The 144179-nt window shown below is 46.5% G+C and overlaps 2 protein-coding genes across 3 annotated transcripts in view; both read right to left on the bottom strand.

The window, feature by feature from the left end:
* The window catches only part of LOC142576000 (Na(+)/citrate cotransporter-like), a 66397-nt gene extending 17878 nt beyond the window's left edge, over positions 1-48519 (bottom strand). Inside the window, exons 1-4 of one of the 2 annotated variants that reach the window (XM_075685866.1) lie at positions 48275-48519; positions 12273-12391; positions 3548-3697; positions 1253-1368 (exon numbers count right to left, since the gene is read on the bottom strand). In XM_075685866.1, coding sequence (XP_075541981.1) covers positions 1253-1368; positions 3548-3697; positions 12273-12391; positions 48275-48350 — 461 coding nt within the window. In that variant the 5' untranslated portion in view covers positions 48351-48519. Of the gene's footprint in view, positions 1-1252; positions 1369-3547; positions 3698-12272; positions 12392-16980; positions 17108-48274 lie in introns of those variants that run through there. The other variant, XM_075685867.1, reaches the window with a different exon arrangement.
* Positions 48520-67905: 19386 nt separating this feature from the next.
* LOC142576001 (Na(+)/citrate cotransporter-like) lies at positions 67906-138589 on the bottom strand. The gene is made up of 14 exons (XM_075685868.1): positions 138258-138589; positions 126834-126952; positions 114808-114957; positions 101447-101562; positions 100706-100851; positions 99720-99816; positions 95980-96108; positions 94513-94632; positions 93738-93818; positions 80180-80287; positions 79309-79486; positions 76926-77087; positions 69768-69905; positions 67906-68137 (listed from the first exon to the last, which is right to left on the bottom strand). Exons 1-14 carry the CDS (start codon positions 138331-138333, stop codon positions 67925-67927), a joined length of 1833 nt encoding a protein of 610 aa, XP_075541983.1. The 5' UTR covers positions 138334-138589; the 3' UTR covers positions 67906-67924.
* Between the last annotated feature and the right edge of the window lie 5590 nt (positions 138590-144179).

Raw genomic sequence — 144179 nt, 5'->3', positions numbered from 1 at the left:
GATATACCGCGGGTATTGCGGCCTTAAGAAAAATAAAATAAAAGCAAAAGTGAAAGAACACTATTTGGACACTGATTCATGTTTATTTTGTCAGTAGTGGTACATATGTGTAGGAGATGTTCTACTGCAAGAGATATCGCATTTGGAAAGGGCAGCGGGACCTTTTGTTCTTAGTTAGGAATAAATTTTAAAGAATGGTTACACAAATTCCGCAATATTGAAGCAAGAAAGCCTGTCGCAGCACATCATAACATAAACAGTGCACATAATAAGCAACAAAAAAGCATATCAAAAAGTAGTAATGTAAGCTTTCAGTGAATGGCTGGTACGCTGATAACGTAGGTGAAGTTTTGACATGAGCCGTCGGTAAATTATTCAACCTTTAAGACTAGCAAAATGAAGGGTTAGCTTGCCGTAGATGAATTTGCGCATTATTGTTATTAAATACATATTTTTTCCTATTACAGAATAAAGCAAAGTGACCATGCTTCCGTAATCGTCCTTAAAGCACAATCAAGCTAGTCATCACGTTTTTCCTCGATGTTTCCCTATTTTAGGGTCATTATAGTAAGATGACCACAGAAATTATTAGGGTTCGGCAAGTAAAATGTCGCTCTAATCCTTTCAGGCGTCGATTATTTCTGTTGATTACAATCTTACTATCACCAGATTTCTCACATCTTCGGGATCATAAAAAGTGGACAGCTAGAGAATTGCTTGAGAATTTTCATTTCCTTAGTGCGTTTTGTTAAGTTTACAAGTTATGGACTCCGAGCGAAAGCTCATTGGCATATCAGAATATCAACTATTTCATGTCTGGTGAGCTTGAAAAGCACCTATCCAGCCACTACCATAATATGCCTGGTGAAACACGTTGTGAAACACATTGAAAGTAGTGAACTCGCTACATAAGACGACATACTCACATCGAGCGGGACCACCCAGCCGTCTACGTTCGCACTCATTTTGGTAAACATGTTTCACACGTTATTAAAACTTGCAGCACGATTCCGATCAAAACTATTTCAAAATGCATGTGGGACATCTTAAATGTCGTTACTTTCGTCAATGTTTTTGCTGTTGATTCACTAATCTTGTCGTACACAATTGTGTGCATAGCGCCTTACATGGCTAACCGGTTTGTTGAGCTTGGCTCGTTCTAGAGCTGTAGCTAGTAAGAAGCATTTACGTTTGGTCCTTAACTATGAAATTGACAAAAATAACATAGTCACCCGTTCTTGCTTATACGTACCTGAGATTACTTGTTCCTATGGCGAGTAAAGACCTGAGGGCTATCCTCTTGTGCAGATTGCTCGTTTCTACCGCTCCGGCCATGACTAGTGAACACAACATTACGAGTCCGATGTCCTGCATGAAGTAAGGTTCAGAAAGGGGCGATTATCATGACCGTATAATAACCGAAATTGCTATGCATCTTCGATAAGTAACGTTAAGTTCCAAGTAGTGTACTATATTCGTCAGCATACAGCGGTAAATGAGCTTATGGTGTATACCTTACCAAAGAAGCAAATCAGTGAAGAAACAAACAAACAACAGAACGTAAACAAGACGAAGCCTGTGTTTAACCCACATCCTCACTTATCTGACTATAAATACTGGCTCCTAACCCTTTCCTGCTCCTTTTAAAGGGTCCCTCACCAGGTCTGGCCATTTTGAGCTGACAAGCGAAGAGCACACAATGCGCGCTAACGATCGTGTCTGCAAAGTATTACATCGCTGCGCGCCGCGGAAAGATCTGAAATTTTAAACGAAACGCCGTTTTCCCTTCTCCTCGCGGCCGCCGCGCTACAAGCCGGGGGATGACGTACACGTGCTAGTGCGCCTACGTACACATGTTCGTGCTGTGACGTCGGTCGTGGTGACACGTGACTTCGAGAATTATTCAAGGCGACATCTGTTATTTGTGCTATGTTGCTTGAATAGACGAATCGAAGCTTACAGAAATAGTAAAACACACAAACCGAATGTCTGCGTGCTTTTGTTTTACTTCGCACCGCAGCAAGAGAGATGTACTTCCGTTTCGTCTGATTGTTCCCACGTCGTGCGGTCGCGCGCGCTGACACCGAAACTATGCAAATTTCTACCGTGTTCCAGGGCGGGATCGTGCTCTGCGAGCCAGTTGTGTCTGCTTCAGTTGTTCGTGCAGCACTGATTTATACCGCTAGTCAGGTGTACTCGTGCACAGCGCGCAAAATGGTGCGCTGCGCCAAGCGAGACAATCCCAACAGCTCGAGCGTGACGCCTGCTGCGGAAGTGCGCCGCACCGCAAAAAGCGAGCAGAAAAAAAAATGAAGGCGGGGCCCGTGACGTATGCGTCACGTGATCTTCGAGGTCCAGGAGGGAGAACACAGGGAAGGAATTTTGCTTGCGGAGGCTAGACGGGGAAGTGGAGAGAGCATGAATGGCTGCAGTGAAGCTCGCTTCTTGAAATCATGGGTTCGCGGCATTGAAATATTTCTATCTCAGCTATTAATGAACTGCTTTGAAAAAAAAATTTACGGCAGAACGCTCCCTAGAGGACACGTAACAACTTCCAGCGTATAACTGAAGTTTTCTATGTGGCCTTGTCAGGGGCCCTTCAAGGAATCGCATTACTCGCGTTTAGCAGAGAAGCCTATGCGCATGTGAGGCTCTAAGGTACAGCAATGAGAATTGAACAGTAAAATTCTAGAGGCCCCACTCTATTCCCCCGAGTAAGATCTGAGTAATGCGTGTGCTATCAAACGGCTTTCATATGTACATGCTTTACAACGAATAAGGCGAGGAAGGGAACAGCTTTTCTGCCCTTTTTTTTTTTTTGGAGAAGTGCGCATAGAATGGCGAAAATATTAGGAACATAAAGTAAGAGAACTACACAGCATGTTGTGCAGCTCTGTGTGCACAGAGCTGCACAGCACGTATAAGCAGTCACTGAGAAAAGTGGGTGTTACCGACGGCGTCTGTGTTTGTAGGATTTTTGCGTCAACGAACGGCACACATCATCTGCGTAAGCACACCTTGGGTTCTGTCCAAGAGAGTTTGAAAAAAAAAAACGAGATTTCAGGAGGTGAAACTACTTGAACAATATATTACTAACGAATGGAATGTGTCCTTGTGCTGCCTAAAAATAAAGAATGAAAGGTTTCTTTAAAACCTGAAGTATTCGCACATTGTTCCCCTATATCCCGCATTGTTCCGTCCACATTTAGAAATAAACAATTTAAAAGAGAAATAATTACTTTTATTGTTCATAATAAAATTAATAATTTCTTTCACAAATTTCGCCACGTGGTAAATCTTCGAGAGGAAGCCACGCGGAAACGAAGCTCGATACCTGCGCCTTGATGCGTGGGAAGCTAGAGACTTTATTTACGAAGTAAAACGACCGCTGCCTATTTCGGCGAGTAGTGCAACGAATTATTACGCAATCGAATAGCAGAGAAGAAGGAACGACGTCAACGAGAATTTTTTTTTTCTTTGAGACTAAGGCAACGAGTGTGGTCAGCAGGAGTTGACGGGTAAGTGTTACGTGCCGATTTGCACTCACATTCAGGTAAAAAGTGGCCACTTTACTGGACGGCAGGATCCCGAAGAACGGGAACAGGAAGACCGGCATGAGTGAAGTGGCTGCCAGCGGGACCACCTCCGCCGACCAGTAGAAAGCCATCCACAGCAAGATGTAGGCGCACCAGCCGGCCTGCGGATGAAGGAGAAGTCAATGGAGAGGGGTAGATTTCTTTTTTTATTCATCAGCTGAAAACACGGGACTTCCCCTGCTGAACGCACAGTCACAATGTCCCTTCGTTGATACAAGACCCACGACGTATGGAGCCCAGCGACTGAAATGTGATATCCAGAACACCGGAGTGCCGGCACTTCTTGAGCCACCGGTGGGTGTTGGTGACAATACGCTGACGCATTCTTGCATCACGTGAAAGTGAGAGTCTCGTTGAAGCGATGTGACTGCATGCATTAGCGATCGACCAGGACTTAAGGGTGGCGCAAGGTGCGCCGGTCACCAACGGGGTCCGAGTACCGCGTTTCAATTGCTGAGCACATTACTTGGATTTTGCGTAAACTCCTGCATCAGCGAATAGTTTGTTCAGGTCTTTCGAAATTGTTCCAGCTGTATGTTTTTGTTGTTGAACATCCTACTTTTTATCGCAAGGCCCCTTTTCTTTACCCCGCGTAAATATTGAAATATTTACGGACACAAAATTTCGCGTAATTGCAGATGTACTAGATTCATTTGTGTGACACCACGATGGCTTAGCTGCACTAAGTTCTTGAGAATGGTAAGACCATCTCATTCCCCACGAGGATCCAATTTTCGTGAAATATAAGTGATTGAATGCGTTGACTCCTCAAGTCGAGATGCAGCGAAAATTTGAAAACGTTTTATCCCTATAAGCGGTTTTGGCGTTGCGCTGCTAAGCACAATGTCGTGGATTCGAATCTCCGCCGCGACGACTACATTTCGAGGGGGAGAAACGCAAAAATGCCCGTGCACTGTGCATTGTGTACGCGGTTAAAGAACCCCAGGTGGTCGAAATGAATCCGGAGTCTCCCGCTATACTCCATGCCTCATAATCTGATGGTGGTTTTGGCGCGTCTAGAATTTATTGAATTTGTCCTCTCTCATGGTAGCACAGCTGACGAGTAAAGAAAAACGCAAGAGGAGAAAGACGAGGAAAGATGGAAAGACTGGAGAGGGACATGAGCCCCTTGTGTTTCGCCTCAGCTAATACGCCTCGTGCTCCACGTGGCCATTAAATGTTTTTTTGCATGCACAGGTGCGCCGATATCGCGCGAGATGTTCAGTTCCACCTGCTTCTTACAAAAATAAATTACGGGGTCTTACGCGCGAAGACCACGATTTGACCTTGAGGGAAGCCGTAGTGGGGAACTGCGGATTAATTTTGACCCCGTGGGGTTCTTTAATGGGCGCCCTATTAAATGTACGGTACACAAGCGTTTCAACGCTTCATCCTCAGAGGAATGCGGCCATCGCAACCAGGATTGAACCGCCACCTTAAGCTCAACAGCGGAACTCCATGACCACCGGTACCTGCTTGTCTTCACGTGCTCGCACATCGGTATGACTTACGTCACCAGTGACGAATGTTTAACGAACGTATTTGTTCACGGCCACATTGAAGTTCTGAACTGGCGAACAGGCACGACTTTATTAACTTTGTGGACTTGCATTACATTTGAAACGCTTTTTTCTTTGTGCGCATAATTAGTTCATGCGCGCATCTCCTACATTTACCCTATTTAATTTCTAAATGAAGTAGCGCTACGTATTTTTTCTTTGCATGTGCTGTGAATGGTTGCCGTATAACCCGCCTTAACAGAACTCTTCAGTAAGGAGCATTAAATCTATTGTCGGTGTATAGAAACCAGGCCCTGCCAGACCTCAAAACAAACTGCTACTTACGGCACGCGAACTGTCTAGACATCTGAAGAGGGAAGAGGGGTGGTTCTAAGAGCAAAAAAGGCGAGCTGAACGCTGCAAGACTCTCAAGGTTATCTTGTCTCTCGTTGATAAGAAACGAGTACCTGAGGATAAAGGATTCAACCGAAGGATCAGAATAGACGGCTTCCGGCATTACGTAAACGACGTTGATAAATCACGCCCGCGGGAGCTTTCTTCTTTTGCAATGTTAGGTTATTTTTAATGTTTTTTTTTATTTAGGCGCCCATTCTCGCAGCAAACATGTCACTTCGACTTTTTTACGTGACGGGTGTCTCCGGCTTTTCCTTTTTGGTAAAAGGACATGTAAGGCGATGTAAAATGGCGGTCATAATCGAAATCACGAGCCCAATTCACGATGCTTTTCGTTGTTCGTAAGGGTTATTTGCCTTTGGTCGTCCGCCTTCACTAATAATATGTTCAAAGTCACTATTAGTTGGCATCCGCTGTTACGAACAATTGTACTTTTCTTTCTTCTTCTTTCTCTCTTTTTGTGAGCACGGGCCTAGTTCTTTATATCGGACGAATTCGTCCCCAATATAAATGTTTCAGTAGGGGCGCAACGTAACCACAATGCAAATAATCTTCCCGAGCCAACGTGTACCGGCGCAGTGCTGTTCCAATGTTCATAAGGATTTACGCAAAATATGCGTGAAGTTAAAGGAGCGCTGAATAACCTCGCGGGCTTGGTGAAATAACGTAGCCCGCGGGTAGCATGCGCTGCTGTGAGCATCTCAGCCAAGCTTGTCGTACGCGCTGCGTAGAGCTCGCACGCGGATCGTGAAGTCACCTTTCCCTCAAACGCTCTCTTTTCAACAGAAGCCTGCCCTCTTACTCTCTTCTGGAGGCTTTGTTCCGTCATCAGTCGCTTTATTTCATCATTCCTTTAGGCGGCTGCTATGGGCCGATAGTTGACATCAAGCTGTGACATCAAGAAACTACAAAACAATATTTATTTTATTTTCCGAATGCACTTCTTAATTGAGTGATGCGTATAGCGTATAAGGCCATCGCTCTGAGTGTAAATCCAACTACACCATACTCTTAAGATAGCTCTAAACCTTGCTTACGTAGGTAAGAACTTTTTGTGGCGGTCTCCTGAAGTCTCGCTATTATGTACGGATGTGCCACGCCGGACGACTGGATACAGATACTGTCTTGTAAATGTATATCTCAGATGTTGCTGACAATCACTCACAATGTTTAGGGCGATTCGGGTGCGTCAACACTACCTTCTCAATTATTTTCGCAACTTCGCAGGCCAGACCGATAGGATGGTAACGCCTCGCGTGGCTTAAGTAGCGTGACAAGGCCGTTGATAATTCTCCCCAACGAACAATTTCTTTGCGCCAAGATTCACTGAATCCCTCTCGCGGGAGGGTGTCCGACCATAATCATATCTAGCTACCGTTCTTAGTCCGTTGCTTCCCCCATCCTCGTTCCTTTCATCACGGACAACGCGATATCGGCGTTTCTTATATTTTGTCGTATAGAGGCTGCCGGATTATCGTCCCTGCCCGCACCGGCACGACGTGACGCTATTGTATTTTGGGGCTCTTACACAGACCTCAGGTTTTGCTATGCAGCAGCTGGAACGTGCGCTGGCCATGCGTAAGCAGTCAAAATCGCCTGGGTCCGAAGGCGCTACACAAATAAAACTTGTAATCCTTGACCATTAAGATGATATCATTGGAGTCTAACGACGGGCACAGTCATACAGTCTGTGTACCAAGTGTCGTATTGTACTAGGTGCTACCATACAGCCCTAATAAATTGGTTCAGCTTTAAGTCGGACCTCTGGCAGACGCTGTATCGGGGAAAGCTCAGCATTCATTTAGACCACCTGGTATAACTAATGCGCACCATAATCCGCGTTTACCGATATATTTCATGTTACGCTGTGCAGGCATGTGGGATAGCAGTTGCAGCAAAAAAGAACGGCTAGATAATATACAGTTTAAGTACTGCGTACGTAAGATCGCTACGTTCTGCAAAGTGCGCATGTGCAGAACGCAACACGAGCGGTACGTGGCGCGCACGCGGTCTCCGCGTACGCACGCATCCGATTCTTGCGAGCGTACGTGGGGAGCCTCGCGTGCTGCTCTCGTGGCTCTCGTTTGTTCATGAGAGCGCGATACGAAAGAGTTTCGCAAAATGGTGGCGTCATAGGAGACCATCGGAAGGCTGTACTTTTCAATGGCCTATGATTTGGCTTTGTGGTGTGAAGTGAATGCGTAAAACCCATTCCGGGATCCTGGCCTGCACGGTGGGAATCCAAAGCAAAAAATATGAACTTTGTCTCTGAGAAAGTGTTCAGTGTGCGCCGATTGCACGAAAGGCTCGACCTCGTGTTGGCGCAATTTGTCGCAAATTACGGTGCCAGCCTCAGAGAGTGAATGCTCAGCTTTTATTTTTCTCGGTATTATTCGTGTGCTACATGCGTCTTTCACCCGCCGTGGTTGCTCAGTGGCCATGGTGTTGGGCTGCTGAGCACGAGGTCGCGGGATCGAATCCCGGCCATGGCGGCCGCATTTCGATGGGGTCGAAATGCGAAAACACCCGTGTGCTTAGATTTAGGTGCACGTTAAAGAACCCCAGGTGGTCAAAATTTCCGGAGTCCTCCACTACGGCGTGCCTCATAATCAGAAAGTGGTTTTGGTACGTAAAACCCCAAATATTATTATATTACATGCGTCTTTCAAAGGCCTAAATATAGTCCGACGTAGAGTGAACGCGCGCACATGTTACGTCAGGTTGGCGAGAACAGCGTCTACAGTGCGACCGATGGTTCGACGCACTGGCAGGCGCGGCCAACGCGCTCCGATGCGCCCAGCGTCTGAAGCTCGCCCGCTTACGTACGTAGGCATTTCCCAGTACTAAAAGCCCTGACGTAAAACGCGCTGCTACGTTCGGCAAAGCGCTTGCCTGCTGCGTGCGCATCGTCATGGCGCAGTACTAAAATTGTCTAATGACGACCTAGATGGAAGCAGTTATAACGCAGCGTGTCCCCAGAAGGCAGGAGGCCCACGAACCATCCTTGGGATGATAAGCGGTCAGCTGCTTGGCTACAGCCCGTCGTATGCCTTACATTGCCCGTCGTAAACGCAAGCGGCTTGGAAACCTAGTGGCTTACGGCCCCCATCGCCGGTCAGCCCATAAAGCGGTGAAGGCGCTTGTGTGTTTCTTAAGGACGACGGGTTTGTGCGACCATCTGTGACTATTCATGCAATTTCTGTAAGACCACACGCGTCAGCGAACTCGCCGCAATTTCCTTCTTTCCTTCCCTCCTCCTCTCTCCCTGTGATCTTTGTTTTCCCCTTTCCCGTTCCGCCGGTGTAGGGTAGCCAACCGGACGTTATTCTGGTTAACCTCCCTGGATTCTACTTTTCTCTTTCCTCCTCCTGCGGCCCACTGTCCATAGTAGTTCTTCTGGAAGTCAGGAAAAAGGTGACCGCCGGCACTTTAACATGAAGGCCTCCGGTTTCCTGCCATGACGAAACGGGTGCGATGCGAGGGACTTAACGGTTTGCTGGTTTCTTCGACACGTGTCCGACGTACTTCTAACACTTCGCCGTTGCAGACGATTCCGTTTCTCTCGCATACTGCTAGCACTAGTGGCTTGAGCACGAGAGGCAGGCTTCTTCGCAGAAAATTTTCTACATAAATCACGACAGCGAGTGTTGACGCTGGTGGGTATGAGAACTGCAAACATGGTGGTAGAGTCAACATTAAAGTGATGCTTATTATAAATGGCTTTCCTTAATCATTGTTTTTTAGCTTAAGACGGCTTTGTACACTTGCAAGTGGATCATTTCCAACCAAATATGGCCTTACAAACGCTGCGATTCGCAATGTGTATGCCTGTGCTCAGAGTCTAATTGCATTTAACTTAAAGAATCTGATTGCTTCGGAACATGAGTTCGGCGATGGCAGATGAAGTATTGTAAATAAAGCCACAAGAGCGTCTGCCGGCCACAGGCACAAAGATGAGATACCTCGTTGCACTAACCATCATTCCCGTGCAAGTTGGATGAGTGCAACGTTAGAGTTCCCTTCAGTAATTCTGCAGGAAATTAAACTTTGTCGGGCGGCCCCCCATCGAGGTACTAGTTTAAAGCACGGCTTGGTGATGAAAGACCGCTTTCTAGTTAAAAGCAACCTCATTTCCACCGCCCAAGTAGCTGCCTAGCACCATTCGCTTACCATCTAACAAATCTAACCAATCGGGCAATATAACCGTGGTTTCACGTAACCGTAGAACCATCCTTTAAGATGAGAGTAGCCCACATTAGACAAACGGGACCAACGCCATATTGTTCGTAACCGTCTTGAGTTACTCAAATACATCTTTGAAGTACGACGAGTTTGCTAATTAGATTAATTATGAAAACTATAAATTTTCGTTTTGGAACTTAAGTCGTATATGGAACGTCATAAAGTGTGCTGAGAAGCACCTAACACAGTTGTTGCCATGACGTTATTTTTTACACGCTGTTCTTTCTTCCGGGCTCAGAAAAAAGCCCGCGAAATATCTTAAAAAGACACCGTCCCTGTGTGCTTCTGCGTCTGGACTATAATGCTCGCAACCCCGTTTAAAAAGAACGAAGCCTGCACGCTTGTCGAAAACCCACGAGTGTGTCTGTATCCGTGTTCAGAGGCGACTTATCGCTTATCATTTAGTATCGTGGCGGATTTTGATATCAGCAACAACGGTGGGGGCGTACGCTGGACACCGTGGCCGATAGATTTCTTTTGCAATTGTCACGCCGCGTTCCTAGAGTTTCGTGCAGTAATTACTTGAGAGAAATGTGGAACTGCGATCGTTCAGCCACCATGAGAATGATGGGGTAATACGTGGATTCGTGTGATCTTTGCGCATTGGACTTCAGGTGTTCTTGTGGCTTTGTTTATTACGCTTTATTTGGGCGTGAATTCGACTAAATTTCAGAGCAATTTATGCTTACCTTAATGCAGAAGGTAATGAGACTCCTCAAGCACGCAAAATCGCTCCTAATTGTAGTGGTTCCGCTTGCCCATCCACCCGTGGCGTAATGGTTTCAATATCAGGCTTCTGTGCTAGAGCTTCTGTGTTCTAACACAGGATTCAAACCCGGGAGCTTCTATCACATAAGCCTCTATACTGAAAAAATTATTCCATGGACGCGTGCATCGGACAAGCGGCATAGAATTTCTCGCGGGCACGCCAGCGCGTTAATAGGCTTGTCACGTTTCGGTTTGACGACCTCGACAGATTGAACCACTGCAGTTAGTAGCGATTTTGCGTTTTCGCAGAGTTTCCTGCAATTAGAAAAGCGTAGATTGCGCTGACGTTTAGGACAACCAAGGCAAATAAAGCGTAAAAAAACAAAGCCGCAAAAACGACTGAATCCATAAGCACGAAGTTGAGACTAATCCACGCACTACCAATCGTTCCCATGATGGCTCAACGATTGCAGCATCACAGTTCTCTCTGGTAATTATTGCACGAAACTCAATGGCAGCCTTCGTCCTTTGGAATCGTGATCCAGAGCGCTGCAATCCACACGTGAAAGCGTGCACTGACATTTGCATTTTTCTCCCTATTTTGCGGGCTTTGTTCAGATCGCGGAAAAAAGAACCGCTTACACGATAACATCACGGAGACTTCCTACTACCTATCTACCTTCCGACATTGTTGTCGAACTGTTGCTCTCTTATGCGCTATAAAACAGCCACTGAAGGCCTATCGGTAGTTCCAGTTCTCGCGTCTGCGTCAATGGATATTCACAATAACAAGAGCTCCATTTAAGCGAAATACAATATCATTGTGCCTACGGGCGAGTGAACGATGTCACTACGTCTGTCGTCTATCCGGCTAGTCCGCTCAGACGAGCTTAATTTGTGCGTAGCGTGCTGCATATTAGGTGCTATTTATGATTACGGGTTATTCGTACAGACGCATAGAGTCGCTCTGCGTGGAAACGAATTGCTGCCACGCAGAGTGAAAGCAGTTGATCGCTGCGATTGCTTCAAACAATCCCAGCGATCCGCAAGGATTGGTCGCTCAAGGTGGCGTACAAAAGAAACAAACCTGTACTGCCCAAGACACCAGTTATGCTGCCCCGAGTTTAATCCATCAAAATTTTGTTTTAAGCGCAGGAAATTTAATTGTAGCCTATAGTAGCGTTATTGATACGCTGGAGCAAAATTATAACTGTGGGTAGTTTAATTTAATTAATTACCAGAGATTAAAGACTAGGCGGGAGGGGGGGGGGGGTTACGTATGTGTACAGTACATGTATCGGTGAGCACCAGGGTAGCGGAGGGCGCCCTATTGATTTTCTTGGGGTGGGGGGGTGCCCTTTTGGTATCCCTTTGACTATAATCCCTGTGAATTATCATACTGATTGAGTTTTTACTGAGACATTATCTCATTTTTTTTTCAAATGTACTTCTTTGGCCACAAACTACGGTAAAATGGTTGTTTTAGTTTCCTTGGTGTGGAACTGTGTTTGAGCATTACATGGTTAAAATAAAAAGAAGCACATGTAGGAGCTGGACCTTCCAAAATTATGCTGAGGACGCTCCAGAACCACGACCTGATTATGAGGCACGCAGCAGTGGGCGGCCTCAAACTTTCGGCTACCTGGGGTTCTTTAACCGTGCACTCAATGCACGGTACACACGAGCGTTTTTCGCATTCCGCTACCATGGGAACGCGACTACGGCGGCCGAGATTCGAACCCGTGACCTCGAACCGAGCAGCGCAATGCCATAGCCACATGGGCCTTCATTGTACGACGGTGAAGCAGCGTACCTTTCCTCCGATGCATACAGCCACTGGAAGGAAGATGAGGGGCACACATATGATGTACACGAGGCGCCATGACTCCTTGAGCACACCGACGGCAGCCAGCATCTTGCGGCCTGTTCTGACTAAAAAAAAAAACACAAATAACGATTCAGTGGAGAGAAGTGCCACGAAGAGAGGGCGCCGCTCGCGCGGTGGTCGCAGCCCTGACAGGCGACTTTGCCCCAGAAGTTCCAATCCACAACGTTCGACACACTAAAGTTATGTTTGCAAAGCAAACGACCGTTGATAACTACGGCAATGGGCAAATTCTTGAACATTTTTTAATACCGACTCGAATATGCTGGGATTTTATGCGACTGTGGAATCGCCGCTGAAAGAAAAGTGACAGAGCGCCGACGCGCCCGTTATCTGCGCGGTTTTCGGCCTACAGGGATCTGCTTGTCTTGCAGCGGTTCGTGGTAGCGATAAGCAGATCAGGCAGCCCACGAGGCTAAATGCGCTGTCCGTTCAGAGGCACGGCGTTCGCAGATAGCACTGCAAATGCGGCGCGCGCGCGGGCATGTCACATGCATTTATTTTTTTCATACACCAGCGCAGAAAGAAATGAATACATAACAAGCAAGAAGTCAAAAGCTGCTCATTAAAATGCTTGTTTAAGCGCTCTACAACTTAATCATTGGAAGTTTTTTTCCCAACGTTAACACTTGTTGCGAAGTGTGTTAATTTACCGTGAGTAAATGTGCAATTAAGCATCATACAAGACATAGCGTGACTTGCTTCATACAGTAACCAACATTATTCTTGACGCATCATCGAAAAGTACTAGGAATATTTTTAATGCTTGACTAAAAGTAGCTGTGGCAACATATGTGTAGATATGTGTGTTTGTGTGAAATTGCTAATTATTTGGTAGAGTAATGACAGAAAGCGAATTAGAAGAATATATGGAAGGTTGGACATTCTATGCGAATGCGGCTAGTCAAGAAGTATGAAATATATATTTTATATAGGGCTATCTTTCGATCGATTTGCAGTTCGTTGGGAGGCATCAATATTTGACTAGTCTTCAATTCTATACCAAAAAAATCACTGTTCTAACATCCGGTATTTGAAAACATGCGTACGTTTCAACATCTCGTAGACGTGAAAGAAAGCGCAAATCAAAGCTGAAGTGCGTACTATCCGTAAAATTCCCGCGCACCGCTGCGCTGTATTTTTCTTGATAGGTGGCGCTATAAGGTCAATCGCGAATAACTTATGTTCTTACGAACGAAAATCTGCCTAGTCTTCATGCAGCCTGAGAAGAAGGAGCTCTCTTTGCTACAGTAGACGCGTCCATGAGCTACGTCCTCAAGGTACTTTCTTTCCCTAAAAAGAAATGATAAAACTCACGAACGTGCCCAGATGTGTTAATGATTATGAAAGAAGCCGTAAGAAACATGTCTCGCAGGTCAATACTGCCGGAACTACGTTATTTCAAACAAAGCTCATTTTAACTCTTTTTTTCTTAATTTGAAGTATCTCCGAAACATGGCTGCAGTACAGGCAGGAGCCATAAATAACAATTTTTGAGCAGTAAAGACATAATATCAGCAACCTGACACGTGACGTAACGCTTCTAACAAAAGCCGTGGGTAAATGGAACTCTTAGAATCTTCATTGTCGCTGATAGCAGCGATGCAGTCAGGAAAGCTGGGGCGCGATCGGAGATAGTTTGTTCGATACGCGTTCCGTTCGGTTGCTGCAACGTCACAATGTGGCAGTATGCAAAATTTGTGACAACGGGGCGGACAGAGCAGCCAATCAGGAAGCGGTGACCTCCCCGGAAGTTTACTTCCGTCGTTTGTCGTCTGCTTGCGGACAGTATACTACAAAACGAAATGTTTCTCGCCTTCAAAATGAATGAAAACTTTATCTAAAAAAATGTATTTTTTCTTCTCAAGCCTAAACACGTTTTCAAATAGTAGTACGTCTGACTACTGCAATTTATAATAGTCTCTTTGTGTCGTCCCTAGGTGGTGTCGCGCACAGCGAGAAGAAAAAAGAGAAAGAAACGACGGGAAGAGTGGCGCACTTGTCAAGAGGGAGCGACAACATTCCAGTAGCTCGCTGGCACCGATGATGGGGTCGATTTCTCTGTACAACCAACGAATTATTTGTTTCGAGAAACGAAAACGGTGCCGGAATTCACTTTCTGCCATTTCTCCAAACGCGTTTCGCATCGCCATCCGCTCTCCTCCTTCCTCTGGAAACGCCAGCGCAACAACCTACGTTCCCAACGGAAGCGCCATTTTCTCGAATTAAACTATGGATTGCATCCAAACGTGTCATGCCGCAGCCGCCGGTTGGATCCAATCCAATCCACCAGACGCGCCACACGAAGCCGTATGATCGCTCCAAACTTCCCAGCTCCCGTCTGGTTCGGCGACTATAGCAGACGAAATGCTCGGTGGGAGGATGATTGACAGGAGCGTGTCGCCATTTTGACGTCACCAAAAACGTGGCCGCGCCCCGCGGCTGGCGACGTCGGCGCGGAGTAGGCCAATCGCGCGCGCCGGTAACCGAACGAACGCGCCGAACAACCATCTCCGATCGCATCCCTGCTTAATTCCAAGCTGCTTTCTCTGTTTTTTCTTTATTTTTTAGATAAATGAATCATCGCAGTACGCGTTGGCTGAACAGGATGGTGCGCCAACCACTGACAACATGGCCAGAACAAGACGACATGTGGACGTGGTGATAGCAATTAGCACCTCTCAAAGCGCGATTGATGTGTTTTATGGAGCAAGGACGGAAACATTGTCGATGTGACAATTTCTCAGACATCGCACTTCAAAATAAAGGCCTTTGTATTCACTAAATTGATTTCTTTGTCGCAATATTAACATGCAATAAGGCGCAGTTAGTGGTGGTGGTTGCGATAGTAATTTTACTGATTGAGAAAGGTAGTAACCGGTACAGTGGGTTGCTATACCAACTCTAATACATAGTAACCGTTACTAAGGCAGCTGAACAATAACTAAAAACAAAATGATAGGGCCTATTTGGCCTACAGTACCAGTTCCATTCTCGTATCAGGTAAGTATTATTGTAAATGCACAGACAAGTAAAAATACAGAAAGGAAAACTGCGTACTACATCGTATCCGTCATACTCATTCCACCGTCAGTTCATGGTGCGTAATTGTCTTGCTTATAGCATAAAAATTATGTTACGGCATCAATGACTTTGGGCCACTAGTCTGCGCAGAAAGCTGTGAACGAACCATAGGCTAAGACAACGAACGCCAAATACAACAACGTAGTTACTGCGCAGTTTTCCTTTTTTTTTTAATTCGAAATGGCGAGTTCAGGAAGACTTGTAGCCCTACTTTGAGGAGAAATGGTAGTAGCGGTGAGTACTTATGTGTTTGGATAAATAGTGAGTAGTATTAACCTACATTTCTACAGCGTGCTGTCGGCACATATACCCTTTAATCCGAAGTAATAAAAGAAAGTCACATTACACCTAAATTTTTGCATATGAGTGGTCCCAATACAGCGTAATAGAACTTGGCCAAGACAAACGTTACTATCTTTAGCCTTCTATGCAACTGTGGATGTTTTATGTTGGTAAACAGATAGTAAAGAAAAAGTTAGTGAGGGTCAGTGAGGTGTGGCAGCTTCTGTGGTTTCTAACACATTACTGTTTTCTATTTTTTTTTTCCTGAGTGTAAGACAGGGTACTCTTCCTTCTATGACTGATGCCGACCTCCGTTTTGCTGTTCATTTACACGCTACATGAAGATGTTTTCGAAAGAGCACCAGCGTGTTTACTCGGGCTGGTTGTTTCACCTCGGTAAAAGAACGCATTTACGAACGCCACTCAGGGCACAAGAAGAGGCAAATAGCCACAATCACCATGGCATTCATACCATACCGAAGGAGGACTAAAAGCGGCACGCCAGAAGATCTCGCCTTATTCTTGTCAACCATTTATTTTCACACACTGATATTATCTCGCGGACCGTAGTCACATTGTGCGCCACTTCCCACTCGCGGCAGTGCTGCAGTGGTTTGGCTACGCTGGCCCCTTGCCTTTTCACGTCTTTATTTTTTGTCTTGCACATTACTTGGCACAGTAGCTCAGGGGCTATACCATTCTGATTGTGAATACGAGAACACGTGCTCAACAGCTCCTGGCGGCGATAGCCACATCCTAATTTAGACGGAGTGTCAAAACTCCAGCATACTTTTATTTAGGGCGCCCGTTCGCAAATACACGTCGTCGTTTATAACATTGACCAATTCGTCACATGTACCTTTTAAGCAGAACGTCCTTACTCGGAACAGATGCGATTTACCCGAAAAGCATCTTTGCAGCGCGAAGAGTCGCCCTCGCTCCACTGTCGAACCGGTTACCACCGCCAGGACGATTTGCGCGCAACGCATGTAGTCAAAGTTAACCCGGAGATGGGCACAATGACGTATTTCATATTTAGACCTTTCTACCGCTTAGTATGAGTATATCATTTCTACTTATTAATACCCAAGCCTATCTCCCGAATATGCTCATTATATATGCTCCGCCTCTCATACGGTCCTCTTTTTCTAATCACTTGAGTATTTAAAGTGCTAATGCATTTCCGTAGCACTGATGTTTTTTTTTTTTCAAGAGGAACATCTAGCGAGACCGTTGCTTCCGCAGTGACAGTTAAGCACTTTCGTCTTACCTTTGCGACGGCAGTGGCTACTTCAGTCGCGAGTTCCAGAAGTTTTCCAGCTTCTCTTTCCAAAGTTTATACACGTGACTGAGACTCGAAGCGTCGCGACGCGCTGTGACGACGGCTCACGATAACGGAGCAAGAGTGTTCAGGTGGAAGGGGAGGCAGTACTCCTTATCGCTGGGTAAGTGTTGCAGCCATGTTCGCAGACACTAACAAGAGCGTACAAACACACAAACACACACACGCACACGCGCACGCAACCGTCACGGTCGGACAAGGGTCTGCCAAGAAGGTTGCACCAAGCGCATGGCGGGCAGCAAGCCTGAGATAAACGACATAAAAAAAAAAAACTGCAGACTGTAGAGAAGCGCGATTGCTTCGCATTGATAAGTGCCTCCCACTCTCTCCTTAGTCTCCTTTTCTCCGGTCATCCTTATTATGCGGTGTCCTTCACTTTTGCCATCTTATCTGATGTAGACAGAATGATGTGCTATCTCCGAATCTTACTCATGGGGTTGCAGACCTTGAAGATTAGGTGACGAGAGGGTCAACACACGTGGCGCCGTGATTTCCATAAACATGGGTACCTCCCATGCCCAAATTCGCGTTGCAAGAATAAAAGGGAAGAAAACGACTGCAGTTTTTAGTTAGCTGAGAATCGCGCTGAGGCAAAATCATAGGCTGCGGCGGCAAAAGGTCTCAGCACAAAAGACGACGGCCAAAGAATGCAGTAACCGGAAAGGTTCAGACGGCGACAGTATGACCGCTTCTATACCGCCTCTATTAGCGACCAGCAGGCAATGCTGGACGCTAATATTATTCGTCCATCTGTCTAACAGTTTGCTTCGTCCATAGCTATCGCTTCCAGCGAAGTATTTGTACTGCTTCTAGGACTTTCAGCCATCAAACAGAATCGATACCGTTTCCAATGTCCCAGATAGATGCCTATAGTGATGAAGCAGGGGGCAACCGCAGGTACTCTCTTATCGACCTCTGTAGAGGCTTTTGGTGAATATGACTGACCGGGGAGACAAAGAAGTAGACCACATCAAATACACACTTTTCTTATTTGAATATAGTTTCCTGCCATTCGGGTGAAATAACTGTCCGGTCGGTTTCCAGCACACTTTTTTCTTATTATTATATGGTGTTTGGGAGATGTCGCCTTGAACTGGCGCCGGATACTTCTTTTCACATAGGGATATAAAAAATAGGATTAACCTAAAAGCACTAAAACTGAAGGTCAACTCCAAACCACAACAACACGAAGTCCAGTCACGTAAGTGGACTAATACCGCACTAAAATTGAAATTCAGCTCAGAAACAAAGCAAAACAAACTCCAGTCACACAGATACATTAAAGACAACACAAAGTCCAGTCAGATAACTGCACTAAAATAGAGTGAGCACATCACCGATAAACACACCGCTTAATAGTTTCTGAGAATATTTATTCCTCCCTATTAGAAATATTTGGAGGACCAGTAATATGCTCGTCTTTCCGATGAATATGTTAGCCAAGGATCTCAGATTTTCCTGAAGCTGAAGGGCCTGCGGTCCAATGCCATTAAATCATGTGCTAAACGTAATGTCTGTGCGTCTTGTTGCGGAGATTCGAACAGAAGATGCTGCATATCCTCATCCTCGGGGCCACAAGTGCATTCAGAACTATTAGCTCTTGAAATTTTTTGTGAGAAAGTGTTTTGTATACGTGGTAGCGAGCCGCAAAGGGTGAATGAGTGTTTCAATGGCTCTGGTAGTATTCGATGTGGACGGGATTTTGAATTGAAGTGAAAGGTCAATGTTAAATAATTCTGAAGATTTCGAGTTCTGATCAAACCATGTCGCTCTGCAACGACGGACTGAGATCCGTCTTAGTATGTGCCGCGATTCGCTTAGCGTTAGAGGGAGGCCAAATGGGACGTTGTTAACATGCGCTTGTCCAGCTGTGATGCCTGAGGCAACATCCCCAGGGATATTGAAGCGGCCAGGCATCCATTGGAACGTTATTGTGCGATTCTCTTCACTTGCGTTTGTGAGTTCCTTTTTGTCTCGTAAACTAACGTCATGTTTTGCGAATTCCTTATGTCATGAATGATATATTTAAACCATACCTAGGTAGCACCCACAAGAAAAAGCCTACAGACAGCGCATAAAACAGAACTTCTACAAAAGGGGGAGAGAAACAAGCTTTAACGATGTGCTGGAGATGTTCGCCTGGCTACTAGCCTGACATGCTACTCCGGCTGCTGAGTGATGATTATGATATATACAGTGATAAACATGAATGCAGCTTTTTACGCACATGACGAGGACAAAGAAGCGGCTGAGACACACGAGCACAGACTTACAACCGTGTCTTATTAAGTCTGCACTCGTGTGTCTCAACCTCTGCTTTGTCCTCGTCTTGTGCGCAAAAAGCTGCATTCATGTCCTACCAACATGCCCAAACGGGCACCTTAGTGATAAACACTTAACAGCACATACAGTCACACACACGCACATACATAAATACACACTGTGGATATATTTACAATGTTTCGTTAAGGCTCGTGGCCTACAAGAACGTCAGCAGCGCATTCGTGGCGTGTAACGCCCAGGTGGTGCTTTGCCATGGGCCAAGAATGTACCGTGGCGCCAAGCTCGAGTCCCGTTGAAAGTTGCAGTGCTGCCTTCAAAGACTTTCTCTCTCTCTCTCTGACGCGTAGCGGCAGCATTTGCACAGAACATGTTGCAGGTCTTCAGGGACGTTACATTCAAAGCCCATTGGCGAGTCCGTGAGCTGAATCTTGCACATGAAGTAGTTCGTGTAGGCCACATTGAGTTTTATGCGACGAAGGCATGCTTGGTCTTGTCTACTGAGGCCTCGCGGCGTGTAAAAGTCCCAAGATGGATCTATTTTGTTTAGAGTCCGTACCGGTAGCTTGCATGTGTCCAGATAGATAGCTGGAGACGCTAAGCGTGTGCAGCTACCAGTGTCGCCGCGTCTTTTCTCGAGAAAGATATTTGGACCATTTATCTCGAACTGCCGTGTCCAGCTTTGGCAGCACGGTCAGCCTGGACGTTGCCTTGTATTCTGCAGTGGGCTGGTAACCACTGCAGTGCAACGCTGTGATGCAGTTCGCACGCTTCATTGCATAGGCGTGTGATGTCTCTTACGAGTTGCTCCTGCGTGCGCGGCGTCTTCAGGGACTGCAAGGCCCTTCTTGAGTCGGTGAAGATGGCCCAAGACTGAGCTGTCTGATCGGCGATGTAAGTAAAAGTGGGCCAAAGTGCAGCTAGTCCAGTGGCAGTAGCGCAAGTGCGATAACTGAGAGGGGCAGAGATTGTAACACTCGCAGACGAAATCCACTCAGCAATGGCAGATTATTATTATTATTATTATTATTATTATTATTATTATTATTATTATTATTATTATTATTATTATTATTATTATTATTATTATTATACAAGAGGCGCAACACCTACACACCGGATATACAAGCTGAAGAGCGCGTTCTAGCCGGATGAGGAGATGTAACTGCCAACGATACGTTTTAAAGGGACCCTGAACCACCCCTCAGACTGGGAACCACCCCTCACCCCTCAGAAACACACCGTTCGAGATAGCCTGTGCTGCTGTGAACATCTGATCCAAATTTTGCAGTCATGCACGGCGCGTGGACTTCGCAACCGGAGCGCGAAGCCATCCGCATCTCAGACGCTCTCTCCTCAACAGAAGTCTGCACCTCACTGTTCTCTAGACGCTTTATTTCCTAACATTGCCGCAGAGAGCTCTCCATACGCCAGTTACGAGCACTCTCGCGAAATACCTTTCCAAGTGCCTGATCGCCTGGCCGTTAGAAGAGCGCCAGCAATACCTCGCGCATTGCGAGACAACGCGCGTCTCTCGTAAACGCGCACACGACACCGCCCGAGTCGCTCCACCCAATGAGACGTCATGGCGTGGCTCCTGATCAACGGGAGCGCGTGAAAGTGTGTTCGGTGGAGAGACGTGCTTCACTGTTGGATAGGCTCCAGCTAACTGCGCTAGCAAATTGTGTGGATGTATTGTAGTCTTGAGTTTGCGGGCACGAGTTCGCCCACAATAAACCAGTTTGTTTAGTGCGCTTCGTTGAAGAGTGGTGCAATATAGCAGTTTCCAAACGCGGGTGCTATTGGCCAATGGCTGACATGAATCAAGAAGGGTGTTCGGATCAGTGCGCTGCTTTCAACTGTTGCTGTGTATGTTTATTGGCGCAGTTTAATAAACATGCTGTTAGTATGCGACAATCCGCTTGCGAAGTTGGATAATAATTGCATACTTCCGGAAGAAGCCGGCTATCATCTGCTCACCGCGGCCGGCCGCGTAGGAATTAAACTTTGGCCACCCAGCTTATCGGTGTCGTAGCCGACGGATAACGCCTCTTTCGACTTGTATTGATCATTCTGCTAGCCTCGAACCACGCAAAACTTCAGGTTAGACCGCACGCACGCTTGCTAGCGCGCGGTCACTCCTGGCAGCTCCTGGTTATACACCTTGGCACACTTTGCTGTATATTGAGGTATTGATAGCGCTTAAAAACGCGCAAAGTGTATGTGGCTGCTCTCAATAAGTCAAGCTGGTACAGGACAAAGCCAGTACGTATCGTAGCGCAGGCAGACAGGAGCATATGAGCGCGAGCGCGCACTGTAGCCCTGTCATGCACAAAGCAATGCTGCAGTCGCTGCGGCCTGCTACGCACGGCCTCCGAGACCGGCGCGCGGAAATTTCGGAGGCCATGTGCTACGTAGCGTAGATACCACGGCCGCCGCGGGGTGGCGCGATGGTCCACAAGCAGAGCGCTCTGCGGCTCGGCGACAACAACCGCCTCCGGCGCATCGTAGGCGCAAAAATCGGTAGTGGCGTCTACGTGAACATCCAAAATCAAATTTGAACGGCGCGCCACAGAGACGTTCAGTAGGCGGAGCTTTTGTGGCAAACCGCGCTCCGCCGTAGTCTTCGCAGTGCAAATCATTCAAGAAGAAGCGGAAACATATCGCGGACGGTACGTTTGATTGTCAATGTTAGTAAGTCCGCTGGTACTGAGCGCATTGAAGAAGCTTTTGCGGCCAAGTATTTTTGAAATGGTCTGATTTAACATGAAAGGCATGTTTCGACATTCGTAAAAAAAAAAGAAGATTCAGGGCCCTTTAAGGACCATTCCGGGCAGTTGATCTTAGAACGGCATCTCAGTGCGCTGTCTCGAAGACGGTCTGATACCTAGCAGCATTCGGTCAAACTGAGTGCCTCTTAATTGGAAATGTGTTCAAATGTTATATCAGCAATCGGGTGTAAGCAAAGAAGCCGGGGAGGGTGAAGCAGGCTGTAATTGCCACCTGCCATGCCCCCCCCCCCCTTCCCCCATGACAGATTATAATTCATCATAAATAAACACCTTTTTTTCTAAATGTTGCTGTAAATTAACACAATTTTACTCGACCGCACCACTACCCCCTAACCAACAGCCCTATAACTGCTGGGTCATTGCCCAGTGGCCCGTATTGGTTAAACCATTGACTTGAGAAAAAAGAAATCAGGCAAGCAATATTACGGCGATCTTCACTGTGGGAGAATGATGCTGTCACAGTAAGTTAGTTTGGAGACGAAGGATTCATTGAAATCAGCTCTCCTTTTCTTATTTCGTGGACTTCATATGGAGCACAAATAATTGTACAGTTCAAAGCCATCTTCTCCTTTATGAGGCATATGTGGCCATGAGGACATTTCCAAAAATTAATAGGTTTGTAATGAATTCAAAGAAGTATAATACGGGCCGAATCAGATGCTTCCTTGGACAGGCTATCTACAACTTTCTCAAAGTTCTTTCCTAAATTTAGGAGTTGTGATATTGCTAAATTCATCTTGCTTCATCGCGCAATGTCATCCAACATATTTCTCTTTAATTGTCATGCTTGCATCGTAAAGTAGCCGACAACACGTTTTTAGTCGCATCCTAGAATAATGCCCCAACACGTCTTTAAATCTTGGCTTAAGTTAGCTATGACACCTTGTAATTATGTAACAGCCTAATGAAAAAGTTCAGAAGGAAGGCAACTCGCAGAAATGTTTCGTCTGTTTGCCGATTAAAACAAAATATTTGGGCAATAGTTTTCCGGGCTTCTGTTTCGTTCTTGTTGTCCTCTGACAACGACGCACCAGTGAGCTTCCGCGGTATTCGCTGGGGTGAGAGTGCAAAGGTAGTCAGTCGGAAGACCTCAGATTCCAACTGTCCCAAAGCGAAACATGTATGCGGACTGTTTAGGAGTGCAGATTTTTGGGGCTAGCTTGTTCGTTGCATTAATTGAGCTCATAGCCCTGGATTAACGCTGACAAGAAAGACGACAGGACGTACGCTATTCATTTCAGAAGAGCATGTCAGTTATACCGACAAAACAAGTAGAAACGATCGCACGCATAACCTAAGATTTTCCAGATAGACAGTTTCTCTTCTGCGCAGGGTAATCGACGGGGCGTTGACGCTGATGGCTCACGTCCTGTCGTCTTTCTTGTCCATGTGAATCCGATGCGATGACCTCAATTAATGCGTACTGTCCGTCTGCCTAACGTACTTGTCTAACTCTAAAAGGCCGGCTCGGTATACAGGTGCCTGTGTGGCTCGCCTACAAAATTAGCCGCCGTCCACGTGTTCGATGAACAGCACGTCAGCTTTGACTCGGGAGAGCTGAACGTTCGCCTGACGCTATTGAAAAAGCACTGTTGGTGGGCCTTCGGCGTACACGCGATATCTTGAGCACAAAAAAAAAAAAAAAAGAAAAACCTCGCAGCTCGTTTGACGCGTGTAGGAAGAAACGAGCGCCATTACACGGCTTTGGCGTTGTTCTTTCGCTGAAGTGAAGGCGCTTGTTGCAGCTTCGCGTCTTTATTATTGCAGCGTTTCTCTGCAGTCGACGCAGTCGCTAGGCATTCGATGATTCCTCGGGAATAAGCGAACGTGAGTGCTAAGCGGGGATAAAATATTTTGCAAACTATGCGTGTAAACAGTCCCGCCAAAATATTGGGCAGTGTGAGAGGTACAAATTTGTCACATTTTGTGCATGTGTGTGTGCCTGTTCTTGCTTTCCAATTTGACAATGCCTGCACGCGTGAAATCTCCAGATGAAGACTGGGCTTGGGAATGAGACGTGTTGCGCAAATAACGGCTATCACATTTATTCATGTATTCAATCTTGGTCTAATAAACGCGATAACATTTATCGGCCCTCAAGTGAATCTGATAATGAGAGAGAGAGCTAAAATAATGTTTCAGTGGTATCTGGAGGGGTTGGCCTAGCGACGGGTTCGTCATGCTATACTCCAGGGGAGACGGCGAGAAATGAAACAGAAAGTGAAAAAAAAACGTGCATGCAAGCACCGCCACTCTCTCGTTTGCTCTTTTTCTCCTTTCCCACAAACACATGCACTCGAACCCAAACACAAATACATGCACTCGCGTTAAATGCACTAGCGTAGACGTTATCTACAGAGTCTCATTCAGTCCCGCATCTCGAAGGAATGTTATATATACATTGCGAACGGAGCCAATGGACTCAAGGTCATTCAAGAAAACTGATGGAACGTCACCAAAATTTATCCTAAAGTCATAATACAACCAAAAATTTAAAATAGGGGGTTAGCTGGAAGAGTGAGCGAAATATATAGAAAATACACCGAGCGAAAGCATTTTTTCCCTCTTTTTAACTACACCTGTATCAAACGCCACAGGATGAAGCTGCAGTAAAGGGTCACGTCGGGTGTACGCGGATGACTCATTACTACAGCAGCACAAGCTTCCTAAGCTAGACAAGCGTGAGTCGTGCTGTTACGGATCCCTCTCTCTACAGGAAGAGGCAATCCATCGTCCTTGTATTGAAGTGGACGGCAAGGCCAGATGACCCTGAGGACAATGATTGTAAACACAATTGACCGTCAGCGACCCGGCGGTTCGTTCAAGGGCGCGTTGTCCCCGAGCGCGTGTTATCACCGCTCTCCTCTAAAGGAACTGCGCATCGCATTGACTAGGTTGCCACTATAGCGTTTTTTATATCCATCGCGCTATCGAAATAGGATAACAAACCATACAACAAAGCGTATGCAGATGTTGTACTTCGGTGTTACTACTACGTCACGCAATAGCCAAGGTGAGAAATTGCAGAAATAGCGAGGATGCCTTTCGCTCAGTCAATTTTAACTTTTGAGCGCCTTAAGTGCGAGGCGACGCCTAGCGGTTGACCTAAGGTCAAAACAGCGCGTTGTGCTACTAACAATTCGCATGGAAAGGAACATGTAGCCTTTCGAAAGCCCGGTCACTTCTTGTGGAATCCGGTGTGGCTACTCAGCGGCTATATAGCATTTCGGTGCTAAGAAAGAGGTCGGGGGTTGGTTGTTTGATTTTATTCACACTAGAGATCTTACAAAAAAGTATAGTATTAAGGCATCGGAGTCCCTAGCGTGAGGCTATTTGAGATTCATTCAAATATAAGTAAGAGGAGATCATATTACATACTAAAATTTTAAGGGAATGCGAAAGTTACATAAAAGACCGAAGCGACCTGAGTCAGACCATAATAAAAAAAAACTTGGTACAATGTACTTATGCAAGCAACTCATCCATATAAACTGTGCACTATGCAATGAGCACATAGGCAACATTACCAGTGAAACTGACTACAAAACAAGTTTCAACACTAGTGAATCGAAAAAACAAAATAAGCATGAAATAAAGATGGTGGTGCCGTACGAGGATAGTTATATGTCACGTAAAGTCACTGATATTTCTAGTTCTCAGAGCATCAAACGAGGAAAGCCTATGTTTTAGTTGATAAATGCCTTTCTAACGCTAAATAAGTTATTTTTGTGCTTGCTTTCTGGTGGAAGGGTATTCGACACAGTGACTCCGTTTATTGTAATTTTGGTTTAACCGTGGGTGTCTTTGTAGTGGCCTTCTACTTTGTTACGATTCCCGGTCAGGACAGTCGCATTAAAGCTGGGGCTCCTGCAGAATACCTGCAGAATGCCTCGTACACCCTGCTTTTGGGTGCACGTTTTAATGATCTTCAGATGGCCAAAAGTAGTCAGCATTCCTTCTCTACGGCGTCCTTCATAACCTAGCGGACAGTTTCGGGACGTTAAACCCGACGATTTAACGTAGCTCTTGCGGAGAGCGCCACGTGAAAGTCATTTAGGTGCTGTCCGTCTTGATTCTTTACTTGCGCGGGAAGGTGCAAACGAGCCCTAGCGTGTACTGCTAGGTGGTGGTGTGTTATTGAGCCCGATGTCTTCATTCCCATTCACGAAGGCCACACTGCCATGGAGACAGAAAGATTGACACTGACGCGTAAACCTGAAAAGGATGCGTACCTTGCGCTGTCCTCCATTTTGTGTTCACGCGTTATTGCTCTTGTGTGTGACATCTTTGCAGCGCAACTTGACCCCCCTTCCTTCCCCCTCCCCTCAATATATCATGCGGTCACGCCATACCAACTATAAGCCTCTCCCCCCCCCCCTCATCGAAGAACTAAAAAATTTGCATGTTCATTTTCCCATGCGGTTTCTTCTATAGAGCGTGTGTTATGGTTTTGGGACGCGGAACCCCATAAATGAATTACTTAAAGGCGACCTGGCCCACCCAAAGGGAGCCATTGTGTCATCTGCTGTAGTAGTTGATCCTGAGTTATAACTTTTTGGCACCCGCCGTGGTTGCTCAGTGGCTATGGTGCTGAGCACGAGGTCGCGGGATCGAATCCCGGCCACGGCGGCCGCATTTCGATGGGGGCGAAATGCCAAAAACACCCGTGTGCTTAGATTTAGGCGCACGTTAAAGACCCCCAGGTGGTCAAAATTTCCGGAGTCCTCCACTACGGCGTGCCTCATAATCAGAAAGTGGTTTTGGCACGTAAAACCCGAAATATTATTATTTATTAACTTTTTGGCGGTAGCGCTTTTTACCACACTGCTCTGAAAGTTTTGGCATTACAAGTGTGTCTCAGCAGAGGTTATGCCAGATTCCTTTATTCTTCTTTGTGCCCCGATTGTTTACATATCGCAAACACACGTCCATTTCAGAGCATGCCGCTTGCTCAAGTACAACCACATGAAGAAGACAGACAATGAAACGAGAAAAGCGAGGCGATTTTAATTGTTATGTTTAGTTCAAATTTATAGTGGAATGTCATGTTTAATTGAAGTGGGTATAGTCCCCTGTAACCTAAGGCCCGAGTTTGGCCTCTTTGGGCATCTTGTACCTAATGTGCTGAGTACGAGGGCGCAGCCACAATAGGTGATGAATGAAGACGTAGGAGTCTGGTACTTAGGACGCGTTCCATGGTTCCAACAGGTGTCAGGGAAAGCCTAGCCCGAAGCCTCTGAAGACAAATTTGCGCCACTTGGCAAAGGTTGCGAGACGGAATGAGACACGTGGGCATAATTACACGTGTGTTACGTCATAGATTTGACTGCAGCGATTGTAGGAGAGCTCGGTGCTCAGAAGAAAACGAGGCTTGTAGGTTGCCAGCTAAAGAAGCTCTACAACCCATTCGGTCGGCCAAGCTATGCAATGAACATCGACTGTGTCCCAAAAGCCAATGCACTGCAACGCTAAGCGTGAAGACTTGCTTAGTGTATGTACAGATTGGCAGATTTCAACTGTCTTGTTAACTTTCTGGAGTTCGTTCAATTCACCGAGTGATTCAATGTAAATGTTTAGCTTCTAGCGCTTCGTAACACACTTGATGACATGATGTACGGCTTGTAGTTCTAGTAAGAAGAAAGCCGACGTTTCAGTGATTTTATCCTCACCAGAATAGTCATTAACAAGTATTGCTGAATGGGCGAGTTGGTGCATCATATTCTTGTCTTGCTTTAGCGCAACTAAGTTTGAGTATGAAGGGACAGGGACAGGTGACAGGATGAGCGTTAACTTGTAACTTGGAAGTTGGAAGTTAGTACGTACTCCTTCATTCTCAAACTGAGTGGCGCTGAAGCAAAACAACAACAACAACAAGGCCTCTCCCAGCGATCTCGATTACCCTTGTTTTGCGCTTGCGCTCCACTGGCACCCATTCTGTAACTCTAATGGCTCACTGGTTATCTGCCCTACGCATTACATAGCCTACCCAGCTCCATTTATTTCTGTTAAGTAGAATATCGGCTATCCACATTTGTTCTGTGATCCAAACCGCTCTCTCCCTGTCCCTTAACGCTACACCCAAAATTTTTTGTTTCATTGGTCATTACGCGGTCCTCAACGTGTTGTCAAGCTTCTTTGTTAACCATCAAAAATTCAGCTTCTGCCCCATATGTTAGCTCTGGTAGAATGCAATGACGGTGCATTTCTGTTTTCAATGACAGCGTTAAGCTCCCGGCCAGAATTTTGTAATGCCTGCCGTGTGCACTCCAACGCATTTTTTATTCTGTAAATTTCCTTTTTATATTCAGGGTACGCTGTGAGTAATTGACCTAGATAAACGTTCTCCTGTACAGGCTCTAGAGGCTCAGTGGCGATCATGAATTTTTGTTCCGTTGCCAGGCTATTGAACATTTCCTTTGTGTTCTGCATATTAATCTTCAACGGCAGGCGAGGATGGTATAACAGTTGAATTAATCAAAGATAGAGGACATTTGATGCTTGAAGAGATTGCGGCTTTTTACACACCTCGCGACTTGATGTGTACCAGAGAGCTGGAACAATGCCAACATTGTACAAATCCATAAGAAAGTAGACGTTAAAGAATTGCAGAATTACAGGGTCATTAGCTTACTTTCAGTATTCTATAAAATATTCCCCAAGATGATTTCCAATAGATTAAGGTTATCACTTGACTTCAATCAACAAATAGAACAGGCTGGCTTCAGGAAAGGATTTTATATAATGGAACATATCCATGTCATCAATCGGGTATTTGACAAATCTGCGGAGTACAATCAACGTCTCTATATGGCTTTCATATATTATGAAGAGGCATTTGATTAACATTTGATAAGGCATTGCGTAATCAAGCAGTACAGCAGGCATACGGGAATATCTTTGGAGAGAGAGAGAGATAGAAAGGCAAAGGAAAGACAGGGAGGTTAACCCGAGATTATCTCCGGTTGGCTACCCTGTACTGGGGGAGGTCAAGGGGATGCAATAGTTGAGAGAGAAGGATAAAAAAAACCTAAACACACACACACGCACGTACACACGAACTGTTTCTGTGAGCACTGTCACGCAGCCCGCAAAGGCGTTGTCACCGTACAGGCCGCAGGCGTTGACCCCGCAAAGGCGTTGTCACCCTTGTCACCGCAGCCCGCAGTGTCACCGTACAGTCCTACGTCCCACAGTGTACAGGCACAATTTGTCAGAAAGTCCCGTGTTTTTCAAGTATCACAGCAACGTCTTCATAGCAGATCGCGCTGATGTTCGCGTAGGCCAGTTTCCAAGGATCTTGTTTTCTGACATTCGGCGCTTGTCCACTTTGTCTAGGGTGGCTGAGAGGACCGCTCTTTGTGGGTTAAAACGAGAGAACTGACAAAGAAGATCGATTGTTTCATTGCACCCGCAAAAGTCACAAAGTGGGCTGCTAGCCATTCCGATAAGGCAGGAGCAGGCATTTCAAAATGCTACTCCAAGCCATAGGCGGACTAGAAGGGTGCAGTCACATCGTGGAAGCTCGGGTGGAATACGGAGCTGTAAATGAGGCTCCATGGTATGAAGGCGTGCACTTGTGAAATCGGATGAATTCCATTGGGCTAATACCAGGTCACGCGCAAGTGCGCAAAGTTTTTTCGCTGCGTCGGCTCTCGAAAGAGGAATGGCAACGCCGTTGACGCCGTCATGGGCAGATCGGGCAGCTGCGTCTGCCCGATCATTGCCATGTATGCCACAGTCACTAGGCAACCACTGATACATTATATCGTGTCCTTCGCCAACTAGTCGATGGTGGACTTCTCTGATCTCTGCGACGTGCTGCTCATGTGATCCATGGCGCAGTGCTAAGAGTACACTCTGTAGGGCTGCCTTGGAATCACAGAAGACTGACCATGCGTGGGGTGGTTCCTCCTAAATTAAATAAAGAGCCGCACGCAGGGCTACCAGTTCAGCAGCTGTCGTTGATGATACATGTGACGTTTTTAGCTGTATTTTGACGGATGGTCTTGGTACCACCACAGCGGCAGCTGCACTTGCAGATGTGACTGAGCCAGGTATGTAAACGTGTATGCGGCCACTGTGCACCTCATGTAAAAGTTCTGTGGCCTGCTTAAGGGCAGACGACGGCATGTTGGCTTTCTTCATGATTCCTGGGATGGTGAGGCGTATTTAAGGTCTGTGCAGGCACCATAAAGGTGAGGATGGTCTTGCTGCAGGCATGCAGTTCGATGGCAAGGAGGTACGATTGCCATCAATTATACGACTGAAAGTTGCATGCGCGCTTTCTGCGGGTAGAGCGACAAGATGGTGAGAAGGTAATCGGGCAATGTGCCGAATATGCGCCCTGAGAGCGTCGGTTGCCAAGTACGTTGATATTGGGTGTTCTCGAGCTATGAAAATCGTTGCCGCTGCAGACGCACACCTCGGAAGACCGAGACACGTCCTTAGGGCTTGAGCTTGTAGCCCCTGGAGTAAACGCAGGTTTGTTTTGCAGGTGTTACCAAGCACAGGGAGGCTGTATCTTGCGAAACCGAGGAACAAGGCGTTATAAAGCTGCAGCATTGACCGCACCGAAGTTCCCCATGACTTTCCGCCGAGAATTTTGAGATGTATTATTGTCAATAATCTCTTCTTCAGGTATGAAACATGTGGGCTCCATGATAGGTCGCGGTCAATAATTACCCCTAAAAAGCGGTGTTTCCTTTCATTTGCAACTGGATACCCATTGACATTTACAGCGTAACGCTTCATTGCCTTCCGAGTGAATGTAACAAGGCAGCATTTCTCTGAAGACAGCTCTAAGTTCTGTTTTCGCAAGTACTGTGATGTTAACGTAGCTGCCTTTTGTAGCCGTGCTCGTACCTGCAGTCGTGTAACAGCAGACGTCCAAATGCAGATGTTGTCGTCAAATATTGATACATGAACTGTGCTGGGCAAGCATCTGACTAGGTCAACGAGCACTAGGTTGAATAGCGTCGCACTTCCCCCCCCCCCCAACACTCCGCCTTGCGGTACTCCACGGAACGTTTGGTGTTGAGTCGTGGTGCCATCCTCGGTCATGACGAAGAAATGCCTGTCGGTGAAATAACTGCACAGCCACTTAAAAGTGCGGCCACCGATTCCGGCTTCAATCAGAGCATCTACAATGGCAAAATGTGCTATATTATCATAGGCGCCTTTTATGTCTAGGAACAATGCCGCAGTGAGTCGTTTCAGACGTTTTTGATACTGAACAAACGTAGCCAAATCGATGACATTATCTATAGATGAACGCTCACGCCGGAAGCCAGCCATAGCATCTGGGTACACGTTGTAATTTTCCAGGTACCATTCTAGGCGCGTCAAAACCATTTTTTCCATTATTTTACTATGCAACTGGTCAGAGCGATGGGGCGGTACGATGGCAAGTTTGACGCTGATTTACCAGCTTGGAGAAGTGGAACCAAGCGGCTGCATTTCCGTTCGCGTGGAACCAAACCGTTGCGCCAAGACTTGTAATGATTTAGCAGCATGAGTCGTGCTTTCTGCACAAGATTGGCGAGCACCACATGGGTAACGCCGTCCGGCCCAGGTGACGAGGAGTGCCTGCAAGTCGCCAGTGCCGCTTCAAGCTCCTCCACCAAAAAAATTACATCCATGCGGGAATCCCGTGGCACAGGAGTGGCACATGGTGTAAGTGTGCGTTGGAGCTGCAAGCTGGCAAGTCTTGAGCAAAATTCTTTAGCAATGTCAATTTCACTGCGACCTTGGTGCAAAGCGAGATATTTGAAAGGAACACGCTGTTGCGGTGATACGCGAAGTCCACGCCCGGTTCTCCATATGTGAGATAATCGCTGACGTGCATACAACGATTCACAGAAACGTTTCCATCTTTGAGATTGTAGTGCATCAATGCGGCGTTGAATCTTTTTACATCCACCTTGCCTCTCTGAGATCATGAATGGATTTAGTTCTATATCTTCTTTCAGCCCGCCGGCGAATGGCTCGTAGTCGCAGCAGTTCGGCTTCAAATTCTTCATATTTCGGCAAAGGCTGAAAAGTACGCGTAGCCTCTTACATGGCTTTTTGAATTTCGTGTTCCCGACTTGAATGGTTCATTTACTGACATACTCCCTCCATTTGGATAGTCCCTTGATCTTCAGGTACGTCGGAATATGGTCGCTTCCATGTGATTCGATGTCTGGAAACCATTGCACGTTTCTTTCAAGACGCCCAGAAACAAGGGTCAAGTCTAGGCAGTTGCTATACGTAAGCCCGCGTAAATATGTCGGACTACCATTGTTGAGGCAGTAAAGGTCATGCTGTGTGGCAAAGGATGCTACTCTCCTTCCCCTGGAGTCAATCTTCAAGCTCCCCCAAAGCGCATGGTAAACATTAAGATCTCCTGTGAGAATCGTAGGGCCGGGTGTCGCTGATAGCACGTCGTGCAGTCGTTTAGAGTCGAAGCCACTTGAAGTAGCAATGTAAACACCGGCGAGTGGGAACGTCAGCTTATTCGTTTTCACAATTAAACAAACGTACTGGCTGTCGTCATGAGGCGAGACTGGGTGCAACACGTAAGTCAGATCGCATCTAATATATACAATTATCTTGCTCACATCACCACAGGTAGAGGGCATGAATGCCTCATAGCCAGAAATACGTATAACATTCTGCACATTCGGCTCGCAAATTACAAGGATGGGAAAACCGTTTTCGAAGACAAAATGTCTAAAATCTGAAATTCTCGATTTGAGACCACGGGCATTCCACTGCAGTAGAGATGCTTTCTTGACTTCCTTGTGGAAGGGCAGCGAGGGGCGGGCCATGGTGCTATGCGATGCTTTCAAGTACTGGAGTCCGCGCGTCCAATACTTGCAGTAAACTACGAGCAGCCGGAGTGTCCGTGTTTGTCAGTAGTAGACGCATGACATTCGTGAGCGATTTGAGCATGGCAGTCACTTGTGAGTCCTTGTCTCGCATTTGGTCAACTGTAGTGATATTTGACTTTAAGTGGCGAGTCATTTGCTGTGGCTCTGGCGCGTGGCATGTCTTCGGCAGTGCTGGCCACACCTCACTTGATGAAGCATGAAGGTCATGGACACTTCTTTTGTTGACATTCCTTTTCTTAGTGGAGACAGATGGAACAGGAGGCGGCGTTGCCGGACGAGACATTTCCCTTGAACCGGAAGAGGATTTCATAGACTTTCGTTTCCGGAGCGATGTCGCCTTATTGCTTCAGAAGCATCTCTGTGTGCCGATCCGTCTCTGGCCATTTTTCTCAAGATTTTCTGCTCTTTAGGCGTGGACAGTCTTTTGAGGATGCAGCGTGCGAGCCTTGACAATTTGGGCACTTGAGCTCTGTTGCACGGCAAGTGTCAGTGTCGTGTTGTTCGGAACATCGTGGGCATATCGTTGTATTTCGGCAGACGCCACTCACATGTCCAATTCTTTGACACCTTCTGCACTGAAGTGGTCTGGGTACGAAAGGTCGTACCACATGCCGAAAGTACATGTGATGGTAGGCAATCACCTTTAAACACGAGCCTTACACAGGTCGACTTGCCAAGGCACCGAGCTTGTAGTAAGGCAACACCATCTGTCGCAGGTTTGATTAAAATTGGTAGGTCGCTGTCGCTAATCGATGTGTCAATATCATAAACAATACCAGCCGTGGCTTCATTGTCCTGCGGAATGAGGTAGTGGACATTGATATTGCCCAGGAGCTTTACTGCCACCAAAGCCTTGATTGCGCTTCGGTTGTGGACATCAAGAGCCGGGACGTTCTTTCGAGTAATAATTCTGATGTCCTTGATTTCCCTTGGGAGAAGAGCCTCGAGAGAAACGGAAATCGCTTGTCTATAAAGGCGGTTGAGGTTGTCGGCAGGCGTGTCCGGCACAAAAACAATTGTGTGCGCCGATGGCCGTCGCTGTGGCACGACGGTAGACTTACTTGACGAAGACCGTCCACTGATGTTTCTTCTCTTGGCTTTCCGGTGTTCCACTCTTTCGAAGCCTTCGTCATCTGAGGCGTCGTCGTTTGAGCAGGAGTACACCACAGTGTCCTCGCTGTCAGCTTGACTAAGAGGACAAGTTCTCTTGCTCGGGCCGGTTCCTGCCGAAGCAGTCACGTCGCGTCTGCATTCTGCCGACTCCACTTCCATTGCCGTGGCAATGGGAGCAGCGTCTTTCAGTAAAACACGGGAAAAAACCGAAAATACTGCAGCGCGAAGGAACAATGGTCCCTACGAAAATCACTTCGTGCATATCTTGGGAAGTACCTACAAAGATACCACAGCCACTTTGATTCTTCACAAGTAGAAAATTACATATCAAGAAAGGGGTCAAGTATGGAGACACAAGCTCTCCTATGCTATTCTCTGCAAGCTTAGCATAATTATTCAAGCGATCAGACTGGGAAGGCTCAGGAGTGAGGATTAACGGTTCCGCTCGGCAACATTGGGGATTGGTTGCAACAAATGATTGAGGCCCTAAACCGAGACGGTGTAAGAGTGGAGTTAAAGGGAAGCTGAAAGGTTTTCCAGAAAAAATGAGTGAACATGTGTACATAAAGGTTTTCAACCCTCCGAATTCGAATATCGTATCGAAATTGAGCGAAAGAAAGCGCAAATATATTTTATTTCGACGAAAAGTGCAGCAGCGGACACGCCCAGCTCGCGCGTCTCGTTTCCGCCTGTGATTGGTCGGGCGCCTCGTGACGTCAACTCTAGTGACCGACCGCTGCCGTTACACATGAAGCACGGTGCCAGGTAGTTTGGTGCTGTAATGGAAAATTAAGAGGTAATGGAAAATTTAAAGAGACTGCGTTTTTCTGGGGAGTTCGGCGTTACTCCCTACATGTACGAGCCGATTGCGAAGAGCCGGCCTCTCGAAGAAGCAAACGATGCTGGTGCGAGCAGTGCTTTCGACGCTAACGAAAGCGAAGTCTTGGGATCTCCTCGTGTTGGAAATGCTCTTTGGTGAGTATGTTTTTTGCAAAGCGATCTAGTGATCTCGCCGATCTTTCGCCGATCTAGTGAGCTCGTTTCCGCTCAAACAACTGTAGTGTTGTGTTCCTGCATGCCTCCTCGTGGACCGTAAGCGGGGATGCGATCGTCGGCATTTGTGCGCTGTCCAAAGCTGTCGGCAATCTACAAAGACGGTTTAAACGCGTGAAAAGCTTCCCGGTTCATGCAATACGTGTAGTGGCCTTCATCTGTGCGCCATCCGCACACTACTCGTAACCAAAGTCGTGAAGGCGGCGAATTCCGTCGGCTACGTGAGACGGTCGGTTAATTCAGGCGTAACGCCTCACTGTTACAAAAACCGGTACACCAGCTCAAACTCCATTTATCTGAAAAAAGCATTGTAGCAATCACTAGCTTACACGTATTAAACTACACTGAACAATGGTTCGCGCAGTCAGGTTCTTACCTCAAGCTTCCTTGTTTTCGCGAAAGCTGCAGCCTTGACAGCGGTGACGAGCTCCTTGTGTACGCGAACACTGACGGCACTGCGCCGGGCCTTAGACGAGCCGACTTGACTGGCAAACCCAACGCACGTTTTAATGATAAATTCTCGTGATAATCCTCGTCACGGAAGTGGTTGGAGCACAGCACTGTTGTTCTTGAGGGCTTGAAATTCGTTCGCTTCACAGCAGCTTCCCACTTCGTTAAAAGCTTCTTGTCTTGTGGGAAGCAATGGAAGACAACATCGTCGCGGCCGCTGGTGCTCGTGCAACCGTAGGCTGCACAGAAAGCCGGCATGATCGGCCCACCACTTCAGTTGATGCTGCGCGCGTTGACTACCACTCTACATACACGCAGACGCACCAACAAAGGAATGCAGGGTCGATCGAAGCAGATTACGATGGAACGCACGCAGAAACAAGCACGGTCAGGCACGGTCGCGCAGGCTGCGAAGGAACAAAACACTAGAGTTGACGTCACAACACCGCGGTTTCCGGTCTCCGCTCGCATCGTCAGCGTCAGCAGCAGCGCGCGGCATTCGACGGGGGGCGGAGCTACAGCGCAATTTTAACCGACGATTACGTCGCTCCTAATTGAAAAAAAAACCCCAAATTTTACCTACATGGTTTATAAGGTTCTCGCATCCGTATATGAGCGTCTTATTGAATTCGACAGACTCTTCAGCTTCCCTTTAAAGAATAATATTCAGTGGTATAGATGTGTGTATATACTTAATTTTCGGTATGATTAGGGCTTACAAAGCAGACCCACGCTTCTCGTGCACTAGCCGTTGCATACGTGTGCACCATGCATTGGCCCTGAGGAACGTCAATCTGAGCTAGTACAAGCCGGCTGGTATGTGGGTGAGAAATCATTTATTGATTTGCTATTAAAAATAAATTATAGGGTTTTACCTGCCAAAACCACTTTTGGGTTATGAGGCGCGCCGTAGTGGAGGACTCCGGAAATTTCGACCACCTGGGCAATCTTAACGTGCACCTAAATATAAGTACGCGGGCGTTTTCGCCCCCATGGAAATGCGGCCGCCGTGGCCGGGATTCCATCCCGCGACTTCGTGCTCAGCAGCCCAACAGCCTAGCCACTGAGCAAGCACGGCGGGTTTGGTTGGGTATAACAAACGCGTAACAGTAGTACAGAATGTCATTGCGTGTCATGGTAAGACGGAGCTGTCTACTAAAATTAATTGTTAAGAGCAGCGGCCGGCCGCGATGCGTTGTCCTTAAAAAATCCGAGGACATCTAAAATCGTCTTACGATTTGTGAAGCGAATACATTATTGCCCAATCGGACGCCACCGAGGGGTTCTTCGGGTTATAAACACCTCGCGGGCAAGCAAGCGCGTTGAGACGCTTGGTACGTTTTGATTTCCCTTTCCGAAGCGCAGAGAGAACGCAGGCGAGAGCTTGCGCGGACAAGCAACGCCTGATAACACAGGCTTCCGAGAGCGAGGGTAAGAAGCAACGCCTGATAACACAGGCTTCCGAGAGCGAGGATAACGTGGCGTCGAGGCGATGCCCTCTCCCTTCACGCAATACCGCGGCAGCAGCTATTCCCCGACGCCTGCTCTGCTCCATTCACGGTGTAGCTACGTCGATGTCCGAGCCAGCTAGCGCGAGCGCGCGTCGCGCGGTCGTGAAGTGACGTCACACCCAATCGGAAGTAAGGCGACGTGTCGCTGCTATAGACGCCACCGGCCTTTTCGCTCAATGAGCCGTTTGACACTTTCGCATAAAAAATTCTGGCTTTCTCTCGCTGAGTCACGAACTGTATGATGGGCTTGAGCTGAGCGTGCAAAATTAGAATGGGTTAAGACGAGGAAGTACGTTGATAGTTCTCATAACATCCTTGTCCATAATTTCCAGATTTGCACACTACGAATCAGTAAGTCAATGAAATAGTGCCTCGTAGGCAATGCGCAGTTGGTGGACTTGTGGACCGCTTATTGACGCAATTCTGCGCACCTATAGGGTAGAGTTGCCTACATTTTGTGCGGACTTTGCGAAGCCATCAGTCACCGGATCCAAACTGGTGGATCTGGGAAACTAATGGTATCTTCGACTGGTCGCCCGTATGCCCCGAAGCAGAGTCGGGTAGATCGGTCGTTTCCCGAGTTCAAAGGTAGGGGACAAGCGCGCAAGCCGAACGTGCGACTCGCTCTCGGAGGAGGAAATTGCTGATGCGAAACTACGTGACTACTGCCAACGTCCAATGTTTCGCCTATCCAAAGCTCCCGGCGCTGCCGGAAAAACCGGCGGACGTGCCGGCGGGACGAACGTTCGTCGAGACGCGAGCATGCAGTAGCCTAGGTTGCCAAGGTTACGGTGGGCCGTCGCCAACAGCAGCGGCGCGGCGCTGCGATGACGTTTCAATCTCGATGACTGCTCCGACGACAGGGCTCGGAGCGCCTCAGAGCGCTCCAAGATAGAGGAGAGCAATCGAGAAGAACCAGCCGAACGCAGGGCGCGCACCCTCTTTCAACCAGCCGAAGACAACGCCGCTCGCGAGAGCGCTCCAGAGTGCTCAGAAACGACCAGCCGAAGACAGCATAAGCGTTCGCCCTTGTTCGGTTTCCTGTATAATTGCTTGGTCACGCTTCAATTGAAAGCCCGCCTTAGATGGCGCTATTCTGCTGGGTTTGTTGGCTACCTGCATTTAGCGGGACTTTCTTGGTTAATACTTTCCTTGCTTTTACTGCCTTCGCCAGCCTCAGCTTGAAGTCAGGTAGATATTGTTTAGAAATCCTGATATTTCTTTTCTTTTTCTGGTGGGAACAACGAACGCTAGGAATTCATTAGGGCTAAAAAAAATATAGAGGGACCAAAAGCGTCGCTGAAGCCACCGCGCTGTCGCCGCCTCGGAATATGCTAGCTCCGCAAAGCGTCGGTCTACGTTCGGGACATCATCATTATCAGCTGAAAGAGGCCTTGAGATATATTTGGAAAATGTGAGTCAATCAGCGGGTTTTAGGCTCGAAACGCCATTATCAGACATCGGCCACGGGAAGTGACATAGAAACTGACCCGGGCAGAAAAAAAATAATTTAAAATAATCATTTTCTCATTTTTTAGATATTGTTTCTTTGATGATCCACACCAATGACCCGCAGCCCTGCTTAGGCCACTGGGCCATCCTTTTTATTAGAGTTCATTCTCTGTCTCACACCAACATCATCATCATCATCATCATCAGCCTGGTTACGCCCACTGCAGGGCAAAGGCCTCTCCCATACTTCTCCAACAACCCCGGTCATGTACTAATTGTGGCCATGCCGTCCTAGCAAACTTCTTAACCTCATCCGCCCACCTAACTTTCTGCCGCCCCCTGCTACGCTTCCCTTCCCTTGGGATCCAGTCCATAACCCTTAATGACCATCGGTTATCTTCCCTCCTCATTACATGTCCTGCCCATGCCCATTTCTTTTTCTTAATTTCAACTAAGATGTCATTAACTCGCGTTTGTTCCCTCACCCAATCTGCTCTTTTCTTATCCCTTAACGTTACACCTATCATTCTTCTTTCCATAGCTCGTTGTGTCGTCCTCAATTTGAGGAGAACCCTTTTCGTAAGCCTCCAGGTTTCTGCCCCATTGTGAGTACTGGTAAGACACAGCTGTTATACACTTTTCTCTTGAGGGATAACGGCAACCTGCTGTTCATGATTTGGGAATGCCTGCAAAACGCACTCCAGCCTATTCTTATTCTTCTGATTATTTCCGTCTCATGATCCGGATCCGCCGTCACTACCTGCCCTAAGTAGATGTATTCCCTTACGACTTCCAGTGCCTCGCTGCCTATTGTAAATTGCTGTTCTCTCCCGAGACTGTTAAGCATTACTTTAGTTTTCTGCATATTAATTTTTAGACCCACTCTTCTGCTTTGCCTCTCCAGGTCAGTGAGCATGCATTGCAATTGGTCCCCTGAGTTACTAAGCAAGGCAATATCATCAGCGAATCGCAAGTTACTAAGGTATTCTCCATTAACTTTTATCCCCAATTCTTTCCAATCCAGGTCTCTGAATACCTCCTGTAAACACGCTGTGAATAGCATTGGTGATATCGTATCTCCCTGCCTGACGCCTTTCTTTATTGAGATTTTGTTGCTTGCTTTATGGAGGACTACGGTGGCTGTGGAGCCGCTATAGATATCTTCCAGTATTTTTACATATGGCTCATCTACACCCTGATTCCGTAATACCTCCATGACTGCTGAGGTTTCGACTGAATCAAACGCTTTCTCGTAATCAATGAAAGCTATATATAAGGGTTGGTTATATTCTGCACATTTCTCTATCACTTGATTGATAGTGTGAATATGGTCTATTGTTGAGTAGCCTTTACGGAATCCTGCCTGGTCCTTTGGTTGACAGAAGTCTAAGGTGTTCCTGATTCTATTTGCAATTACCTTAGTAAATACTTTGTAGGCAACGGACAGTAAGCTGATCGGTCTATAATTTTTCAAGTCTTTGGCGTCCCCTTTCTTATGGATTAGGATTATGTTAGCGTTCTTCCAAGATTCCGGTACGCTCGAGGTCATGAGGCATTGCGTATACAGGGTGGCCAGTTTCTCTAGAACAATCTGTCCACCATCCTTCAACAAATCTGCTGTTACCTGATCCTCCCCAGCTGGCTTCCCCCTTTGCATATCTCCTAAGGCTTTCTTTACTTCTTCCGGCGTTACCTTCGGGATTTGGAATACCTCTAGACTATTTTCTCTTCCATTATTGTCGTGGGTGCCACTGGTGCTGTATAAATCTCTATAGAACTCCTCAGCCACTTGAACTATCTCATCCATATTAGTAATGATATTGCCGGCTTTGTCTCTTAACGCATACATCTGATTCTTGCCAATTCCTAGTTTCTTCTTCACTGTTTTTAGGCTTCCTCCGCTCCTGAGAGCATGTTCAATTCTATCCATATTATACTTCCTTATGTCAGCTGTCTTATGCTTGTTGATTAACTTCGAAAGTTCTGCCAGTTGTATTCTAGCTGTAGGGTTAGATGCTTTCATACATTGGCGTTTCTTGATCAGATCTTTCGTCTCCTGCGATAGTTTGCTGGTATCCTGCCTAACGGAGTTACCACCGACTTCCCTTGCACACTCCTTAATGATGCCCACAAGATTGTCGTTCATTGCTTCAACACTAAGGTCCTCTTCCTGAGTTAAAGCTGAATACCTGTTCTGTAGCTTGATCTGGAATTCCTCTATTTTCCCTCTCACCGCTAACTCATTGATCGGCTTTTTATGTACCAGTTTCTTTCGTTTCCTCCTCAGGTCTAGGCTAATTCGAGTTCTTACCATCCTGTGGTCACTGCAGCGCACCTTGCCGAGCACGTCCACATCTTGTATGATGCCAGGGTTAGCGCAGAGTATGAAGTCTATTTCATTTCTAGTCTCGCCGTTCGGGCTCCTCCACGTCCACTTTCGGCTATCCCGCTTGCGGAAGAAGGTATTCATTATCCTCATATTATTCTGTTCCGCAAACTCTACTAATAACTCTCCCCTGATATTCCTAGTGCCTATGCCATATTCCCCCACTGCCTTGTCTCCAGCCTGCTTCTTGCCTACCTTGGCATTAAAGTCGCCCATTAGTATAGTGTATTTAGTTTTCACTCTCCCCACCGCCGATTCCACGTCTTCATAGAAGCTTTCAACTTCCTGGTCAACATGACTGGATGTAGGGGCGTAGACCTGTACAATCTTCATTTTGTACCTCTTAATAAATTTCACAACGAGACCTGCCACCCTCTCGTTAATGCTATAGAATTCCTGTATGTTACCAGCTATATTCTTAATAATCAGGAATCCGACTCCTAGTTCTCTTCTCTCCGCTAAGCCCCGGTAGCACAGGACGTGCCCGCTTTTTAGCACTGTATATGCTTCTTTCGGCCTCCTAACTTCACTGAGCCCTATTATATCCCCTTTGCTGCCCTCTAATTCCTCCAATAGCACTGCTAGACTCGCCTCACTAGATAACGTTCTAGCGTTAAACGTTGCCAGGTTCATATTCCAATGGCGGCCTGTCCGGAGCCAGTGATTCTTAGCACCCTCTGCTGCGTCGCAGGTCTGACCGCCGCCGTGGTCAGTTGCTTCGCAGCTGCTGGGGACTGAGGGCCGGGGTTTGATTGTTGTGTTCATAGGAGGTTGTGGCCAAGTACTGCACCAGGGTGGCCAATCCTGCTCTGGTGAGGGAGTGCGTTACCGGTTCTGGTCACCGGGATCAGGCCACACTCCAGGCCTGTTTGTGCAATTTTATCAACACGCGGATTTTTTTTTTAATCCGGTGGAAAATTGCCGGCACCGGGATTCGAACCACGGACCTCTTGCACGCGAGGCGGTTGTTCTACCTCTACGCCACCGCTGCAACGCCCATAGTTAAACCAAGCACCTCAAATTTTTGTTGTACGTAATCCGCAAGAACTCCCGATTCCCCCGCCCCCCTTTTGTCCGTTGTATATATAAACTCGCTTCCACATTTGCTTCTGCCTGGACACCGCGCGAGCTATTTAAGCCTTTGCTATAACATCTCTAAGAAAGGAAGAAAACAGATTTATTCAAACGCTAATTAACTGACCCACAGCTTTAATTTGTGCTCCCCATTTTCTCCAAATTCATATTAAAATGCGTAATCATGCCTGTTTTAGAGCGCTTCTCGTCGCACCAGCTGGTTTCATTGGAACACGACGCGTGATCGAGTAAGACGCTCAGAGATGGTTTCGCTCTCTGTCGTCGTCTTTTCATCCGCAATGAAAGAGTGCACCCTCGCATTAGGCACACACCAAAGGCTGCCTCTCGGCATCTGTTGCGATCTGCGGCAACAACGGCGACCCGAACACGGATGAAAGCGAGAAACGCTTAGCCAAGCAATCCTTCGTAGTTCCCGCGCGCCCGATTTTCCAGTAGCAAAGTTTCCTTTTGTTTACCGTCTTTCGGCTTCCTGCCTTCCGCGTATTGCAAGGTGATCACGAAACCACACGTGCGTGGGCCAAGCTGGAGAAACACCGCGCAGCAACCGGTCGCCGAGAGCACGCGGTGTAGAGCAAAGTCACGGGAACGCCGCGCCTTTTTGTGTAACGACGCCTCAGGATCCACATTTTAAGGCGTACCTCAACGGTTGATAATCTACGTAAAACTATTTGTGCGCAAACGAACAGGGACGAAAAATAGGAACAACACAAGGCCGAGCGCTCGTCCTTGTGTTGCTCCTATTCTTTGTCCCTGTTTGTTTGCGCACAAAAAGTTTTAAGATAATCTGTTCCAACTAGGCCGACTCGCTGCTAGGATAATCTAGCTCTCCTGTAGTTTTCTTTGCTGCTCTTGTGATCGGCTGCTGTGGGCAACGTGCTCACAGAAATATTACGGCTACTCAGTTTCTTTTTTCTTAGTTTTTCGTAAACGACACTAGCAAAATTATAAGAAAATATACGAGAAAAAGGCCCGAGAATTTATCCATCGGCCCAAGAATTTAGAGATACAGCTAGTTGTGAAAAAAATGGGCCACGGCTTAGCTCAGGTAACCCTGGATATGCAAAGCGAAAGCTTGGGTTACTCTTGCTTTCACTTGGTTAACCTTGGATTTAGTTGTAATTACTATACTTAGGTATATAATCATCGTTAAGCCAGGTATGACGGCTGTGCCTAGGTTGGTGGCAAGACATGACTGGGATTAGGCTTGGCTAGACACGCATCGTTCTCGGTGCGACGCCTATTGTGCCACGGGGAAAGCGCAAGTGCTGGACATGCAAAGAGACACCGCGAACACGCGCAGCGTCGAAGCACGAACGGACAGGGCGCGAACGCGGTGACTACATTGATCTCGACGGCGCGACGCCTGTTGCATTCCGGACCCTCTCCAGTGAAGCAGCTCGGCGAGAGACATCCGTGGGGTGGTCAGACGCCGCTTGGCGACGACGGCTGAAAGCCTCCCGCGCAGGCTCAGAGAAGACGACCCTCGCTCTCATCCATGGCCAAGCTCGCACTGACTAGGCGAGCGCGGCGCTCCTCTTAGCTATAGTGAACTACCTAGTATCTTAGCCAGGAGCGCGGCAAGTGACGTGGTCAGGCGGCAGCCCAGCTGCGGAGAGCGCATGCGCGAAGCCGGAGGCGGCCGCGGAGCTCGGCGCGGCGAGTCACGTGATGCTTTGCCAAGGGTACGGCACAGCTGCTGTCAAATGAACATCAAACTGCTGGCGACGGCGAAACTTCGCTCGACGCGGTTAGTAAAGCTTGCGCTTTAACAAAGTTCAATTCCGTGCGGTAGATTGAAGGTTTTAGGCGCATGGCTATCGCTCTGGGGTTCCGGAGGGCGCTTTCCAGAGCATTCTCCCGCCTTCCTCGCTTGTTAAGCAGCTGCATTTCAACAATTGTTGCCTATGTACCTTCCATCTCTGCTACTTGTGTGTCCTATATGGCATGGCCCAACATGAGCCGCATATGCAGCTTTCGAGAGGCCCTCGACGCCGCTTCCCTTCAATTGGACCCCGGACCTTTGAGGCTCGTGTGCCCGTTCCCATAGCTCCACGAATTTTGAAAAGAGTACCCCGGTCAGAAGCAGGATCGACATAGATGTACGGATGCAGGGTGCATTAACAGGTAGTCATGAAATGCTTATAAAAGCGATTTGATGCATCCGGGTGTTCATGCATGTGCAAGCGGAGCGTATATGTCAGCGTATTGCCTAAAGCAACGCGAATGCAAGCCAATAGTTCGAAGACTCTGACACGTTCGCGCGTTTGTGAACGTATTCTGTTGCGAGCAAAGGACAGTCGTGAGGGTCAGAAATGTTCATGCGTTCAATGTATGCGTCTTTAGGCATTCCATACTGAGTTGCGTAGAACGTGGTACACGCACCATAATGTTGTTTTGTACTCCGCACCATTATGTATGATACTTATACCACATTCGTCTGGTCCCTACCCCACTGTGGCTCGGGTACGTTGCAACGAGGCTAATATAGTTCCTCATCTGAACCAGACAAAGCGTCACCAAGTCGAACGTGCAGGCACTCGCCAGAGCATTCGGAGGTCGAAAGAGGAAACACGTCAGCACTTTTGCAAAGAAAGAAGGAGCGCAGATGCCGAGGCACGCAGCCGTCACGCCAACAAATAACGCTGCAAGAGCCACGAGGTCGGAACTCCCCTATAGATCTCGGTTGAGCCTCACTAAGCGAAATTCGAGTATGGTGAACTCCAGCTTCCAACATAAACGTGGGGCGATGTATACTTAATCAGCGCGTCGTAAAATAAGGTGAAACAAAGTTGGGAGACAAAAACAATATAGGTAAAGTGACCGAGAACGAAGCATCACGATTCTGAAGAGGCGACACGAAGGATCGAATGTTCCATCTGACTCCAACTTCCTCATGTATCTCTGATCCTGCTTGGCTCTCAAATTTCCAAATGTGTCATGCGAATTTCCATGCGAAGACGAAATTCAGCTGTGTGCTCGCCGCAAAGTGCGAGCTTCGATTTACTTTCATTATAAAAACAGGCCAGTTTTGCCTGGCTCGCGCATATGCTGCGGAAGGAGAGGGATAACCTGCGTTTTTTCAATAGTGACAGACAGTTCGGCATTGCTGACATAAAGGAGCGTCGACAGTGTTCTACATACTAGATTCGTGTTCACAAGCATTATGCTGCCGCAGGACGTTCGCGAACACAAATAAGGTTACTATGTAGAACGTTAAAAGAGCATACCGATTGGAGGGACGGAATGATTTTGTGCTCTAGCACGTTTAAAATCAAGGCAGGCTCAACCATATTCGCCAGTACGAAGATGAAAAGAAAGATCTGATACGGAACAAGTCATGCTGCTTTCGGCATCAATTATTTTTATTTACCTACAGTTCAGTTTCCGTTGTTATGAATTTAGAGAATTATGAATTATGAATTATGTAGAACTCCGTCCTACAATTAGTCAACGCTCTTCTCCTGCCGCCATTGTTCAGGCATATTGTCTGGCAGGCTTTAATATCCGTCAACCTGCTACACCAAGCACCAGCATGTTTTGCAGTGCTTCTTCAGGGTTTCTTCACTAGAATTCAACGCGCCACCATTCCGCTTCGTGCTGTTATGAAATTATTGCGACTACGTGGACAGTTCCAGCCGCTAGGTACATGATAACGGAGCAACACTCAAAGCGGTTTTCAATGCACCTATACATCACTTGTGAACACGGCCGCTGCGCGCGAGTGCCGAGAATTATATAGCCCATAATTCACACTTAATTGTAGCAGTTAAGTGCACCAGCTTTGTTTCCCGAGTCACTTATTATACCTAAAGGAACGTGCGCGTATAGAGTAACAGCACCATCCCAGTGAGCTGCGTCACTCGCATAGCGTCGTGCAGCAGTAGTAGTATTCATGCGGCTGCGAAGAGTACAACAGCTGTACGGAGTGGCGTTACGAACATGCTGAAAGCGTCCACAGTTCCTTAAAAACAAAACTGGTGGAAGGGAAAGGGAGAAAGGGGAAAATGACGGGATAAATGCCGAGATGAGGCAGCTGTTTTGACTCCTGGCTCCGGAAGTGTGCGTCTACTTCGTGGTAAAAACGCGCGCAAAGAGGTTGCATAATTTGGAGGTGACGCAGTAATAATAACAGGCAGTGGTCGCCAGAGGCACATCGCACGGCGACAGCAGTCATATTTCTTAGTCCCCTCCAAAAGTTATATCTAGGCCTCTATACCCCTCGCCGCTTCCGTTTTGTAGTGCAATGAACGACGCGTTCTTCTTGCAGGCAAGAGCATGCCGAGATATTCAGGCGATATCTTCGCGGGAAACGACGAGAACCGGCGTAATCAGCGTAGTATTGCTGATGGCATTGCCGATGGCATTGCGGGAAACGAAGTTCGCGCTTCGTCAGAGCCATCCACATTATGCGGCAAACAGCTTATGTATGTCAGAAGTGCGCAGCAAGCTCGAGGAAACCTCTGGCGGAGCGCGGGCGACCCACGAACAGTTCCTGTACACACACGTCCGGGGCTCGAACTTCGCACGCACGTCTATTCTTCGCGTTGGTGACAGGAAATCAATGTTGCCTTGCACGCGCACGGGTTTGTCGATGTTATACAATAGGTTTACAGATTTACACAGACCTGTCCTTTTGCGAGACCAACATAATGATTGTACTGACGCAACGACATTCTAGATAAGTGAATGCAACTGAAGTCTTGGTGAATGCGGATTTGAATAAATTTAGCGCTACAGAGCAGGCGGATTTTCTATAGTGTGTACTCGTATTTGCGCCTAGCTACGTCCTCCATGTAGTTTTAGCCTGTGCCACGCCGGCCGAGGTACTTGGCTAGATTTTTCATTGTCATTGATTTCTGATTTTTTCCAGTTGTCGGGGTTTAGTTCTTATGCCTAAGTTCGCTAGCTCTTTGAAGTCCTACTTTCTTAGCGTTCAACTTATTAAATATTACTAATTTGCAAGTAAGCGACATCGTTACGATTTGGCGGAGCACGTTCTGTGACAGACCAAAGAAAGGTGTTTTTCCATGTTAGAATGTAAAACAAAGTACGGTTTGTAGTTGGTTGTCGACAAACAATGGAAGGAAATGTTCGGCAAACAATGTGGGTAGTTTATTTTTGTTTGAACAGTGCCATGAAAAATGACTGAAAAGGAGAGGACACCCAGTGAAGTTACTTCCAACATCTATATATAAAAAACGAGCGTTCTTTCAACACCAGTATTTTGTTTTTAATTTCGGCGTTTTTTTTTTTAAATCGTCTTTGACAAACGGCGCTGTTCCATCTTCTGAGGGGATTTCTGCAAAAGGCGCAGATCACGTGCATGACAACTCGCTTTGTCTAGGTAGATAATTAAACATCATGAGCATCTTTACGATTATTTCCTTTTTTAAGTTTTTCCTTTTCTTTTTTATATATTTCGAACTATCATCACTTTCAAGAATACCCTCCATAAAGAAGTATGCGAAGTATATGGGGCGTTGTAGTTAAGTTGCCTTAGAGCGTTCCAAAAGCGCTTCCCGGGGTGATCATAATTGTAACGTCCGTGCGATGTCTAACAAACCTAAGGGCATATTTTTTAACCACTTTGTTTTAATTGCCATTTGCAATACGTGCCTTACATTTATTAACAAAAATGTTAACTAAATATTTTCAATAAGCTGCCTGTGTGTTGCGATTTGCTTGGCCTGTAATGTCCACCTCTCCAAGTAATCCCCCAGCAGAGCAGATTCCCTTTGTGTGCTACATTCGATTTGAAGAAAAATTTCACTTCTAACCAAAATAAAATAAAAAAGCATGTTAGTTTCAAAATAAAATCATCGTATGAAGTAAGCCTAATCTGTTTATTATCCTTGTTATCAATTTTCTTGTTAATGTTTAAACCAGAATATCTCCGCCGTACAAAATAAATTTCTAGCATTATCACGTATACCGTATTCTCCGCTCCATGTCAGCGCAACTAATTGGCAAGCGTGAAGTTGATTTAATCACATTATAACCTACCCAACAATAATCGCGACAGCCCAGTGAATTGCGGACCGTTTCTTCTCAGTGCTTGCCCGAAGGTAAACGTAAACAGAGGGACGTTTCAAGGATGCATCCCAGCCTTTGCGTAACGGTCAGTTTCAGATGCGAGTTTCTGCGCTCTCTTCCATTATTTCCTAAACCGATTAGCGACGCTACGCGGCACGCGCCATTAACAAGTACGAGCTCGCTTACCTCCGTAGCTTGCATGGTCGTCGGTCGGGCCATCTGCATCCGGCAGCTTCTCCACGTAGAAGATGCCCGACACCATCGTCGATTGCACTGGGGTAACGCGGGAGGGCACTTGTTACCCGATGCAGGCAGAGGATGCACCGTTGAGCGTCGGCGCGCGAAGAGAACGGGAATGTTTGTAGCGAACCTAGCTCGCTCGAGACGGCCGCCGCCCGAGCGTTACCCCGGCCGTCGGGGCCCGCTATGCGTACACGGCGGGAGAAAGCGTTGTCCAGGATCTGTGCAACCAACCGGTTCCACCGCGCGCCTCGACGCAGGCCAAGTCGAGCCTCCGCTATACGCAGGACTTGCTACGCGTTCTCCTCTCTTCACGCTTGGAGGAACGTTCGACACGTGGTGAGCGCGACGTTCGAATGTACAGCGCGGCCGGTTGCTGCCGCCACCGTTTTCGCTGCTACCACGTTGCTTCGTTCCCCAACAAGCGCGACTGCGAGTGTCGAGAGCCACGAATGCGTTATTAACCGACGGCAACGTTGGCGACGACTGACCGCAAGCGTGACTTGGACGGCGAAGATTGTGTGCCAACGAGCACGACTTGGCGGATGATGATCGTCCGACCTGCGTATCCACGACTTGACGGTGGTAGCGACAATGGATCGCTGGTGATGTCTGACGAACACGACTGGGCTGGTGAAGATTCTCTTACGGCGTAGCCACGACTCGATGCGGCTATAGTAATCGATCACTGGTGACAATTGTCACGCACGAGTTGTCGGTGATGATCGCTGGCTGAGAACAACACATCCGCTGGTGGCGAAAGCCCACCAACAACGAAGACGACTGTAATGCTGAGGATTATTTAACGCAGGCGTTCGCAGCTCCGGAGAATGGTACGGGCAGGGTGACGCTAAGCCCGAAACTAAGCGCGCTGCGGTTTCACGTGCACGCTTGTCGGTGCGCTCCGATTCGTTAGCGCATAAGAATCGAGAGATGAGACCCGAGGCTATGGCGACAACTGACACCACTAAAAAAATGGGCGAGCAGCGGAGGCCGGGTTTTTAAAAGGAGGAGGGATCTCAGGAATGCGGCCTGCTTGGTTTTTGGAGCGGGAAGCACGAAATGCTTGTTTGATGGATAAGATGGTGGGTGACTCTGGCGATCCCTGCTAGAGAGTCTGAAGGTTGGGCCGATAAACAACGCGACAGAGGCCTTGCGGGTCAACATGCTTGGCCTCAGTTCGCAGAAATAGTGCAGCCGAGAGAAGTTCGTTGATAGTGCGCTTTGTTCCATTTGCTCGCTACAATCACGCGATTGTTTTGAACTCTTTCGGCGTAATTGGAGTATATAGGGTCAAGATCTAGCTTATTGGGGCGTGAGTTATATCAGTGCCCTTATGACGCAATTCAATCGGCGACCTTCGGAGCCAGTGGGCGACCTTTCTCGATAATCCGGGATGGTTTACGATAAGCTGGGCCATATTGCCACCGACGCGAAGTTGGCACTTCTTGGACTACGACTAGAGCGCGTGCGCTCAGGTCTGCTTTGCGCCATGGACCGTCGTTCAAAAATTTAGCCTTAATTTCACTCTATATAAAACACGTGGTGAGTGATGTGCTTCGTTAGAATGTTTATTCAGATGCGATATACCGAGACGTTAAGTACTTCTTGTAGTAGAAATTAAACAGGAAATTAGCGCCTATGTTTCAACAATTTGAATATGTATCATCTCTATAATAAAAACAGGAAGAAGGGAGCTTGCATCACAAACGTTTGCGTTGAGAAATTCGCAGACGCTGGCCATGCCTCGATATCTCTGAATCAAGGGGAACGAACACGACTATTGCGCCTCTCCTCCCTTAGTTGCTCTCCGGCCAAAGCCAGAAATCAGTAAACCAGACTTCTTGATGTGACGAAAGCCGGGCTGCTAGAAAAGGAGAAACAACCAATCACCGCCACAATTACACGGTGCATGTTATGAGAAACCACTCTAGCCCACTCTGGAAACACCGTACCCGTGTTACGAGTCGTCAGTAAAGTTCGTACTTGGTAACAGTTCTTAACAAGTGACATTAGTTTGTCGTTACAGTGAACATATTGTTAACGAAGCGGCCGGCGAATGACAAACAGTGCATATGAATTTAAGGCTTCGGGTATTTGGCTCTTCCGTTCGTATTGCCAAATAAATACCGAAGTACTATGCGCACACGCATACGTATCCCCCCCGCACATAAAGAAAGAAGCTGAAAATTGAAATAGAAGCCAAAGCAAGGTTATTCACACAGTTACTGCTCTAATCAGCAGTAACAACGACGTCACACGGCTCGCCTACCACGTCACGCCTCCTGCATGCAGCTAGGAATAGCCAGTAGCCATGCAAAATAGACGGGGAAAGAAACTATGTTTTTTTTACGTGCCCTAACCACAATTTGATTATGAGGCAGATCGTAGGGGAGGACTCCGGAATAATTTGGACCACCAGGGGTTTAACGTGCACCTAAACCTAACTACATGGGTGTTTTCGCATTTCGCCCCCATCGATATACGGCCGCCGTGGCCAGGATTCGATAACGCGACCTCCTGCTTAACAGCCTGCTTGCTTAGCAGCCCAACACCATAGCGAGTAAGCAACCACGGCGGGTAAAAAGGCGGGGAATACCTTTAAATGGGGGGTTTACCCAAAGTCACCGCCAACAATTCGCCGTTCAACAAGAAAAGAACTACAAAAAGGAAACAAATGCAAGGAGTTGGGGGTTTTTGACGTGAATGCTGTGCGGCCTGTGTGCGAAGGTATACGAGATAAATGCCATTTGCGGACACTGCCCGGTCCAATGGGAGAGAACGCCGACTTCGAGGAGAGTAGCTTCCTTCTTTACGCTATAGCATCGATATAGGCTATAGCGTAAAGCGGGTGTGACTACTGCGCGGCTTAACTCAAACTACTGTCTTTACATTCTGTTGTTGTTGTTTTTTTCTTCTTTTCCTTTATTCCATAGTAATGTAACGAATCGAGCTAAAGTCTGTTTATACAGGCCAACGGCAACGAAAATCTTACCTTGTAGAAAGCCTATAATTTCAGGTAGCGTGTAGATGCACAGCAGCTTCCTTAAAAAATTTTACCTTCTAAATACTAGTGGACGCGTCACAAAAGACTCTGTTTTTAGTTCCCAAACTGTAAAAAAAAAAGAGACAGCGCCATTACCACTCGCCGGGAATGACCCAGAACCAGTCGCGTAGCCAGAAATTTTCTTCGGGAGGGGGGGTGGGGGGCTCGCGTTGCAGCTCGGCCTCCTCCTTACAGAATTTGTCGAAAGATCAAATACATGAATAATAACTGCATTTCCATTGCCAAGGATGCTGCAAATGAATTCTTTGATGCCACACTGTCAAGACAAGTACACTATGTATTTTTAGTAAAAGAATAAATTCGTGTGTCCCAAAAGTTGGGCCCGAAATAAATGATATCCATGCTTCCGTGTTTTCTGTCTACTTAAAAATAAAGAAAATAACACATGCGCTTTAGAACTATATCAGTTTGAAATCAGCAAAGCAAATCGGCAAAGTTTTCTGTCTACTTAAAAATAAAGAAAATAACACATGCGCTTTAGAACTATATCAGTTTGAAATCAGCAAAGCAGTTGCCACTGATATGAAAAAATGTAAGGGCCATGAAATGAACCAGTACAGGACAAATATTTTAATGAAACTTGCGTGTTCAAGGACTTTGTTTAGAAATTTGTGCATACGCAACGGCCAGGGGAAATCTCCCTGACGCTGTCCTTTCTTACAATATATTGCCCAGAAGCAGCTGTCTCCGGTCGTGTAATGTGAGTAATTTGCACCTAAATCATAGTCGCAACAAAGAGCACATATAAAAATCAGGAGTTCTGCAATATATACCAAGGGCGAGTGAGCCAATGCCAATATATGACAAACGGAGAAACGTAGTACTTTATTTAAAGGTAGTCGTCATGAGCATTGAGACATTTGTCCCACTGGCTAACGAGTCGCGTGATTCCCGTCTCATAAAGCTCTTTGGGTTGCTGCTTCAAGAAGTCTGTAATTGATTCTTTCAGGTCATCGTCAGACAGGAATCTGGCTCCCTTGAGCTGTTCTTCTAATTTCCCCAAATTGTCGAAGTCACAAGGCGACAGGTCTGGGCTGTATGGCAGATGATGCAACATTTTCCACTTGAACTTCGCCAGTTTTGTGTTAACCACATCAACGACGTGGGGACGGGCATTGTCGTGGAGCAAGATGACCCAATTCTTCAGTTTTCCACGTTGTTTGTTCTTGATTGCGACAGGCAGTCTATCTGGCCTTTCACAATATCGGAAACGATTGGTAGTCTCTCCAGGTTTAGCAGATTCGATCAGTAATGGCCCCTGATGTTTGAAAGGAAAGTCAACAACTTTCCGGCGGAAATGACGGCCTTTGCTTTCTTTTGAGGTGGCGAATTCGAATGTTTCCACTGTAAGCATTGTCGTCATGTTTCAAGCCCGTAATAGTGGCACCATGGATCATCCCTGGGGACAATAGCAGACAAGAAGTCGTCACCCTCATTGTGATACCGGATCAGATGAATCAAGGCAGCGCCGAACTTCTCCGTCTTCTGGCGGTGGTTCAAAATCTTGGGCATACATTGGGCACACAAGACCTAATAACCGAGATGTTCATGAATAATGGTGTGAACTGAACCGTGACTGATGTTCACACACTCTGCCAGTTCACCGATGCTTATCCTCCGTTCTTGTCTAATCAGCTCATCAACATTTGCAATTGTGTTGGGGATGATTGCATGGTGGCTTTGGCCCGGTCTTGGATAGTCTTTCAAAATCTCACATCCTCTTTTAACCGTTTGCTCCAACGCTTCACACTGGCCAATGACATGCAATGTTCGACGTACACGGCAGCCATACGGCGACAAAATTTTGGGGGGGAAACACCTTCAGCTGTCAAAAACCCCACCACACCACGCTGTTCAACTTTTGGAGCGTCCTTTATGTTACGCAGCCATGGTCAACCCAGTGTACGACAGCATTCAAAAACCTTTATCCTCACACTTGCGTGTCACTTTTCTAAATGAGAGATGCCTCTGTGCTACGCGCATGCCTCGCAGATAATGAACCGAACTATTATAGCGCGTTGTGGGTTGGCTTACTATCATTTAACTCGACCTCGTGCATTACAATTGAGAAGATACAATAGAATATACAAATGCGAAGATGCAGCTTGATAAAGGGCAAAAAATTGTCACTGGAAAGGAAGTTCACTGCACGTATACACAAAACCTCGCAGCAAAATGTTCAAATATGTGGATAAGTCTCCAAAAATTTATGTACCTAAGAAAAAGTCACTGTATATAATGCGTCTAACAAGGCAACTAGATATGTTGGGCAATCACAGATTCACAGATCACAGAATCCTAAGCCCCCCCCCCCCCCCTCCCTTCCCTCCAGTCCCCCGGACGTATCGCGCGCGACCGAAGGCGGCCCGCTTCGTGCCTGCTTTTCTCCTTTGCGCCCACAAGACTGAGCCACCATCGTCAGTTCACTCATGCCACCCCTGCCCTCCCCTACGCTTTCACTCGCACATGCAGCATACGGTGCGCGGTCACGATGTTACCGCCCATGGACTTTATACGGAACATGAGGGTGACGGCGACGGCAGGAATGCGCCTGGAGTGTCCATATAATTGCTATTGCTATAATATAAAAGTCCCCGGCAACTGTAGCGTCCCGTAGCCCTTTACTTTCCGCACAAGAAGTAACGAAATCGAACGTTCACCACGCGACAATTCACTGCGCCGCAACAATGTCCTTATTTTTTTTATGGGGTGGGTCCCCGAAAGGAAAAGAAATAGCATGTTGGCCACAATCGAATGCGTACTTTGGGCACATAATGTGGCTACCAAAAGAATATCGAAGAAAACGTGAGACCCTTGGTCCGCCGAGTACCATACTCATACTGCTCGGTATCTTACACCAGCGAGACAAAACTTTCGGAGAGGCCGCGCTAAAGCGAACGCGTTCCACTCCGTCGAGTCCCCACAGTGATGGCGGCAAGCGACCATCGTTTCTTTACATGTCTGCTAGCTAGAAAGCGTCGAAAACTCTGCCAGGCGAAAATCCACTCGGCCAGACAAAAACGAACACGCACCGAAGTGCGCCGCGCGGTGGTTAGACCAACACGAGAAAAACGCATGCGCTCGGGCTGGTTCTGGCAGCCCGCGGGTAGCGAGAACAAGAAAATTGAACAGATTCAACGTGTCCTCGCGACTAAAAATCAAAGTAGAAAAATAAATAAGAACGTAGTTACCTTTGCTGACTTTAGTGTCTTGACATGGATGCCTTGGCGCAGGGGAAAAAATTGTTGATATTCTTTTCTGTGACATGACGGCACAAAGGAACCACCACAACGCTTCGTCTCATAGGACTTCGCTGCGTGCTTGGTCAACTTGTCTGATTGTGTGTTAATTTGGCTTGGCTCGTTGTATGGTCAGTTGTACGAATTTAGAAAAGTTAACGCAAAGTTGGCGTCAAATGTTTATAACAACATTAAACGCACAATGTTCCGGAACCGAAAATCTAACGCACTACTTTGAAAGCGGCACTGCACCTTTCGAATCAAACGTTTATGAGAACCTTATAGCCGAAAGGTTTCCGAATTGAAATCCAGGTACTCCGTAAATTCTGCGGCCTCCGCGAGATACCGCGACGAGCCAGCTCACCATCAAAACGCCCTGGAAACTTTGTGCTCCGATGGGGCTCCTTGTGTCATGTGACTTCCGGTGCATGGGCGTTGCCACGAAATCAAGCCCGAGATTGCAATGTTCGCCCTGAAATGTCGTTTCGAGCGTGAAAAAGACATTCTTGACAAAATCCAGAATGATTTCCGGCGCCGGGGGTTGTTTGGTCGGCGCTGCATGACAGCCCGAAAAAATTTCGGGAAGGGGGGGGGGGGCTGAAACACTATAAGCCCCCCCCCCCCCTGGTTACACCCCTGCGCAGAACCTATAACGCTCATAACCAGCTCGGCTTCTCGGCATCATGGCCTCCGAAATTAGGCGCGCCCGCGTCGCGCTAATAGTCACGGAGGTCCCGGAAAGTTTCGGAGGCGGTATGTTAGAATTTACGTCACGTCCGCCATAAGCATGCACAAGGAGCACGCATGTTCTGCTAGGGGGCTGTTTCATGGCTGTTAAAAAGAAAATTGGTCACTACCAGCACTGCAGATTTGCCATGATTGCTTCAATAGTATATGCTTCTCAGTTATAAACGTTTTAGCCGAAGGTAAATTTCTTTGCAGTTGACGTTTAAGTCAACGCCCAATTTCCTTCTTTTCTTTACCCTTTTATTCTCATAAATGTTCTCTTCTCTCTCTCCACCACTCTTAAATAGGCTAATTCTTATTTTTCATCATGAAAACTGCCAAGAACACAACCGCAGAGCACGTCAGGAACGGCGAAGTGTGTAAACGCTACATCCCATACTTGATGTGCGATAGTGAGGGCAACGCCGAAGTGTTTCTCTGGCCGTCAGTTCCTTCGGTGACATCAACCAACCGACCGTACTTTAGGAACGTAGCAGTAATTTGGGGCACCCTGCATGCATTCACGTGAGCGTAATAAATGAAGATTACCAGCAAAAGAACGCCCTTCCAGCTTTTTGTTTTATAGAGAGCAATGCGGCTATCTTGAGCCAACTGTGGAGATAGCTTACAGTGAAGATAAGTTGCCGGCAGACAAAGGCTATCTGGCGGGTCGTATCAGCCCAGCTGTTGCGAGCGGTATCAACACGAAAGGCAGGCTTACCAGGCATTCTGGATTATTTGACATCTATCAGACGATGACCGCTTTGTTCGAGTGCATCCGGAGATTACTTTTGACTCCTGGGCAAAGACTGCGGGCAACCAGCCTTCTTGAGAAATCAGATACGCAATGGCTGAGATAATGCGTAATCATGTCGCGGAGCACAGGTGGTACAGAGCATGAAGTATGTCCGCAGCTGGAGATAACAGCGAAGAAACGATTCACGCCTAGCGTTCCCTGATGATTGACGCACGATGTCTCTGCATTCAGAGCTGGGTCGTTATCAAACTCAGTACCTGTCAGCGAAAGGGTTCCATGTGTAAGGCGTGCATAGAACATGTTTTTGACTAAGGGTCGTTAGTCGCTGTCAAGCCATGCCCAACATGATTAGTAGAATACCATGACAACGTAAAACGTTGCCCTTAGGTGCAGAAACGTGCATCCTTCGAAGAGCAAAGTGAGCATGTTGAGCGTATTGAATCAATGATTTTGGGGCAAAGGTGAGCGAAGGAGAACTACCATTTTCGCTAAGTGCTCTCTTTCCACGGGTTTCCTATTCCTTCCACTGTGACTGTTGACAGCTGTAACTGTTGACATCGTACTTTGCCACTGTTTCTCGTTTAGCTGACACAATTACGAAACGGCCACGGACGACGCATTGCAGCAATAGAATTCAATATATTGCACTTTAGTTCTTATTTTCTTTTTCAAACAAATTTCGTTCCTTCATTTTTTTCTTTTTTTTTTCGTAGAAGTGAAATGAATTTGCCGGTACTGCACTGCTTCACCGCCACCAGTTAAACCTTGTTGAACTTTACCAACCAAGCCATAGAATTCGAGATATCTAATCAGGCGTTCCTTCACTGCACTGCTCACAACTCTGCGTAACTCTCACCATTTTGCTTAACAACATAACGCCGCTCGAAGATAAGACCACTGAGAAAAACAGAAAGACACACAACCCGGTCGGGGTTGTGCCTTCGTGCTGCGCCATGTCGTTCAGCTGGCACTAACATTCCTTGCAACGTGCCCTCTTGAAGCTTCAGCCTCGTTGTCGGTGATGTTTTAATTCTACTGTGTCACTTGCGGCGGAAGCTGTCGTTCAACGCCGTCCACATCCTTTATTAAAATGCCTAAGAACGATGCTTTCAGCGCCTGTGGTTGGTAAGAAACCATGTAACAGTTTTTTTTTCTAACCGTGGACACAGCACAAGAAGACGGGTCAAAGCCATGTCGTATAAGTGCTGCGTCAACCTTTCCATGTAAATGGTTGTGGTATAGGCGGAACACAGGCTCTCATTTCCCGTTTTCCAACAAGCGCGCTTTGGCTGGGGGTAAAAAAAAAATGAACTCCGGCCTATTGCGCGCTGAAACAAGGATTCCTCTGTGAGGCACGCCGTAGTAATGACTTCCTGAACAATTTTGATCACCTGCAGTTCTTTAACGCGCACCCAATGCACGGTACACGGGCGACTTCGCAATTCGCCCCCATCGGAATATGGGCACTTGGGTCGGGATTTGATCACACGCTCACGGGCTTAACAGCGCAACGTCAAACACCTATAGCACGCCACCACGGCGCGTGTCTGCGCACCGCGAAGCGCACACGATGCAAGGTATATGTAAACTGGTAGCGAAGCTTCCGTAGGGGCCCACGTGTAAAAAAAAATGGCGGCTCGTTGCAACCGTCGCCATCTACGTATCGTGGGGACAAGTAATAGCAAAAAATAAATAAATAAATAAATAAATAAATAAATAAATAAAGTGACGTAACAACCGCAAATGGGAATGACGTCAAGATCGTATGCTGCTTGACGCGAATGTTTGAATTTCTTTGGCGTCCGGCATTTCAACCGCTATGCCAGCTTTTTTTTTCCCTCTTAGGATGAGGCGAGCTTGCGACTCGCCTCATCTGAAACGTCAGCGTGTCCTTTAACTATAGTAGTGGCGTATGTCTTAATGTGAACACAATTAGACTGTTATTAACGGCATTTTCTCCAGTGGCTTCCTCGGGAAAGTGAGCGAAGAGGATGGAAATAAACGACGATACTACAGAGGTTTCAAAAGCAACTTGAGGTTTATTCGTCTGGAATAATGCATCCCATGTAATTGACCAAACAAAACATGTTTAAACAGATGAAAAATACTATGGCCAGCAGACAGCCGTAATGTATAGCAACATATGCGGATCATTTTCACAGAATCATTCGTAATTCCTTGCGTCACCATGTATTCATATGCAACAGTTATCAGACAAGACAACATTGCTTCACATTATCATTTAGAAAACATTCGACTTACTAATTTTGCTGCCCGTCGGGCACTCAGAGCCTGTATTGCAGAGAGTAAACGAACATAGCGCGACGTTTCTTCGCGGAGCGTTCCACCTTTATCGTCACGACGAGACAAGCGCGTCGGATGCCGCAGCGCGAAATTGCACGATAACAAAAAATCTGCACTCACACCTTTCGTCAATGAATGCCTTGCGCTAGGTCACGCAAAATTTGAAGTGAAGCGCACGTCACACTTTGAACAAACACTTAAGGAAAGAAAAAAAAAAGGAAAACTCGTATGACACCACCGCGTTCAAGTGTGCAACGCCATTCCGCACGACATAATAGCTTGTTTGCACGGTCTTTCCATGTCTTGCGCCAGAATCACTGGTTGGTAGGGGTCTGCAAGAACAAACTAATGAAGTGTGAAATAGGAGAAAATTAACATGTCTTGTTTTAGTACAGCAAAAATACTTGAAACGGAATATTTACTCGTTTGACAGTATTCTGATCAAGAATGTTCGAACATTCTTTTTTTCACATAGGTTTTCTAGTTTCAGGCACATACAATCACTTATATCGGTTTCGTTACCGCCGCCATTCTTTTTGTCCTTTCCCCCGCATATTTCAGCTGTAAGCGTATGTATACAATTGGAGTTCTATACGGCTCTGCAACGCGATCATCATGCGACAAGCGAGCAGCACGAGCAGATGAGCCGACAGCTGTCATCGTCTCAATTCCTGCCGTGTTTCCTCTTACAGTGACGCATCACGTATCTCTTTCAAGGCTGCACACGCTGCTATTACCGCCAATTTCCCTCTTCACGTTGCCTTAAACTCCCTCACCAACTTCTTGCCGCAATCCGAAATGTATGTCGCGTCAACACTGAAACGCAGTCAAGCAAGAGCCGCATATGTAGAGGAAGGAGGACGGCCTTAAGCGGCAACCCCAAGCAAAGCATTGCCGGCACGTTCCAATGCGTCAGCACTTAAAAGCTGGAAGTTGGCTTTGCTGCGTCCGCCGAATCTGTGTCCGCCAATCTGTCCGTGCATCCGCTCTTTAGGTTACGCCGACAGCGACGGCGGCCGTAGTCGTGAGCATCAGTCCCTATCTTAATTGTGATGTAATGGGCGGAAAGATGAAATTGTGTGCGTACGCGCGCGTACTGTGATGTCCTTCCCCTTCAGTCCCTTCACTCTCTTTCTCAGTGCAGGGTAGCCAACGGAGATTAGCCATGGTTAACCTTCCTCTCACTCTATTTCTCCAAGCGCTTTGGCCACCTGGACAAGCTCAATCGTTGCAATTAATAGCAATTGTGCGTATTCATGGCATATTCCGCCCTTAGAAGAGTGTGGATTGCTCTGAAACTTACGTCAATAAGGTTTATATAGCGCAACATACAAAGCCACAAGAACGCCTGGATCCACAAGCACGAAGATCAGACAAATCCATGCACTTCCCATCATTCCCATGGTGGTACAACGATCGCAGCTCCAGAGTTCCCTCTAGTAATTATTGTATGAAACTCTATGGTAGAAGCGTCACGCGTGATCCGGATCCTCGGGGTGGCAGTCGCGTCGTCCACGCGAATGTATGTAATAATGATAAAAAAACTGAAACACAGGTTGCCGTTCTCAATTTGGAATTTCACTTCTCTTCTGTCTTCGCAATGGGGAGGCCGCGTATAGACCGTTGTATTGAGGGCACCGCCATTTTGCGACCGCAGCGCCGTCTATCCTGCGGCGCCATGCTGGTATGTCGGATCGCGCTGGAGAAAGCACGGCGAACGTGCGGTTGACGACGACTGGCAGGTAGGTATTCGCGCTTTCCCGAGAGGTGTCAATAATTTGTTTTGATAGGAAAACTTCTTAGTGTGTCGTTACTAAGTTTTTGGCTGCGATATAGCCGCGATATGGAACGGCGACACGGCCTAGAGGCTCTCCCGCAGCTCTCCCGATGATCGAAATAGGAAGCGAGTCAAGTCTTAATATTGTCGATACATAACGTATACGTGTAGCGGTGTGTTGTTGTATGTCTGGCCTTGAACTCTATTAAGGTATCCCTCAGGTGACAACATACATGAGGTTGTTGTTACTGATGACACACGAAAAAAAAAAAAGCGGAAAGCTAAGCCAGAGAATGCGGAGCGAAGCTGGGAAGCGCTCATTGTGTTTAGACGCTTTGAACAGAGGGCTGCGTGTGAAAAAAACAGGTTACAGTGACTTCATAAAAGCGTCACGCAATCACCCACGCATTGCACGGAATCGGCTGTTGCTCTACCTATCGATGGCACTGAAATTCAACCAGTGGTGTAGAACGTTCGGTGTACTCTCGCCTCAGCTATCTGCATGTTGTCTGCACAACCTGACGTCTGTGAGCATTAAAGGCTCGCGACAGGGCATTCAACGTCGTTTTGAATGGCTCCTAATATCACTTCGCGGTAGTTGGAAATGCCTGAAGTTCGAAGCAGTTACGTCTGCAACTAGTGCATACTCACTTTGTATCCCAGCTATGTCATGCGTTGCGGTCAATTCTGAAACCTCCATGTCTCTGTTTTTTTGCTTTGTTTTCTTGTTAATGGTGCTAGCGAGTGCTTTTTTCTCTTTTTCTTCTTATGCATGAAATGGCTGAATATATTCTTACGTTGCTTCTCTTAGTTGTCTCTGCTTTGAAAATAATTTCAATTTAGCACGTGGTTTACAATAAATATTTATTGCCATATGCTTCCTATTTGGTTTTAATTACTAATAATATTGTGTCAACGTGTTCATTTAACTAATTTAGTAAGCGTTACATTGGGTATTCAGGACTCGGGTCATTGCAACAGGCGATACAACATGTGGTTTAATTCTGCCTTTGGGTGCGAGGCTGATACTAGCAAAAAATGGTGGCGACACTAGAAACTAAGATAAAATATAAAAGAAATATGCTCTTCACTGACCAGGGAGACAAATATTCAGCTATGACGTTTTCTGATATCTCACTCGCGTGCTCCCGTGAAATCATCCCGAGGATCAACGCACCTACGAAGACTGACGTGTCGCGTGCGCTTGGCGTTTTGTCCACGATCTTCGTCGGTGGCGTTTGCTGCCCGCCGGCGACGATTGCCTTTTCGTCTTTGTTCCTGCCGTCGCTCTTCGTAGGCGCGCTGTTCCTCGGGAGTCCGGACTGTACGCGCATGTGATGGAATTAATATAATAATAAAAGAGGTAATGCGAGAATGTGTGTAACCACCGATGACCACCGATCAAGAGAATAAATGTGCTCGTACCTTTGTTCACAATTCTGCGTCCCAGACAGACATATAGAATAGAATTTATTCTCAGGTCGACCTCTCTGTCTTTCCTATCAATAAATTCTATTCTATATACGTCTCTCTGTGTCACCCCTGTGTCTTGCGCTGAACAGCTTCTCTTGTCATCCACCCTTATAAAGGCGAATGGCTCGTAATTTTTTTAAATAAATTGTGCATGTATCTCTGAAAAATCGTGCCCTCAAGGCAAGCTTTTATCAACTATAAGCTTTGTGCGTGTATATATGTGTTACGCGAATTCTGTTGCGTAACTTAGACAATCATTATAGATTGCTTTTGCTGGAATATTTTTTTGTTGGAGGGGAGGGAGGGGATCAAAATTATTATACGCCTCGTATGAAGATTTGCGCTGTTTGCTACAAATATATATTATCGTGTACTTCTAAGGTAACACAACTTTACGTAATGTAGATACCATTATCCTATCACAGAAAAGAAAAAGCACTTCGGCAGACTGCGAACGTCTCGCGTAATAGTTATACTGTTCCATTGCTATATAACTTTGAAGAATTGGTAGGAAGCACATGTATGATTTTCCGCTTACCTTAATATTACCCTTTGTAGGTGAATAGTTTAGACTGTTGCTTAAAAGATTCTCTGACATACGTATCCAACACAGTGACTGATGCCTTCGCGGCTACGGCACGTGACTAATTCCGCGTAGGTGCACAGGCAATTTTCAGCAGTTACTGAGGTTCACACTGCAAAATTTGCCCAACAAATATAAATTAAAAGACGCTGACTTCGCTACGTAAGCTACAAAGCAAACGTGTGGCTTTTTATAACTCTTTGTTCATTTTCATGTCATTGGTTGTCCTGACACTGTTAAAATAATTACTGCTAGATGCGCTTGGTTTTGTCATTTTCGTTGGCTTTCATTAGACAGTTGGTTTAACGTTAGCGCGATAGCGTGGTTAAGGGAAATAGCGTTGCCGTTCCGCAAACGAAAGTTGCAGAAAGCGAGTTTTAGTATAGCGTGATAGCGTAGATTGGGCGTCCTGGGCGCTTTTCAATCGCACTTTAAATTTCGCACGCATAGTACACATAAGTGACCTTATCTATTCACTAAGGGCTGCGTGTGCGTGAGAAAAGTAGCAGAGGCAGCGGGGAGCGCGTGGTACTTGTACATTCCATGTCGTGGCGACATCAGTACAAGCCTACCGCCCACGACCTTCAAGATCGCCTAATCTCGTACGCCCTCTGCCGTCGTGCCCGGCTCTCAACATCTCCGATTGGCGGCGCGGCCATCCCAGAAATATCCCTCGTTAGGGCTCGACACGTTCGAAATGAGAAGAGAGCTCGAAAACTGCACAAGGTTATTCATATCACTGTGCCATCGAAGTGGCCCGAGACTGAACGAACGCTACTAACGAAGCTAATTCTAAAATAATAACACCAAATTCAGTTCGGAGCAGGCGGCCGCGACCATCTTTTGTAAACTACGTAAACCACGCAAAGACAGTAACGTTAAACCTGAGAAATAGGGTGCGTACGCTAAACGTGACGGGTTGGTTCATGTTCTGCCGCATGAGGATTTCAATCCCATCATTCCACTAAGCCCGCTATTAAGCTAAACATGCTAAACTAAAAATTTTTCGTTGGCTTAGCGTTGTTACGATCGGCCTGTGGGGGTGCCGTCCTTCTGAGAATCGACCTCCGAACCCTTCCCGGCCGCTGCCACGAGTGGCTTTGGAGAGCCAACAATGCGCGTCTTAGGAGAACTGGCGACGCTAGGAAAGTTAACCGACCATGCACCGTCTTCGGCGGTGCATGGTCGGTTAACCACAGCGAAGTTAATCAACCATGCACGCTCTTCGGAGAGTCGACGGCGCCAGCAAGTCTAGCCAGGTTCGGTGGACCGAGTACTGTTACTTCATTCACGGTCTACTTGGAGCAAGAGGACTCCTGGGAAAGGGGGTTTTGCGGTGCGTGTTCGCGGCCTCCAGAATTTGTCACAGTCTGCTGAAAGTCACGGCAGCTACCTGAGAACTGAGCTCTGGAATCAAGAGGCGCCCTCTGGGGTCAAGCGTGACAACCCATGTGTACGAGGACCCTCTCACCTCAGTGTGTTCAGTGAGACTAAAGTGCAGATGTTTGTGTGTGAACACTTCCCCTCAAAGGCGGGTCGACTACGCCTCCAACGACTGTGAATGGTCTGATTGGACGAAGGTTGGACAGCAGTTTTCCCTCACCTAGGCATCTAGGGAGGACAGATGGTTCTTAAGCAGCCGGTCTGTCTGCTGCTAGTCGTGCTCGTGTACGAGGTGCTCGTGTGCTGTGTGCTTTGTGCTTCGTCTTGCGTGCTGCGTTTAGGAGTCATGCTAGACTGTTGAAGTGTATCTCCTGTCGTAATGTAATTACTGTAAATAAATCCCGTACTCCTAGTTCTCGATGAGAGGAAGTTCCTCCCTACAACCACGTCCCAAGCGTGGGTGAGTTGGATGACGGCAAGGGCCAGCTGCCACATATTTCATGCCCGACCCCAACTCGTACAACTGCTTGCCAGCGCTGGGAAGCTCCTCCCTTCAACTACGTCTAAGCCTTACAACTGGTAGCAGAGGTTAGATTGTCCTCAAACTCATACAACTGATTGCCAGCGGTGGCATTGTCCTCCAAATCTAACAGTGTATTGAGCATTTCGCAATGTAAGCCTTTAATCAACGATTGCCTTCGTTGGGTTTGTACCTTGACATTCGCTATCTTGTGCGTTATTTTCGACTCTATCTTATTTGACTGCTGTAATTCATTGTGTACGTTAGTAAACACCGAGCCTGTTAAAACCACAGCATGTACATGGGTCTTCAGGCAGCACACTAAAGGGGTTTACCACCGTTTTTCTCCTGGCGGACCCGGCAAACTTTCGCTGGAAAATAGTTAATTGGTCGATTCATTAAGTGCGCGGATCTATGGCAACATACTATGAGAATAAACTCACACAAAAAATATGTAGCTGTAAATTCAGAAAACTCAGCTTTAAACATTGAAAGACAATTAGTATAGATGACGAAAGAAGAGGAACCGAGGACTCAATTTTCTTAATCGTTACCATATAAAGGCATCAGACAATGAAGCCAAGAAAGGCATCGAGGAAATTACTATACAAGCTTTATTTAAAGGGCCCCGCACCAGATCTGACCATTTATAGCTGACAAGCGCTGTTGTGCGTGATAGTGATCGTGTCTGCAAAGTATTACATCGCTACTCGCCGCGAAAAAATCTGAAATTTCAAACCAAACGCCGTTTTTCTTCTCCTCATTGCCGCCATGCTCCAAGCCGGAGGATGACGTACTCGTGTATCTGCGCCTACGTACTGGTCTCCGCAGTGTGATGTCGCTGGTGCTGACACGTGACTTCGAGAAGTATTCAAGACATCTGTTATCTGTGCGATCTATGGCTTGAATTGACGAATTTAAGTTTAGAGAAATAATAAAACACTTAAACGGAATTCCTGCATGTTTTTTTTTGTTTTCGCACCAAAGCAAGAGAAATGTACATTCGATTCCTCTGCTTGTTCCCACGGTCTTGCGGTCCCCTGCGCAGGTACCGAAATTATGCCATTTTCTACCATGTTCCAGCGCGTGATCATGCTCTGCGATCCGCTTGTTCTGCCTCGATATTTTTGTAGCACTGAATTATACCGCTAGTCATGCGTCGTTGTGCTCAGCGCGCAACATCGTACGCTGCGCGAACGGGACAACAGCTCGCGCGCGACGCCGTCAGCGGAAGTGCGTAGCGGCGAAACAAAAAAGCGAGGAGCAAAACAAATGAAAGTGGGGAATGTGACGTATGCGTCAGGCGATCCTCGAGGTCCGGTATGGGAGAACGCAGGGAAGAAATTTCGCTTCCGGAGGCTAGACGGGGCGAGTGGAGAGAGCGTCTTATCAGCAGTAGAGCCTGCCTGCTCAAATCATGGGTTCGCGGCACTGAAATATTTCTACCTCGGCTATTAACGAGCCGATACTAAATTTTTTTTGTGGCAGAACGCTCCCTAGAGGGCATGTAACAACTTCCAGCGTATAACTGAACTTTGTTACGGGGACTGAGGTGCCCTATAATACGTACTCGCAGTTCGTTGCTTCACCCGGTGTTGAAGAGTTCAGTGCAAAGGTGGTCACGTCTCATACCAACTCTGCAATGTAGAAACACTGTTCCACGTCAAGGAAAAGTAGAATTTATCGTTAACCTTTGTTTCTCCCCTTTGGTAGTACATTTGTGCAAGAACATTGGAATGTTGAGATAAGGCCTAATAACTATATTATTTAGTTATGTAGTGACTTCTTTGTTCGACTATTCACTGCTGAAACTTCATTCTAGCTATCGAAAATGCCAAGCATGGACTTCGCATCTAGTTTCCCACGCTCAAATCAGCTTTCTGTTTCAGCAATCTCAGCGTAGCATTGGGCATTACCTTGGGTATTGCAGGGTAAATATTTTTTCTGCCAATGCGAAAAACAGTGTTATTTGTTAGAACTAACTTTTTACAACTTATATGCACACTAGGTGTCCCCCAGAGAAAACCGTCCGTTTTCTTGCGTGGCGCTTAGAATATTCCCCGCTTAAAAACTGAGGCAGGCGCGTCTTTACGCACTCGTACCCGCGAGCAGGGTGTGGGAAGCGTAGCGCTTAGTGTGTGTACATGACGACACAATTAGGGAAGTAAAGCAAACATAGCAAAATGTTGTACAGATAAATGTGCTACAAAACAGAGCACTGTGAAAAACCGTAGATAGCGCAAAATCTGGTTCTCGTAAAGGTGCAGCCTTCATGCCAAATATTATGCGTAATATTATGTATGATGTAGGTATTCAAGTACAACTTGCAATGTTCCTCGGCAAGCGCTTCTGACTGATGATTATGATTGGAGAAAAAGATAGATGACTTGTGATTATGATTACAACATTCGAAGTTTACTTGCCCTGATAGGCTTGTGGCTTCAAAATGCGGCCTTCTCTCGGCCGATGTATTTAATTAATCAGGCATCTTGGCTGTCAACCTTGTGAGTTTCATTACGCCAAGCTTGCGCACATAGCGGGGTGGGGTCCATTTGTCCCGTATATGCGCACCGTAGAAAGCTCTTTCTCCGAAGGCAGGTCCAGAAGCTCGTGATAATTTGCAATAATTGCCTTCCTTTACAGACCCGAATGGGTATTTAGACTTGGCAAAAAAAGAACTGACTGTAAGAATTAGCACCATGCAGCAGATAAACAATGATTAACCAAAGAAAAAATGGGTCGCATTCTGTTTCTTTTTGTTGTTTTTATTCTCCACTCCTGTAATAGTCCGATGAGGGCTGACAGTATGAATGAATGAATGAATGAATGAATGAATGAATGAATGAATGAATGAATGAATGTTGGCTGCTTATTCTATAGAATTTCACAATGACGCTTAACTAGCAGACGCACACCAGTATCCGAACGACGTTGTATTCTCTGGCCTAGCACTCGCTTGTAATCTCACATGTCAGCGGTCTACACTTTCGTGTGAGAGATTTCGCGCGCTCTTATTTGCTCAAAGCAGGCAACACATAAGTCGTAAATGAGAAAGGCTCATTAACAGTACATGTGACATCTTGTAAAAAAAAAAACGCTGCAGTAAAATAAATGGCTGCAAAAGTGGTTCCCTTAGGAGAAAAAGACAACAAATAGAAAGAATATGCCACTTCTACTTGACACCACCGAAAAATTTTTTTCTGAATATTGCGGCGTGTTTAAGAACTTCGCAGTCGGGAGTATTCCTTTATGTTATGGTTGTTGGTTGTGCTTCAGCTTGGTTTAGTATACACCATAGAGTAGCCTGCACAAAGAAGTTGTACGAAAAGAGCAGTGGAAGCGGCTCCTTAATTAGCTGGCGACTTCTTCTTGGAGAAGCAAGATCTTCGGTACAGCTTGATCCACCATCGTAAAGTGGTGCATCTACTTCACGCTCAGGCTACTCGTTCCGCCCTGCCTTGAAATGCAGCATCGGAGATGTCAACGCTGCAGTAATTTATCAGTCTATGCATGTTTTCCTTTCTTTTTTTTTTTGGAAGGGGGTTATATAAAGGTGTGCAGTGGTTGAGTACCGCTAAGTTCCTTAAAGAAACGTGCGTAGAGATTGGCCCTCTTGTTTTCGAAACTGCCGTTATTGCTGCCAATGTTACTCAGTTTGTGGGTCTAAAATAACGAAGAAGTGGAAACTAAAGACATGCTTAGTGTCGGAGCTCCACAGACAACTGAGAAATGAAGAGGGACGAATTGCCGCTGGTCAAGCACATACTTTACGAGACTTGTGTGTAGTTAAATGTGGTCATCCCTGTTGGCAATGACATAAAGTTTGTCGTGCTAGGGACAGCGGTTAAAGATACCGTAGCTTCGGGGGGCCTAGCCCAGGCGGGAAACTTTTCAAGGCCAAAGATGGGAAAGCCTATTGCGTGAATCATGCCGACTTCCACCAAGACGCAGATCATGTTCATGACGAATCCTGGCTTTGCCTGTGGAATTAAAAGGAAAAAAAATGATAAGACGTTTGTGAAACTCTATCAACATGTCTTACAATACACAAAAACCAAGTGATCGTGCATTCTGTGTAAATGAGCCATGAAGCGTCCCGGAAAGAAAAAGGTAGCTAGAGGCGTTTCCTTTTAGGAATCCGACGTCATTATACAAGCACAAAGTGAAAATAAAGCAAGGATGTAAGAACAAACGGCAAAATTGCAAATGGCAAAAGAAAGAATGTGGAGAAGTGCATTCACAATTACTCTCAACTTAATCTGCGGCAGCACAGCTCCCGCATTGCAACTTCTCCAGAGATGTAAAATTGCTTCACTGAAGTTCAATGAGGCATTGGCTTTTTATATACTATACATGTGGGCCAAGGTGCTCTTATGCGAGTTGAAATTGTTTCACCGCTTATATTTCCATGCAAGATAATTTAGCGAGTGCTTTAAATAAACTTGCGTAAAACGCCGTTCCATATGTCATACCGTGCCGTGCCACAATGGGTCGAATATTACATGTAAGGCAATGATTTGAAGCAAGGGAGATCTTGCTTCTCGATGCCAGATAATATTTATCTTTATTGTCTTAATCAAGTATTTGGACGGTGTAACGAGAAGTACCAGCCTTCATATATGCAAAAGTAATGCATGAGAGCGTTAGGAATCAACTAAAATAATTTGAATCGACAACGTATGAATTGGCAAAAAAGCGCGACTCCAAACATTCTCGTAAACCGAAAATTTCAAATGCAAGTTCAAAGAAATGCATAGTGATGCCATGTCTTGTATAATTATGTCAAATTACATAAAGCGTAGTCGTCTTCTGACTACTAAGCAAGCCGTCAGACCAGTTGAACCGGCTACTCCGTGGTATAATGTACCCAGGCGAAGAAAGGCTCTGCGGCGCTCTATCTCGCACAATAGTTCTGCGGAAACCCGCAAGGGGGAGAGCAGTAATTAATGAAGGGAAGATCAAACATCCACTCGTTCGTAGCATTTGCTACAAAGGAAACCCATACGGGTTCCTCGAAAGAAAAGCCACGCAATTGAAGAAACATTCGTCCTGGTCCGGGACTCGAACCCGGGACCACCGCCTTTCCGGGACGGCTGCTCTACCATTTGAGCTGACCAGGCGGCTAGCAGATGGTAGGGCGAAGTCGAATTTGTCAACAACTCGAAGCAAATGCAAGAGTTTGACATAATAGTTCAATTGGCTTTGTAGCAATTGCTAAGAACGGGTGGATGTCCGATTTTCCCTTCATTAAATACTTCTTTCCACCTTGCGGGTTTCCGCAGAACTATTATGTCAAACTCTTGCCTTTGTTTCGAGTTGTTGACCAATTCGACTTCACCCTGCCATCTGCTAGCCGCCTGGTTAGCTCAGATGGTAGAGCGGCTGCTCCGGAAAGGCGGTGGTCCCGGCTTCCAGCCCCGGACCAGGACCAATTTTTCTTCAACTGCGAGGCTTTTCTTTCGAGGAACCCGTATGGGTTTCCTTTGTAGCAATTGCTACGTACGGGTGGGTGCCTGATTTCCCCTTCAACTCGCACCAAAGAGCAATAGTCACTTTGCGTGTGCCCAAATGCATTGCCGGCAGGACATGTTTTAGTGGTAGAAGGCTCACCATGTCAGGAATTGTTATTTCCGCCAGCTCGTACACGATCGCGTTAGGTGGTGTGGCAGCAGGGAGCATGAAGGAAAACGAAGCGCCGATCGTCACCGGCATCGCGAGGTACAGCGGATGCACCCGCATCGCTCTCGCCTGCGTGAAATGAAAGGGAGATTTTAGAGCATTACCATTCTTGCGATACTTCACGCACTTTCTGTGGTCTAATTGTCTATGTGTGTGCCTTCGATCGTTTCTCCACCTATCTGGGTCACCATAAGTCTTCTCTCACCAGATCCTGCATGCACAAAATGAGCGCCAATTTTAATCCACAGGTCCGGCGCCTATTAGAAGCAGGTTATCCTAGTGTAGCAGTGGCCACTGTGGCTGACCGCCTAAAGAAGTCGGCTTCGAGGGGGACGGACGTGATTACAGAAAGCAGTAATAGCAAAAAAAAGAGTAGTCCCTGTCCTGTATACATTAATTCAGTGTCGCACAGGGTTAAAAAAGTTGATAGTAGATATGATGTTAATGTTGCTTTCACTGCTCCCAATAAGCTACGTAAGGTATGCACTGCCGTACAGAGGAAAAAGGAGCAGGTAAAAAGCAAAAAAAGAACAGATACTTGTCCAGTGAAGCACAATAAGAACAACAGTTTTACTGACTGTCGTATTGGTGTGGTTTATAAAATTCCCCCTAGCTGGGCCCAGTTCTACGTAGGGCAAACGGAACTGTGTATCAATCAGAAGCTAATGGAACATAAAAGGTCGTTAACCGGTGGATCGCCTTCTAATCTTTCCCTACATTGCCAAGATTGTAACTGCACTCCAGAGTTAGATGAATGCGCGATATTGTACAGGCATAAGAATGAAGATACGCGTCTTATGGTAGAGGCACGGCATATCTATAATAGTGGAAGTGCGTGCGTGAGTCAGCCTTCGATTACTTTACATAAGGAAGAGATTAAGTGCCTTAACAGTTATCTCTCACGTAGACCGGCACATGTACCTGACTGACACGTAGTGATACCAGTCCTGAGCTTGCGCAGGTGAGTTTTGTGTTTTCTTTCTTTTTTCGCCTCAGTGTTCCCTTCAGTTGATAGTCGGCGTTCGTGTTGTCCACTTCTCTACTCTTGTGTCCTGTCTGCACGCCTCACCTCGTTTTTACATAATAAACAGAGTGGTTCGAGATAAGCAACAAATAGAAGGGCTGGCAGCGGGCATCCTTGCCGCACCGACGAGAGCACGCGAAAGCTATTGGTCAGCTCCCCATTAACAATGATGCGCGTTAAGCATTCTCTGTACGCCATTATGACGCCTTCCGTTATGACTTTGCCAACGTTCGCATGTTCAAGCATGCAGAACAAAGCCTTGTGCGAGACGAGGTCGAAGGCTTTTGCCAAATCGATCTGCATTATCGCGACGTGATCGCCAATCGCATCGCAGCAATCAAGCCCACTTCGAGCCGCGTGTACATTTGTTGCGATACTGCGGCCTTTAATGCCGCAATACTGGTGTGGCCCTACCAATGTTTTAATTACACTTGGCCAAAGCTTTCGTGAATGTTCTATAATCGACGTTGGCTAGAGTTACAGGGCGATATGACCCTGGCAACAAAAGTTTTTCCTCATCATCACTCTTCGGAATTAGCACGATATACGAGGTTGTGAATGACAAGGGCAATCTTTTTCGCCCATACGCTTCGCTGATAACTTCGTGAGGAACACGAGCCAATGCAGACTTGAAGGTTCTATAAAAAGTGGCTCCCAAGCGAACAGGCCCAGGTGCTTTACCGATGAATAACTCGTCTATTGCGCACTCTATCTCACTCAGGCTAATTGGCAGTTCCAGCTGTGTCCTAACTTCTTCACCGAGCTTTGGCATCAATGAGAGAAATTCTTTCTGGTAGTTATATTTAGGATTACGCGGATGAGCTAAAATTGCTTTAAAGTGATCGGCGATCTTTTGCTTGATGTCATTTTTGTCGCCTGTAATGTGATTGCATTTAGCTAGCTGGCGGGTTTCCTTCCGACATGTGTACCTTTTCTCGTCTGATAAACCTTGTTTCGTTGGAGTTTCTCCCGCCCACAACTTCTCAGACCTTGATCTCACTAGTACTGCTTTGTATTTTTCTTTTCCAGTTCAGTTTTCACTTCCTTTAATTCGTTAATATACACACCAGGCTCGACACTTTTCATGCTAACGAAAATTGCAGTTGCTAGCGAAGCTTTGTTTCTGCTTGTTTCAGGTTGTGTCTAATGACACTGCTTCTTTCAATGGCCATTGTTTTTACTTTCTATTTAAATTCTTCCCATTGAATGGCAAAGCTTACTCACTTGGCTGAAGTCAGGTTTTCTAGTGACTTCGCTACAGCATCGACAAAAGAATCGTCATGCAACAACTGCGTTTTCATTTTCCAGAGATCCCAGTTAAAGAGCCGTTTGCTCTGTCTTTTCCTGAACGTGGCAGTTACCAAGCAGTGATCGCTGTATGCTACAGCTTGCACATCATATTCGCAACATAAGGGCACTAATTCCGCTGAGACGTATAAGCTATATAATCGAGCGTGGCTATCCCGCTGGAAGCGGGTAAATCGCGGGCGAGTACCGCTGGCAGAAACACTACCCACACCTTCCAGGTCATAATCATGCACCACTGTGTTTCGAAATTCGGCACTCTTATCGCGAACGCGTAAACATTTTGCTCGGTCTTCAGCATAGCAAACACAGTTAAAATCACCCAGCAGTATTACGACCTTGGAACAGTTTAGGTATGCTTCAAGACGCTCAAAGAAAGATCGACGGTCCGTTTCAATATTCGGCGCATATACACAAATAGCACGCTAACCCATATCACCAAAAGAAAAATCAGTCACTACGAGGCACCCAGTTTCACACGAAAACACTGACTGCACACAAATGCCAAAGTTATTTCGTATGAATATAGCGCAGCAACCTGATCCACCAACCGCGGGACCAACACACACGTCAAATTGAGCATGAAAATTGGAAACTGTCGGTTAGCTCTTGGCTCTCAATTTTCGTTTTTTGTATCCCCACTATATATAAGTCCTTAACTAAGAGGAGACTACTTAACTGACATTGCCGTCTTCTTGCACTGAACTCTCGTACATTTAACGTGGCTACACGTAGCGTTCCTTCGATATTAACCGCCATGGCTACACGGTAGAATGGTGCCCATCATAGTTACACAAGGACGAGTGCTCACAATGGCGCGCCGATAACCACGTCGAATGCCACTAAAGAAAACACAGCTCGACCTTCCGAAAAGGGCACTCAAGTGCAACTTGGGCCTCCTTTCCTGACAAGAATCTAAGGAAGTAGCACTCAGAATGATGGCCATTGCACTCACAGAACCCCCAACCCCACTCGAGCTATACAGCACGGAGTTGCGGAGGCGGTTTACCCGCCTGCCGTGGATCGACCGTAATGCTCGGCCGCGGCTTCAAGGTCGACCTCCTTATACCTGGTGCTTTGGGCGGTGGCTCGTCGCCACCAGTGTCATTCTGTTTCGCCGCCCGGCTAACTGTCTGGTCGTGGGGCCGTTTCCCCGTCGGTTGGCTAGCTGGGCCGCTAAGGGTGTCCATGTCATCAGGTTCAAGGAGGCAGGAGGTCGCGTCCGTCTCAGGTGGGGTTTTCACTGCAGCATTCGGCACGGCCGCAATGCCATCTGCAGTCGCCTGTTGGTGTCCTGTGGCGACAGCCTGAGCGACTTGTTTTCATGCTGTTCAAGTCGTACCGCTGACTTTGCCACGACGTCAGCTGCTTCACCAGCCGCGGACGACGCGTCTTTCATGTCCGCCTCGTCCATGAGTAGGGCAGAGTTGTCCTCGTTGCCCATGGGTCCAGTCACGCTAGCGTACGTCCGCTCGCACTGACTGTTTTCATACCGAAGCATCGTCAGGCATCACACCGTGGAATACGGCATTCGCGACGAATGTGGCCCGTGCCGCGGCAGCGTAGGCAGAGAGGAGCCCTGCCCTACTCAACCACGAGAGCCAGTTCGCCGGCGACGCTCACCTGATGCGGCAGGTCGTTGAGCTTTACGCCCGGCTTCAACTTAAACGTAACCAGCCTTGTTCTTGAGTTCGTATCTGCCACGCCGTGAACCCGCCAGTGTTCGCGGACGGCGCCCGTGACCTTTCCAAACAGCGCGAAGGCAAGACGTACATACTCGTCAGGAACGCTGTGCAGCAGCCAATGCACTTTCAGGCGTAGGTCCTGGTTGGCGGGGTCAATGACGAGACACCGGCCCTTTTTGAGCTGCAGATCCCCAAGGCTGATGACGTTTTTCACCACGTCGCTGTCCTTGAAGGTCATGGCCCACACATGGCTCACACGGTAGGCCCCTAGAGCAAACACTTCCGCCAGGAGCAATAACTGACCGAGCGTGTCGCGAAAATCTTCCACCTGGTATGGGTGGGCCCTGATCTCATAGTGTAGGAAAACCGTATTCAAAACAAAACGCCCTGTTGGTAGACTAGGCAAAACAACTTGGTACTCGTTGTGCGAGGCAGAAATCCTGTTACCGCGGCCCGTCTGGGCCGCTGAAGCCGCTCCTACGGAGCACATAACATACACGTCTGTCACGCTCGGTGGCCGGACGTGGAATCCCTGAGCCATGAATCCACTGCGTATCTGCCGCACTTCAATGAACCTCTAGCTAACTTGGCTCAACATGTATGGGCCACAGGGTGTGCAGCAAGCGAGCGAACAATTCTCAGCGTTCGTACGCATTTGATTGCCATGCTTCTCGTCTAGGAGGCTGCGTGCGGACTTCTCAGCAGCGTCACTAGGGTGCACAGGGTGACCAGAAAGAAGCGTGAGAGGAGAGGGCGGCTGCCGCAGCACGCGTTTTCCAGCGTTCGCACGTGCCAGCGCGCCATGCATTTGGGAATCCACGCAGAGACTTCGCGAGGGCACCTCTATATGGCGTCTCTATCTGACGCATTCCTGTCAAATTTGCCTTCTGCAAAATCGACTGCCGAATTTTTGGTTATTTCATAATAAGCATTTGCCGTCGACTGGTTGTCAACATTTATCGCTCACTTCAAGATTACGCAACAGTCTTGCAGCTATATTTCCAAGATGTATAATCAGGTCAGCTGCAAAAGAAAAAAAAAAGGAAACATGAACGAGTGCATAAAATAAATATTTTACCGAAAAGTAAACCAACCAATCTATATTAGTGAGCAATGAATTATAGATGATTCATTTTGTGACGATGGCAAAGAAATATCTTCCTGCAGCCTTAACAAGCGGCGGTTTGTACGCTGTCCTGATGGACCTAGACCAAAACTGCCACTAAGCTACAGAATGCAAAAATTACAACAGTGGTTATACGTTGCTTGCTTCCACCCAATGAAATGAGAGAGTGGTATGCTTTTGCAAAAGCTAGTTATCATAAAACCAGTTAGGAATCTGTTAGGATAGACTCGACCACGGCGGTCGCATTTCGGTGGGAGCGATATGATAAAGTGCTCGTGTTGATATATTTAGCTGCATAATAAAGAATCTAGCTGCCAACCACAACGCCAAATGATACTACGACATTGTATAGCTTGTTCTTGTTGCTGCACGCCAGTTGAAACTCGATAGCAACATTCACTATCCCTAGCATCCTAGGTGCATCTTCGTTACATCTTCGTGGCGCGCGAGAAACCAAACGTTGCGAGGCGCAGGTAGGAGTTAAGGGAAACCGGGGTGGTGTTCTACTCCGGCTGCCACTGCGAATGTGGCGTCTACGTGCGGTCGCGTGGCCGTATCCTTAGGGCGATCTGCGTTGGGCGCAGAGTCTAGATGCGTCGGCGGCTGGTAGCTTTGTGCGTGCTGTTTGTTCTCGGCTCTCACTTTGCATTGAAGCGACAGACAGCACGATCACTTCGCTCGCTGCTGCTGCTACGTTTCCTCACGCCAGCGTTTCGACAGCGAGTGTCCGCGACCATCGAGTGCGATTTGTCCATGTTTGCTGTGCACGCTGATACCACGCTTGTTAACTTAGTTAACAAGCGAATGTTTACAACTTGATATGGCCGATAAAAGTACTATCCTTACTTTGTATGGTTGTCTGCTAATTTGCTATCGCAATCGACGCTCTTCTGTACTCTCTTCTGTGCGTACATGTAGCCCTCTCCAGTTATTATGCAAGATCCACCGACAGCCATCCAAAGTGGGCGAATTAACTAAGGACAGCTATCGCTCTAAAAGCGCAGACAATGGGATGGACCGATACTGTGTTGCAGGCACGTTCACATGCGTGCCGATGGTTACGGGACACCACCAATTGTTATTGCAATTTTATTTCGAACTTCCTATAATTGACGTCACCTTCGTTGTGGCTGTCGTACGTCGTCGTCGTCGTCGTGGTGTTCCATATAAAGTCCAAGTGCGACACCATCGCGTCCGCGCGCCGTACGCTGTACGTGCGAGGGAATGTTTGTGAGGGTGAGCCGAGAGGGGCGGTGGCTCGACACGACGGTGGCTTTTCGCGGTCACAAAGGAGGAAGGCGTGGAGGGGCACGCCATCCTCTCAGTAGTGCCAGGGTAGAAGTGGAGAGATTTGCGCGCGCTAAAACAAAGAGGGGAGCTTGGGGGTTGGGCACAGATTAGTGTGCATCTCTTCTTCTCCTACAGCTGCAGTTGCTGATTGCGGCTGCGCGCGTCCTACCTTGGAGGCAATGTTCGGTGCGTTGGAACGCTAGCCGACCTGAGATAGCTAATGGATTCGTGCGCGCTACATTTTCGCGGGTCTAGCTTGCGTTGAAGCAAGAGGCAGTACGAAGAGCAATGAACAAGCCGCTGCTTGTTCTTCATCCAGCGAGCGTTCCGACATCGAGTGTCCGTGGTCATCGAGTGAGATGAGCTCGTGTTTGTCCTTGTGCACGTGACAATGCGCTTGGAAATTCAGTTACTAAGCGAACATTTAGAGCATTTTATGCAGCTGATAGCCAACCTTACTTCGTATAGCTGTTCAGTAGTACTTTGCTATCGCAATGAATGCGTCGCCTTTCCGGCAAAACGGTGACTTTTTTTCTTTTCATCCGTTCCATCTTTTAATCCCTGCAGCGGTTTCTATCGAGAATAGGTAGGTAATCAACTTTTTAGCGGTTAGACTGTTAGCTTTGCCTTATCACCGTTGTCTCTCTATGTATCCTCACCATGTCGAGAACTACGGGCAAGAGTATGGAACTGACGGCGGGGTTGCTCGCCACCTCGGTGAACATGGACGTGGCAAAGCAGAGGACGAAGACCGTCAGCGCGTGAGGAAGCACTTCAAGGCACTTCAGGTGGTGCACCAGAAGCGCTGACAGGCCTGATTGCTAGAAAAAAAGAAATAAAAGAGCAATTTAAGTACCAATAGATTAGGAACAAGCTTTTCTGCTACTGTGGTGCATTTCCCGAAAAACTCTTTCAATTTTCGCCTACTTTTTGGAAGAACATCCTAATGAGGGATGAATCTTAATTTATTTCCAGTGTCAGACAGATAACAGTAAATTATATATTTATTTCTTATAGGACGCAAGGAAGTGAACGTTCCTGCCTAGACGGATCGCGGTGATCGGTGTATATAGGTAAATAAAGCGTCAGTATAACTGGTATCACGCTGAGAATAATAAAATACACCGAAATGACCTCGAAGTGAATGAACAGCAATGCGGAAAAGGCATACGAACCTCTAAGCAGGGTATTATTTAGAGAACAAGCATGATTACGCTCTTTCGACTTTGCACGCCTAGTTTCAAAGATTGAGATAGCTCGTGACTGCTCGCATTAAATAAACTAGGGATCCGCTGCCATACAAAACACGGAGACAAACGGGACACACCAAAGCAAATAAGGGCCAAACATACGGTACCTCCACTACCCAAGAATATGCATCACAGAATATGCACCACGAGGGCAGGAGCAAAAGTAGAGCAAAGAACATGGCGTAGAACTACGGAATAGAAAAGCACGCGGTCTTTGTAGACGCTGCACGCTACAAACACAAACGTAGGTTTGTCGGAGCAGTACTTAACCACAGCAGACAATGCTGCACAAGCTTCACTATAAACACAGCAAGCATCGAAACGGTGGAGGAAGCGGCTATAGCGTTAGCCATAGCACAAACCAACGTATAATATATAATCAGCGATTCCCAAACGGCAGTACGCAACTTGGCGAACGGTCGGATCTCACCTGACATGCTAAACATCCTCAGAAAAGGCAAAACAACAACGGAAGACAGATGCGTCCAAATCCTGTGTATACCAGCCCACAACCCCGACTCGACGAGAGAGGACAACCCTAACGCGGTGGCACACAATGTAGCTGAAGGACTCACTTTCCGAGCTGCGACGAACGTAGACCCCTCGACAGGGCCCTCTGAAATATGGGGATGGGAAGACAAAATGACCAAGTTCGACGAAATCACCAATCATTAGAAGATGTATGCACTTATCCGCCACCCCATCCACAACTCGAAAGTTCTCCAGTGGCGCCAACTGCAAACCAAATCATACAAGAGTCCGATACTAATGCACGCTATTTATCCAGACATATACAGATAGATGCAAAGTGTATGACACTAGAGCAACGCTAAAATACATGCTATGGGAATGCCAGTAACTAATACAGGATAATGAGAGCCAGACCTCCATCAACCGCCTCCGCGCGTGATGGCAGGTCGCCCTGCTCAACTCGAACCTGGAAGACCAAAAGACCAACTCTGGGCAGTCCAACGGGTCAAGGAAGCCGCCGAGAAGCAAGAACCCTTGGCCGTAACCTCGGCGAGTGCCCCAGCCCACTAAATCGCAGGACGCGAATCGTTCAGACTCCAAATAAAGTTTTCTCACTCCCTCACTCACTCGCATGAGACAAGGAACATGGTCGATTTCTTGCTCGAACGGTATAATGCATGCCAACGTCTGCTTCAATAAATGAAGTAAAATAAAAAAGTTGGGTTAGATATCACTTCCAGGGAATATTGATTTCCCAATGCGCGCTCAGGAAAGCTCCTAGCACAGACGACATAACAACATGAAACTGCGACGAAGTACAGAAGGATGTCGTGGACAGTGAGTCCATGTCATGGCTGATATGACAGCGACCCGCTTCTATCAGTGTCAACAAAGACAATAAAATAAAGATCTGAAAGGGTCCTTCGTTCCTATTTCTTTGTGGTTATCGCAGCAACAAGTTGCGTACTCTCCGAGTCCAAGCAATACAAAAGTTCACATGAACACGCAGGCTTGAAGCGATTAAGAGCGATGGAACACGGAAAGTCGCTGGAGAAAACCATTAGACCACGAAACATGTCTTCGCCAGGATAGAGAGTGCTCAGCAAGTGCGGCCCTGACGGAGAAAAGACAAGCGGGGAAGTCAACTACTGCACCGTCGAAAACAAGCCTATTTGTCGAAACGCTTGTTCCATGCGACCATTCCTCGTTCGACCACTCTTAAACACATACGTTGGCGATGTAACACTTGACTCAGCCACATGATAATAATGGAACAAAAAAACATCCGATGCAATGAGAGAAGCTGAAATAGTAGTGCTACCTTGCAGCCCTCAGCAAGACACATGCCACCTCCGATGAGAAGCATGATACCCCAGTGAGCGCGCTCGTTGGCCTCCCGCCACGTGATGAGTGTTCGGCCCCCGGGCTTGCGGGGATCCTTGGGAATCACGAAAAGCAAGAACGTGGCCATCATGGCAGGGGCGGACGACCTTATGTACCTGCACGAAAATAGGTTGGCGGTAACTCTTAGTTAAGAAAGCATGGCTCAGGAAGCCAGTTCCCCGCACTTCGTAATGGGCGGCGTCAGGCTTGCATAAAATACCGCAAGTAAAACCGGAGTACATGCACTTCCGTCAGCGCATATCTTTTGCGTGCGGTCCGGTGAAGGTGAATTACAACGCCAACATATTACAAACGTATGAGCCAGTTCACTATGTTCTGTGCAAGCGGGAACTGTAATATGGCCTTTTTCAAAAAATCTGCCCGCGTCGGCAGATACCAACCCCTATATGCTGAATTTGTTAGCTGAAATAATTCTAGGTTTGGTTAGAATACTGTATACAACAATCTATATGGCTGAGTTGTCGTGGCAGTAGTATTTTATTCGGTTTTCATATGCACCTCTGAAAACCAATTACCCGCGAGCAGCCTAAATATTAATGCCTTCTCACCCCCCCCCCCCCCGCATCCGCATTGCAGTGAAAATATTTAAATCAGTCAGCTAGTGGACAGGAGAGGCAGGGGCTCTTTCCACTCTAGTCCAATCTAGTCTGCATCTCTGGCGAGAAGCACAGTTTCTGTAAATGGCGCCTTCGTTTAGCGACAGACGTTTAGATTATTGCCTTTACATGAAGAATAAGTTAGCAGTAAGACAAAAGCAAATGAAGTGAGCGCCCTCACGGCAGACTTACTTTCCATGAGGTATCATTTCCACCCAGCCAGGGAAAACCTGGGGCTTCATCGTGAACCAGAGGAGGATCATTGAAGTCATCAGAAACGTGACGCACCACTCGGAAAAACTGCGATCAAAGTGTTGACGAAAAGTTAAAGCATCACGAAGGCCAAAAGCATAGCTTCGGTGTGGTCATAGATGAAATTACGGATTGTTATATATATATATATATATATATATATATATATATATATATATATATATATATATATATATATATAACCCACGGCGGTTACTGCATCTTGCGCGGGATTCGTTGCTGAGGCATAAACGAAAAATAAACTTGCAGAAAAGATTCATTCTAGAATTTTTTTTATTGACATCTACCTTAACGAACGCCACAATTTGTTCTTTGCCTGAATAAACCCATTTGAATTGTACCTCAACCTTGGTGGATATGTCGTTCGAATGTACAAGAGGAACCACGCACCTTTTTTCTTCCTGTGAGCAAAATCGACTGGCCTGTTGTATAAAGTGCAACGGGCGTGAAGCGAGATGTAAACGCCGCATATTCGCACGTGTTTATTTTTTATATTTTTTATAACTACGCCTGTAAACGTTGAAGGAAGGTGAACCGTCGCAGATGTTATCGGTATTCTATTAAATTAAAGGTACTACAGATATTACAGCCGCATGCGTACCTCAGCTATGTATTTTCTTGGAATGGAATCACCCTCTCCACAGCGTCGTCTTAGAGGGTACACGACGGGGTGTTGCTATATGCAGCTTATACCTAACTCATTATTTTCGCGAACAACTAATCCTGCAAACACGAAGAGGAATCAGACGGAGAATTAACTAGCGGGTGACTAGCCTGCGCTTTCACACGCATAGTCTACCAAGGAACCTTCCCGCCTAGTGTTTACTGCTACTCCATCTTCAGTTGATGAAGTACCAAGAGTATACCGACAGATGATTCGGATGCTGCGGTCCCTAATGAATCTCATCAAAGAACTACTAAAAGGTATCGCACCTCCAACCGCTAGAAGTGCCTGCAAGTGTTTAACGCGCTCACCTCAGTCTTAGGAACCCTCGAGTAGAGTCATGGCTGAGAATCTGGGATCATTCCGCAAAGAGGTCAGAGAAGCATCGATCATCCAGTGGAATGAGAGGGTACTCATATCCTATAGATGCCTAATTTTTGTAAGTATTGTTGTGCCACACTGCTTGCCTACATCGAGGCAACGGACGCTGCCCCCCCCCCCCTCGTCCTTCTCAAGTAGTTTGCCCTTGGTGACAAGCTGCAAAGTTCCAGGAAGCTGCCGAACCCTGTCCGTGGGTCGAACTGAGGTGTCCAGGGGCACAGAGGACCACAACGAATCCACTGGCAGCCTTCAGAGTTCCACAAAACTGCTGACCCCTTGATGTGGACTTCGGTTTTATGCAGCTTGAACTTCTACTTCGACGAAAAAGTTCTCCTTGCGCGTCTCCCTCAACAAAAGAGGAAAGCGACGCGGTTCATGTCAGCACCGGCTTTGCATCGTTCCTGCTGACGATGGGACGCCCAAAGGGATTTAATGCAGAGCCGACCCAATGTTACAGAGTCGGCACCGGCCGCCGCGTCGGTCTGGTGGGCTCTTCGAAACCGCTACTTGTATGCTATTTCCTTCGATGTGCACATATTGTATAAAGCTTTTCGTCTCTTATTCGTATCCTCCAAGAGTCCCTCTCTCGTGTTCTATCCCCCGTCACAACAGTGGATGGCAGCTATGGGACTTTTGAACTACTATCTCTGCAGCGGATGGCAAGCTGCGAGATACGAGGACTGAATACGCCCGCTACACCGCTCGATGGCCGCTGCGAGACCGACCGGCGTCAACCACTTTGGCTGGGGGGTGAGTGCCTGATGGTGGCTTTCATGTCGGCAGGCCTCTCTAGCACAGGCCGATGTTAGGAGAGTGTTTTCTTTTTTCGTAGACTGTGAATTAAGGATTTACCTTCTTTAAACAGTCATTTTATATTGAAGTAAGGATACATTTAGTGTGCCAGCAACACGAGGAGCGAGATCGCGATGGAGGAATTCCAAGTTGGGGACCTCATTCAAATTTGCGAGGAGTTGGGTATTTGTGCCGGCTCCGCAAAAATAAGGAAATCGATCCTCGACGTGATGCGAGCAGAGGACGTGACATTCGAGGAAGTTGACTAGGCTAGGTTGATGATTGCTGAGCGAAAGCTGGAGGTAAAGGAATGCGAGAGACATGACAGGCGCGAGCAAAAGGAAAGGAGCACGAAAGTCCTGAGCAAAAGGCATGGCGACAGAGCGGTCGAGATATTCAAGCTGTGGATGTGGCACAAACGACGATACCATCTCCACAATTCTAAGGCAGGCGAGAGCAGCGTTACTTTTCTTGCGGACTTCGAAAAAATTTGCGGAAGAGAAGGTGTAAACTGGGGCCTCCGGTCCATGCGGTTCATCCTCTTGCTCCCCTGTAATCTAACGTGTGTTTTGGAACGCCTGCTTGATGAGGAGAAACGCGACTACGATTAGGCTAAGAATACCTTGTTCAGCCAGTTTGATCCTTCAAGTCAGGCCAGCTGCGAAGGCCGAGTTGATAGCGATGAAGCCAAGCCTGTCGAAGAGAGACCGCAGGGCGAGCAGGCTAGCTAAGATGGCGTCGGATGCAGTCATGTTTCGTGAGTGGTACAGACATTCAGCGACCACCACGAGTTCAGATTTTTGGCTTAGTTGGTTCGTTGCATCAGTTGTAGTCATAGCCCTGTATTGACGGGGAAATGAAAGACGACAGGCCGTGCGCTAACTATCAACTGAATTTTATTTCAGGAAAGCATGGTATTTATACCGGCTCACACGAGTGAAAATCATCGCATGCGGAGCCCAGCATTTTCCAGGCAGGCCATTTCTTTTCTGCTCAGAGAGATCGACGGTGTGCTGACGCAGTTTCCACCTTCTTTGTAAACGAGCTTGCTTCTACAATCTCCCTTGTATGCTTATCTGCATTTCTAAACACAACTATAAATCATTAAACAGTAGCTTACAGTCACAATCATCACAATGCATGGAGACATGTCCATCTCGATAATTCAGTTTTGGTTTGTATTCTCTTAGCTTGTAATTGAGGCATCTGTCTGTCTGCCCTATGTATACTTTGCCGCACGTGAAAGGGAACCGACATATGACACCTTGCGCACAGTGCACAGTTCCTTGCGCAGCCTCGGCGCGTCTTTCTCAGCGGATCGGTGGCCTTACATGCGCGGCGCCACTCCTCAAACCTGGCAAGTCTTCACTAGAACTGACGTAATATCGCCCAATCGCGCTGGCTGGTGGCATAGGTGAGGTGATAGAGCGCATTATCCTCGCGAGACGGGAGTGATACCTGGACCACTACAAACGCTATGGCTCAAACGCTATGGCCGGATTTCGACATCTTAGCTGCTCCATGGATAGTGTCAGCGATCTGGTCACTTAGGTTCACCTTCCGAAGAGATGTAAACGCTTTTCTTTCGCCATGTTTCTCGACGCAAACAGAGTTCATGACAATGTTGCTCATGGCACCATACTTGGTGCTCGTAAACCGGCTGGCCTTGGTGGTGAAGTGTACCGCGGGACCTGTACGTAGTTAGACATGAAGTATTCCTTCGTGCCGATCGACGACGGCCTGACTTGTCAAACCACACACAACGTGGAGTTCCCCAATGTGGCGCCCTGAGCCCCACACTATTCAACCTTGTTCTTCTCGGTCTAGTGGAACGCATACCAAGTGTTGTCCAGATATGAACGTATGTCTGTAGTATCTGCGCTTGGACATCATGTCTAACACGCCCTCAAGTGCGAGCGAGGCTTCAACCAACCGTAACTTCAATATCGCAAACAACGTCCCATATTTCACTTGAGAAATGTGTGCTGTGAATATTCATGGGGTACATCAGTACAAGAGAGGTTAGCACTCTACGTAACGCTGTTACTCGGATATCTGATATACAGCTTACCTGTACTGGCCAATACTTCAAGAAGTAACATCCGCACAATCGAGTATGCTCGGGCACAGGCACCCAGCGTTTGTCTTGGATTGTTGCACTGCACATCAACAGCGGAAACCATCGAAATATCCCAAGAATACCCAATCACAATTCACATGGCATTGGGAGTGCTCGGAGCACACATCAGGCACATTACCCACGCTACCACTCCCATCACTTCGCCTCGTTGCCAGAAGATCACCCCAGGCCCTCCTTTTGCAAGAAACTATCGGTGCACCACGACTGCCTCCCTAAAAAATATACGCCTGCCGAGAAGCTGGGGGCACCTCCTGGTGTTTGGCTCGACCACACGCTCGACCCTCGGCACCACAAATTCGGGCAAAATTAGGATACTCGTCACCAGTTCTCAAGCACCTATTTCTATTCGTGCTGCACGAGACACAAAAGAAGAATCTTCAGGTTTGCAGTGATGGCTCGACAACTGTGGGGGGATCTGCAGGAGCTGTGATCTTCCCCGCAAAAGTTGTCTCCACTCAATTTAAGGCCTCTCAGTGGATAATTCGACTGCCGTGGACTTTGATGCAGGCCGCAGTGCACTTTGTATCATTCTTAAAGGACAACCACGAATATGGAGTATATTTGCAGATTCGGAGGGAGCCCTAAGATGTCTGCTATCCGCTCTACGTCGTAGACGACAAGAATCAATAGAGCTAGAAATAGGACCGCTATATCACCAACCAGCAGATGAAGAACATGACCTAACTTTTCAGTGGCTTCCCGGTCACTGCAGCACCATGGGTAACGAACATGCCGATGAAGCTGCTAGGAGGTCTCACGAAAACGGCCCTGAAGGAACCCACGCCACCATCAAGAACCGATGGAGCAACAAAGATTCGCATACTCGCGCCTGATGTCACACTATCCGCGTGGAATACGCTAGACTTGTGGCATGCCTGTCTCCACCACCTGGATCTATTCTTCCAACTCCACATTCCAACTAGACTATCCAGAATTGAGACCATTGTTTTCTACCGGCTGTGGAGTGAAGTACCATGTACGAATGCATTTTCATGCCGCATGTGAATGGCTGGTAGTGCTTTCTGTAATAGTTGCGGCAGCGAGGAAACCGTGAAGCAAGTCCTCCGTTATTGTCCGCATTACAGCTCCCAGAAACAGTCGCTCGTGACGGCGTTGACACCCCTCGACAACCGGCTACTTTCTGAGCATCTTGGAGTGCCGGCTGATACAATCTTCACACCAGAAGGTGAGGAAGACACTACTAAAGTTCCTCCGTTCAACCAACCTGGTTGAACTACTATAAAACCCACTTTGCTTTTGTGAGTGTTCGTGGTTCTTTTCTCTGAGAGTGCAAAACTTAGGCGCCCGTTGCTGCGGCGAGCGCCGGTGTCGGCGTACCGAGCGAACGAGCACAGCGAAAGATGAAAGAGCGAACGCGAAGCGCAGCGGGGTAAGAAAGACGAGAGGAGGAAACCGGAGGAGCAGCATGCACCGTAACCATGAGGCGAAAAGCGGAGGAGGAGGGTATGGTGAAAGCGTGAGAAGAAAACCGTAGCGCAGTGACGATGGCTACGAGATCGCGCCAAAGTAGCGTGCGTCGTCTGGGAGGTCTGTCTGTCGCTGCTGGGAGGTCTGTCTGTCACGGCTGCTGTGAATAGCGCCTACGCGTCACCTACGCACATCATTTCGCGATCTCCAGATTAGTGAGGCAGTCGCGCCATACTTCGCTCCGTTTGAAAGATGCCGCACGAAACATATTTCCCGCGCCAGCCAATATATAGCGAAATAAAAACACGTATAGAGCTGTGCTCAAATTTCGCGTTAGGGAGTATTGTAATCGTCGGTTAATTGCTCTTTTATCTTTTTGTCTTTCTCTGTGTGCTTTTCGTTTTTAACATTCCGTTTCCCTTTACTGTTTCCCCAGTACAGGGCAGAAGACTGGATATCTGTGTTGCAACAGAACGATCTATCTATCCATCTTGAAGTTAATCTCTCTGCCTTTAATGTCTCACTCGCCTCTCTCTAGATGATGACACACCGACAAGCTTGTGTTGGACAACCACGAAAATAATCAAATTCTGGCGTTCTGCCACTTAAGCTTACTGTTGATATTTTGGTGATCAGAATTAGTAGGCCCAGGAGTCGTGGCAACCGACAGTAGGACGTCAACAATAAGAACAACATGTGGAAATTTCATTCACTGTGGGAATCGGTACAAGTAAAGCGTTGGTAGTGGTTCCGATAGCCGGTGGTAATTAGCAGTGACGTCGATGGTGAATGTTTAAGGTACAGAGCGTATTGTGCAACACGAGAGTGGTGAAGGTATGCTTCTCTTCTGTGCCTCACCTGTGTTTGTATACTACACAGAACACACGGCGAGACGTGTTTGCTTGACGTGTTGTTGTGGGCCATTGTTCGTAGCCTGCGAGAATGTTATCACGGTCACTGGCTCACACGACACATTGCATCGTGGCAGAAGTGTTCGACAGTAATAAAATATAGTATTTCAGGTACCGAAACCGCAGTCTGATTAATAGACCCACCATAATGAGGGACTCCAGAATAATTTTAACCACGTGGAATTTTGTGACGTGCACCTGGCGTTTTCCCCCTTCACCCCTGTCAGAATGTGGCCGGCGCAGTCGCGATCGATCCTAAGATCTCGAGCAACGACATGGTCACTAAGACACCACGTCGGGTACAAGAGTGTTGATTTGCTGGGCGGCCGCTTGGCGTGGCGTCGTCTTGACGCTGCGGTGATTTACTGCAGTTCTGCGTCTGCGCGCCCTGCGTCACTACTCTGCAGGGAAAAAAAATGCGATGTTTCTTTTTGAGACAGAAAGAGAGAGCAATAGAAGAAAGCAAAGGCAGGGAGGTTAACGAGATGCCCGTTTGGTTTGCTACCCTGCACTGGGGAAGGGGAATAGGGACGAAAAGAGAGAGAGAGGAGGTGGAAAGAAAACGCAGGCCAGGCTTCGGTGTCCGTATTCTTCTCAATGCCCTCGTCGATTGTAGACATTTTAATGTGTATGGCCTGGGTGGCAGTGGAGCAGGTGGCAGTGGACGTGGCACACGCGTCACTGACGCAGAAGCCTTCCTTAAAAAAGGTCGGCGACGGAGCATCGCTTCCTGATTTAAACAGCGGCTTTTCGATGAGAGGAATGATCCCTTGCCATTTCATTTCAGATAGCAATTTTTTTCTTAATTTTTGGGCAGTCCTTTGATGAAGCCTCATGAGCACCGTGGCAGTTAACACATTCTTTTTGAGAAATTTAAGAAACATCCCAGATTGTACATTGAATTAAACTTTGTCCACTTAGTCCTCAACTGTTGCCACGTGTAGCCTTTCCTTCCTTAACGATATTAATTATATGGACACTACAAGAGCATTTGGTGTGTACAGGCGTCCTAACGCTTCCGTCGAATACATGATGCAACTGCACGATTTCCTCCACACCAAGGTAAATGCCAGAACCAAGCTGATATTAACCGGCGATTTCAATCTGGCAGGGATAGACTGGGATAACCTAACGTTTGGGGCTAGGGAAAAGGAAAGCTGTGACCAACTGCTGAAAATAATGTTTAGCTTCTCATTATCGCAGCTAATTAACCATCCAACAAGGCAGCAGGGAGGCGTCGCATCAGTGCTAGACCTGGCATTTGTCTCGAGCACTATCAAACCAGAAATTAGCATAGAAGATGGTATTTCTGATCACAAAATGATTTTGTTGACCTTTTCTGGGCTGACGTCACAGGCGGGTCACCAAGATCATCCTTACACTGATTTTAAAGATCATAGAAGAGCAGATGACGTCAGCATCATAGATTATTTAGAAACTGTGCTTGAGGATTTCACACTACTGCCTTCATATGATGTTAACGGATTGTGGGAGAAATTTAAGGGTGCCATAAAACATTGTGAAGAAAATTTTATCCCCACAATACGTAAACGAACAAATAGAAAAACACCCTGGATTACCCGCAGTATCATCCACTTGAAAAGAAAATTGCGAAGGATGCGCAGGAAAAAACATAACCCAGTGGAAATCGCGCATCTTTCGGCTGCGTTGAAGTTTGAATTAAAAAAGGCGAGAGATAACTTTTTCTCGAATACTCTGACGAACTTCATGCACAGTCAGCCGCACAAATTCTGGCGCTATCTGTCAAAACCTGAAAACCCAATAGTACAAATTGAAATCGCTGGTGTTCCTACCCATGATGCACACACCATTGCTAACGCTTTTAATGCCCATTTTCAATCCGTGTTCACACGCTCTCCCCGTCTAAGTGATGTTTCGTTTGCATCTGATTCAGCGATGCCAGACGTAGTTATAGCTGAGCCAGGCATACTGAACCTGCTCTTGAACATTGACACAAAGAAAACGCCCGGCCCCGATAATATTTCCAATACGTTTCTAAAAAGATTTGCTGCCCAACTGGCTCCGTTCTTACACAGGATTTTTACGGCGTCTCTTCAAGCAGCTGCATTACCTTCAGACTGGCTCGTCGCAAAAGTAATCCCGATTCACAAAGGTGGCAATAGGTTGCACATAGACACATACCGACCAATTTCTTTAACAAGCTGTTGTTGCAAATTAATGGAGCACATTATTAACAAATCCATTATTAGTTACTTGGAAAACAATAACCTGATATACCCTAAACAGCATGGCTTCAGGAAGGGCCTTTCTACAGTGACACAGCTATTGGAAATTTCGCATGACTTTGCAGAGATAATTAATTCCGGATTACAAGGAGACGCCATATTCGTCGATTTCTCCAAAGCCTTCGATCGCGTGCCTCACTGTGAACTGATCGAAAAACTTAAACTTATTGGAATTGCATCTAACACTGTTGCATGGATAGCATCTTACCTCGCACACAGATCACAATATGTATCAGTAAACAATAATGAGTCAGAGAGCCTTGAAGTCTTTTCCGGTGTGCCACAGGGGTCCGTGCTGGGGCCATTGCTCTTCCTTGTGTATGTCAACGACATCCCATCATGTGTTGAGCCTAACGTAACCGTACGCCATTTTGCAGATGATTGTGTTGTCTACACAACTGTTCGGTCTGTGGATGATCAAATTAAGCTAAACACCTCACTAAACAGCATTGCCAACTGGTGTGATAGGTGGGGAATGAAGTTCAACATCAGTAAAACAACATGCATCACTTTTACACATAAAAAGGTACCTAACATGTTCACTTACAACATAAGAGGTACGGCTATAATAAGATCAGATACTGTAAAATATTTGGGTGTGACATTCTCGAGCTCGCTCAAATGGGACACTCATATTGATATCACATGTGCAAAGGCATTTAAGCAGCTCAATTTCTTACGTCGGAAATTGGCAACAGCACCATCTGATGTCAAATTAACTGCGTATAAAACCCTCGTTCAGCCAATACTTGAGTATGCCAGCATTGTATGGTCCCCGCAGCAGTCTTACCTCATTGATAAACTTGATAGAATACAGCGCATGGCACTCCGTTTCATTTATTCCAGATACTCTCCGTACGACAGCGTCACTGCTTTACGTGAACAAGCACATATCCCGACTCTAATATCAGGACGGCGAATCGCTGCCTTGAAGTTTCTTTTCCTTCTTTATCACGGGCACATAAATATTGATAAAACAAAGTACATTAGGCCACCCTTCCAACATTCGGAAAGAACAAATCACCGTAAGTGCATCAGACAGTTTTCTGCGCGTTGCAACACATTTAAATATTCATTTTTCCCATCTGCAATTGAAGCCTGGAACCGCCTGCCGGAACCAATTGCACATGTTGACTCCATCGAAGTATTTGCAACCAAGATACGTGCACTTTTTTATGATTAGGTCTGTTTCCGATTATGTACTGCTTTCCTACAACGTTGCGTTGCGCAACTGTGTTTTGGCCGTTTCCCACCACATCTGAATTGTTCGTAGCTCTTACCACTTCCCTGTATTATGTGCCTAGTACTAATTGCTTTGGTCTGTCGTTTTGTTTGCGTGTTATATCTTTGAATTGTAATAATTGGCGTGTTTCATTGCTTTCTTCTGTTTTGAGCAACAATGTTTCGTTGTTTTGATTGTGACCCACTCCTGTATGAGCCTGTAAATGGCTTACAGTATTCCTAAATAAATAAATAAATAAATAAATTTCTGCCGTCGGCATGGGCTTTACCGTGAGGTTCCGTATATAGTGCAAGGGCGATAACATCAATGCCGCGCACCCTGCGCTGTATGTGCGAATGAAAATGTGCGAGGGGAAACAGCGATGGCGGATTAATCTCGCCCGTGCGAAAGGGACGGAAGGGGAGAGGAAGCGCGCCGTCTTCTGTGGCGCGCGAGGAAATGAACGCTGCGAGCCACCGGGGGGAGGGGAGGGAGGGGGGGGGGCAACGGTTTACTGCGGCTGCAACTGCGCATATGACGGCTACGCACAGTCACGCAACCGTATGTTGAGAGCGATCTGCGTTGGAGGCACAGTCTAGGTGCGTCAGCGGCTCGCAGCTTTGTGCGTGCTGTGTGCTCTCGGCGCTCACTTTGCGTTGAAACGATTGACAGCACGAAGGTCACTTCGCTCACTGCTGCTGCCGCGTTTCAAACGCCAGCGTTTCGACAGCGACTGTCCATGGTCATTGAGTGCCATGGTTTCGTGTTTGCTGTGCGCGCTGGTAACATGCTTGTTAATTTAGTAGGCAAGGGAATGTTTACAAGTTGATAAGGCCGATAAAGTTGCTATCCTTACATTGTATGGCTGTCTGATAATTTGCTATCGCAACCAATGCTTCGACTTTCGAGCGAAATTCTGAATTTCCTAATGAGACCCCAAGCGACGCATGCTTTTTGAATTCGTATTGCCTTCCCACCCGCGCCATTTAGGCGAGCTGCCACGAGGGGAGAGTGCTAAAGTTTTTCAGTCGCTTGGCGACTGCGTCGGTTAATGTTGTGGGCCTCTTCGATTTTCCACTTCTGGCCGCCCGCGGTCTGCCAGAGGTAGCCACAGCACCTTCGCTTTTCTCGGATTGCCCCGCCCATCGCGCGACGCACTTCCGCCACGCGTTCGTTCTACTCGGGCCGAACGGTTCTGGCTAACCACGGGCTGCCAGAACCACACAAGACGATTTAGGTCTGGCTGTTCTCTGGAATTCATCTGGTAAGCATACTACGAAAAGAGGCGATGAGCGCTCACTGTCATCTTTGAGGGGATTTGACTGGCTGCAACGCGGGTGCTGGAGGACGTTTAACCTCGCTCAGCAAACTGGCTATGGTCACCTTCGGGTTTGGTTACTTCTAGCGCTGTCTTCTTAGCTTCTAACGCAGCGTTCCACTTTGCGAGACGATTTGGTACATACGGCGGCGAATTATTTGAAGATTTTTGTATGTTTGTGTCCCGCGAAGGCTTCTTCCCGGCCGTGAACAGCGCGCCACGGTCTCATGCGTGCATGTTATTTGTATCCTGCTGCGCAAAACTTGCAGACGCTCATTTAAATACATTGCGGTGCCTTTGCGGTTGATATTTCCCTTATGGTATCCTTTTTCACAGCTCTCGCGTATATGCGGTGATATCTCCTCTGTCTGCAATTCGCTAAGGCGTGGCAGCTAGCCAGTGCTTGCTCATTCTCTAGGCCGTATGTTTAGGTGGCAGCTCGGAACCAATGTATTCCAGCTAGTCCTATGATGTTAAATATATGCACTGGTTGAGCAATTACCATGCTCTCATAATCGCGACCAATATTGTTTTTTGTGTGAACATTTCTGCTAGTCACAGGTGGCGTTTATTGTCATGCACCAGCCGTTAACAAAGGGAAAATCAGACACCCCACCCGTTCGTAGCAATTGCTATAAAGGAAACCCATACGGGTTCCACGAAAGAAAAGCCTCAGAGCTCAATAAGAATTCGTCCTGGTCTGGGACGCATCACCAGCTCCTTCAGCAGAGGGGCAGATGAACCATCTGCCGAAAAAAAGAAAAACTTTCTGAAATCGAAGCTTAAGCATGGCGGCACGAAATATTATGCGTATGATAGGTACCCTGCTTTTTCGTGTCTGGTCAAATGATTACAAAACGCCAACTAATCCATTCCACCCGTGGCCGACGTGATGGCGGTGAACAGCGATCCTCGCGCGATCGCTTTCGGGCATGCATCACTTGCGCACGATTTCGCGCCTTGACATCGGACGCGTAGGTGGCCGTTTGTTGCGCTGTGCAATGTGAGCTGCCCATTGTACGTCCTGGACCGAGTCACGCGAAATTTCGCGAAAGCGATCGTATCCCCTAATGCAACTATATATCTTCAAGCCCGCTACACATAAATGGACCGACTACGACGACCGCACTCCGGCCTCGCTGGCCACTGCCATGCTGGTAGCTCGTTTGCGTTTATCCCGCGGCCAGCTGTTCCGACGTTCGATATTGCAAACTTCAGGCAGCTTCGCGTTGTCTTGCGATTCCAGCCGACGTGGCTTCCTATCAGGACCGGAACTAGTTTACTGCCCTCTGGCTACCAGCGGCTGCGGAACTAGTTTACTGCCCTCTGGCTACCAGCGGGCTGCCAGAACTCCGAAAATCATAGAGGGCCACATTCAAGATCTACAGCTTCTCTTCCTCCTCTCTTTACTCCCTGTCCGGAGTGTTGCTCATGATCCTGAAAGCAAGTCCTGCAGCTTCTGCTTTGCAGCTTTTGCGGGGCGAGGGCATTGTGGCGAAGCTCCCCCAAACGAGGCATGCCCTTTGACACTGCCTTTCCCTTCTGCAAGACCCCTACCATGCGTTCTCAACCACTTCTAGGTGCGGCACGCAAGACAGCGACAGCAGCAGTGCAAAAGTCGAACGAAGAGGCAAGGAAAGGCTCGTTTTAGAACATGCGACCCCACGCAGTGATAGAGTGTGGGAATCGGTGCAAGGGAAGCTGTTGCGTCCATTTTGCCGTTGTGACTGACCGAGCTTTAGTGCATCATGAGACCCCCGGCGCGCTAGCTCTCTTCACTGTGCCGATGACGTCAGCGCTGGCGATAACCAATAAGCGCGCGTTGCTATTTTTCATCCCATCCTCTCGATGCCACCTCCTAATCCTTGCCCGCACCCTCGTCTACGCACACCAACCACTAGGAAGAACATAGGAACGAGTAAGAGGCCAGTTGTATAGCTTTGCATTGAAAAAACTTCTCAGCTAACCCAAGCAATGCAGAAAATGCTCTCTTTAATTACCTAGTCCACCCCCCGACCACAGCATCAAAACCCGCCCGACTCCGCAACAAACATTCGCTTCAAAACGAGCTCGGCTAACCTTTAACAGTATATTCTGTCAGCTCAGACTAACGCTCTATAGGAACGTATACAGAAAGGCTGGAAGTTAATCGACGGCTACACATCTAATATTCGTTCAGAGCTACACTAGTTAGATTCATTTGAAAAAAAGGAAGTTATAGTATGCCAGTAGCGGTAACTTCAATTCTGTAATTTGCGAATTTTCACATTATCTGCGAACTCAGCAAACAGTCGATACTCAGTCGATAGCATTGCGCTAGGATTGGCCGTAATAGCAGCTACATTAGTACTTGCCTCATAGGACCCAGGTCCCGGTATCTGCTCGAAATCTGCTCACGAATATTTTCTTCCGATGCGCCCGAGGAAGGTCCTCTCCTGCAGCACATTCCCGAAGCACAAATGTATGTTGCAGTATAATTTCACTTGATCTAAAACATATTCGCCAAACTGCAAAGAAATAACCCTCTGTTCTGCATTTTTTATTGTAGTTGATAGTGCTTTTCTAGCCAGATATCTGAACCAATCTTACACCGCTCACAATCAAAATGCAATGTTAAGTTTCAAACAAAGCAAGTTTTTTTCACAACGTAGCTGCAGCAGGTAGATTTTTCACAAGCATGTGTTGTACTTCATATCTGTGCTCAGTTTATCATATTTTCAACGTTCCGTGTCCCCAAGTATACTTATTCGTACTTTTAAACACAGAATGCTACTCCGAATGCTGCTGTATTGTTTTATGGCTAATATAGCAGTAAGCTCGTGATTCGTGTGCATTCTTATTTCTTGTAAGCCAGACAACATCGCATTCTTTGAAAAATTAAAAAGAACTGAGGTCTCTCTGTTTTCAGGTGAAGGCTGTCTTGCATTACATTGTTGCAAGCTGTAACCTAGCTACATGTCACAGTTTCAAAAGTCATAAGGTGGTAAGCTAGTTCGCCCTTAAATGTTGCACCAACAATACTAACACTTATTTATTGCGCTTGCTTCTTTCAATATCACATAATTTTTGGCGACACATGATATCCTAAGAAAAGAACACAAGAGCTGCATCTGACATTTAATTTCTTACATTGCTGTCCTTGCAGAAAATTGGAGGTATGTCCACCCGATGAGAACGCAAATCAGCATGGTCGGCACGTTGTAAAGCATCCATGTTGCAAAGCTCAAGTCTGTAGATTCTGGAAAAGTGCTGATTGAAAATAAATAGGAGCGAATCTTAGGCTTTCTGAAGCGTATGGACTGACATAGCGAGCTTAGTGGTTCACTTCAAGCAACCACGTTCACGAACGTGGTTGCTTGAAGTCCTAGTTCACTTATATACATTCATTCACTTCCAGCTGGAATATCTCTGAAGGTGTGAGAATAGCAACTTTCGCGGCGGAATCGAACACAAATTGAATCGTGACAGGAACGAGTAAACACAACTCGACTGTCGAGAACATTTTGAATAGCTTTCGAATAATGAACAGCAACTGAATGAATCATGTAAAACGAGCTTCACATACTAATCAATATACACAAAGTTAGCGAGTTTCAGTCATTACATAACAGGTTATGAAGTATTCTTTATTAAAAGCGCAAATGGAGTAATAGCAACAAAAGAGCAGTGTATTCGCATACTGTCAACTGATTGGAAGGTGCTAATGACTGTTGTTTAGCCATAAATGCCTGGCTGCCTGGGTGATGTAGCGTGCTCCACTACGAAACTTCTCTGTTGTGGCCTCAAACATGAGATTTATTGCGCTTTTGCTCCAATTTATCACTCGATTGCTCTGAGCTGGTGACTTGCAATATGGGAAAACTATTGGAAAAATATTCATGTTCACGAATAGTGCCGGTATTCTATTTGAAGAAGGAACCAACTAAAGCAATAATATAATAGTTATTCGAAATTTTCGCTCACCCCGCATATATTTTTTCGTCGCCTGGTTTATCGATCAGCAATATCACTACTTCTCTGAAGTCGTCCCCACTGCATCCAAACCTTTCTCAAAGAAAGAGCACGCTTTCGCCAGCAACACAGGCCTTCTTGTATCGTCGTATCGTCCATTACATTTAGGGCACTGTGAGGCAACCGCAGCTCCAATACTCTGGTGGTTATCTCGATAACGTTGCTATCCCGTGGCCTTGCTTTTACTCCGAAACATTCCTCGAAGCTTTCCTGTTGAAAATACTTCGTCGCCTTGGCCACACTGCCGTTTGGAGCTTCTTGACACGCTACTGTGTACTCTCTAGGCTCTTCCAGGAGACCTTGGTTTCACGTGTCAAAGCCATCATGGAGTTATGAGGCACCGGACTAGGCGATAAATATATCTGCTCCCTTTTTTTCTGAAGTGAGGAGCAACTAAAAAAATGTGCCTTAGTAGAGGAGTTTGACTCTATATCTGCCAATGGAGCCGCCACAAGGTTTGATGGCCGCTTCGCGGACGTAGTGAAGGACAACCAATGTAGTGTACGAAACATTAGTATTCCCATTTCCTCTTACTTGCACCACGAGCAGTTCAAACAAGAAAAGGCTGTTCCAGATGTTACTCACTCATCCATGAGACCCTTAAGAATAAGGTTGGACCCCGTGCCAATGAGAGATCCGGTTCCTCCAATATTCGCAGCGTATGCCACAGAAAGAAGCATTGTCGTGCGGAGTATCTTCTGCCGAGAGGCCTCCCTAGAAACATGACAAAAGTTGAGTTTAATGCCAGCAGGGCGATAACAACACGTACTACGTTAAAATAAAAATTAAATTCTGAGGTTTTACGTGTCAAAACATCGACGTGATTATGAGGCATCCAGTAGTGGAGGACTCCGGATTATAGTATGACCACCTGGGATTCTTTAACGCGCACACAATGCACACTACAAGGGCGTTTTTTTTTGCATTTAACCCACATCGAAATTCGTCCCCTGCGGCCAGGATTCGATTCCGTGCCCTCGGGCTTAGCAGTACAACGTCAAATCCACTACGCCACCAAGGTGTGTGTGTGTGTGTGTGTCGAGTGCGAGGGAATTGTTTCGGGCTAGGAAAGACGTAAATGATACTGACACAAGATGCGACCTTCTCAAGATCTCTACTGTAGTGCCACTAGAATTTAGTGCCAGAAACTTAGCAGTTGGTGTGGAAGAAGTGTGTACTTGTGGCTTTCCTTTTGTTTAAAGCATGTTGGAATGCAGTGCCCGCGAACGGGGATATGCGTCAGGCTCTTCGATTGGACTATCGTCATCTTCTTGTGATACACAATATCGATTTTGTGTGACAATTTGTTGATCTCTTAGGTCACGACGCCTGATTCGCATGACCGCACGTCTATTGGTTGGGCAAAGAGCAGACGTAATGCCATGCTCACCAGTTTTACCTAAGCCACATTTATAGCGAGGTGCCCCTTTTGACGTGACTGCTGACTGGTGAATACGATCCACTGGGCGGTATCACTACACATGTCCGTGTAGAGAGCAGGGATTACAGTAAACAGTTCGAAGCTTGTGCCGCTTGGGCCGCCGGATACGCCCATCGTAGAAGATGTTTTTTTTTTCAGCTCGTTAGACGGGCCTCCAAACTTGACCAAACAAGTACTACTTGCTCCTATTCTGCGCACGGCAATTATAGATTGGGTCGGTGGCATAAGTCGCTGCGTAATTTGTTCAATCAACTGTGTGTTCTCGATTCTGTATACTACACAACGCTGATTATTAGGACAAGAAGGTAAATACATTTCCGCGGGAAACTGGTTTCCGACATGCAAGGAGATCAGTGCAATATCGTATCCTCAAGTAAAGCAAGGTGTACAGTATAATTATGTAGGATGCAAGATGGACAGCAAAGCTTTCGTATTTCTTTGTGCCTATCTCGTATTGTAGCATTCGCGTGGGAACAGGTGTAATGTGGAAACACATAATCGGTCTTTTGAGCACCTTAAATAAAAGCTCGGGAGGTTGTGCACGGTAACGTGCGGTACGCGTCTGAATTGGACTAGCCTCCACCTTTTTCGCAAGTAGTAGCGACTGGTAACCGGACTTTAATGCCACTGATTTGCCTTTTGAGATGAGACCGACAATTGAAGTATGGCACTCCATACGGCGCTCTTCGTGGGCATCTTGGCAAACAGACTCCGAAGTGAAAGTGCTGCCACTCGTCAGCGAACAACTGTCCATGGACTGTTGAGATTCTGGTGGTCCACTCATCTCAAGCTGGGGCGACTCCTGGTTGTTGAGTGGTGCCACTACCGGTGCCGATCTTTTGGGCTTCGGCGTTTGTCCTTATCGTCAGCGTTGGTCCTGGTACACCGCTTACTACCTTCGTAGAACGCCCTATAGTGCATCTGGATGGGACTCGGCTGAGGCTGAGCCACCAGGCCTAGCCGCAGAGCCTTTCCTCGAGACATCATTATCTGGCGGAGTATCTTCTATCTTTCGGGCGCTCAAGCCTTTGAGTGATGCAGTGGTATAGATGACGCACTTAGAAGTGTTGTGCGCCCTGTATTGCCTAAATTGGCATTCGGTGCGCTTGGTTTTCGCAGCAACTGCTGCTTATTTGGTACCTTCGGAAGGGAAGTTGGACGAGGGTATGCAACCGCCACAGGGTCGCTCCGAGCGACCCGCATAACTCAGCTCTCCATTGTAAAATAAGTTATACTGTTTACAGTAAAGATTTCGAGCAATTAATCTTTAATTACGTGGTCAACGTACTTTAAGAACATTTATTAAATTTTATGCAACGTATTTAGTTTTCATTTACTCGTGTTCCACGAGGCGCATGCAGCTCCCACATTTAAAGCCTGAGATGGCACAAATCTACACTGTGGAAAGAACGTGTAATCTGCATAGTCACTGAAATGTTCGACGTTAAACTGCAACTACTGAGTTTATTTCTGGAGCAGTAAGTCACACATTTCAAAGCACGTTCTGTTACAGTGGTGTCAGGAATACCAGCTATATTTACCCACTGCTGCTTCCTGCGGTTTACTGGTTAAAGCTACGTACGCGCACGTTTTTTTCTTCTTCTAAATCCGGAACTTGGGGATCTAAAGATCTTCAGTTTTTACAGCTAAGCTGTATATTGGGGGGGGGGGGAGGGCTTGGATTTTGGGATTCTTTCACGTCTGTCGACAGAAAACTATCGTTATCAATGGCTCATACCCCCGTAAGCACTCGTAGCCCCACATAAGCAAGCACAAATGCAATGACTCGTAGTACCGTTAGACACAGGCTACAAGCACTTGGGAAAGTAAAGCGAACAGTGTTTACATTCTTTGAAATCGCGCATACCCCTTACAGAACAGCATGTCGAAAGCTATAACGATCAATGACCCATACCCCCGTAAGGCAGAGGCTACAAGCACTCAGCAAAGTGAAGCGAACAGTGCATACATTTTTTGGAATCGCGCATACAACATACTGAACAGCCTACGTCTCAGTAAAGACCATGTTTAAAACAAACATCCAAACCGCATAATTGGTGATAAGGCGTTCGTGATAGCAATGCGAAGCACGTAGCGCTCCCCGCATACGTTTCCCGGTAAAGATTACTGTTGCGCAAGCTGCCGCGGCGACACCAGCTTGAGACGTGGGGTGTGACGTCACTTGTCTTTCGTATATAAAATTACAAGCCTGGCAACTGATTCCAATGTTGTTGCAGGACCGCTATGGGCGGCGGCGTGCTGTCAAAATTACTATTACTCCCATTGCTCTAAAGCCATAAGGCACTGCATAACCCCTTCAGCAGTTGTAGTGGTGGTTTCATTTCAGCTTCGCTTGACATCCATTATCGCGGCGCGGGAAGGCGAGTTTTCTTTTTTTCTTTCATTTTACACGTGTTTTGCATTCTATACTTGTCTGGAAACAGGTGTGTTGCTTATGACTATATTTTCACGAAGAACGACGCAAAAATCGGTGTACCGGAGAAAATACGTGCACTTGCCAAAGAAAGGAATCCAAACGATCTATTTTTGCAACTGTCTGGTTTCCTAGAAATTGAAAAAAGTAATTAATTGGAGCCTTTTTCCGGTATCATCGATGTTTGTGTCGTCATTTCTGAGAGAATGGTCATAAGCAACGTTTATATCCCCATTTATACCTAGAACGCAAAGTAATTGATGGAAGCTCAGCACTGTCAACTCCCCCGATACGTAAAACGTTCCTCAAATTCATTTGTTTCAGACGCATGAAAGATAATTATTGACGAAGCCAAAACTATTGTTCACCGAATTGAAATACTTGAATGAACACACATACCTGCAGACTAGGAATTCAAAACATTATTGTTGAATTTAGGTCAAACCTTACTCTGAATCAGCAGCCAGTGAAGAATCCTCGCCACCTGCCTTCTCGCCATCTTTGTAAACTGGCTGTCGTCGACTGGTTAGAGTTTCACGATCAGAACCTGCGATGCCCGAGCAACCCGGGATTGTAGGCTTTATTGACAGAAAGAAACAGTGTTCGAATGAAATTGGTAAAAGTGGCAACCAGGAAATATACACAAGCTTCTCTATCGACAGTAATTATAGCATGGTACAGTTCACATTCATTCACTATTAGGAAGCTAAATATTCACATGCTTAATTTCAGCACATTTGTGACGCTCACCGTTGACGTAGAAACAACGATGTTGAATGTACAAAAAGTTGTGGAGAAGTTTGGCTAACGATAACACTTTCATCAGCCTCCCTTAGCTTGGTTCTCCTGTAAAGCACGCGTGCGAATCGGCCCCGCTATGTCATGATTCGTGGTTTCCGTAAGGGTGTTGAAGTATTGAGGTTATTTGCACGTGCATTCGTATTCGCAGTGTTGTGTGCGAATATTATTGTGTTTCGATACCCCAATATTTGATAATTGGATACATTTATCGCTGAAAGGCCCGGTTAACTGTACATAGACATCATATGAGACATGCGCCATGGGATGTACGGGAATATATGAGCATTTATGCGGAATCCACATGGGTGTTCATATGAGATTATTTTATGTTGGGACGATTGTGTATGCTCACCTTCAAACGTAACAACTGAAGTTTGTAGGATGCTCATCAAATGCTCGCAAAAGAACACGCTGGCCTGTTACACATCGTGAAACCCTTCTCGGTTTTCTCAAGAGCCAGCAAACTAATTGTAGTTCCTCATTATGACAGTTTTATTCTAGCTTTATGCTATTAATTGCAGTCGGACGCCCACACTTGTTTACTCAGTAACTTATGCGGTTTCTTTTAGGCTCAGCAGGGGGGATCACGCGTAGTGTGACGTAAGCAAGACAATTGTTGGTGGCACACTACTTGCTTTCTACGTCCTTGGAAGGCGATTTAGTCGGGGTGTGGATCTGGTCTACGACAGCCATGACTATGGGTGCCATGATGGACGTCGAGGCAGTGTTGGGAATCCACATGGATAATGACATGGTGACTAGCATAAAGCCAAGTAGCAGTCTGAAAAAAAAATGCAAAATACATAACGCACAAACCAAAGTAACTATGGTGATAGCACACTTTTACAGAAGTAAAAATTTATCACTATCTTATGTACGCGGTGCGTAAATGTGCAGAAAAAGGTTACAGCTGTGACAAGTTTGGTAACCTTCAATAATGCAGTCATGACGTTTTCGTGAATGTGGTCATCAACCGTAAATTATTTTCTCGGTCATTGACATCCTTCTTGCAACACTTCAGCTATGGGGTACTTAAAGAGGTATAGCGAAAGTATACTACACTGGGTAATTTTTGTTTTCCCTGTTGATATGAAGTGCATGCTTTTCGTGTAATGAATTAAAATTTAAGCGATTATGTTTTCCCATTCATCCTCCAAGCCCAAACAAACAAGAGAACCCATTTTGCCTCGACTGTAATATAGTGATATTAAAGTACAATGGTAAGAAATGTTATTAAAATTAAAAATGAAGATAATCTTAAGCCCTTTGCTTAACATGGCTTTTGTATTCACGTTTACCAAAAATGTCGTCGTGTTTCGCCCATAATTATATGTTTGACGACAATAACAAAGCCTTTCTTTCTGGTGAATTGGTACCTTATATTACTCGTTCCTATGACGAGTAAAGACCTGAGGGCTATCCTCTTGTGCAGATTGCAGGTTTCCACCGCTCCGGCCATGACTAGTGAACACAGCAATATCATTCCGAGGTCCTGCGTGACGAGGCATGCACAAAGAGGTGAGGATAATGATCGACTAAGAACAAAAAAATTTTACATTCACATAGCAAGCAGCTTTGGAGTCCAAACAATATATTATTTATCATCTTTAAAGAGCATAAAATAAATACTAATAATATGCAGCATATCTAACACACACAAGCGAAATATATGTTGCATTGAGATTATCACCCATCTTATTACAAGTGCTAGCTCATCATACCTGGCGGCTCATTTCAAGTAACCCTATTCTTCGCGAATAGTACAAAAGACTAGGCATGTGAGGCTTTCAGATGCGGATGTCTCTCTGATGTCAACAACGAAGGTTACAGAGCAAAATTACAGAGATAGAGTGCTCTTCCTCTTGAGTAAGTACTTGCTAGCACTGATCAATGTTTACGCTATCAAACTTTATTCATTCTTTATGCACAGGCGCCGCCACTGTTAGAGGTAACACGGAGCGGGTGGCCGTAAAGCCCCTTAAACTTCGTAAGGTACTGCCACGCTTTGAAGAATGCCGCCTCCTCCTCGCGCGCTGTGGTCGAGGCCGACGCCGCGTCGCTATTGGCCTAATAGGGTCACGTGGGCCCTCGCGCCGTGCATCAGCGCCATTTTTGCTCGAGAAGCGTCTACGGAGTGGCTAGGAGCGCATGTTGGCGCCGTTGCTACGCTCGAGCAGTGTAGGCGGCGCCACGGTCAAGGAGGCAGCGTGAAAGAGAGGAGAAACGAGGATGAGTGAAGACGGAGGAGGAGAGTGTCACTACTTTACGAAGTTTAAGGGGTTTTAGGTGGCCGCGCTTCGCGGAGCGCCATGACAGGCGCCGCGAGAAGTATTGCGGCGCAAGCGCAATAAGCGCCAGAGGCGGAGTTAGCTGCGCGTCGTCTGCTACGGTCCCTCCCACTTCGCCACACGTGCTCTGGTACAAAAGAATGTAGCCATGGTGCTCGAAAGGAAGGAGACCTTCATCTAATGTTGAATTCCAATGGCGGAGTCGGAGCAAGTTTTCTTGCTCGTTTCGGAGCAAGTTTGTTCCAATGACAGAGTGAGGGCGGGAGTAAGGTGTTCCAATGAGAGAGTCGGAGTGGATTCAGAGCGGGAGTCACTCCGTGGAGAAGAAAAAGATGCTCCACCAAAATCGGCGGAGTGGACCGGTGCTCTGCTTGACGTATTTCCTTTGCCACGTTTGTCTGCTGGGAGGCGCCACCGGTCACGACTCGCAAGAAAGCAAAAGCTGCTGCACGCTTGGTGACATATTCATTCCGCACTTTTAAAAAGACATCAGGTGAACGGCGCTGAAGATACAAGTGACCGGTGCGGCGGTGCTGGGAGCAAATGGCGGAAGGAAATGACAACACGCAAAGTATCCTGGGTAACTCGGCGATAGAAGTTCCGCTTCCGCCTTGCTCCGGTAGCGCAGGTTGTGTTCCACTCGCGGATTTGGAGGCGTTCCTCTACGCCAGAGTCGAGTGCTCGCTCGCGGAGTCCGTCGGCTGCTCCGACTCCGCCATTGGAATTCAACATAAACTTCATCTGCAGAAGTGGTCTGGGCTTCTTCGTGTTTACCATATAATAAATCTGAAGCATAGCTTTATAAACATGCCTTTTTTCTAATGTGACTTTTTACCTCCTTACCTAGCGAATTCTGAAACTGAACCTCTGTGACATTAGGGACCTTTTAGAAGTAAAAGGCGCAGTTAAAAAATTTAGGCGTACAGCATGCCTGCGGGCTTTAATAACTGATTTAGAATACTACCTGTTGACGCACCATTGCTACAGGGTTTGTGTACTCTAAAGCGCGCGCGCAATCTAGGTTTCGACGCCCGCGGCGAAGTGGGAGGAACCGTACGGCGGGTAGCTAACTCCGCCTCTGGCGCTGATAGCGCGTGCGCCGCAATACTTGGCGCCGCGCCCGTCGTGGCGCTCCGCGAAGCGCGGCCACCCGTTCCGTGTTAGCTCTAACAGTGGCCGCGCCTGTACTTTTAAAATGTTTGAACTGTGAAAGATGAAAAGCTTTTATAATCTTTACAGAGAAGTAGAGATGCATTGGGAGGGGGTGGAAGGGGAAAGAAATATTGAAAGCATACAATACAAATTGGCACGTCCCTCGCACGCGCACGCGCGACACACACACACACACACACACACACACACACACACACACACACACACACGCACGCACGCACGCGCGCACACACACACACACACACACACACACACACACACACACACACACACACACACACACACACACACACACACACACACACACACACACACACACACACACACACACACACACACACACACACACACACACACACACACACACACACACACACACACACACACACACACACACACACACACACACACACACACACACACACACACACACACACACACACACACACACACACACACACACACACACACACACACACACACACACACACACACACACACACACACACACACACACACACACACACACACACACACACACACACACACACACACACACACACACACACACACACACACACACACACACACACACACACACACACACACACACACACACACACACACACACACACACACACACACACACACACACACACACACACACACACACACACACACACACACACACACACACACACACACACACACACACACACACACACACACACACACACACACACACACACACACACACACACACACACACACACACACACACACACACACACACACACACACACACACACACACACACACACACACACACACACACACACACACACACACACACACACACACACACACACACACACACACACACACACACACACACACACACACACACACACACACACACACACACACACACACACACACACACACACACACACACACACACACACACACACACACACACGCGCACGCGCACGCGCAGAACGCGCACATGCACACACACACACACACACAGAACGCGCACATGCACACAGACAGCTGCTAAGGACACACTATACGCATCTGCTGAGGCAAAGTGGTTTTGCCTCAGCGACATGGTGCCATGGTGACAGCCTTCAAGCCTCATTAGGAGGAAGCTTCGTTCCCGATTGCAATCGACCGGCACAGACACGTGGAGACCATCTTTCCTATAGGTTCATCTCTTCATCACTTTAGCCACTGTAACGGCAATCATGGCGTCATCGGTGACGTCAGCGCACGTGGATGGGGCTGCCCCTATACAGCCAGCTACGGGACCATACATCGGCAGTTGACATCGAAGCAGCGCACAAGACAATATGCTAAAAACAATCCAATCTGCTTGGCGGTGTAGTTTAGTAATCTTCTGCCTGATAAGTGATATCGAAATGATAGCCCTTTTTTGCTGCTTGGCCCAAGTCCACTGCATATATATTGCATTTTGAATTGTGTCTCTTGGCTTGTGGTGATGTTGGAGCGAATCCGAGACCCACTGAGAAATAACCTCTGCAGAAAATATTAGATGGCCAGAACAACACACCATCTCTTATGAAGGAAATTAAATAACCTGAAGAAGATGTTGAAGAGGAAGTCACGTCCCCAAGGAAAAGAACCGATGCAATGGAGAGACAGCTAAGTAGCTTAACTGCCTTGGACGAGAAAAGCTTCTGCTATGGAATCAACCGTGTTTACTTTTGACACAAAACTAACCACATTAGTGAATGAGGTGGACGAATTTTGAAACAGAAGCAGCCGGAGACTGTTGTTTGTTTATGGCATAAAAGAAACTGCTCCTGAGACTGCCGAAACACCAGAGAGATAAGTGAAAGTGGAGGTATTTGAGAAGAATTTTGGAATAACTTTAGCGGGATTGAAAAGATGCACAGACTAAGTAAAAGGTTGAAAATAAAGCTTATCGTGTCATCATAAGATTTTTTGACTACCGGTAAACAACAATGGTGCTAAAGAACTGTTATAAAAATTGTGACCTTTCAGTGTTTGAAGATTTCTCGAAAAGAGTACGGGAAATTCGGAGGCACCTATGGATAAGCGCTAGCGCAGAAAAAGAATGGGGTGCGAAGGTAATGCTGAAGGACAATAAATTAACTTATTAATTTATTAATTAATAATTAATAAAGTTAACTCGTTACCGCCTCGATAAGGAAAATAACAGATGACACAGAAAGGCCAAACATCATGAACTAAAAATTCTCAACTTATCTGTCGCAGCGTTCTCAATAAGTCAAGAAAACTGGAAGTGATTCTTATGACACATAATCCCGACGTAGCAAATGTCACAGAAACCTGCTTGAAAGGTGCAGTTTACGATGGTGAGTTCATTGAACCTGGCTGCAGCGTGTTTATAAAAAGCTGTGGCACAATGGAGATGATGTGTGTTCTTTTTTTAAAAAGTCATTAGGTGTGCTTAGAATGCAGGACATGCCAAATGTAGAATGCATCTTTTGGAAAGTTTACTGTAGCAATAATAAATATGTTGTGGGAGCCATGTACAGGCCTCCATCTCCAGTAGCTCACACGACGATCTACATGCAATAAAATATAAAGGCGGGTGATTGGAAGATTATGACGGGCAACTTCAATCTGCCTATCATTCACTGGACGACTATGTCTCATTATCACGGTAATACTCCAGCTTCTTAATATCGCATGTGATTATTGCCTTTGAGTTCTACTCATCCCAATTAGTTGATAGCTACACTCGAGTCCAAGGAAGTTCTAAATTAGCTCTTGACCTCTTTTTTGTTAGAGGCAACATAAGCGCGAACAAGTATGGTGAAGTTGTACTTGAAATCTCCAGTCACCATGCTGCTTTACTCACAGTTTCAAATATTCTCGTGAATCCAAGCCGCAAGAATTTCCATGTCTCGCAATTTTTGCAGGGCAGATGGCGTATCAATATTAGGCAAACTTTTTTTTCCATTTTAACGCGCTTGCTTGCAGCTCATATGATGCGCACCGTCTCTGGGAGTGCTTTAAGGACATTGTAAATGACTGCAGTGCATGCTTTGTTTCAACTATCCTAAAGAAAATAAAATGGAAAACCCGTGGGTTTCTAGAGAGGCATTGAAATTGGAGAGGAAATTAAAAACAATAAATTGAATTCAATTTTGGTGTTTTACGTGCCAAAACCGCGATGCGATTGATGAGACACGTCGTAGTGCAGGACTCCGGATCAATTTTGACCAACAGAGAATGTTTAACGTGTCCCCAATGCGTGGGACAAATGCGTTTTTGCATTTCGCCCCCCATGGAAATGAAGCCGCCGGGACTGGGATTTGATCCCGCGACCTTGTGCTTAGCAGTGCAACCCCATAACCTCTAAACCACCATGGCCGGTTATAAATAATAAAGAACAACAAACTTTCCTATAATGTCCTGCATTGTAAACAAAATGTATTTAAAGTATCCTCTCGACCTAAAAATAAGGGGAGCCAAGAGAAGCAAAATTCATATGGGAGATCATTGCCTAACTTTATTTCAATGTCACCTGAGAAGTGCTGGCGTCAGGTGTCGGCAAGATCAGAGAATTGCGACACGTTTCCAATGCAGGGCAAACAAATTAATGACTCCACAATAATTTATGACGCTTTTAATTTGCACTTCAAATCTGTTTTACAAGCGATAACAATTTTTGCCCACTTTATAGCGCCACTTTACCACCTATATCGAACCTCACTATCAAAGAAACTGGTATTCTGAAGATGGTGTGGAAACTAGACGTTAAAAAAAAACCCTAGCCCAAATAGAATTCCCAATGCATTTTTGAAAGAATATTCCCAGCGAGTATCCAAGTTAGGAAGGAGAAGAATAAGAGGAAAGTTTGGGAGAGGAGAAAAATGACATTATAAATTACAGTGAGACGGCTCGGACTGCCATTGAACACTCCCGTACTGCTGTTTTTCGGAGGGTCTGTGCTTGGGCATTCACAGACAAATGTGTGCATCCCCTTAGAAAAATTCATTTTGAATCAAACTGATTTCATTGTCGACCGTATTATTCTTTTGATTCCTCCTTTATTGTCTCATTTATATTACACGTAATTTTTTTCTCTTGATTGAATGACAGTCTAGTGAACCGTCTTCAACTGTCCACGCTTCAATTTATGCAACAAAATTATAGATTTTTAAATTCATTGCCTGAGCACGTAAGCAAAGTCTACCCGACTCTTGGCCAATCCCCGTGAGTGGGCATGCGCCAAACTCATCAAGGGCATCATCATCAGCAGCAGCATGAACAACGGTGGCTACCTTGTTAAACTGACGTATCTCAGTTTTATGACACATTTGGCGCAACCGACAGGAATCGAACCTGTGTTGTGCACCTCATCCGTTTCGACGCTATTGAAATCTGCGCGTACAGCGACAGGCACGCGAGTGTGGCAAGCCTTTTCCATGGAGGACGGTTTGCTGTTTCGGGTGAGCGCTGATCCCTTGTTCAAAACGCTCACGAACGACCTTTTACTATTGGTGGTACAACGTAACCGTGCAGGACCAGCATGAGTGAACAAGGCCGAATATATGACAGTGCGCAAGACATTTTTTATCATATAATGGAAACCCAGCAGAGAAACAGTGAACTCGTGACGAAAAACGTCCTCCAGCATTCTCGGAGGGCGTTGTTGGAACCTGTAAAACCGGATGTTTATGACGGTTCGTCACCTGCAAACGCTCAAGCTTGACTGAGTTTCTGAGTACGCGTGCCACCAAAATAGTTGGCGTCAAGACCTTGACAAGGTCATGAATATGCGCTTGTACCTACGAGGCATGGCGAAAATCTGGCATGACTTGAGAATCACCCAAAGAACGCACCGGCCGTGGGCTGAGTACAGAGACAGTTTTTTTGACGCCTTTCTCCGAGAATAAGCTCCCTAGCTGGGACAGGGCTTTAGCCTTCAAGTATAATTCCGGCACTCTGGTTGAATACTTGTTCTGAGAAAAGTCTGCTACATGTTGCTGACTCCCCGTTATTGGACTCGTCCCTCGTACCTCTGATCATCTTAGGATTGCCAAAGAGCATGCAGCACGTGGTCCAACTACGAACGCCGCATACTGTTGATGACCTCCATACAAATATGAAATATTTATGCACTCTGCAGCATCAAGATAGTGCTTCTAACGGCTACAGTACCTCATCCAATGAAGATAACACACTGCGGTGTAAAAACGTGAAGTTCACATCGGGAGGTCACCCTCTCTCATTTAACGAGACCATATTTCTTACCCATTGTGCAAAGCTTGTGTATATTTCTGTGCAAGAAAATGGGAGGAACGTCAATGTGTTAGTAGATAGTGGAGCTTCGATAACAGCGGTAAACAAGAGCGAAATTCTGGACCTAAGCATCGTGGAAGATTGTCTTGTGACGGTGTGTGGTTACGACGGCAAGAAACAGACGTATAATGAATGGGCGGAAGTGCTGATTAAGTGCGAAGGAAAAAGCACCTCAGCTAAGGCTCTCGTACTCGATGGAGTAAAATATCAGTTGCTCTTGTGCCACCCAGTCATGAAACAGCTACGTCTTAAGTGGAAGCTTTAACTCAGGGTGCTCGGATATAAATACATGTAAAAGGAGAATTCGCTTTTCTCGGGAACCACTGCACCTTCACCAAGTTTGACGAGGTTTGTTGCATTTAAAAGAAAAACTTAAAACATAGTGAATGTTGGTTCTGAAATTTTGATTGCGGTCATCAATCTTTCATTAAAAATTAGCAAAAATCGAAAATATTCCAAAAACGAAACTACGAAGTTTACAGCAATGTAACCAAACAATGAAAAACGATAGCACAACTCTGTGAATTGCATCTAATAGTACGTGTATGTTACATACTAGTATAGTATGTATGTTACATAATAGTATAGTATGTTACACATGAATCTCAAGAAATATAGTAATATGTAAATACAGCTGTTGTAGAACACTTGTACACAACGTATTAAATTCGCGTTAGATATAAAATAACATGTAGAATTTTTCCGCTTTCGATGATCCAACGGGTGCTGTTTACAGAACCGCAATATCTGTTTGGTGCAGAGCTATTAATTTGTAAACTTCGTGCTTCTACTTTCCTAAAACATTCAAATTTTTAAAAATTCCTGCGACAAAATTTAGGCCCTTAGTCTAAATTACGCTTCCAAGAGCCACTAGAATTTAACTTTCTCTCTCAAATGCAACAAATTTGATTAAAATAGGTCGAGGGGTTATCTCAGATAAAAACGTTCTTGCATTTTACATGTATTTGAATAGGCCACGTCGGAGTTGGGCCCGAGCTAAAGCTTCCTCTTCATCTTTGCTGGGATGGGGAAGTCACTACTTGAGATGACCACCAAATGTCTTCGGTTTCACTTCCTGAACATCATTGGAAGCGTCCGCCACTTACATCGATCAACGTCCGCCAATACAGCGACGGACGTTATCAAGCGGCATCCAGAGCTAATATGCGTCGGGGCTATCCGAAGGCCACATCAGTTTGATGTACCGTTTGGACTTCGCGAGTGTAGAAGAGTGTAGTGAAACGAAGAGTGTAGTGAAACGCAAGGCCTACAATATGTCGCGAGAGAAGAAACGTTGGTTGAAGGAAGAAATACAGAAGATGCTCGATGCCGGTGTAATCCGCCCATCAACATCTGCCGTCGCTTCTCTGGTCAACATTGCTCTTAAAGGAGATGGCGCATTTCCTCTCTGTACTGATTAAAAGCAGGTCAACAATTAGACTGACATATTTTCTTTTCCATTGCCACTTATCGACAAAATCATCAATGAAACCGGGGGCTGTAAGATCTATTCACGCTTGTGCCTGTACAAACGCTTCTGGCAAGTGCCACTGTCAGAGGACACTAAACAGTTTTCCGCCTTAGTGACACCATTCGACATATGCGAATATAACAGACTATCTTTTGGCTGGAATAACTCACCCTCATGGTTTCAGAAGATGATGAACAATGTTCTAAAGCCATATATCGAAATTTTTGCAATGTTTACATTGACGACATCATTGTGTATTCTAGGTCTGATCAGGAGCACACTGAACACTTGGCAAAGGTCTCACAAGCACTCAGCAGTGCTGATCTGAAAATAAATGAAAAAAAGAGTGATTTATTTCAGCCCAAGGTCCTTTTTCTCGGTAGAGTTTTCGACGGTGCTACGAAAAGTACCGAACAAGAGTCTGTACATCGGATTTCCACACTTAAGAAGCCGCTGACCTTCATTCGCTGCGAGTTTTCCTTGGACTAGCAGGCCACTTCAGGGCTTTCATGAAGGATTTTGCAAAGATGTCAAAGTGCCTGAACAAGTTGACAAAAAAGGATCTTCCTTTTATTCGGTCGGATTATTGTGAAGTAGTCTATCAAGAACTAGTGCACCGCATCTCGTCTGACCCAGTTCTTACTCTACCTGACTTCGGCCTGCCATTCAATATGAACACGGATGCGTGACATTATGGCACAGGAGCAGTGCTGTATCAGAGGGAGTACAGTTATCTACTAAATTGTCTACTTCGAGTCCATAGGGTACTATTCAGACACATTTAACACTTCTCAGCTCAACTACTCTACGACGGAGAAAGCGGCCCTTGCCGTCCTCGTGGCAGTGCGATACATGAGATCGGACATAGATGCAACAAAATTCAAACTGTATACGGACCATAAGGCTCTGACCTATCTCCTCTGTCAGTCGGAGCCAAGAGGAAAACTAGCGCACTGGATAAACGAACTGCAGAAGTACGATTTTGAGGTTATCCACCGGGTAAGCAGCGGGTTGACGGATGCAGATGCGTTATCGAGACTGGCGGTCGAACTTACACATGAAGTTTTAAACATGACGAAACTATGGGAAGGATGCGAAAATCTACAGTTTGCCAATGGAAGGTTCGGGATGCCGGAGACTCTTGTTCCAAAAGTGCTCCACAAGTACCATGACACTCCCGACTGTGGCGGTCATAATGGTTTCTGGCGAACCTATAATAAGCTTCTACAGAGGTTCACGTGAAAGAATAAGAAGAGAGATGTAGACAACTATGTTCGTTAATGTCACTTGTGCCAGATAAATAAGGCAAAGTACCGGCCACGGCTGGACGAGCCCGTATTACCACGTCACTCAGACGCACCTTTCGAAGTAGTGCATGTGGACTTTGCCGAGTTGAAAAAGAAGAGCGAAGGTGTGTACCAAACACAGTCATTTCTAGTGGCAATCGACCAATGCACACGAATGGCAGCTGCACGCCTTGGAAAAGAAGATACAAATAGTGCTACTGCGTTTCTTGGCCGAGCGATGTTTTCGACTTTGAAAGTCGTAGTCTCTGACAACGGACGCGCATTCATGAGCAAGAAGTTTCAGCAGTGGGCAGATAGTCGCGGGGTTGTTCTGCAGCGCTGCTCTCCGTATCAACCCCAAGCTAATGGATTAGCGGAGAGAGTTATCCGTGATATAAGGCAGTTTATGTCCATGTACCGAAATTTGCGAAGCGGATGGAATTGCCTAGAAGCAGCCGTTGCACACCATAACAGGACACATGTCACAAGCCTTGGATGTAGCCCCCATTTCGCCGTGTATGGTGAAGTGCCGAAACTCTCCGCCGACCAGGAGCTTGAAATTTCCGACAAAATTCAGCTAACTGAATGAGCTAAAACCAACGAGGAGCGCAGCAGGTATGGCCATATACCTGATATCAAGTTAAACGACTTTGTTCTTGTCCGAAAGGGACTACCAGGAACCGACGTAAAAATTCTTGGTCCGTTCCAGTTCGTGAAAACGTGTGTGCAGCAAGGCGTACTCAAGTCTGTTGGGTATGTGAACAGTGGACAATGAGAGGTTGCAGCTGTGAGCAACGCCCTTACGTATTACCCCAGGACGCGTGAGACTTAAAAGAGAGGAAGTGTAATGAAAAAGAAAAAAGGAAAGGTTGTGAGTGGAGAAGAGGAAGAAGTGAGAATAAATAAGGATGGCTACCTTGTCATATTGACGTATCTCAGTTTTATTACACAAGTATCTTTACATTTTGCTTACCTGGTCAACCAATGAAGGTGAACTTTTTGAAGATTAATTACCAGACAAAATTAGACCAATACATAAAGCGAGCAAGATAAATGACGTTACGAATTAGCAATCTATTTCTTTCATTTCAACAACCCGCAATATTTTGGAGAACATAATTGATAATAATATAGTAGGATTCCTTGACAGCGATCCTTTTCTTCATAAATAGCAACATGGGTTAAGTAAAGGCCTGTCAACCAGCACTCAGCTCGTTGAAACTGTGCATGACTTGCCAAAGCAATCAATAATGGCAAACAAGTTGACGTAATTTTTATAGATTTTGCAAAGGCACTTGATACCGTTTCACACAACAAGCTAATCTTTAAATTAGACATGATATTCCAAAATTATGAGTTAATAAAATGGATTTCGGCATGCCTGTCACGAAGACGGCGGTATGTATATTTCCGTGATCACTGTTACAGGTCAGTGAAAGTCCTTTCGGTAGTTCTCCAAGGTTACGTTCTTGGGCCCCTGTTCTCTGTTATATATATTGACAATATAGCGGGAAAATTCGGGTTAAATTTCAACTGTATGCAGATAATTGTGCTTTATACTCAGAAATTGATAGCAAGTGCGGCCATTTGCTGTGAAATCAAGCTTTCCAGAAACTTTCTTTGTGGTGGGAAGAGTGGCAAATGAGTGCACTTTTAATATGGGCATCGAAAATTTTATACTGTACTAAGTAACTAATTCGAAATACTTAGGTCTTGTAATCTCGAACAATCTTAGCTGGAATAGGCATATTAATTATGTTGTCGCAAACGCAAACAGCAGGCTTTTTTTTCTGAGGCGAGCTCTAAAGTTTTCGGTTCCTTCAGTTCGACTTATGGGCTACAAATCTGTGGTAGAGCCAATATTGCACTATGCCGTGAAGTAACTATGATGAGCTAGAAAAAGCAAGCCTGAAGAAGATCTGCGCGCTTGTCTTTAATAATTTCTACAGGGCATCAGTGACGTCTCCGTTAAAGAAAGCCTTTATAAAAACAAATCGCTGTCTCGGACTGAATTTTTGATATGAATTGATCAATATTCATTTTAAAGTCAATGTAGCAAACATATTTTAATTTTCTACAGGATACGTCACGAGACGGATGCATAGCTTATCACTCCATTTTGTATTCCGTTACTCTTATTCAATGTATGTATTCCAGTACTCTTATTTTTTCACTAGCAATAATAGACTGGAATCTGCTTAGCAAAAATGCGATGACAGCACAGTCATTATTGCCTCTTTCTTCCTATATAGAAGCGTGTTATTAAATTTCTTTTTAATGCATCGCTTCTTTTAGGAATATTTCATACTCTAAAATTATCTGTACTAATAAAGTTCTAAGTTTGTAAACCATATATTATTTTATTAAGTCTTTTGTTTTGATGTACTGAGTTACGTACTGTAGCCATGTAGCTATATACTGTTATGATTGTATTGTTTACTGTGCTTATTGCATGCTCATTTTCTCTCTCAGTAGTGTGAATAATTTGCTGTGCGTGTGTGTAGCACAATATTCCAGCGTGATACGTAACCACTGTTGTTGTCTTCGTGTCTTCTGTCTTCTTGTTGTTAGCAGGAGCCCAACTTTTTTACAGCAAGTTTGCCATTGATGCATGGCTTTGTTTTACCACACTGCTAAAATCACCTTTGGTGATTGCAGTATCCATAAATATTAAATGCGTCCGTGATTGTTGCGTTTCTAAGTAAAGGGAAGATGCATATAATCTGAGTTAGCTCGCGATCGATTCCGCTCAAGAAGGTTTGAAGAGGATGCGATATTAGCAGTTAAAACTGCTCGAACAGTATATTGCTAGCAAGCGTAAGGTACCCTTACGCCACCTCAACAGGGAATGGGAAAAGCTTTTAAATGTTAAAACATTCGCTTCTTGTTTCCTACACATTTCCGGGCACTTTTCTAAATCACTCTTGCCAAGGAATGCTTTCGCTCCTAAATTTAGCGACCTATTAAACCTTTCAGAGCATCAGATGGAAAAATAAAGCGCAGTTCTTCGCTAGGAAGCTGGGATTTCTTGTCGAGCAAAAACGGCAGCTGCTTATTTCATCGATAATGGCCCTAAATTATCAGAAGCAAATAACCGAGAGGCAGGAATTAAGATAATTATTTTTTTTGTAGCCTAAGGCAGTGGGTAGTGAATACGAGAGCACATGCAAGTGCCACGTGCCTTTTTGTATACTCACATTCAGAAAAAAGGTGGCCACTTTACTGGACGGCAGTATCCCCATGAACGGGAACAGGAAGACCGGCATGAGTGAAGTGGCCGCCAGCGGCACCACTTCCGCCGACCAGTAGAAAGCCATCAGCAGCAAGCTGTAGGCGCACCAGCCGAGCTGCGTACGACAGCGAAACATAAAGTTAACATTCGTTATTTTTGCGCTGATGAGATGTGAACTTATTGACAGGAAAGACAGAGAAGTCAACCTGAGCTAGTGCGCTCTAGTCTGCTACTCTACACTGGAGAAGAGGGAAGGGGAGGGAAATTACTGGGATGGGTGATGATCATAAGAAAAGTGGTGAGTGCTTAAGTATATTAGACAGTGACCCTACTAGAACCGCTCGTCTAGCTTCGTGTTCTGCGGAAATTGCAACGGCGCTTAAGTTGCCCACATTGAAGTTGCAGTGTCAGGCCATGGGCCGAGGATAGCGTCCTCCGACAGTGGTTGCCTGCCAACGCTAGCTATAGGGAACTTTCCAACGTCCTTCGCTCCAGCATATATGCTGGTCAATCGCACAAGTTGTGTTCCAGCGTTTCAGGCGTCCGGCAGCGTCCGATGAGGTGTGCGTAGCGATGGGTGAAAGCAACGCCCAGCCGAATACTGTGTAGCAATGACGTTTTGCTTCGCGTAACTTTCGCGAGCAAGAAGAATTTACCGTCTGGGTCGGTCACATGTAGGCGTCTGTGGATGTTGTCATCGTGGGCTCTGTATGCCTTTGTAAGGCCGTGCATGAGTGCCTTGATCATATAGTTGCTGTCAGGTTGCGCTGAAAGCAACAAACTTCCCTGCGAACCACACTTACAACGTCCCCGCTTTGACATGAAGCCCATGTATTTGCATTTCGGTTAAATGAAGTCTCTCAGCGAGCAGTTTTCTGAAATATTTCAGTCTTTTCAAGTGATGTTTTTTACCCTTTCTTTTCTTTTAACCCTCTTCTTACATCGAGTTCATTTTCTATCGCATGCTTTAATATCGTGAAACATCACGGACACTAAGTTTGGTTTGATTGCAACCGTGCTAGTTTCACCAGTGGGCAACACAAGTTCTTAGCTGCACTAATTAAGTTCTCGCGCATCATAGACAATTACCAAATTTACCAAAATTAGGTCCTTGGGAAGCCTCAGCGACTGAATGTGTTTAGACGACGTCAAGTCGAGGTGCCGCACAAATCTGACAGCCTTTTGTCCCTTTCCATGGTAGCAGCGCTCAGTAAAGAATATCAGAGAAGATGAAAGACGAGACACGGAGGATCACAAAATAGGCACACAAGCCCTTCGTGTTTCGCATCCGTTCAGTCGCCTCACACCTAGCACGGTCATTAAATTTTTTTGATTGCACTGTTGCTCTGATGTCGCGCGCGCGCGCACGAGAGAGAGAGAGAGAGAGAGAGAGAGAGAGAGAGAGAGAGAGAGAGAGAGAGAGAGGGGGCATAAGAAAGGCAGGGATGTTAACCAGTATACTGGGAACCTCAGTAGTGCTGGAAAGACAGGGACAGACATAGACATAACAACACACGGTGCTTTTACGAATGTCCCGGTCTTTTAAGCGCTATCTATATAGGTTCCTAGTATGACAGGCCAACTAGCCAGAATCAATGTTTTGGTCGCATTCAGTGCATTGCACACCACGTGCTTGCCACCTGCGTTTCTTCATGTGCTGGCACTTGAATGTGACTTACGTCACCACGGATGAACGTTTCAGCGAAAATATTTCTTCACGACGACACTGAGGCTTTCGATCTGGTGAAGTTGTGCGACTCGATTAATTTTGTAGCCTTGCACGATAATTAAATTTCTTTTCATTCTTAATTGGTTCATTCGAGCTGCTTTATCATTTACTTCATTTCGAAATTAAATAGAAACGACGTATTGTGTTTCTTTGCGTGAGACGTCAATCGCTGTCATACAACACACCTTCATTGAACTTTTCAACAAGGAGCATAAACTTTATCGCCCAAGTGTAGAAACCATTATGTGCCAGACTACACACACAAATAAAAATCTCTTACGGTACGAGAACTGTCTAGACGCCTGGAGGGTGAAAGTTTGCTGAGAGGAAAAAAGGGCGAGAAAATGGAGGCTGAAGGCTGCGAAGCCGTCACGCTTATCTAGCATGCGTATGATAAAAAAAAACGAGTATCTGAGAACCAAGGATACAACCGAAGGATCGAAAAAGACAACTTCCGGCATTACGCAATAGGCACTAATAAAACATGCGCTAGGCTGTTTTCTGCATTGTTAGCTCCTTTCTACTGAAGCGCCAAAGTGTTGCAGCCGACAGATAACACTCTTTCTGTAGGTAAAAGGTGTCTCTGACCTTTTCCTGCTTGAAAAAGGTGCAGCGAGACATGAGACCATGTAAAATGGTGGTCGGAATGAAAATCAGGGGCCGAAATGGCGAAGCTTCTGATCATTCGCAAGTGCTATTTGGCGTTCGTCGGCCGCCTTCAGTGATAATGTGTTCGACATATGGCTATTGATTGGTACTTGCTGTTACGAATACTTGTAACGTAAGGCTTTTCTTTTTTCGAATATTAGCTCAGTTGTTCACGTTACACCTCCTTGCTGTAAGTTTAAACGGTTCGGTAGGCTTTGAAAGTAACTGCAATCGAGATCATCTGCCCAGGTCAGCGTAACGGACAGCGGTGTCACATTGTTCAGAAAGGTTAGCGGAAGATATGCGGGAAGCCTACTACAACAAAAATAAGTATCTATAAGGATACGATAACGTGTCACAGCCATTGCTGCACGCTAATATGAATCCATAGATCATTTCTTTTTTGGCAGACCTTTCCCAGTAGCTTTTATCGGATCAGAATGCCTGATTTTAAAATGGCTTGTGATGTGCATTTTTACGTCGTTGGATGATTCACATTTTGAACTACTATATGCGGCGGTCGTTGGATCGAGGCTTCTAGCTGTTGCAAAGGGGTCAGTAGTGTGCTTTAGACTGGGCCAAACGTGGGGGAGTATATGATATTTCTACGGGACATGAGAGAGAACACTCACAAAGCAGGTGCGCAACTCTGTTTTGCACCAACAACTTTCATATACTTAGTCAGTACTTCTGATGAGAAAGGAGGAAGCATCCGTGAATTCTACTCGAACTCATAGACGACGTAAGAAAGTTACATCGTGCCTTGGTATGCTGGACAGAAGGCGGAGCTCCATCAGTTGCAATTCAAAGATCCAATTGGTTGGTTCGTTATGTCAGCCGCGCAAAGCTTAGTCGCTACTTGCGTTCCAGAAAATTTGATAGCAACCAATGCAATGTTGTGGGCAGACCGGACAGCATCTATTCGTTCATTTCTAAAGACACCACTCTGACGCGGCATTATTTAAACGAAGATGCGTTGTTTTTTGTTGGTTCTTTCAGCTGAGCAACAGAGAACTGTGGACTTCGTGTACACTTAGTAAAGTTCCTTGTTTCAAGTACGACGACGTCATTTCTGTTTTCTTAGTGTAAGTCGTGCTCAGAGGAAGCTTTAGCTCGGGGGACATTATCTAAATATATACGTTTTTCTCGGCAACCACTGCACCATATTTGATAAGGTTTGTTGCATTTAAAGGACACGCTAAAAACTAGCGAATGTTTCGAGCGAAATGTTGAGTTAGGACAACCACTTTTAATGAGTATTGTCGAAAACTAACCTATCAAGCTCACAACTTCGCAGCCGCACCATACGCACAAGCCGCCGGAGTAGAACGCCCTCCTGAAAACATTCGCTTTCCAAACTAACTAGCATGGTATCAGCGCGCACACGCAAACATGAACACTTCAATGTTCCCACTCGATGACCGCGGACACTCGCTGTCAAAACACTGGCGTGAGGAATCGCTGCAGCAGCAGCGAGCGGAGTGACGCTTCAACGCAAATTGAAGGGTGAAAACGCTGCGCATGCGAAGCTACGAGCCCTCGGCCCAACTAGACTCTGCCCCCCAAAGCAGATCGCTTTCAGAAAAAAATTAAATTATGGGGTTTTATGTGCCAAAACCACTTTCTGATTATGAGGCACGCCGTAGTGGAGGACTCGGGAAATTTCGACCACCTGGGGTTCTTTAACGTGCATCTAAATACACGGGTGTTTTCGCATTTCGCCCCCATCGAAATGCGGCCCTCGTGGCCGGAACTCGACCCCGCGACCTCGTGCTCAGCAGCCCAACACCATAGCCACTTAGCAACCACGGCGGGTAGATCGCTTTCAAGATAAAGCCCGTACGACCGCGCACGGCCAAAGGATAACGCCTCGTCTCCCTCCCCTACCCCGGTGTCATGCGCTTCCTCCCTTGTGCACAGGAGATTGAGCTGCCATCATCGGCACACCGCGGCACGCTTTCACTCGCATACAGAGCGTACGGTGCGCGAGGACGATGTTGGCCCAGTACGTCTGTATCGCAAACAATGTCTATAGCAACTGCCAGACGCGGTCAACTTAGCGCTCCTTTGCCTACATTCGTCCTCCGCGACGCTTCGCCTGGCTTATCCTTCCCGGATTCGCTCAACGTTACCTGCCAGTTCCTCTAGGTGGCGTTACTTTGCCGCACGCTCAATAACAGAAAAAGGAGGAAAACAAGTAAGAGAGCTTGTCTTGTCATGAGCTACATAAACATGCAAGGCGGCAGAAGAGAGGTAAAGTGGGTAGAGATTGAGGAGCAGTTAAGTAGAGAATAAGGGTGTACGCGGTTACAGAAACGCACCTTAGAGACTCGGAAGATGCGCCAGGGATTGAGAATCAAGTTTGGGCAGGGTGCAACTGAACTAAATCAGAAAGAAAGGAAGGGGGAGTAGGAACGCTCAGCCAAATGGAAAAGAGTAAATTCAAAATGTCAAGGGCATTATTGGTTATCAGGTACAATGAGTGGAAAGAAATCTTGGCTGGGCGTAACGTATTTGGGGACTGGAAATAATTACACAGAGAAGAATCAAGAGAGAGAGAGAGAGAGCAAGGGCAGAAAAGGCAGTGAGGTCAACCAGACGAGCACCCGGTTTGCTTCCCTACACGTGAGGTGAGGGAAAGGGGAACAGAAAAAGCAAAAAGGGAGAGAGTGAGCACTGAGTGTGTGTGGGAGGGACACTATACACGGGGACACTATAAACATTCTCTTAATCCGGTGCACTTCAAGTTTGTACTGATGCGCGAATCGCTTTTCGTGCCAGTGGTGGGAGTTACCACGGTCCGAGTATCTTTAACTCGGTGAACGGTCTTGAGTCCAGTGGGTGTAAAGTTGCCCGCAAGGATAGGCTTTGTACATCGTAGCGAGGGCAGGTACACAATAGGCGCCCGACGGCTTCCTCGCACCCACAGGTGTCGTACACCGGGCTCTCGGCCGTTCCCAAACGATAGCAGTAGGCGTTCGTGAACGCCACTACCAGCCACAAGCGGCACAGCGAGGTTGTTTCGCCGCGGGAAAGGCTAGATGGCAGTTGCAGCCGTAGCGTGGGGACCAGTTTATGTATTCGGTAATTGAAGGCACTTGAATCGCAGAGATCTATCTGCTCGTAAGTTCTGTGATGTAATGCGGATTTGATACTGTGAAGAGCTCCCTTCAAAATCAGAATCACAAAATACGGCCCCTTTCTCTGTTGGCTCTTCGGTGGCGTATTATCAGCGTGAAATGAAACGTGAACAGCCGAGCGCGTGGACCAAGCATAAGTGAAGGTGCAGTGCATGCCGTCCGGTCATCACCACTGACAAGCGCGCCCATCCGGTTTGGCCGCACGGCGCTCGTTCGGGCGTCAAACGGCCAAAGGCGCTCGCATTATGAAACATCGTTCCAGCACTCAATTGAACACGGACGAGAAGAGAAAGACAACACGAACGAGTTTCTCTTCTCGTCCGTGTTCAATTGTGCGATGGAACGATGTTTCATAATGCTAATCATAACCAACTAGCCCAGCTGTCCATACTTAGCAAAGACGCTCGGCACGCCCACGCCGGCCACAGCCGCGGCTGCCAGTCATAGCGCGCTGCGCAAGTGTGCCGAATGAAAGAATGAATGTGGCGCACAAGCCGCAAGCCACAGGAGCGAATCAACAACGATGACTGTGCAAACTGCGCACACCACTGTTCGTGCCGATGCCATGCCGGTGCACTTATGATTTCGGCGAACTGTTCGACTATACTCGCCGTAAACTAGAAATGTTAGCTTCTCTTTTATTTGCATTTTCTCCCTCTGAAATGTAAGAACCAGAACCAGGGGATCGCTCGGTGCTGCCCAACCGGATGTGCATGTTCGTCAATGGTGATGACTAGACGGCGCGCACTATCCTTCACTTATGCTTGGGCCACGCGCTCAACTGTTCACGTTTCATTTGACGCTGATAGTACGTCATAGCGGCACGGAGAGCTGCGAGTTCTGCCGACGTAGATGTAGTTATGTGCGACAATTTGAGTCGACCTGTAACCTGCTTAGCTGGTACGACGAATGCGGCAGTTGGGTTGGTTGGTGAGGTCGAACCATCGGTATATATATGTATGTGGTGATGATACGTCTGCTTAGTGTTAGTGGTTAAAGTTAGTGGAATGTGTAAGTGCTGAATTTAAGGGTTTCGGGAATGATGGCGAAATTATCCTATTAGGTGACAGAAATGCGCACATACAGGATCTAGATGACTATACCGACAACAACGTGGAAGTTATTGCTAGATCTTTGTAAGCAACATAACCTCGTTATCGTGAATACAGGGCCTAAATGTGACGGGCAGATCACGTGGCAAGTGAAAAATTGGCATTTCACTATTTATCACTATCTTATGACAGAAGGAATATATGATAAGGTGAGAAAAATTGCCATTGACGAGAAAGGCTATAGCAGCATAGGGAGTGACCACAAGCGCATGATTTTGAAAATGGGATATGCAGTTGGGAAAGAGAGCAAGGAGCGCGAAATGGCCTGTCCAAATTTGAACACTGAACAAATAACAAATATTGCCACAAGAGTCAAGGAAGAACTTGCCAATGGCCAAGCAAAGAGCGGAAATATAGTGAGCTTCTAAGCGTAATAAGGACACAAATACGGAAAGAGAAGCAACGTGCTCGTAGAAAAGGAAAAAAGAAACCGAAAAGCTCGCAGAACAGGGAGATACGAGAAGCGATCGCCGAACGACAGAAAGCATCCCGAGAGCGCAGGCAGGCAAGGAAACAGCGCAGTTGCCGCAGAATGAAGTAGCCAGAAAATAGGAAACACACCAGGAGAAACAATCTATGATTCAAATACATGTGCAAGCAAAGATAAAAGGTGAAAGTGAACGTTGGTTGTCAAAACTACGTGAGGAAAAGAAGGTCGCACCTAAAATATTTTGGAACAACATAAAATATTAGCCAGGAAGTCTGGAACAATACAACAACATATCCAAGACGAAGATGTAAACAAACTGGACGGGGACGCAGCATTAAATTACATTCGAAAAATAACAGCCGCGTTTTTCCAAAGCAATGACGAGGCTGTTGTTGAGGAAGAAAGGTAAAGCGGATAAAAATGGAGCTTGTGCTGAGAAATTTCAACTGGAAGAAAGCCGAAGAGAAAACGGCGAAGCACACAGCCACCAGGCTAGACGAGGTTCCCGTTACGCTGATTAATGAACTAGGGCCGAAAAGTAAAAAAAAGTTGAACGCAGTAGAAAAAGGTCTAAAAGACGATTACGAGACAGTTGGCGACAATGTACAATGAATTTCATTTATAAAGGTCAGGAGGAGAAAGATATAATTCACTCGTATAGACCATTACATCGGTAATATACAGGTTAGCAATGCAGGTAATCAAGTCAAAGCTACCAACATGGGCAGAGAACAATGACATTTTGGGGGAATTTCAGAAAGAGTTCAGAATAGGTAGGCGTTTGGGTGATAACCTATTTGACCTTACTCAGTGGTTTGAAATATCAAGAGTAGAAACGCGGCTGTTATATGTGGCCTTTTTAGGCATTACAGGAGCATATGACAATGTAGACCGCAATATCTTGTGGTGTATTCTCGAAATGGAAGGCTTAGATGACTATTCCTACAGATATTGAGAGAGATTTACCTAGAAAATACCATTTGCGTTGAATGGGAGGGGATGAGGAGCGAAGAGAAAATTGGTATCAACAAGGGAATGAGGTAGGGGTGCCATTTATCCCCACTGCTGTTTATGCTGCACATGGTGAGGATGGAAAGGGCGCTAGAAGGAAGTAATATTGGGTTTAATCTCTGATACAAACAGGCGGATACAGCAGAGCAGCCGCTTCCAGGTTGGTTTTATGCGGACGACGTTGTGTCGCTAGCTAACAAGCAGAGTGATATGCGATGTCTGGCTAATATCTTTGGACAGGAAGGCGTTAGGTAAGGTCTGAAATTTAGCGTTAAATTATCAGGTGTATGGCATTCAATGCAAGCAGCGAACAGACAGCGACAATACAGGGCGAGGAAATACCTCGCGTAAAAAGAATATAAATACCTTGGTACATGGATGAACGAAAGTTTTATAATATGAAAACACAAGAAAAAACAATAACAGTAAAGGGGAAGAGAAATGCGGCCATAATGAAACACAGAGCGCTATGGGGATACAACAGGTACGAGGTGCTCCGAGATATGTGAAAAGTTGTAATGGTTCCAGGGCTTACGTTTGGAAATGCGGTTGTTTGCTTGAAATCAGGGGTACAATCAGGACTCGAAGGAACAAGATCAGTGGGACGCCTCGCATCGGGTGCTTACGGGAAGACCACAAATGAATCTGCGCAAGGTGATATGGGCCAGACTAGTATTGAAGTGAGGGAAACTCACAGTATAATTATTTAGAAGAACGACTGAGGAATGTGGAAGAAAATAAATGGGCTTGGAGAGTTCAGCTATTTGTACAGGAACAACATTGATTCACAGTGGAAGAAAAGAACTGGGAAGCTTACCAGCAAGTATGCAACATGTAAGGTGGGCAACACAGCAACAAGTAACGTCAAGCGGAAAGCCAGAAAGGCTGACATAATCTCGTGGGTGGCGCAATGGAAAAGAAACCTGACATGAATAACTACTTAGGAGGGAAAAAAATCAGGAAAGAAACAATTTATAACTCAAAGCGAAGCTAATTACTCTTTGAAGAGAGATCAGGATGCCTTGCAGCACGCACTTATAAAGCGAGATATAAGGAAGAAGAAGCATGTGCTTGCTGCCGTAAAGCTAAGGAAACGAAGGAGAATGTTGTATTAGAATGTGAAGATATCTGCCCAGCGGTTGATTCGGGAATCACTGGTCTCCTAAAGAACTTGAATTTAGCGAAAGCAGGGCGAAAGTAAACATGTCCGCAACAGAGATTAGTAGGAGGCGATTGGAAGATTGGCGGAACAAAAGTACGGAAACGACAAACAACGGAGGCGTACAAAACAAAGTTCAGAATAGGGGTTCAGATACTTTGGTTACGGAAATTCGTCGTGGGGTTCGTGGGGTTTCTGTTTTCATTTTCTTTTTACTTCTTTTTTAACATTGGTAGGACATTACACAACAAAGTAACAAGAGCCTGGTGGCACAACCCACCGCCCCGTTTCAAAGGGGACGCCGATAACATCCATCCATTCATCCATCCCTCCTCGCGCTCTTTCGTACATGTCGCGGCACGCGATTTTCTGCACATCCAGGAGCCTTCCTCGTTCGCTTGCTTCGCGACTTCAGACAGACACCGCTAATTTGCAGAGCTGGACAGTTACGCTTGCGCGTAAAATGATTTCACAATTGTCTAAGATGCACCGAATAATACCACTAAAGCACAAAATTTTGATATATTGTACATTGCTCCCAAGTACACCACTTACATTTGATTAAGATTGCTGCAAAACCCTTGTACACGTTGTGTTAAATTCAGGTAAAACATAAATTGATACATCGCATTTGCCTGATTTAGATGCGCTAACGGATGCAGTTGATCGAACTGCGATATCTGTTCTCAATACAGAGTTAGCGATTTGTAAACTTCATGCCTCTGTTTCTTTTTTTTTTACCTACCACTTTCTCGCTACCTCTAAAAAAGTGTTCTGCTTCCTACAGTCCTTAAAATTTAACTTTGGTGTTTTAAATGTTACCAATTTCATTCAAATTGGTCACGATGTTGCCTCATGAAAGCGTTTCTGTGTTTTACATGTGTTTGAATAGGCGACATCCGAGTTGGTCACGAGCTTAACCGTCCTGTGAAGCCATACTCTAGCAGAATACATAAGCCTCAACGGCGATTGCTCCCGCACTGCAGCTATGTAGTTGCGCGCAGCTAGGTGCAAGGATAGGGGATAAACTCGCACGGGGCCCATTTTTTGGCGAGTGGTCAAGGTGGTGGAGATGTATGCGAGCGACATGCCAAATGTGCGCTGTTTGAGTTTCTACCTCAATGTACAGTGCAGGTCGCGGTTAAATAGTGCATGATACGTGCGATTTTTTTGTTCTGGCAACAGTGTAAGCTCCTGGCTTTGCCGCGGATGTCTTGTGGTAGGCGGCGCTGGCACCCGTACAGTGCACTGACGTAGTTTCGGCGGTTCCTTCAGCTAGAACTCCAGCAGTGAGAGCGTCGCCCAGTAGAGTGTTCCCGATGACAGTGGACACGGCAACGTACGTTACGTTTCGATGGCCCCGGTTGTTGGTAATGTTGACGGCTGTAGCTTGGACGCTGCGGATTATCGCAGCTCGTTTATAGAGCTTGCTTTTGTATACCTTCGAGCTTACAGAGGTTAACGATGTAACCCGGCAAGGGTAGGCTATACCTTAAGACTGAAAATCTGGCTATAAAGCTGGAGAATAAATTTTACCTAGCCACGGCGTGACTAAGTCGACTTTGTGTCGGGAACAATACGCGCGTCCTCCACTCTCCGTCGCTTCAGCTAGGATGCGTTTGACGAAGCAGGCTTTGTGCTGAAACCGCCACCGTTACGCTCTAGCCTCGTCGCCGTTGTGACTGATTGAGTTCGGCGGGTCAACTATTGTTACCGAACCCACCAACGCGGACCTGATCTGCTACGAGTGGGGGAGTTGCCGCGGGAACGTCGTCGGAGACCTCTTCTCACGCGCCGACCAAGGTGCAAGGCAATGGCTGCCCGGGCGCACTGTGAGGGTCCGCTTCGAGTTCTACGAAATTCGTGTGATATCGGTTTCAGACCGAGAACCTGTGTGTGTGTGTGTGTGTGTGTGTGTGTGTGTGTGTGTGCGTGTGTGTGTGTGTGTGTGCGTGCGTGCGTGTGTGTGTGTGTGTGTGTGTGTGTGTGTGTGTGTGTGTGTGTGTGTGTGTGTGTGTGTGTGTGTGTGTGTGTGTGTGTGTGTGTGTGTGTGTGTGTGTGTGTGTGTGTGTGTGTGTGTGTGTGTGTGTGTGTGTGTGTGTGCGTGTGTGCGTGTGTGTGTGCGTGCGTTTGTGTGTGTGTAAACCGTCCCGCGGAGAGGCGGAGTGTTTACGATGACTGGACGAACGTTTCCGCCAGTAGACAGACGTACTTTCTCTCGCAGTCATGCTAGACTGATGAACTGCAGGTAAATACTGTAAATAAACCCGTATTCCTCGTTCTCGATGAGAAGCGGTCCTTCCCTTCATCGACGTCCTCAGCGTTGACAAGTTCGACGACGGCATGGGCCAGCTACCTTCTAATTCATGCCGGACTCCAATCTTGACAACGGGTTACGAGCGATGGGATTGAGCCCCCAATCCTAACATGGATAAGTGCAGGGACCCTTTTACACCTAGTTATCGGTCAATGATTACTACAATACCTATGAGTGGTCAAACCATGTCAACCCCCCTGGCCGTTCATTCGGAGATTTTAATCGGGGCGAGCTTACTTTGCTTGTAGCTATCCATATATTAGTAACCTATTGGGGTTACAGAGTTTCTTCTTTAAGGCGCGTAGAGCCATTCTGCGCGAAAGTAATTGCAATGATCCTTTAGCGCACCTTGCCTTATAGGTGGCACAATAGACAAAAAAACGAAAGAAAGAAAGAAACTCACTTTGGAGGTGCGTCTTCACGGTATAACACTTGAGGAACGTACCTTTCCTCCTATGCCCGTTGCCACTGGAACAAGAAGGATGGGTACACATATGATGTACACGAGGCGCCAAGACTCCTTGATCACACGGAAGGCACCCAGCAGCTTGCGACCTGTCCTGACTGAAAAAAGAAACGTTCCAGTAGAAATAAATGCCACGAACACAGGGTGCTATTAATGCTGTGGCCGTCGCTCTGACGGGGCATAGTGCCTCAGAACTTGGCCGCCACAACAAGGTGGGCACTAAAGGCACGTTCGGAAAATAAATGACAGTTTAGGGCTGTAGGAAAGAGCAAAAATTTGAAGATGCTGATACAATGGCGACTCGAATCGGCTGCTAACTGATTTGGTAATCGGATCAGATGTTCGCTATAGGAAACTTCGTCTTATGTACGTATGTATGTATGTATGTATGTATGTATGTATGTATGTATGTATGTATGTATGTATGTATGTATGTATGTATGTATGTATGTATGTATGTATGTATGTATGTATGTATGTATGTGTGTGTGTGTGTGTGTGTGTGTGTATGTATGTATGTATGTATGTATGTATGTATGTATGTATGTATGTATGTATGTATGTATGTATGTATGTATGTATTCGCACTGAGGACAGGCGCGTTTAAAGAAATAGGACATTTATGTGTATGTGTATGCTTTTATGTTTTATGTGCATGCGTACTTGTGCGTTGGTGGACTAGAATTATCAAGAAAATCAATACGAATAAACAACTACTCAGTGTTCAGCATTCTATGCGAACAGACAGACAGACAATGAACTTTTATTGAGGTCCTGATGGACTAGCCGGCGGAGACCCGTTGGGGTCCCCGGCTCGCCGCTGGCTGCTCCCATGTCGGAATCGGGAGGCCAAGCCTCTCCGCTCTTTCACGGGCATGTTCTTAAAAAAAGAAGTGTGTAGTCTATTCCTTATGCCGGACCATCATGCAAGTGATTCATAATTATTCGGAGCCATTGATATTCGATTCGTATTCAGTTGTACGCCACGCACCACAGTCCGAACCCCGTTACTTGGAAACCATAGCAACTTTTAAAGTATTGCAGCTTTGTAGTAGCGACCAGATCTCACCGCGAAATGTGTGCTGTCGAAAAAAATCCCCGTGCACCGCTGAACTGTAGTCTCTTGGTAAGCAACCCTGTAAGAACAATCGCATGTAGTGTATTCTGACGACTGAAAATAGGCGTAGTCTTAATGTAGCCCGAGTAGAAGCAGCTCTTTCCTACGGTAAACGAGTCCATCAGTGATCTTTCGTCGGTACTTAATTCACTAATAACTAAATATACAATGGGGAAGCGTGCCCAAATATGTTTAAGGTTATGAAACACTGCATAAAGATCCCGCCATGTCTGTGTGTCAGTGTAGCGCAACGTACGTCATTTCCAACGAATTTGATTTAATCCATTTATTCATTTGAAATATCTTCCAAGTACGGCAGCATTACAGAGAGCAGCGAAACTAACAATCGCTACATACCAAAGCATATAAAATCAGTAACGTAATACGCGACATAACATTCCTGGTGTTAACAGCGCAAAACGTAGACGGGACACGAGAGGAGAAGACGACGCCACAAGCGCTGTTTGTGGTGTCGTCTTCTCCTCTCGTGTCCCGTCTACGTTTTGCGCTGTTCACACCGACAATCCCAAGCTGTTATTCTAGCGAAAAACATAACGCTGTTAACAAAAGGCGTGGTAAATGGAAGTCTTATAATTTTCGCTATCTGGTAAACCACCGGAGTCGTGGGCAAGGCAGTTAGCTCCATTTTACTCTGCTTTTTTTTTAGATAACTGAATCATCGCAGTTGTGTTGGCTTGATAGGATGCCACATAAATAATTGAATATAGGGTCAGAGCAAGAGGTCATGAGTAAGTTTTCATGGAAATGTACATCTTTTAAAGCGCAAATTATATATTTTATAGAAGAAAGACGTTAACATTTTCGACATGGTAATTTCTCGTACATACATCACCTTTAACGAAAAAAGTTGTTCTATAGTTATAACTTTAACTGTTGGCCAAAATATTAACATGCAGCAACATGCACTTGCTGTAACCTGTAGTAACATGCAGTTAGCGGTGATCGCGTTAGTAACATTACCAAATAAAAAGTTATTAGCCTTTACAATGGGCCTCGGTTAACCACTCCAAAACATGTTAACCATTATTAACGCAAGTGCATTTTCAATGGCAGGAGCATAATCGGGCTTACCTGACATATAAGCGTAATTTTCATCTTCCTATTAGGTCGATATCATCGTAAATATGCACAACAAAGCAAAATAATGAAATGATAGGTGCGAACCGCATTGTCTGCGTCATATTCATTCCACTCTCCACTAACGGTAAGTAACGACCATGCTTCTACGGATGACGTTATTGCACGATGGCTTTGTCTAACTACGCCGCGCAGGAAGTGCTGAACGAACGATAACATATAGAACAACACACGCAGAGTACAACAATGCTGCTACGCCACATGTTCTTTAAAAGTGGCCTCGAGAATATCTGTAGCTGTACTTTGGGGAGAACAAGTTGTACTCGTAAGCACCTTTGTATTTGAATAAATAATAAATGTTATGAGCCTCAGCTTATCCAACGCACTGACTCCAAACATGTGCGCCACGGCGTAGCACTCAAGTGTTAACTCAGCAGTACGAAGAAAACCGTGGATGATCTCAATTTTTCACAACAGCGTCACAACACACTCCAATAGACCTTGGCAAATAGGTACACTTCTAGGCACCACCGATCTATGTTAGTAAACACGCAGTGAAGACAGGCAAGGTAGGCTCTATATAACTGTTACCGATCTCCGTCTTACTGTGCATTTAGGCGCTGCGCGAAGATATTCATGAAGGAGCGCAAGCGTACTTACATAGTTGGGTTGGTTGAGCCTTATTAACAGTGCGACAGAGGGCACAAAATGAGCCAACAAAACTGCCTTGCAAGCGTCGCCAAATTGATTCAGAAGTAAATGGGCTCCAACAGCAACGTGTCATATCGCGCCTTATTCTCGTCACCTAGCTTTCTTTTGACAGAGACGTCATATGACACACCACCATGGCCGCGTCGTGCACCGCTTCTGACGTGCGCGTCACTGTTACACTGGCATGGCTTATGCTAGTCGCTAATAATTTCTTGTCTTCTTTTGTAGCTTCATATAGCGAACCTGTGGCTAGGATCCAAAGGCGTATCTACTGGAGGGGCGGAGCGGAGAGGGGTGGGTGGGGCCCTTGTCCCCTCATTGTCAGAAGTGAGGAAGCAAAGTTGTCCATTTGCCCCTCCTCCCTCCTCACTGGCAAATTCAACAAAACAACAGCCGAGGCCAAGCCTAACCTAACCATCTCTGGAAACATAAGATCAGCGTTGCTTTTCATAACTTACTGATCAGTGTTGGCAGTTTAGCAATTTTGTCGCCAGATTTAGCGGTTTCCTTTTCTGTTTAGCGGCAAAGTTTTCTCTTTAGTGACAGGCAAATTTTTAGCAACTTGAACAAACAATCGGAGAGATTTTAGCCACTTCGAAGGTACGAAAGTTGCTAATGTTCTTCTCTAACCCATTTTATTATTGAAAAACTACATGCAAGTGGCCGCGACTTACCGCACAACACATCGGCTTCGTGCATATTATGCAACGGTGGCCTTCACTGTGGCAGTCTTCATTATTTAGATTACGGGGTTTTACGTGCCAACACCACGACCTGATTATGAGGCACGCCGTGTAGGGGGTGGGCCGTACTTCAAAAATTTGGACCACCTCGGGTTCTTTAACGTGCGCCTAAATCTAAGTACACGGGTGTTTTCGCATTCCGCCCCCTTCGAAATGCGGCCACCGTGGCCGGGATTCGATCTCGCAACCTTGTGCTTAGCAGGCCAACACGATAGCCACAAAGCAACCACGGCGGGTATGGTAGCGTTCCCATTGTAGTGCTTCACAACCTAGTGGTCATAAGAGACATCACATTGCGCTCACAAAATTAGTGCTGTTTTTGTTCTTTACAAAACCGATTTGAACGGGTGTAAACACCGTAGATTCTACAGTATTACTAAACGCATTCGATGACTGGACGTTTGAAAGCGTAGGAGTAAATAAATTGACTAAAACAAATTTGAAAAAATTTATGTTCGTATTTATAGCACAGCGGCTGAATAACACCGATCGTCAGCATAGAAAGGCGTAGATATTGGAGCGGCTGAGCTCGCTGACGTGAATCTGAACAAATCGCTTCCGTTTCTCACTGCTTTCGGACCAGACAATACTCCAGGGCGGCTTTCAGGTCGACCGAAAGGGGAAGTGTAGTATTTAAGCTGTTTAAAGCTCGAACAATTGTCACCGCCGTGTTAACAAGCGGTCAGTTGCGTTCCGCAGAATTTAGTTTTGTTAGGGACTCTGACAAACCAGAAAAATTGAGGGATAATGCGGACTAAGTGTTTTTGTATGTGTATGCCTATGTGCTTGAAAATCGAGGGTATTTCTGTTCTCTTGAATAGTGTTTTATTTGCAACCTTACAATCTGAAGGCAAATGCAGAATTTAAGCTGTCATCTTTATCAAAATATACTAGCAAGGTAAGAGCCCTCAACACCCTGCTGTTAGATTCGCTGACTTCTGTTTTTTATTTTTGGTCACCAGCACGCACAGCATACAAATGATTCAGATGATTCAGGTCATGTTAGCCTATAATATAGTGTTCCAAAACAGCTACTTTTCTACTTAAGTCCACTTGACAGCCCTAGTCAGAACTTAAGCAACATTTTTGTCTCACTTTCTCTTCAGAGTTTGTTTAGTATTGTTTATTTTCGCAAAAAATAAAAACATACAAGTGTTCACAAGGCTGTATCCATGACAAAAAAGGCATACAAAACAGCGAAAGGGCGGAGGTAGAGATCGCATGCACAGGAAATGTTTGGACATCCAGTGAGGAAAACACTGTGGCTTCGCACAAGAAATTGACATAATTAAGATGTAGACAAAATAAGCGAAAAATCCAAATTTTCTCATTTCCTTAATTAATTTGCTAGTTTGTTAGACGTCTAATAAATAACGCTTAATTTATCGCTCAATATCCTTATTGAACTTGATATTATTGAGAAATTCATTCTATACGGGAGCGCAACAAAATTCATCTGGCCTTTCATTTCAAGTCTTTCGGCATATAGGGGCATAGAGATAAATTAAACATTAGTTGTGGCCCTCCTTGCGTTCCTTTTGAGTGCCATCATGAGGCTAATCGATATAGTGTAATTAAACTCCTGTTCATGATTAACTATACGAACTACTCATTGTAACTAATGCGCAAATCGGGCGGGGATACGAGAACTTGCAGCAAGTCTTCTTGCAGTGTGCAGGCTGATCCAATAGTTAAAATTTTGGAGGACGCTAAAGCTTCGCCTTTGAGAGTGGAACACGATAGCATTAAAGGATCCCAGACTGCTTCTCAGGCTTCCCGGCAACTGCAGCGTATGTAACCGTAATGTTTAGCGGGAAGCATTCGCGGCGAACGTTATGAACGAAGGTGGGCTTTCTGGTAGAAACGCGGTCTTTTGCGTGGGCCGCGATGCGGCGGAGGCAGGCGCCATCTGGAAGTGTTTCAAGGAAACGGACGCACCACTACGTGGACTCCGAGATATTCACGTGCCGGCGCGCGCAAATGGCGGACGCCGTCGGCGGTCTATGGATTGCAGAAACGCTGGAAAAGGGGTTTGTTTCAGTTTTCCCGTAACAGAATAATGTTTTCTCGTATAGTGAAATTACAATCCCAGAGCTATCATGTCTGTAGGTTGTGTGTAAGTCGTAGTTTACGATTTTCCCACGTATTTTAGCTTGAGAAATTCAAGTATTTCAGTAAATTCCTTGCGTCACACTGAGGGCCTATGTATGTGTGGTTCGAAAATATTTTTGCCGAAGTGATGTCCGACGCCGATACGAGATTTCTTGCGACACGGGGTCCTTAACGCTGTCGCGTTAAAATGTGGGTAGACGAAAACACAACTCTGCTCGGATTTGTGTATATCGTATTCGTCATAATTCTAAGAGCTCGTTAGTGTAGTCGTACTGATTGCTGCAAATATGTGTGATACGTATTCTTCCAGGAATCGGTACAGCAATCGCCGACCCACTTCAAAAGGTTTCGCAACACTGTAAAAGCTTCTCATATGTAATTGATAATCAGATCTCTCAATAACACATATAAATCTCAGAGACATTTTCGAGCCCATGTTTAACAAAACATTATTCCGCAAGTCTCCTATATTTACCTATATAAACAAATCGAAGATCACCTGCTGCAGCAATAGCGTGCCAGCTGTTGCCTGAGGGGAGAGTGAAACGCCACGACGCCACGTCACCCTCTCTCTCGCTCTCGTAAGCCCGTGTTATCCGCGCGTTCCTTGTCTGCGCACGCTCTCGCCTGCATTCTAACTGCGCCTCGGTAAGGCCAAATCAAAACGCGCCGAGCGTCTCAAAGCACTCGCTTTCCCACGAGGAGTTCGTAACTATAAGGACGGCTCAGGGGCGTTCGAATGGACATTAATACTTTCGCATTCACAAACTCATAAGAAATGCTCAGGTTTCCGCGGATTTTCTTTGAAGCGCCGTGATATGCGATGGAAAGAAGAAAAAGGCATGCACTGCACTTACTGGCAACAAGTATTCTACTACTACTGTCAACACGACTGCACTTCTAAATTTTCAATTTTGTCAAGTGCGAACGCACAAAATTTGTTTGTGGCAGGTAACAAATTTCCTCCCTGCCGTGCCAATTTCTGCAAAAGGCTGAGACTGCATCCATGACACTTGCTATGTTCAAGGACGGAATTTTATTAAAATTTCGTTATTCCCATTACCGGGCATGTTGGAATCGCCAAGGTGAAGATGAACAGTAAGGCAATCAGGTCTGTTAAGTATATATATTATAGTTATCAAGAATATTAGTCCTAAAAAGGTGTACGAAGTACCTAAGCGTTGCAGCTGAGTTTTCTGAAAGCGTTTCTCTAGCTCACAGAGACGACCTGAACTGTAACGTCCATGACATCTTCCACAAATATAAGGGCCCGACTTTACGACTGCTTGACTTGAATTTCGCATTGGCAACATGTGCCAAAAAGTTAGTGGCTCAAGTGGTATTTGTTCAACAGTTTAGATTACCTACCTACTCATCGCCATTTATCGGGCATGTAAGACCGACCTGTCCAAGTAATCCATCAGAAAAACTGATTCTGTTGTGTGCTCCAGGCGAGCTAAAGGAAAATCAGTTTTAATAAAAGGCATAAATCTGGAAGTTTCGCAATGAAATATTTCTGAGAGGCAAGCGTAATCTGAATAATCTTCTTGTTTTCAATTTTGTTCACGCTGTTCAAACGAGAATAACTTCAAGCAACAAAATCAAATGCTAGTCTTACAACGCGAATTTTCCTCCACTCGAAGTCAGCGCAATTCATTGTCAAGCGCAACGCTGCAGTTGACGGCGCTAAAACCAAACGATCAGTGATAACGACAGCATTGTTAATAGTGAATCGTTTCCTCTCAGTACTTGCCGCGGGTATACGCAAACACAGACACGCTACAAGCAGGGGAGTAGCCAGGAGGGGGGGGGGGAGCTTATGGGGCTCAGCCCCCCCCCCCTCCACCGAAATTCTTTCTTGCTGTCATGCACCGCCGACAAACCCAACCCCCGGTGCCGTAAATCATTTCGCATTTTGTCTAAAATGTCTTTTTCATGCTAGAAAGACATTTCAACTCGAACATTGCGAACTCAGACCGGATTTCGCGGCAGGGACCTTGCACCTGGAGTCACGTAACACAAGGAGCCCCATCCAAGCACAAGGTTTCAAGGACATTTTGATGGCGAGCAGGCTCGTCGCGGCATTTCGCGGAGGCCGCGGAATCTACGGAGCGCATGGATTTGAAATGTGAAACATTGTGGGTATTAAGCTCTCATAAACTTTTGTTGCGAAAGATGCATTGACATTTCCAAAGTCGTGCTTTAGATTTTCAATTCCGGAGCTTTGCGGGTTAAATGTTACAAAGATTTGACGCCAAAGGTGCATTAAATTTTCCGAAGTCGTACATCGGAACATACAACGAGACAAGCCAAATCAACACACTATCAGACAAGGTGACAAAGCACGCAGCGACGTTCGATGAGATGAAGCTTTGTGATGGTTCATTTGTGCCACCATGTCCCAGAAAAGAATATCAACATTTCTTCCCCTGCGCCAGCGCACCCATGTCAAGACAGTAAAGTCAGCAAAGGTAACTACGTTCTTGTTTAGTTTTCTGCTTTGAATTTTATTCGCAAGGACGCATTGAGCCTCTTCAGTTTTCGCCTTCTCGCTACCCGCGGGCTGCCAGAGCCAGCCAGAGTGCATGCGTTGTTCTCGCTTTCCCCGTACACCGCACGGCGCACTTCCGTGCGTGTTCTACTGGCCGAGTGGATTCTGGCAGAGTTTTGCTCGTTTTCTGGCTAGCATACGAGAAAAAAGAAACAATGGTCGCTCGCCGCCATCACTGTGACGTATGGACGGATTGCAACGCGTTCGCTTGAGCGCCACTTCACCGGAAAGTCATGTCTCGCCGGTGTAGGATACCTGCCAGTGTTCTCTGTAGACCAAGCATGTCACGTTTTCTTCGATATTCCTTCGGTAGCCACACTAGTTGCCCAAACTAAGCAATTGATTGTGGCCAACATGTTTTCCTTTTTGTTCTTAGTTGCCCAAACGAAGCAATTGATTGTGGCCAACAAGTTTTCCTTTTTGTTCTTCCATTTCGGTGCCCCGGTCTCACAAAAAAGAAAAAGAAAGACGTTGCGGCGCAGAGAATTGTCACATGGGGAAGTTTGATTTTGTTGCTCCTAATGCGGAAGGCAATGGGGGACGGGACGCTTCAATAGCCGGATACTCTTATTATATTATTTCGATAGCAATGATGTGGACACTCCTGGCGCATTCCTACCGTCGCCATTGTCCTCATGTTCCGTATAAAGTCACAAGGGCGATAAGTTCGTGACCACGCGCCACACGCTGTATGTGCGAATGAAAGCGTGAAGAGGGGGGGGAGGGGGGGGCGTTGGCATGGGTAAGCCGACAATGCTGGCTGATTCTTGTGCGCGCAAGGGAGGAAAGCGCACACAAGTGCCGTCACGTCACGGGGAGCGGAGAGGCTTCACTGCCCTGTCCTTCTGTGATTGCGCAACATATTTATTTGCCTTAGTTGACACATCATATAGAGTGACTTTTTCTAAGGTGCATAGATTTATTGGGGACTCATACCTATACTTAAATATCTTGTTCTAAGGTTTGGCGTACACGTGCAGTGAACTTTGTTCCCAGTGACACTTTCTTGCCCTTTATCAAGCTGTATCTCCGCCTTTGTATATTCCATTGTACTTTCACATTTTTAATATGCGAGGGAGAGTCAAATGAAAGTGAGGCAACCGACTCCGCACAATAATGGTTCTGTTTATTATCTGCGAGGCATGCGCGTAGCACAAAGGCATCATTCATTTATAAAACTGACACGCAAGTGTGAGTATAAATGTTCTTTAATGATCTCGTACATAGGGTTGAACGTGGCTGCGGGACATGATACATGCTCCAAAAGTTGAATAGCGTGTTGTTGTGAGGTTTTTGATAGCTGAAGGTGTTTCCCAAAAAGAAATTAGTCGCCGTATGGCTGCCGTGTACGTTGAACATTGAATTTCACTGGATACTGTAAAGCGTTGGAGCAAACTCTTCAAATAAGGACTTGAAAGTTTCAAGGACGATATAAGACCGGGCCAAAGCCACCGCGCAAGCACCTCCAACACAAATGCAAAGCTTGACGAGCTGATTAGACAAGAACGGAGGATAAGTATCGACGAACTGGCAGAGCGTGTGAACATGTCACGGTTCAGTTCACGCCACAATTCATTAACGTCTTGGTTATCGGCTCTTGTGTGCGCAGTGGATGGCCAGAATTTTCAACCACCGCCAGAAGACGGAGAGGTTCGATGTTGCCTTGACTCATCTGATCCGATATCACAAGGAGGGTGACGACTTCTTGTCTGCAATTGTGACCGGAGAGGAATCATGGTTGCTGCTACTACGAGCCTGAAGCAAGATGGCAAAGCTAACAGTGGAAACATTCGAATTCACCACCCCCAAAGAAAGCAAAGGCTTTCATTGCCGCCGGAAAGGTGTTGACTTTTTTTTTCGATCGTCAGGGACCGTTACTGATAGAAATTACTAAACCTGGAGAGACTATCAGTCGTTTCCGATATTGTGAAACGCCGCATCGACTGCGTGTCGCAATCAAGAACAAACGACGTGGAAAATTGTCGAATGGGGTCATCGTGCTCCACGACAATGCCCGTCCCCAAGTCGATGATGTGGTCAACAAAAAACTGGCAAACTTTAAGTGGGAAACGCTGCAACATATGCCATACAGCCCATACCTGCCGCTTTGCGGCTTCCACATTTTGGAGCAATTGAAGGAAGGCTCAAGGGAACCACATTCGAGTGAGACAATGACGTGAAAGAGTCGGAGACTTTTTGAAGCAGCAAACCAATGAGTTTTATGATACGGAAATCATGCGACTCGTTACTCAGTGGGACAAATGTCTAAATCCTCATAGAGACTACTTTTAAATAAAGTGCCCCGTTTGTCATACATTCCCATTGACTCAATTTCTTTTGACTCGCCTTCGTATATTTTGCAGTACTCCTGGTTTTTATATGTACTCTCTGCTGTAACTATAATTTCGGTGCAATTACTCACAATACACGACCGGTGACAGCTGCTCCTTCTCAATACATTCGCACAAAGGACAGCGTCATTGAAATTTTTCCCTGGCCGTTGCATATGTACAAAAATGTTAACAAGACTCTTAAATAACAGTTTCATTAAATATTTGTCGTCACTTTGTTTATTTCAGAGCCTTTGAATTTTTCATATGAGCGGCATGCACTGCTTTGCTGGTTTCGAACTGATATAGTTCCAAAGTTCATGCGATAAGTTCTTGACTTATTAAGTAGGCGAAAAACATGAAAGCATTGAATTGTTTATTTCGGGCACAATTTTCGGGACATGCGAGTAGACTTTCTGAATGAAAAAATACTTATTTCGCTTGTCGTGACAGTGCGTAGCGTTGAAGAATTCGTTTGCAGCGTCTTCGGCAATGGAAATGCAGTTATTATTGATATATTTGATCCTTGTACAAATTCTGTAAGGAGGAGGCCGAGCTGTAACGTGAGCCCCCCCACCCCCCCACCAACGAAATTTCTGGCTACGCCACTGACCACAAGGAGCATCCCTGCTACTACATACCGGCGCAGTTTCCGCCGGGAGCTTTTGCATTCCGTTCCTTTCGTTCCTAAATCAATTAGCAAAGCTACGCAACATGCGCCAATAACAAAAGCTCGCTTACCTGCGTAGCTTGCGTGATTGTAGGTCGTGCCATCAGCGTCCGGCAGCTTCTCCACGTAAAAGATTCCGGTTACCATCGTCGCCTCCACTCATTCAGGTTAACGAGGGGGGACACTTTTCTTTTCCCCACGCACTCGGAGGATGCACTGTTGAGCGTCGGCCCACTGTGAGGGGGATGTTTGTAGCGAACCTAATTCGTTTGACACGACCGCAGCCCGAGCGTTACCTTGGCCCTCGGCACCAGCTATGTATGCGCGGTGCGAGGAAGAGTGGCCTCTTATTTGAGCAGCCGGTTCCACCGAGCGGCCGATGCAGTTTAGTCGAGCTTCCTGTGCACGCAGGACGTTCCGCGCTCTGCCCTCTCTTCCCACTTGAACGAGCTGTTGGGCGAGACGTCAGAATGGTTGCGGCTGCCGCTGCCGCCGCGCTTTGGCCGCTCACGCGTTCCTTTGTTCTGCAGCAACCGCCCAGCTGAGACTGGCCTCGACCTTTGACGATAATCAAGGCTGGCTCACAATAGGTGGAGCGATATTGCCACTGACACGAATGTTCCTCGCTTTGGACGTATGCCTTTGCGGTGGGGAAGGCAGTCAGGTGCTCATCGCGTCCTTGACTCTCGCATGAAAATATGACTAACCTCAGTGTATTGAAACGTCCACTGAGTCATATTTTCTGTCCAGATGCTCATTCAGATAACATGTACCAAGATGTATTCAGATAGCATGTACCAAGCATGCAGCAGAACGTGTAACCTATAATTTAAGTTGCCAATACACAATAGGCGTAATTGCTCTAATAAAGACTGAAAAAGTGCGAGTTTTCAAACAAGTTTTCCCATTCATAAACTTGAATACACTTGTCATGCTTAACGTCGGCGCGAACGGCGCAAACACATGGACTTGCAAGCACACAAAAAAGGTCAAAGCCGAACAAAGCGCCTTCAACCAACTCAAATTTCATTCCCTAGCACAAACCTTGTCAAAACAAAGTAGTTGCGTTGTGCATGCGTTATATTAAACTGAGGGGTAAAAGTGATTAACATCGATGAAGTCTTCCCAACATGGCATCCAGGAACGCAAGTTCCGCGTCATATAACGACAGAGACGTGTCACTGACGACGAGGATTGCCTTGAAATGGAGAGTTTACGCAGATTCGCCAGTAGGAATACGCCGCGTGCTGTACTAACGATGATAACTCGAAAAAGCGAGCAATAAAGGAGGCAGGGCTTGTGACGTCAACGTAATGTGATTTCTCAGCTGCAATATAGAGATGCTGTAAGAGAGAAATGGCAATTTTGGGCACTAGTCCAACCAATGGGAGAGAGCCTCTGCTTTAGGAAGAGTAGATAGCTTTATTACGACATCGCATCGACCTGTTCTATTTGCTTCGCTTTCTTATTACTGAACGCTCTCTTTGAGTATGATGATGATGATGGCGACTGGCATCCGCTTCGAAACGGGGTGCTGACAAATCGTCGCGCCGCCTCCTTGAGCCAATTACTACAATATTCCACTACATTTATCACAGTCTAGCATGTAAGCATTTGCCTCACACTCACAGCGCAAATCACGAGCCATTTGCTTTTCTGCTTCCACGTCTTCACGTTTATTTTAAGCCGTAGTCCGTTATTTGCAATAGGTTTTTCTCACGCGCAGAATGTGACACGCGTGCATGTTTAACCACGCAATATCAGCAAACAGCAGGTGACTTCTACAACACACTACTTTAACGCATGTGTACAGCTCCGGCGGAAGTGTGCGCAGTGGTACGTTACGCTCAGAAGCTTTCCGATGCGGAAGCGTCAAATGGCTCATTGGGCGAATAAGCCGGCGCATAGAGAGAGGCGTTCAACAAGAGCGGACACTCCCATCGAGCCCAGTTGGCCCAGTGGCCGAATTCACTGTAGCGCAACAAGCGGCTGGCATTAGAACCCGGACCGCACTTCCCGTTTTGGTTTCGGGCACGCGCGGTTTGAACGCTACATGGTACGCGTTACCTTACCCAGGCTGCGCTGGTCGGCGCGACATTTGTTTTTGCTTCTACTGCTCAACCGTGCGCTGTCTTGGTGAGTAATCCTTCCTTTCTTTTATTTAGTAAAATAAATATGACTGCGAGGGATCTTTACAAGCACCTATTGAATTTGTCCTCTGTGCAGCGCGCAATTTCATAAAGCAGACGCACGACGCCGTGTTAAACGAGGAAATGTTTATTTTACTTCATACAAAAACTTGTTCCAGGCTTTTGGGGCGTTCATCTAACGTTGTGGCACCAGGTAAACAGCAGTAATTCCCGCACAAAGCTCCACCGGAGGGCACGAGCTGAAAAAAAAAGTAAATTGCAAGCATGTGTCATTTTTTATTTAGATCTTAGAGGAAAACTGCATGTGGAGGAGAAACGCACGAAAGGGCCGAACGACCGACATTACGCACAAAAGTAATTCGCTTTTACAATCATATTGTAAACAATAGCACACTCATCCCATACATACATAAAACATAACGAAAACATCCGATTTCCAAGCATCCCCCCATTCACGGGCTTTATTTCCTGCACGTAATTTTGAAGAGCGCAAATACACGGGCGACTGCACGTTTTCGACACAACTTGGCTTCAGCCGACGCGATTCTACGCTACGTATACAAAGAGGTGACGACAACACAGGCTCCCAGCCAGGTCATGCTAGACACTTGCAGAATTCTTTCTACTAGCACTCAGAACAAATGCGTGGGTACAAAGCCTGTTTTAAATTTGTACGAAGATCTAATTGTCGAGTTGCAAATTCCTGGTTTCTAAGCCACTCGGCGTTATCTTTTGCGCGTTCTGCCGGCACAAGCAATACACTGCCGCGTTTTCACTCTTGCAATCACTCGTCGCGTTTTTGACAAGCGACTATCGTGAGTACTGAAGGAAGGTATATGTTGTTGGGGGAGCCACAAAATGGCGTCACAACCTTGGCCTCGCGGGATTTAATCAACGTGAAACCAAGTGCGCCCGACAGCCCAGCTGTTTCTCGCCACCTGCGTCGCAACGCCCGTGGCCGTGCCACAAACATGAATTGCTTTAAATACAGCGCAGACTGTCAAGCAAAATTTCTCACCTTGTCATAGACACATAGAGCAGTAGTTCCGTGGCATGCCGAAGTGCAGAGGAACGCAAGAATACGCCGGGAGCCCAAGAAATATGGAGGAAGGAGAAAAAGTTAGGAAGGAGTATATCGCGCAACGCGAGCCAAGCGTGTCGGCCCAGCAAACGATAGTCACGTAAGAATGCGCGGTTAATTTCCCGGCTTCCTTTCTGCATGCAGCGCTGCGGCAGGCATGGGGGCAGGGCCCCCGATCAAGCGCACATTGAGTAAAAACCACCCGGCACCAAGCGACTTAGGCGAATCTCGATGCTTGATGGAACATGGTTATAAAGGCACGCATGCCTCTCCCCGAACCGGTGCCTCTCCCCGAACCATCTACTCGACGTTTATAAACACATCTCACTTGATGACCACGAGCACTCGCTGTCACAATGCTGGCATGATGAAGAATGCCGGCAAGGAGAAGCGAACGGCTTCGTGCTGCCCGAGTTTCACTGCGAAAACACTGTTGGAACGCGCTGCTAGGCTGAGCTAAGCGAGTATAAGCAATCACGCGTTCCAAACAACAACTGAACTTTCATTCACTCCGAAGCTGCCGAAGAAAAGTCACGTGATTCGCGCATGCGCTGTTGGCATTGCGCACGGAAGCACCATTTCGCGGCGCAACAATACTCCCCCCCCCCCCCTAGTGAATAAGTCAACAATGAGCTGCGGTTCATAAGTCCATTCGCAATGGAGATGTTGTGCGCCATCCACTCCGTGTGAACCTTTCGATGACTGGTTGGGCCGGTTCAGTCTGGTCTGCTGGTAGTCCTTGTGGCTGTGGAACTCGAGATGATGCACGCACTTTACTGTTGCTGTCTACGTGCGCTGGTTTTACGCGGTCAAGCGAAACAACGTCGTGATGGCCACCTCGGTCGATCGTGATGTGCTTTTCTCCTCGTTTCACCACCTTGAACGGCCCATCATACGGGGGCTGGAGTACACGCTGTACGGCGGCGTGCCTTACAAACACGTGGGAGCAGGAGGAGAGATCACTGTGGACGTGCACAAGCCGTGGTGCCGGCAGACGTGGAGGGACAGCGCGTAGCTTGCTCATAATGTCCCGCAGCCGCAGGGCGTAATCGTTGGCCTGGGCGTTTGAGTTTTTACTGTCAGCGACAAACTGCCCCGGAAGGCGAAGTGTTGTGCCGTATACGAGTTCAGCCGAGCAGTAGCCAATGTTCGCTTTCAGAGCCGTCCTAATTCCCAATAAAACCAGGGGTAGCGCCTCTACCCAACTGTAACTTGAGGTTGCCGTCAGGCTATTCTACAGCTGGCGATGGAACCTTTCCACCATACCGTTGCTGATGGGATGGTAGGCCGTTGTTCTGACGCGCATGATTTCTAGAAGCCACGTGATGTTCCCGAATAGGGCAGACTCCAATTGCGCTCCGCGATCCGTTGTCACTGTTGATCGAACTCCGAATCGTGCTACCCAATGGTGGATGAAAGCGCGGGCCACAGTATCGGCAGTCATATCTGGGATGGGGATGGCCTCCGGCCACCGCGTTAAGCGGTCGACGCAAGTTAGTAAGTAGTTTTGCCTTGGAAATAAGGCAATGGTTCCACAAGGTCAAAATGCACATGGGACAATCGAGTGTCCGGCTCGGGGAAGGATCCTAAGGGGGTTACAGTGTGGCGCTGCACTTTGGAGCGCTCACATGATAGGCACTCCCTTGTCTAATGTCGGACGTCCCGGTTTATACCGGGCCACACGAACCTAGCTATGCACAGCCGTTGGGTGACTCGAATCCCCGAATGTGAGAGGCCGTGCAGCAATTCATAAATGTTGCGGCGAAGATCGGGGGGCACGGACGGCCTGGCCCTACCTGTGGACATGGCACAGCATACAGATCCTGTCGGTTCATCCACCGATCGCAGCTTCAAGGCGCTGGTTGTGGACTTCAGTAGATGTTTAAACTCCCTGTCGCTGCGTTGAGCCGTCGTTAGCGCGATGAAGTCGATGCCGCTCGGTAGGCTGATGGCGTTCACTGGGCTGTTCGAAAGAGAATCTGCCACTGCATTGTCCTTCCCGCTGACATGGCGTATGTCCGTCGTGAATTCTGCGATGTACGACATTTGGCGAAGCGCTCGTGCCACGTGTGCACCCGTATCTGAGTTGATCGCGTGCAATGCCCAGGTCAGCGGTTTCAGATCCGTGCGTACAAAGAATTCTCGCCCTTCTACATAGTGGCGGAAATGTCGTATAGCAGCGTATGTGGCCAGTAGCTCCCTACCAAAGGTGCTGTATCGTCGTTCGGACGGACTCAATTTTCCGGAGAAGGAAATCGGTCGCCACCTTCCGCTCGACGTCTGCTGCAATACGGCTCCAATAGCTGCGTCCGTACAGTCACACGGTTTAGTTGCCCTATAATCCCCATAAGGACGCCAATCGCTACCTGTTGATTTCGGGACCATGTGCAGAGGCGACGCATATGGGCTGGACGAAGGGCGTACTATGCCGAGTTCCATCATATGCGAAAACACCTGTCGGGCTAGCCGTAGCTTTTCGGGTGGAAGACGCCGTGGCCGCGCGTAGACCAGTGGTCGTGTTTCCATGTGATGCTGAACATCGTGTTTCACTTCGGCGAATGCCTGTTGCTGTCGCGTCAGCTCTGGAAACTTTTGTACTATAGTGGTGAAGCGCGATTCTCCGGACGGACGGAGTAATGTCGGACTGAGAGGAGGACGCAAACACGGCTTGGCTTGTACCACTGCACTACATACAGGATCCTGAAGCCGTTTGTTCCGAACATCAACCAACAGACCGAAGCATTGCAGAAAGTCAGCGCCCA

Source organism: Dermacentor variabilis, chromosome 3, assembly GCF_050947875.1.
Source record: "Dermacentor variabilis isolate Ectoservices chromosome 3, ASM5094787v1, whole genome shotgun sequence".
In the NCBI taxonomy this organism is placed as follows: Eukaryota; Metazoa; Arthropoda; class Arachnida; order Ixodida; family Ixodidae; genus Dermacentor; species Dermacentor variabilis.
The sequence above is the reverse complement of the archived record's forward strand: the minus strand, read 5'-3'. Positions and strand labels throughout refer to the sequence as shown.

Bases quoted from the DNA above. Each gene is read 5' to 3' on its own strand.
- LOC142576001 (XM_075685868.1), bottom strand. From the start codon at position 138,333: ATGGTAACCGGAATCTTTTACGTGGAGAAGCTGCCGGACGCTGATGGC. The intron at 114,958-126,833 runs GTACGTTCCTCA...TGTCGTACGCAG, and splicing joins CAACGGGCATAGGAGGAAAG to CTCGGCTGGTGCGCCTACAG. The intron at 96,109-99,719 runs GTAAGGTTTGAC...TCATGTTTCTAG, and splicing joins TCACTGGCTGCTGATTCAGA to GGAGGCCTCTCGGCAGAAGA.